A 144179-nucleotide genomic window follows, 5' to 3' on the forward strand; every position below is an offset into this window, starting at 1 on the left:
AAAGGCAAGAGGGGATAGCTAATGCTGCCCTCAACAATGTTTGCAGACTCTCAGGAGGAACAGGTAATTACGTATTGGCACTGCATGACAGGTGATCACCACAGAAGATGGAAGAGAAAATCCCCCCCTGAGAACACTGTATAATAACCTCTAAAGCACCAGGACCAGATGTCTGCCAAAGCTGGATATTGATGGCGATACTGTTTGTGTCATTTCTCATGATTAGATTACTGCACATCTAAGGGTTTTTCTGCCTTTAAATAGGACCTTCCCCCAGTCCCAAACCTCAAGAATCTTGTGCCGTGAACTAAAGAGCTAATGAGTTCAAGAAATTATACTTTTGCCTGCTAGAAATAAAATATTTCAGAGCAGTATAGAGCCATGGTTTCATCCTTTTCCTTGCTGTGGTGTGCAGTGCCTTCATTCCTGCCTAGCTCTGCAGCCTTGGCCATGCTGCCCCAGCACAGCCCCAGCAACAGCCATCTGGCACAGCAGTGGGCAGAAAGCCTAGCAGATGTTCAGCCTTTTTGGGCACTTGGAATTTAAAACGCTCACTGATTTCATTCTGCTGGAGACACATGTCATAGATAGTTGCTTGGTGCTGGAAACAATATGTTGCTTTGACCGGTGGCTGAAAGAGCTACCAGGGCTATCCCACTGCAGAAGAGCTAATAGATTTGAGTATTAGACTCCTGGGTGTCTCTATTGGCACAAAGCCGTCTGTAACAGGCATCAAAATTGTTAGTCGCTGTCATGGGGAGCCTGATGTAATTAGCTACTGAGTGAACACATGTGCAGCACTGGCATAGGTTAGGTAAATAGGGAGAGGAAGCGATGAGGACAATAAAACCAAAGCCCTAATCAGCGATGGTTAAGGATGCATCAATTTCACACTACACCATTTTGACACTCTTTGACATGCAATCTAAGGTTAGCCAAAAATTTAGACATCTGTGGTTGGTTGTTGTTTTGCTGTTTGAAATCAGTTGAAACCAATGAAAGACACAATACCGGTATCATTAAGCCCCCAAAAAAGTCTAATAAAAAGAAAAAATTCTTCCCTCTTCTTCATCTTAAACCAAAATTCTCTCATATTCTCTCAGATACCTGTTAAAATTAGCCATGACCTATTGAGGTGAGTCATTGTGGCAGACAAGAGAAAACGCCACATTGTCAAAAAGTAGCTCTGAAACATACTTAAACTCAGGAGAAAATTGCAATTTGGGGAAGTAATTTTCATTTCTCACTGACTGCAGTTTTCACAGATTTTAATTAGATATCTATCATTCTCATAATCACTACTGTAATTACAGAGAGTTATGAAATGCTGGAAGTAGTTCTTTGTTATTCAAAGTTAAAAGGAAAAAAGACAGATTTTTTGAAGTCTCAAGTTTCTGTACTGACAGAAACCATTTGCTACTTTAGACCATGGGAAGTCCTGACCCAAACTCGATCAGAGTTGCATCTGTACAAATCAGGATTTGGTTTGGCATTTTGCTATTGCGAGAATTAATCCCCCATAAGGAACTCTTCCTCCAAAACATACACCCTCACCATTTACCTGCAGGTACACACTGCAGGTACTTTCCATCACTAAAATACCGATAGTGACGTCAAGTGTGTTACCCAGAATACATAAAAGACAGTAGAAGATAACAGTGACAACAACCATATTCAGAAGAGGAGAAAAGATGCAAGTATGAGTGAGATTTTGTCCTCTCTACTAAAATAACTTGGTTAGATTGGATTTAATAGCAGAAAACAAACTAATTGAGATAGCCTACTCATCTCGCCTTGCACACTACAGACTGGATGGAAAATAAGTCTCAGTTTGTAGCATATTGCAATATATATTAAGCATTTCCAGCAACAATGTGAACACTTCCTAATCTGACCTAAATCCATCCTCTGAAAGCAAACCATAGTAGCGGCTTCACATAGAAGTATAGAGCAAGTATTCTCATTAAATGCTTTAAACAATGGGCATTAATGAATGTAGCCCACCTTTCTACCATCCCACAGACATGGAGAACGCTTTGCAAAAGAGGACAACAAGCCCTTTAAAATGCAAAGGGAATTTTACATTATAAGGCAAAAAAAATAGCTAATCATTCTGGGAGTATGAAAGTGGCACAGTTCTTTTGATTTTGACATAACTGATGTGCTATTAAATAGAATAACAGCCCTAAGTTAAATAATGAAGGTCCTTTGAAGGGTCCACATATTTTGCTTTTCTTCTGAAAAAAAAAAAAAAAAAAAAATTGAAAACCACGTATCTGACAGTATTAATTAGAAACTGAAAATCATCCTCACAGCCACAAGGGAGTCAAAGTTTCCAGCATCACTACCCATTAATTCTGATTCGTTTCTAGCAAGTGGATTTCTAGGAAAATTTTTTTTGTGTTACCATGATATTCTATACCAGTAATTTACTCTCAAAAATCAGTATGTCACAAGGCAGAGTTATGCCATATTATTTCTTCCATTTACCTACGCAGCTCAAGAGGCACCAGAGGCTGTTTTTACTCTTTCATCAAAACTGCAAAGATTTGATCTGGTGACCTAAAAACCTAAACAAGCCGAAGAAGAAAAATGAAAGTTTTCCAGAACAAGGACTCTAAAATATTAATTCCTTCCAACAGCAAATACAAGACATTGAGTTTGATTCAGCACTGGAGAAACCCAGTGTAAAGTGTCTCTCCAGCCTAAAATCCAACCTGCTTTAGTGAATTATCATCACTATGTATTATTCGTTGCGTTGAGAAGCCTTAGTTATTAAATAGCTCACAGCTGCTGCTGTAGCAGATGTTAGAACAGGGATCACTCATACACACAGACCTTACTGTCTAGGACATAAGATTATCTTCCTATTGACAAAAATGTGAATAATTCTGAATACAATTATCCTAACAAACAAAGACTAGAACATATGAAAATACCATAGATTATCAGGTTTGAGGCTCTATTGTGAAAGTTATTATAGCTCCAACTCAGTATGAATAGTGCTTCTGGAAATAACACACTTACTTCATTCTATTCCATGTTGGAGAAAAAAAGAAGAGCTCCCACAGTCCAAAGACATTTATTTCTTTTTGTCCTTCAAGCCATCTGAGCTTTGGGGATACACGTTGAAGACTTGAGGTAAATACTAAATATTGTCTTGGTCAATCGTACAAGTCCAACATTGGTCCTGAAAAGAGCAAATAAACAAATGCTGTCCTTAAAGCAGCCTCTGGGCTTTTATTTTTATTCCCTTTCCTAAAGGTGCAAGATTAAGCAGATATTATTTAATAAGTTTTTAAATTAAATATTTGTGCAGCAAAATATTATTTAACATATATTTCATAATATTTCTTTTGAGATAATGCATTAGAAGAGAAACATTATTCACATTTATCCTTTAACCAGAGAGTTCTGCTGCTGATGTTTCCTCTAAACAAATGCATATTTTGGCTGTAGCTTTCTATATTCTGACTCTTGCCTGGCACTGTGCTGTGGAGCAAATAGATTGAGAGATGCAGCAATACGCATAACCTTTAGCTTAGCTGTTATCACAAGGAAAACAGTTACTGTTGCTATGGTTGTTTGGTCAAACTGTCACCCCATATCAACATTGTTAGTATTCACACTTGATAAAAAGATATCTAAAAAAAAAAAAAAAAAGGAGGGAAAAGTAAAGCAAAATGCTCTATAGAAGGCAACCCAATTCTCATCTAATCTCCTTTAAAAATCTGCTGTGCTAATGCTAGCCTATATGCCTATCATTGAACTCATATAAGACTTCAAATAAGGGTGAAGATAAGTGGAAAATAATGAAAAAATGGAACATCCACATGTATTTTATCTGATTACAGCAATGTTTAGATTTTTATTTGCAAACCACCCATAATATATTTTTCAAGGTCAGGAAAATACTGTCTGAAAAAATAAAAATACAGGGATTATTTTCAAGTACATCTAAACTGCATTAAATCTCTGTGCTATATGCTCTACAACCTGAAACTGATCCCATATGAGACTATTATTTCTCAGCATCTTGTTAGTCCTGCTTTGCACATAACCTTGTGAACTACTCAGCTTTCTGAATAACTACCCTCAGCCCTGAAGGTGTACCATGAACTTTTATGATTAGACTTGGAAATTTAAATTAAACTTTGTTTCAGACACAGCTGTACACAGCAAGTGCTTGAAAGTATTCCTGCAAGGTAAATTTTTAGACAGTTCCACAGTCTAAACAGTGAAATACATGAACTAAAACAAAATTAAAGAGATCCCACAACAAACCCATTCATCTGAGCTCAGATACAAGCACAGAGTGCTTTTTATTCACAGATTTCATAGAAGTGGAGATGCCACCACCCAGTGAGGGCCAAAAAGGATTACATAAGGAATAAGGTTCCCATTAACCATAAACACACCACACACCGCTAATACATACCGACAAGATGTTTTTTACTGCTTTCTTTCCTCCCTTAGCAATTTTTCACAGAAGTCAAGCTCTGGTTATTCATCTGCTATAAGGAGGCATGGCATAGCATAGCACTAGGATCTGTCCTCCCCACAAACCCCTTCTGGTGCTCACCAGCTCCCCATGTTTTCATCACATGCTGTCTTTCCTTTCATGGTCCAAGACCTCAAAAAAAACCTGTCAGTAGTCCTGATTCTGTTTGCTTGAAAACTCCAGAACCCCCCCAGCTGTCATCTCCATGTACCTGTGGAGCTAATCACAATGATTCACTGTGGATATTTATCCTGCAGGTGTTACCCATCACCATCACAGGCTGCCTGCTAAAGGCAGACACATGTGCTGTGTTGGTAAATAAGACAAGAAACTTTTCTGCTTAGCACAACTCTAAAAGCCCAGATGAGGAACAGGTACACTCTATCTTCAGCACCATCCTTGCTTAACACCCAGCTAAACACTGCTCACAAGGGACCACGAGTGTGATGATACCACACAGCCCAGAGATCTCTGCAACAAACATCATCAGCTTCTCCGTCTTCATCATAGTCCATGTCTCCTGAGCGCTTCTCTGTATCCACAAGTAATGTACTGACGTGTTCTGCTCATCCAGCTACATCTGCAGCAAGGCACAGAAGGTTGCCAGAGGAGTCTATTTTCCTAAAAAATCATTTGCTCTGCTGTCTTCAGGAAATAGGATGCCTCTTTCTGCCCTTCCAGGTATAATGGAGCCAGTATTTTATCTGTTGGCTTCATGTGAAAGGGTAAGAAAGGTTGTTTTATTCTATCCTGAGGATAAGGCACAGAAGCTGTGCATGAAGACCACTAATTTGCTGGACAAACAAGTACATGTGTAAATAAAAATGGTGACAAACTCTGTTCTTTCTGGTGTTTTAAGACAGTCCTCTCTTGTTTTACATAACTAAAACTAGTAGTCTCTTTTAATGCTTTCCTAAAAATTTCATCCCAAAATAGAGGCTTAGGTACGATTGTCTCCCACATCAGAACTGACAGCTATTGCTTTGTCTCTGCACATTACTGCAATTCAGCTATACAGCTCATAGGTGAATACAGATTAATATATACTCCAGCAGTACTGAAATACAAAAATGAGGCTACTATTAAAAAGATAGACGTTGAAAGCTACAGAGTACAGTTCTGTCCTAGTAATTCATACATGCCACTCAAGTACTCAACATTTTGCTAGAGTCTTTTTTGGCTCCATCCTAGGATTCCATATTTTATCTTGGACAAGTCTCAGTCTCAATTACTACAGCACATAAGTTGCCACTTGCTTGTTTTGGAAAGCTAAGAGAAAAGCAGGATACTAGCAGTTAAAGATGTTTATAGTTTTTGAAGAAGTGAGGGGTAGGCCATAATAGGTTCTCTGGAAGCAATAACAGCACTGTATATTTAAGTGTAAACAGAATAATCACTTATATCAGCAGGGTAGGCAAGACTGCCGTTTGCTCGAACATTAATGCATTTATTGAGTTAGTGTTCTTGAACTCAGTATACTAATTTATTTTTTACAGTGATTAGACCCCACTGGGAGAGAAGAAGAGAGAAAGTGTGAGATTGACCACCTATCCGATGAGCAACATTTCCACCAATTCATTATAAGACAGTTTGCAAAAACATTCTTCTCTCTCTCACACAGTGTCAGTGCCATTTAACAACTCAGGAAAATCAAATGCAAAATAAGAAACACATCTGAGACATGAAAGGAAGAAAGTCCAAGCAAATACCTATCTATAACACTATTCTAGAAGTCGCTCAGACACATCTATCATGCCAAAGGATATGAACAAGTATTTTGATATCAATTCTCTCTCTCTTTGATACAAACTTGAGGCTCTACAGAAAAACAAAGCTACTTCAGCTCTCATCAAGTCTCAAAACAGTTTTCAGCTATAAAAGAACTGTGTTGTGGAATACAACATAATAAAACCCAAGTATGATGCTTTGCTCATCTTAAACTATCCCTCTAAGTCTGCCTGAGATTTCTGTTAGCCATGCCAAACTGAGCTCTGTAAGTCTCCCTCCAAGCTTTTGCAAGTGTAATAAACTCTCTTGGAAGGTAAGCAGGTGTGTGTCTGGTGTGAGTCAGGCAGGGGGGGAGGTGTCTGAGCACACTAGTATCCTTTATATGTTCTGAAATCAAAGCAATTATAGATCATTTTCTAAGCTAGGAGCCAGTGAGGAATACCACTGCAGCAATAGCAGGGAAATAAATTAAGAAAAGAAAGAAATGAAAGCATAAGAACAAATGGGGCATTATTATTCAAATGAGGATGAGAAATAACAAAACCTAAGTCAGTGCTAGTGTGTCAAGCTATTAAAGTTACTTATGTATCATGCAGTGAAGAACAGAGACAGGTACGAAGCTAGAGGGAAACGAAGCTGAAACACAAGCATCATTGTAGGGTCAGGAAGGATGGGGATAAGCTCTGAGCTGTCTGAACAGTCCCATACCATACACAGGTACAGTTACTGAAGAATGAAGGCCAGTAATAAAAAATAGTTTGAGAACAAGGTGAATGGCCAACCCTGAACTTACTCAGGATCATCTTCCAACTCTGAACATTTTTAGGGGGGTTATCTACAGTAAATAAACAATAAGCTTTTCCACAAGACAAAGTGACTACAAGCTCCACTTTTTGGTGAGCTGGAAAATTAGTGCCATGGCTGTTTCGGGACTACAAATGGCTCTGCTATCCCTGACTTGCTGCAGCAGGATGCGAGCAAGCCCTGCTCCTCCTTTAACATCACGGGACATGAACTTGCTCTGGTCCGAAGTTGTGCGACTGCGTCGTTGCAGCAGGGTGCACAGCCTCTGCCAGCTCCCCGGCGGGCTGCACAGCTCCGGCGCGGTGCCGCGCCAACCAGAGCTCCGGCTCGGGCTCAGGGTTGGCGCAGCGCAAGCTGGAGCCTACGAGCACTGCGCAGCACAGACCGTTGCCAGCTCCTCTTATTCATCATTTCCTTTGTTCTGATTTTCACTGCTCAGCCAGGGACACGCTCCAACCGCAGGAAAAGAGACTGTGAGGCACCTTGTGGCCCTGCGCCCGTGCCTGCATGGCAGCTGGGCAAGGCAAGCAGTCGATGCTGACTGCTGCAGAAATCTTCAAGAGAATTTTGACAAGATTTTGTCCTAAAATGCAACAGCTGATTCACTCCAGCAACAGATACCTTCTAGGTTATCCCCTAAAGCAAAGAACTTATTAAACAAACAGTCAAACCCTCAGTCTTAGGACTGCTAACTGGTGGTCGTAGCATTGAGTTTTCTATTTCTCTCCCATACTATTGTTTATTGTTATTAGCCATAGTCTTCCTTCAGTCCAATTTTTGCCAGGAAATGGCAGGCCTATTCCAAGTGTTAAAATGCAATAGTTTTCATACTGGTTGAAAAATTTAACCAATCTAGACTTCAAGGGAAAATTTCACTCCCTTTACAGTAAAATGTGTAGGCCCACACCCTCTCGAACCTCCTGCATCTGTGACTAATTCATGCCGAGGCCCTTATTCAGCTGAGAATAGAGTTCCGAAGGCTTCAGCAAAACATAATGACAAATGTTAGATTGGAAAGAATTGTTCAAGTTGGAAAAGCTTATATCGATTTGTGCATAACATTTAAAAGAAAAGTCCCACTTGACTTCACTTGGCAGAGGTTCAGTAGTGTTCAAGGCACAGATCCCAAATAAGCCCACATACAGGAGAGGAATCTACCTGTCAGTTATGATTTTGCTAACATACTATAAAAGGTGACATAGACATATGCATTGCTAAATTTGGGGAGACGTATCTTCTGCATCTTGTTTTACTCATGGTAAGATAGAAAATTAGCAATGCAAATGGTAACACAGTCCATGAAATCCAGAATTTTGTTCATAATGTCTAAAAAGGCAATTTTTGTCAGGTGTTTTTTACAGACACTAGGTCCAAAGGGTGAAAATTGAAATTGTTAAGGCCAAAGCAGAGTTAAAGAACTAAGTTCACTGACTAACTTGTAAAGAGACAGTGATATTGTAAATTTTCCATCACATGGAGTATTTAAGTTAACATCAATGTTTCTGTAAAGAATGTTTTTCCATTGAACCACACTTACTTTGGTGTGGCTTCAAGAACACTGTATTTGGTATGACAACCCTAGATGAAACTGTACAGCTCAGATGAAACCATACCCTTTCTATTGGTCAGCAGAATCAGGTCAGATCATAAAGCAAAATTGTCACTTCACCCTTCAGTTTTTAAAGCACAAGCCCCAAAAATGTAAAGTGAGAGAATTTTTGAGAACACTTTTATCCAAAATTAATTTTTTATCTAAATCTCTCATCTGACAGGACTATTAGGAGCTTTTTGATTTTATTAAATCAGGATAGTAAGGGCCAAGAGAGACTCCGAGTGAATTCTTAGGACTGCTTCTGGTCAACACACAAAGCAGATTTCAAGGAGACCTTCTGTTCAACCCTCCACAGAAGAAAGCTGAGATATGATGTAGATATGTGCACAGATGCAAAAGAAAGTAGAAAGATTCCTACCACTCAGACTTCCCCTGACTTTGACCTTCCTTCACACTTGGGAAAAAAAAAAAAAAAAAAGATAATCAGCGCAACTGCCAGCTAGACTTGAAGTCCTGTAAGTAAAACTTGCGCATGGCAGACATCAAGCCTTCCCTAGACCTAGGCCTCTGTTTCTCTCCTGGTTTCTCAGCCACAGTGATGTGCAGCTGCATCTGTCATGAGTCATTACGTTATGTGAGCGATGTAATGCAATAAGAGATACAACTGGTTCTGGCACGTAAGAAAACGACAAATCAGTCTACAGAATTTGAAGAGACAGTTTTCTGGAGAAACGCAGGTGCAGAAGCTGGGCTTTAACAAAAGTTCTTTCAAATGCAGGAAGTAAACAATAAAAAAGGCCATTTTACCTTAAGTAGATTTTAGAAAATAGGTTTTCTATCCAAATGTTTTGCTACAGCTGCAAGCTGCAGATTCAAAAATTGACAAACAAGATTTCTTTCAAATTCCAACATGAAGTGAATGGCAGGGAGTGAAAGAGAATTTCATATCCATTAGAATCCCAACGCTTCATTTTAATCAGGAATCAAGTGTGGACTATAAGAAATTGTCCAGTCTGTATATCTCATTGAGTCTTTTGCCAGAAGTGTTCAACCATTTCACGTGCTTGGAGTTGCATCCTCACATAGAAATAAGCAGTTAACAAAGACCTTAGTGAGATGGCAAACCTTTTAGCCCAGAGACTATCCTACCTTTATACAGTCCCAATAAGAAAGGATATTCACTTTATTATCAGTCTATTGTATTCTGTCTTCATTGTCCTTTCTTTCTGGTATGAAAGGTTCTGGGTGCAGCAGTACAGGTATTAAATGATCCCATATACCTTATTACCAAGGATAAGAGATGTTTTCACCAGATCACACACCTGTTTTACTTCACTTTCTGTCTACTGCCATCCAACACATTGCCTCTTCCAATAAAATAATGGTTAAAAACACAGAGGAGATCCTTGCTCTTCTACCATCATCCCACAGGACACAGACTGAAAATTCCTCCTAATCTTCCTCACTGAAGCATCATACAGTCTTCTACCTAAAGCCATGATATATTCTTCAACAGTCTAGTCAAAGCTTCCTGGACTGAAACTCAGGTGATAAGATCCTTCAGATGTAAGAGTGACGGGAGCAGCCCCTGAGCTACAGCAGAGGAGAGGAGGGACAAGGTTCTTCTTTCATGCACAGGGTGGCCTTGGAGAGTGTCCCTTCCATCTGCACACCTTCCACTGGTACAAGTGGGAGCTAAGCATCAGTAGCAGGAAAACAGAGAAATGTCAATGCTAAGATGAAAATTAAGAGCAAAATACTATTTTTTACATTAAAAAAGCAAAACCAAAAAAAGTCAAAACCAAACAAAAAAATAAGAACTGGCACGAAACTGAGTGATTTTGGGTGCATCCAAACACCCCAGATAATTTTAATGTATGATTTTTGTACCTCAGTGCAGCCTGGCTCACTGATATTTTGCCAGTACTAGAGATAATCTTTTGAAATCAAATTATATGTGTGCAACATGAATTATGCTTTTGGCTTACATTGCAGTAAAACTGCACATTTTGCACTTTGCTTTTTTTTAAGGAGTGGAAGAGAGAAAGAAAAAAAATATATAATTACATGTCAAAACCAGCTTCTCAGAGATGCAGATAACTCCAGACACGAGGGACATCTTAACTCACATGGAGGATATGCATTATCAGATACATACATAACAGTTTTTGTTCTTGAAAGTTACTATTGGCATGAAACTATTTTAATATTTTCACAGGAATGTAATGGTTCTTGGAAATAATCTGCCATCGCAGCACACTTATGGCTAACACTGATGTCACACAAGCTTCTTCCAGTGACACGTGGTTCAGATGTGCTCATTGTGTTTCCCCTGCATGTAAAACACTCAGCCCGGGAAACTCAAGGATTTTGAAGTGGCAAGTAGGGCCCTATTGTCAAAGATAACTGAAATATATTATTTACAGGCAAGACTGGGAGCTAGTTATCACCCAAATTTGAAACCAAACCCTATTTTGGTTCTTTATTACCCTCCATAAAGCATCTGATATAGTACCTGAGAAATCTTTCAGCAGTATTGGAGCCTCAGTCACTGTTTTAGAAGTTTTCTTAACATGAAAGATACTAGGACATATAATAAGGAATCCACTGGCCTAACAAGGATTTATTTTTCCACTCACTGGCACATCAATTTAATTAAATCAGACACCAAACCAATTAATAAGTCCTACTAATAAGACCCACTATCTATTAGCATATGAGCTAAAGCAATTTCTCCCTGTGACTATTTATGAGAGTAGTTATTCACTTGGTAACCATTTACATAGTAACAGCACTAAAAAATACCATTGTTTGAGGACTAAGTGGATGGGAAATTAAATGCTGTGCGCTTTACATGACATCATTTTAAAAAATATATATACAGTGAGAATAAAAACCAAGGGAGAAATTCCTGCAAACAAGAGTAAAAAATAAATGTGTCCCCATGTTTGCCAATGCCACTTGAGTCAGCCATATCCACACATACTTCGCTAAACTCTCCAGCGCTTTGGTAGCCCTGCAGACCATAATAGATCCAAAAGACATCAGGGTCACAGCAGTAATAGACAATGTTAAAACTAAGGTCACATTTAAGCCAGTTAAGTTTTCTCACTGTGCTCACAAAATCCTAGTAAATTAAAAAGAGTTAATCAGCAAGACACACAGACACACACCCCCTTTAAGCAGAAGAGCAGAGAGCACCAATGCCAGCTTTACCTGCCCGGGACACCTCCTGCAGCAAAGAGCCAAGTGAAGATCATCACCAAGTGTATTTCAAATCCACCCATGTGATGTAATTTTGCAAACCTCCCTGAAGGAAAAGATCATTATTCAGGAAATGTTCTCTCCCAAGTGGTAGACACAATTTCATTTATCATCTTCTGTTAATTGCTGTCTCCAACCATCTCGTTCCACTAAGGCAAGCAAAAGGAAGTTTTCTGGGATGAGGCCCACCACCATAAGGAAATAGATTCAATTAGACCATTTATTTTTTGCTCTTATTTACAGCAACTTCTGCTTTTTATTCTCACTGAATCTGATCTCAGGGCAGGAATATAAATCTATGTCCAGAGGAAGCTGCTGTAGGATGCTCCCAGATTTGTCCCAGTTGCTAAGATGAGAGCAAGAGACGGGTCTGAATAAAGATGCAGAGAGAGAGGAAGTATCAGAAACAAAACCTCGTGAGTGAGATGGAAAGAGATTCCTCCCAGCATCGTAACTGTAGCATACCTTAGGTATGCTAAAACTGTAGGTATTTGTCTCTTACATCAAAGACAAATGAAATTTTCCAAAAGTGATTAATCACAGCAAACAAAATCTCTCTTGTCATTGTGCTAAACAATTATTTAGCTTTTTTTATTTAGAATTTGATCTTTAAGACAATACTGAATTTTATTGCTGAACTCCAGCTTTAGTCTATACTGACTTATATAGCAGGTGTGGTATTTTATCTATCATTTACCCTTCGGGGTATCCATGTAACATTAAGCTGCCTGAACACCAGTAATTAAACGTGAGGTGTTGTTGAGGAACGTCACAGGATACAAAGAAACAGCAAAAATGAGGATCTCCAAGGAAATAACTGAGAGGTGAAGGGTGGAAGGAAGGAACACATCAGATGGGAAATGAACTCTGCATAGTTTCCAAGCTATACTCCAGAAGAAATGGTACCTTAAGAATCAGTGATGCTAGAAAATGAAGGGAAGAGGAAGGCCACAGTTTAGTGAGGCTGAGTCACGAGTAGTCAAGAGGTTAGCATAGAGTCCTACCCAGACAAGCTGTGGACATGAAGGCTGCCACCTGAACTTGCAATTATGATGGACTAGAAGAGTCCTGAGAAAAACTTAAACTATACATGTGACACAGAAAAACGTTTTTGACAAGAAAAAAAATAACCCAATTCTAACATTCCTTAATATTTTTCTTCCTTCCATTCATAAAGAAATTAATTGCTACAGAATTACACACAAAGAGGCAGAAAGTTTCAGGGATAATATTAGCTTCTTTCTGGAAAAAGAACGAAAAACTGTTGGCAACTGCTAGGTAGCTCACTGAATGACCTGTAATGGTCAATCTCATTTTTTGCTAAGAATGAAATATTCAGGCAATGTAATTTCCAAAGCTGGAGAAAAAAGAAACCCAGTAAACAAAGAAACTACAAAAAACATAGAGAATATCATATCCTGGAAAAGACTCACTAAGGGATCTCTTAAACTAATTTGTGTCATCATTTAGCTAGTATTTTAATCATCAAGGACAGCTTCCTCCCAGTGTCCTGAATTCCATAAAACAAAAGCAGTTTAAATTAGAATAGCTTCCCAGCAATTCCTTGTACATACAGCTGTGACTTCAATAAAATAAAGTCAGAATAAAAGCATACATCTAGCCCAGCAGCAGCACAAATAAAAGATGTTTTGTGAAAAACTTCATTTTCCCCATTTCTGGTGTTACTGTTTCTGTTATTTTTTCATTAGAGACTCCACCACTACTGATCTCCCTAAGGCAAAGCTTACGTCAATGTGATCCTGAGCTTGCAGCACCTGATGCAATCAGAAAAGCGCTCTTTTTAAAATAGCTGCAGCAGACTGTGAGAAGCAGCAGAAACCAGGAGGAGCCTGAGAGAAGACCTTATCGCTCTCTACAACTACCTGAAAAGAGGCTGTAGTGAGGTGGGGGTCAGCAATAGGACAAGAGGAACTGGCTTCAAATTGCACCAGGGGAGGTTTAAATTGGATATTATGAGAAATTTCTTCACCAAAAGGGTTGTCAAGCACTGGAACAGGCTGCCCAGGGAAGTGGTTGAGTCACCATCCCTGGAGATAATTAAAAGACGTGTAGATGTTGTGCTTAGGGACATGGTTTAATGGTGGACTTGGCAGTGTTAGGTTTATGGTCAGACTCAATGATCTTGAGGGTCTTTTCCAACCTGAACAATTCCATGATTCTATATATTAACAATAGGTAACTGCGAGGAACCTTGCCAAATACCAGTCTCCTTCAAAAGAACTAACCAGAAAACTTCTTGTTTCTCGGTTTTGAAGGATCATAGTGGCAAACTCTTTCTAAAGAGGAGGGTTATCAGGCAAACTCTGCCAGAGCAAGATGATCATTAGGCTTTCAGAGCTCTGGCAGAACCGTCACCACTCCCACTACCTCTGCCAGCCCTCCACGCTGCTTTGATCCCCTCTATCCCAATATTTTGGTGTGCTTCAGCCAGCATGGTGCGTCCGCTGCCACCTCCTGTTCCCCACAGAATGACAGGATGGTACTTAAGAGTATTCACAATTCCTACATCAATATGTATTTTTTTAAAAAGTCTGTTACTTTCTGTGGAACCTATTTCTCTGGGCTTTGAAAGTGTTAACACTCTTTGTATGAAGCTGTAGACCCATTGCTACATTTTTGGTTCTTTTTAATTCCAAAATCTCTGTTCCTGAGGTAAATTAAATTAAAAAGCTCAGTGGTACAAATATTAATCTTCTATACCATAAATATTTTGATACCAACCAAGATGTCAGATTCCTAAAGCAGTTTAGAATACATAACCAAATCCTTAATTCCTCTCCTCATTCTTCCTGATCCCTTGCAGTTTTCACTATCCCATTCATTCTGAACTCTATTGTAACACTTAGAGGTCCCTACAAACACATTAGGTTTCCAGAGTTATATGACTTTGGTTGCACTTGCCCTCTTAACCCCAGGGGAAATGGCATATACATAAATATATGTATATATCATACAAAAACTGTGGGTTTTTTTTTTCTTTTCCCTTAGGTAAAGCATACTCATTCACAGCACATTTGCTGGCTTTCCTAATCTTGGCCTCACACTGACTGTAAAATCTCCAGTCTGCAAGGAATACATGTAACAGGTAAACAAGTTAAGCAAGGTCATAAAGCCCAAAATGGATTAGAAATAAAAACCTCAGGTCAGCGTCTCAGGGGGCTGTAGAAATCAGGAGTGCTTCATCTACTTATACCAACAAAAGATTTGTTGCAGAAATACTTACGTTTTTACAAAAAAATATTTCTGTTGAGTCTCTAATTCGCATTTCAGTCATCTCCTACCAGACAAATGTGTAATTTCAAAATATAACATATCATATAACCCAATCTCTGCTCTGTTTCTCCTCTTGCCAGCATAATAATTGCCATCATAATACTATTTGCTTGAAGAAAGTTATTCCCAATGTAAGAAAGAGGAAAATCATCCCAAATTATTTAGTTAGAAATTAAAAATAGGGGATCTGGAGCTTTTAAATCTAGGATTTGCATGTGGTGTACAGAAAAATGCAAGTATAGATTCATTTAATCTAGACTATTATTAGAAATGTGATGTGACCCACGTTCCTAGCAGTGGAACTCAGCAGGTCCCCCCGCAGATGAAGAAAAACTGGGAAAGCTATGAATGTGAGCCAAAGTATTATGAAATTGGTACAAATGGCTTTTTCCTCCCCTAGCATTCAAAAGCATTTTTTTTTTTTCTGGAAGGGATCAATTCTCTAATAAGACTGAATTTGCACATCTCATTTACCGGAAGAAAACATGAGAAGAATGGTTTACGGGAAGGGAAACATATAAGAAAGACTAAATTGGATCTCAAATAACTGTTGTAACTAAGTATTCTTTACTTAGTTTTGACATTTTTTCCCTTGTCTCTTGAAAAGTACATTACACAAAAGGAACTGCTGATGAATTTTTGACAGTATGTCTGGTTTCTGGTTTGGTTTTTTTTTTAAATGCACCTTGTAACATAGTCTCCCAACTTTATATCATAATTGCATAATAGCTCGAATATTCCAGGAATCGTGAAAAAATAGCCTTCTTTCATGTACAATCTGAAACATTCTCTGGTTGTCAATACATAAATGCTCAACAAAGGTGTTTTTGTCAGGAGAGTTTTTGAGAACAAAACGGTAGGAGGTTTCACCAAATTGTATAAACTCTGGAAATCCAGTCATGAAGGTCTAAGCCAAAGTTTGACATGGGCCCACTTCAAGAATTTTTGGTGAAATGTCGTAAACAAGCCTCAGCATCCATTTACAAGTCTGTAAAACTGTAAAGACTACTGAAGCTGATCAGAATGGGGGCAAAATTTTTCAAAATGTTTTATAAAAGATCTTTCTTCTGGGAATTTTTCAAATAATAAAAATCCAAACTAATGCAAAGATCACTCAGTTCTGCTCCACATGGAGTGGGATGTAACTGACATATATTGTTACTGGCCAGGGAACAACCAAATACAGCATTAACTGGGATCAGTATCCATAGGTCCTACTTCCCATGGTTTGTAACAAAGCAGGTTTTGGCCTTAGATTCAAGCTCCCAAAAGCTGCTTCCCTTAGAGGGCCTTGTTTCTACTCAAGGCAGAATAGGGGACTATCCCCTATGAATGTGCTGGTAAGCTCTGGAAGGGATAAAAATCAACTGAGATACTAGGAACCACTTGGAGACAACAATGAACACAAACAAAGCCCATAGGAATTTCATAGAATGTTTTGGGTTGGAAGGGACCTTAAAGACCATCTAGTTCCACCCCCCTGCCATGGGCAGGAACACCTTCCACCAGTCCAGGTTGCTCCAAGCCCCGTCCAACCTGGCCTTGAACCCTGCCAGGGAGGGGGCAGCCACAGCTTCTCTGGGCAGCCTGTGCCAGGGCCTCACCACCCTCACAGGGAAGAATTTCTTCCTTGTATTTGATCTGAATCTCCCCTCTTTCAGTTTAAAACCATCACCTCTCATCCTATCCCTACACTCCCTAATCAAGAGTCCCTCCCCACCTTTCCTGTAGCCTCTTTAAGCACTGGGAGGCCACTCTAAGGAATCCCTGGAGCCTTCTCTCTTCTCCAGGCTAAACAACCCCAGCTCTCTCAGCCTGTCCTCACAGGGGAGGTGCTCCAGCCCCTGATCATCTTTGTAGCCGCCTCTGGACCCACTTGAGCAGGTCCATGTCCTTCTGATGTTAGGGGCCCCAGAGCTGGACACAGAACTGCAGAAAGGGGTCTCACGAGAGCAGAGCAGAGGGGGAGAATCCCCTCCCTGGACCTGCTGGCCACACTGCTCTGGATGCAGCCCAGGACACGGTTGGCTTTCTGGGCTGTGAGCGCACATTGCTGGCTCACAGTCAGTTTTCCATCCACCAATACCCCCAAGTCCTTCTCCTTGGGGCTGCTCTCAATCCACTCCTCGCCCAGCCTGGATTTGTGCTTGGGATTGCCCCGGCCCATGGGCAGGACCTTGCCTTGGCCTTGTTGAACTCCATAAGGTTTGCACAGTCCCACCTCTCCAGCCTGTCCAGATCCCTCTGGATGGCCCATCCCTTCCCTCCAGCGTGTGACCGCACCACACAGCTCAGTGTCATTGTTGAACTTGCTGAGGGTTTGCTCAATCCCACTGTCCGTGTCACCAAGAAAGACGTTAAACAGCACTGGTCCCAACACCGACCCCGGAGGATGCCACTCGTCACTGCTCTCCAGTTGGACATTGACCTATTGACCACAACTCTTTGAGTGCGACCATCCAGCCAATTCCTTATCCACTGAGTGGTCGATGTGTCAAATCCATGTGTCTGCAATTAGAGACAAGGATGTCATGTGAGACAGTGTCAAAAGCTTTGCACAAGTCCAGGTAGATAACGTCAGTTGCTCTTCCTTATCCATCAATGCTGTAACCCTGTTGTAGAAGGCCACCAATTTCATCAGGCAGGATTTGCCCTTAGTGAAGCCATACTGGATGTCATCAATCAGCTCCTTATTTTCCATGTGCCCTGGTTTCCAGGTGGATCTGTTCCATGATGTCACTGGGCACAGAGGTGAGACTGACTGGCCTGTAGATCCCTGGGTCTTCCTTTTGATCCTTTTTAAAAATCAGGGTTATGTTTCCCCTTTTCCAGTCTGCAGGAACTTCACCATACTGCCACGACTTCTCAATTACAAAGGATAGTGGCTTAGCCACTTCATCTGCTGTCATAAATTGTTCATAAACAAGAAACTATTAATAAAGAGGATGTCTCAAACAACTTGAGTGGGACACCCTGTGGGGGAGAAGTGAAGCAAGATCTGCAGAGGTGGGGTGGTGGGCCATTTCTCTCTCCCTCCCCCCTGTTGTTGCCCAGAAACAGAACTCGTCTAACTGTGCAGATACAAGCCAGAGAAAATGAGAACCTTTTGGAACAACCTACTGTGTGTGCATAAGACAGACTATATATAAATACCCCATGTGTGCCTTTGTTGACCCACCACCTACAGACCACACTGGCTATTCTGTGACAACGTGGGATCCAAGGTTGGTGATTCCCCTTTTCCTATCCCCTCCTCCTCTCTTTTCCTCTTTCTGCTCTCTCTTTCTTACATATATTCATATGTATAAGCTTTGTACAAATTGAATTGCGATCAGTTGATCACTGATGGGTTATTAGGAAAATAGTCTCATCACCAAAATGCCTTTATTCATTCTCCAGACAGTTATCAGTTGATTGTTGCCAATTGTCTCTATTCACTTACTAAAGTGTTCTGTTAATAAAGTCACCAGCACAATTGTTCCTCTGGGTCATTGTGGTGACTCAGCCCACCTGAGCAGAGACCTGCTCTTCCACCAGCACGCAGGCTCTCAGAAAATTCAAAAGATTCACCCGCCTTGTAACCCACCGCATGGGACAAGACATCTGCCAGCTCCCTCAGGACCCACGGATGCATCTCATCAGGTCCTTGTGCACCTTCAGGTTCCTTAGATGGTCTCAAACCTGGTCTTCTCCTGCAGCGGGTGGTTCTTCATTCTCCCAGTCCCTGCCTTTGCCTCCTGCAACTTGGGTGGTGTGGCTGGAGCCCTTGACAGTGAAGACTGAGGCAAAAAAAGTCATTGAGTACTTCAGCCTTCTCCATGTCCCGGGTAACCAGGTCTCCCATTTCCTTGTGGAGAGGGCCCACATTTGTTTCATAAATTTGTTTCATGTCATACATTGACAGAATTTTGAGTTTAATAATTTTTATGGAATTATGGCTCATCGAGATGCTGCAGAATAAATTGTGGCATGAACAGATGAGAGCACCTATGCACCATCTCCAGGTATATGCTGTTACCCAACCCATCCTGGGGTAAATGTGACATAGTTGATATATCTTTCCTAGGGTGCTTCATTTACTTTGCACTCACAGTGAGGTAAAAGCCTGCACACAAACAGCTGCTATGAGTTCTCACAAATTCAAACCCTACCTTTTCCTGCAGTAATATAATCAAAGTAACACATGTGTATGTAAAATTTTACTAACAGAATCATGGAAGGTGTCACTTTAATTTGGAATTATGGGAGTGAGTTCTTCATCAGCATTTTTCTAATCATATTTTCAAAGTGTTAGCATGCGCAAGGCTTAAAGACAAGTATGGGCACAACTCCCTCGGGGAATATCTGCATGGCTGTGTGGTGGGCAACATGCTGTGCTTTTGTGCGTGCCTCTTCCTATACACACACTGTTGATATTCACCTTACAAAAGGAGATTAAAGCATTTTTATGTGCAAAGTTAAAGTGGTTTCCATCACACAGACATGGCACTAGAGCTATGCAGAGGCTAAGAGCTGGCATAGAGAACATTTTGAAAAAATCTGTTGGGTTTTTTTCCTTCCTAGACCTAGAAGCCTATGTTGTTGGTAAGTTTCTGAAAGGTTTTTTCCCTGCAATAGCATGGCCCTTTAAAGTGGCTGGTAAAATGCTTTGGTGCAGAATGCATGAAGGGCATACGTTAACATACATTGATTACTTGTATTTTTAAATGTAAATGTGCTCTGCTCAGCATCTGATGGAATTATGCCAGTAGCAGTTAGTAAACATCATTGACATTCAATTCTCTGTTCTGAAGCTTTACAATACCTCTGATTCTGCAGTTTTTATTGGGATAATATTCATCATGCAAACAGTAAACTACTCCAAAACACAGTAGGTTCTGTTTCTCAGACTTGGGATTTCAGACATAATTCCCCCAGGTACTAAAGTCTTTGACAGAAGGTGATGGGGCTCCCTGGGAGTTGCAGCATAGCACTCATAGCCTGCACACATGTGTGCATGTCTCCAGCTTCATCTTCTCCTGGCAATTCAGATTCAGCTCAGCAGCACTCCCACACCATCAACCAGTCCTCTCCTCTGAGAACAATGTAGGGGGCCACAGTATATCTCCTGAAAATATCTTAAGTGAACTGCCAGCAGTAGATATACCACAGGCTAGAAATCCCACCCTTTGCATACATGTATCCAGTGGGACTACTTTCACCAGTTTTCTTTCCAGCCTGGAAATGGATAGTTTCACGTTACCTGTCTTATGGAGGCCTCTCATGCTAACTTCTGTCCTGTGATAAACACACAGCGCCTGGTTGCTGTGACTGCCACACAGCTGGGCAGCCACAAGCCTCATCCTCACTGCCTGAGCCCTTATCACAGTCCCCTGGAACAGAGAGCTCCTGACTCAAGGCCAGGTCAGAAAGACACATGTTTATGGTTTAGCTCTAATTTAATTCATGCAACAGTACCTAACTCTGCAAATACAAAAAACCCAAAGGGAAACAGAAACTACTTCTACCTATGTTTTGCCAATTATCAGGCCTAGCATAAAGGACACAGCCAGCATAAAGATGAACCAATAACCAGATTGTAAATATTTGATACAAAAGTGTCAGTACATGGGTGATCGCTGGGGGTACAAACAAGTCAATCAGCTTATACGTAATCAATATCAATCCCAATGATCCCAACACCACCACACAACCAACAATGGGTGGAATAAACAGTGAAATACAGTCTCCCACAGACAGGATGGGAGACAACCAGCCAAATAGATAAGACCAAGGAAGCCACATACTGAATCTCTACACAGCCCACGTTTACAAAAGCCAGACCTGACCAGAGCCCAGTCCCAGGGAGGTGGGAGGTCCTTCCCCAACAGGGAACTCTGCACAGGGCACCCACCTCACACACAGACACTACCCCTCCTGCAAGGGGTCCCAGCTTTTATCCCTCAGTGGGACACCTGACCTTTGTTCACTTAATGTGGGACACCTGGGGTCATTTACCCAATGGCTCTGTCTGCCAGGCCGCCGCACCCTGGGGGGAAGCCTAAAGGCAAACTCACCCCCCCTTTGTGAAGGGCTGTGGGAATCACCCGTATGTCAACCTTAATTTGGGGCTTGGGGTTGAAACCCCAGCATTTCAACCTACTTCTAATTTCTCTCATTTTAAGAACAAGTGTCTTACTGGCAGAAATTTGAACCACACTGACTAACAGTGCCACCTTACCTCACATTAGCTGGTGCACTGTTCATTTCTATCCTGTGCTCTTGGTGACTCAGGGACACTAATACAGTCAATACATTACTTCTTTAAGTTCGACAGCTTCAATCAGAGTGTCCCAGGACTCATCAGTAGCAATCAAGCAGTTAACAGCTTCGCAGCCTGGCAATGTCGAGATTCTTATGCACCATTGATAAATCTGCAAATTCTCCCTCCATCTGACAGGAGACTGCCCTTTCCATCCCCCCAGATAATGCACAAACACCACCCTCTATCAGTCAATAACCCCGTGCTCTTTTGACATTCTTTTGAATCCATATAGTTAATTAAGGCATGTATGTATATCCAAAATCTATACTGATTAAGCCTGGATTACAGAGCCCTTTCCTTGCTCAGTCTGAATAAACATGCAAAATATGAATATCCAGACAAAGAAAGCTGCTCCATTTCCTGTGTATTTATTTGGCTTGAGATCTGCCATCAAAGAAAAGAGTGTCATTACTCGAGCACCAGGCCTTAAGTGATAGATTCCAAGTGCATCATTTTTAGAGCCATTAAAGGTTATCAGGCCTATATGGTTGCTAAGATACCGTGAATCATGAAGGAAAATATAAGATAATGGTAGGCAGACACTGTGATGTTTATCAGAGTATGTTCTCTGCATCTTTCTTAATAGCATCGTGATTAGGATCATTTTCAAGAGTTCCTGTCTATTTTCCAGCTAGGTACAAGAATGCAACTGCATTAAGTTGGCAAACATTGTTTATAATTCATAGTTTGCCAAGAGTAAATGAATTTGTGGAAGTCAAGATTTATAATTGCTACAGCAGAATTTATTAATGAGTAAGTGCATGTGTCTGTGTGCAGGTTTCTTTCCTGGCTATTAAATAGTATCTTCAGACTTGGAATGAAATCATCCTTCATTGATTTCAAGTATATTCTGTGATAACACAGACTGTGCTTTCAAAGAGTTTTTAAATTAAATTTGTAGCTGAGGTAATTGCTGTTGCAAAATTATGCAACTAAAGTAAAGCTTTATGCTGCAGCTTTCCTGATATTATAATTTAACTGCCTCTTTTCTAAATCATAAAAGTGTGAGATGCCAGATTAGGGCAAAGCATTAGGTTATTACTGAATTATTTCAAGTTTTTTCTCTGCAAGTAGCCTGTGAGAGGCAAAGGGATGAATGCGTAATGCCATGAGCAGTGCTCACATTATACCCCACAAAGTCCTCTCTGGGTTCATTCTTCCACTGCTCTAAAATGGTCTACTCCAAGATGGGAAAAGGAGTGCAAATCAGCCACTCTCTCCGACTTGCTGCCCACACAAATAAGACCACTTATAAGGATGTAATTCCTGAACCAATGGACAGAAATACTCAAACAAACTATTATTAGAAAACTTAATGGGTGCTTCTTATCTGCCATTCAGAAAACTCACAAACTCGTGGATGTTTCCTGTAACCCCCCAATACTGAGCCACACACAGCAACCATAAAGAAAGTCTTGGGAGTTGGCCTTCCTGGATTACAAGGTACTGAAAAGATATTTTCTGGCTCAAAAGCAGTATTTCTCCAAAATAAATTCTTCTCAGCTGAATTGGTTTTACACCACAGTCATTAAAACATCATTAAAACATTAAAAACAACAATTATATAGTCTCCTTAGTAAAAAAAAAAAAAAAAAAAAAAAAGGTAGGATGTGAAAATTACCACTTTAAAAAGGGGGACAAACTAGGCTGACTTCTTGGCGAAGCACCTTGGTTGGTGTGATATCCATCAATTAAAAGTCATAGCTCAGTGTAGACATAATAGTCTCATCTATGTTCAGAAGAAGTCTTACTCTGGAAAACAGCAGAAGTTATGTTATTGTAACATTAAACTATTACAACATTATATCTGCATGGTATTAAAAGAAAGGCATACAACAAAGGAAGATAAAAGCTAGATTACTTTCAAAAGCTTTCAAATAAAGCATCTTCTCATTCTGTACTAGAAAGTTTTTTTTAATATGATTTGCTAACTACCTTTCCCAAGACAAAACAAAATACAGCTAAGGTCAGAAAAGAGGCTGGAGACACACGGCAGACACCAAGAAGCCCAGGTGATCAGAGTGGCATTATGCTACAACAATTAACTTGCATCTTCTATGAGATTTAAACTGGATCTGCCACAAAACAAAACTAGTGACACCTTCCTGGAACCATCCCCTCCATGTTAGTATGTATTTGTGCTAGCTTGCAGTTCTGACTCGAAGCAAGGTTTCCCTGTCCTTGACAAGAACCACAAACAACTGCCTTGTAATCTAACTCTTTCAAGAACACTGGACATTTAGACATTCATTTAAAAATGAGAAGATCAGTAGAAGAGCCTAAGAGAGACCCACGCACAACAAAGAAAAGGGGCAGTAATATTTCTAATTTTCCTGGCACCTGCGAAGATGAATATACATTGACATCTGAGCACTGTAACTTTTAAAAAGTAAATGAGCCTTGAAGATTATCTGTCAGCTAAAATGTACTCAAGGGCTTGCTTTGCAATGTTTCTTTTTTAAAGAATGTTTGTTTTAACATTATTGTTGCAACCAGCCAAAGAAAAACATAGAGCCATCATAAAAAATATGAGTAGATACCCAGTTGTTAGAGCTGGTTTAGGAACAATCATAGGAGCGATAGACTGTGTGACCCAGGAGAGGTTCCTTCCAACCCTAATGATTCTCAGAATTGATTTTCTTTTGCAACTCACTTTCAGTTAGTGCTTTAGAAAAAAATAAAAAGGGTTAGATCAATGCTGGCTTCAGTGACACAGCCATTCCAGCTCCTGCAGCATTTTCTCATTGTGGCAATCGCTTTATTTTCTTCTTCATATGAAGACTATTCTCTACGTCTCTGTTCCTGGCTGTACATAAAAATAAGGGGTTGGGCTCATAGTTTGTTGACTCCAGGGTTGAATGCAACATTAATACAAATTAGTTAGCAGATAAAACTCTGAGTAAACCTCTCAGAGAATGAGTGTATAGTTATTCTACCCACAGTTTGGGAGAAGTGATCTTTGCATTCATTATCATGCTTGCTAAATAGAGGCTCTTCTAGCCAGAAGCTACAACAGAATTGCACATATAAGAAATGTGCCTATCTCCAGAAAGATGCATTCTGTAAATTTAATATTGCAGGATATCAGCCCAGTTGTATACAAACTGGTATTTCTACTGCCAAAATCTGGCACACTCTTAACGAGTAATTTCAAGCACTTCCTCACAAGGACAGCATTATACCCCTGCTTTCTTCCCTTTTCAGCCCACTGACATAATAGTCTGAGCCTAAACAAGAAAACAAAAGTAACCCCAAACTATCTCCCCTATGCCTTTCTAACGGACTGTTATCTCTACCCTGTTTTCTGTGGCTTCTGTGTTTCCTTTCGGCATCCCATGATACACTGATGAAAGGGAGTCAGAAAACATCAGGCTGCATCTATGGTGTAACGTTTCATGCTGTAAATCAGACCCATGGCCTGAGCCTGCTATTGCTGAAACATTCGTAATTCGCTGAAATGTTCATAATTCATATTCACCGCAGTCTGAAATACCATCTCCTGTGTACTGTCCAAATCCCCGTGGCAGGAAGACTCACTGACCTGACTGCTACCCTGCAAGTCTTCATGTCCTCACTGTGGTGTGTGCCTACCACAAACCACACTCTCTGCCATCTGTCTCGTGTGAATGACTTACCAGCCCAGTGCCTACTGTGTAAGATTTACTCTACAAGCTCTCCTAACTTGCTGCTTCACTCACCTTCTGAAACCATCTACTGCTACATCTGTGGCAACTGTTTTTTGGTTTTTAACCCTCCACACTCCCTAAGTATAGCTGTCTATATGGACAGCTCTGCTATGCCTGGAGAGCAGTAAAGAGTAACTGATGCCTGTAGATGAGAAAAAAAAAAAAAATTAATCAGATGGATGCTGGGGATCTCTCAGTGTCCTAAGCCAAGAAGATTTGTGATGAGATGTAGAGACTAGCACTAACTCATCAGGACTGGCATCTGGGATGACCACAGCGAATACAGACTAGTTTATGGACATCCCAAGATCTCCCTTTTGAGGCAGCTGCCCATAAATTAACTGCAGAGCAAGAGGTCCAGGTATTTCTCAAGAAGCCAAGCTGGCTGGAGGTATAAAACGGTCTGCTTAAAAACAATTAATTAAAAAATCAGAACACCAATGGTTTTAGTGCGCCACATAGTGGCTTTCTCCAAACTGCCTCTCAGAGCCGCTGAGATTACGCACAGAACAGCCTCCTTTTTGTCTCTTTTTTTGAAAAGAAGGAGTTGCACAATGGAAAGGGTAAAATAGAAAGGTATATAACACCAAAATGCTCGGTAAGGCCGAGTGCCCATTATTGAAATGAATAATTTGCAAGATTCCTACCATGCTGCCTATTTCTCCTGTTATGAGGGCTTCAGGCACACAGGATACCTGGAAGCAGAGGGAGTTGAAGGGGGTAGAGAGACATGAGCTACCTCAAGCATTCCCATGGCCTGCCATGACTGTCTTCGACCTGTACCATGTCTCATGTAGAGAGCAGGCAGTTTGCTGCTAGAGCTCCACGCTATGCAGCAAAGCCACACATTAAAGGCACAGACACTCCGGACCTCACGTTGAGGCAGGAACCATTACAAAATGACAGCACCGATGTACCCACTTTGATATCTTAACCCCTGGTAACGCTGTCCCGTTGTTTCATTTGCCCTAGACACTTTGTACCTCGTTGCAGGCCAGACTTAAATTTGAAAATGCGAGCAGCTGGAGGCAGACCTCTCCCTGGCAAGCCCTGTGGAAATCTCCCTCAGGCAGAGTTAGTAGCAGTCAGTCTCCTCTAGTATTTGTCATGTATCTTATTTTTGCATTTCTCACTTTAACAGTTCTCTATACCAATGCGAATGCAAAAGCAAGCTGTACAGACAGAAACTGGTGTGTCTGTACCGTAACAAGGCTGGCTATGCTTTATTGACTGGTTTACATAGTTGTTTTATTAAGTGTTAGTACTAACTTTTGCTTTGCCTTTTCACATGTTAAGACATCTCCTCAGCTCCAGGCAGAAATCCTTGGCTATGATCTAGCCTCTGGCAGGTGAAGGCAGTGCTGACACCCTTTCTGTGTTGCTGAACAGCCTGTGAGCAGTTGCAGCCCAGGACCTCTGTCTCCTTTGTATTATTGCTCTTTTGTGTTGTCCCCGTTTAAGTGCTGATGCAGAGAATTAGCACAAGACAGTTTTCCCATACTTGCCTGGTATAACTAGCCTACCTCCATAGGATGGCTCATAATTCCTGCAGTCAGCATATACTATCTCACATTTGTCTGACACAATTTCATTCATCGCGTGCCAATATAATACAATCAGTTTATGTTGCAGAACTAAGACTTGCAGTATTTTCTTTTGGCATGCCATCTATCCATTCTGCCTTCCAGTTTTGTCATCACCAAACATTTTAACACGCCCAAAGTTACTTGCTCATTGTAGGACGTTTACATAATTCATGGCTTTAAGCACTGTCCTAAATCCAAGAAAAGTCCCTGCCTTGTGTGACTTTTTCCACTGTGCTGCCTTTCTTATCACACACATCTATCTTTTTGGCTTTGATTTTTTTTTTCTTCTGCTTTTCTCTGTTAATGCCCAGGAAGTTTCTCTCTCTCCTTCTCCTCCTCTTCTTTCCCCACTTTCTCATAACTCCTGCCACTTCTTGGATTTCCATCAACTCCTCATGCAGAAATGTATGTAATACAATTTAAAGAGGGAGCCTACTCTGTACTTGATTTATTTTATCTCAGTCATACTTGTTCTTATTGCATTTGCTGTTTTCCAGATACGCAATTTCTAGATGACACATGCATGGAAGCAGCACATATTCAAAAATATTGCTACTTCACGTAACACAGTATTTGGTGTGGTCTCATAAATGTGTTGTTGGCCTTGCATGGGAATTGAGGATTAATTACATTACATGAACCCATTGTCTCATTGACTTTGAAGTTACATACTATGATGTGTAAATGGTAGATGACAGCCTGTATGTTGTCAGTATATTTTTTTGTAAATTCATTTAATACTTCAAGAATTCCACTATCCCCTTTGATCCCACTCTTCATTTACTGTTGTAGTTAACCTTCTCCTTGACTGAACCCTTGCTTTTTATTCTTCTAAGGAAAGTGTATTTATTCTAATACTGGATCTCAAGCACTTTGGCTAACAATATCTATCGCATCCCCTCATACATCAGTTACCTGCTCCAGCAGATTTTCTTCTATTTCTTCAGGTAGTGTGAGACAGTTTCATTTTCACTTGAAGAAATGTAAGATGTTTAGGACAGATTTCTGGGTGAAATCTGAAGGTGTGGTAGGTAGATATATTGTTCCTGAGCAGCTGGTATCATGTAAATACTTGAGAAACATTGCAGAGAAATTCCCCTCTTTAGCTGCAGATCAGGTGTAGAGTGAATCTCCAATAGCAGTTTTGCTACTAAGGATAAGCTGTGATTAAAACTGCTTAAATATTTTGACAACAATAGAAAGTTTGTCAAAAGAGTAAAACATTTTATTTCAATATTTGCAAAATGAAACTTTCTGGCACTTGCTTTAAAAATGGTATTTCTTCCTTGGAAAAAAAAAAAATATATCTACACTTGCTACAGAATTATTGGGGAAAAAATAAGAGAAGGGTTACATCACATTAAAAAAAAAAGGAAAGGGGAATATTCCCTTTTTGCCAAGCTGTAGTTCTGAACAAGAGGAGAAGAGGCAAATATTCTGGAAGAAGAAAAAAAAGTATTTCTTCTGTTTTCCTGTTACTGAGAATCACCCTTCCAAGGATACTAAAAGATTTTTAGAAGAACTATATATTTCTCATAGTGCCATGAAAATCAGCTTTTATTGTGGGCAAAACACCTAACATGCAAAGGAGATCTGGTCAAAACAGAATCTCAGTTGATCTGAAATATTGACATTGTCAAATTTGTTCAGCTCATATTTAGGAAAAACTGGCCTTTTTCCTCCTACAAGGAACATCTACTAGAAATTCCCTTGCTCCAGAAAACACTGGAATTTTCCAAAATTTCTCCCGATACCAGAGGCTGCTGACTGAAACTTGTGTTGTTTTGTCAGTCTCACTGTTCCTACAAACCACTTTTCCCATGTACTGGACACAGAAACATGAAGAGTCTCAGCTTTTTCTGTTGAGATGTTCTGGCTTTCAGATCCCCAGTTTTTAGAAGTTATAAAACTCTCTTGGCTCCAACACAACTCAGGGCTTCTAGATTTCCTACAATGTGCTCATTTTGAAAAACAGACACTTGCAGTCATTGAACCATAGAATACCAACCATCTGCAGCGCACAATCCAAGGAGTTTGCAGCAGACCACAGAAAGCCAGACATCTCTTTTGACTTCTGCTCTTCATTTTACTTCTGAATCATCCTACCTGTATCCCATGGGTTTCCATCCTCCTCACCCCACTACCCAAATAAACCTTTCTTCCTTCAAATACTCTGTTAAAAGAAAATCTCAATAACAGTACACTATCTGAAGATCCTAATGAAAATTTTAAAATTACTTGCACACCCATCAAATTTGATATTTTCAAACTGCTATAAAAACATCAGGTCGTGTCCCCAGGTAGTAAAGTCAGCAAAGCATCATGGAAATCAGCATAAGTAGTCCGCTGTACACAGTCCCCTAAATAATTAATCCACACAAAACTCTAGCGAAACAGAAGGGAGAATGACTTGCCTAAATCTATTCAGTATGCTTGTCTAATAAATGATGGTCCCTGAGGCATCCAAATATGAACAGCAAATCAGAACTCCAAAATTCACCGTTCTAGTTTTGGGTTCAAAATTCAGCCTCTACGGCAGCTTATCTCCCAAAGGGGAATATTTTGTCCTTGTAAGATTTTTCACTGTTCTTGACATGAGTTGATTGATGTACTGTTTGCATCTCACACTCAAAATCAATGTTACCAGTCAGAAGAGCTATATTCTGATGTTTCACATGCACCAGCTCTCAAATTATAGAGGAGGAGGAGCTGCAATTTGACCCTTTCACTTTCAGTGTCTGACTGATGGCCATTTTACAAAATTATGTTCCCATTTTCCTGGTTTACAAGATCACTAACCCATAAAAAATTGTTTTCAAATGATGAGCTACTGAATGCACAGACTAGACTCCTCATCACATTCACAAAATATTTTATCCACAGAGGTTTTCACGTTCTGTTCCGTTTCATATTTTTCTTTATTGCAGTCCTTAAATATTAAAAAAAAAAAAAAAACCAACCACCAACCAGAACGTAAATAAGTCTTTCCTTATGTAATAGAAGATAAGAAATAGCATAACCCGACTACTTTCCGTCAGTCTAATTGTGTTCATTACTCAGGTACAATTTCACTAGCAAAAAACTTACCAAGAAACTCAACAATACTAAATACGTTATACTCATTTCTCTGCATCGTAACACATGAGTGTGTAAACTGATATGTGTATTTTTGTAATTTTAATACACCTGAATGTTCCAGTAAAACTGCACAAAGCTTAGTTTCAAATAAGCATCTTTACCAATGATATGCAAATCAGCAGTGCCTCACTGCCTCCACACACTGGGGGTCTTATTAGAGAGAAGGTCTACAGGGTTCAGTGATTGCCCAAAAGAAGTTACAATTTTATATTTTGCACCTGGGAGCAAGGATGCAAAACTCACTCCCACACCCATGGAAGTTCTATGGCACATTTCCCATTGGCCTCAGTGACACTGGACTGGACACATGCTAATAGCAACATTGTCCATGTTCCAGAAAGTCTCTTCAAATGAGTATGGCATTACAAATTTTGTAGACTCAGAGAAGAGTTTCTGTTCTCATCCAAAGCCTTTAAGAGTCAAGCGTTCCTGAAACAGGCTTAAACAAGAAATGGAAGTACACAGGTTGGACAGGGCAGAAGTAGAAGCACTGAGAATGCCAATTTGGGAAAATATTTTGATTTCAAGGTTTTCATGTCATCAGAGGCTAAGAAGTAACGTGAAAATTGGGGAGAAAATATAATCTCTAGATTCCCATAAAATCGAAAACAGAAGTATAAATCTATCTTTGAGCTAATAAATTAATCAATCATCTAACAGCACTATACTGTTTTTATCATTTATGCCAAGTGCAATTAACATTAAATAGGGATGATACCATTCTCCTTAATAGGAAGTTCCATAACACACACACACACACACACACAAACAGCAAATTAAAAAGCCCTAATAATAGTCCTTCTATTGGCTTTTACACATTATCATTACTCATTGATTGCCACCATGCATGTTTAATTATGAGGACAATGATCTGACCAAAGCATTTTAGCATCTATAATTGTGCCGGCTTTTAACAAGCACTCCGGCAGTCCTTGTCATCTGGTCTGAAAAATTATCAAATAAGTAAGAGCTACCTTTAGAAAACACTATTATTCCCATTGACAGAAACACTCAGTTCTTTCACAAGTCTCTCCAGCTCAGCATTACAACTCCTCTGAAATATCTGCTTGCTATAATAGTGAGAAATGTGGCTTTCATTCCCACTACTTCTTTCTGCTTGTCATTTGCATTGGTTGAAATTCAGATTAATATAGCTAATATTGGACTCTAGCTGTAAGGTCTTTTTTGGTTGATTCATTTAAAGAAACAATTAGCTCAGTCAATTATGAATTATGGGCTCAACATATAACCCCTTGAATTTAAGGGAACAGACTTTCCTTGCCTTACATAGAGTAAGACTTCTGCTAGCAAGGGAATAAAATCAAGCCTTTCCTCATCAACTTCAGTTTAAATTTCTACACAGGTGTGTATCACAGTAGCCTTACGTAGAACCTTGGTGAGTTTTACAGTCTTTGCTAAGGAACAGTAAAAACTAGCTTCACTGATTTTCTCTTTTTTTCCTTCAGACATTTCAGGAGAGTTCTGGAAGGAGGTTAAGTCAAGGAACTAAACAAATGGTCCATATGTTTGTCAGCAGTCATTTAACTGGTCCCTTAGCATTGCAAAACTTGTGAGGTCTCATGCTCACTTCTGCCTTTCTCTGCTTAAACACAATGCAGAATCTTTATACCTGGCACCTGATGGAAACCTGTCTTTCTGGAAATGTTGTAATTATGAGAGAGAAGAATCAATTTTATTTTACAGAAAACTCGAGAAAACAAACAAACAAAACAGAAAACCCCAAGCCATTTGTGTCCCTGCAAATGCCTGTGCATGTGTAGTCATGACTACAAGCAAGTTAGTAATGTCCTACATGTCCAAGGACTGCTTGGTACAACCAGCATAACAAGAGTCCCATCTCATCTTTGCCTGTCTTCCTTATAGAACTTCAACTCTCCAAAACAGAAAGAAGTCATGGGGAAATATAAGGAAACATGGAGAATCCTTGGCCTGGGCCTGTATGGGCATGTATGGAGCAAAAGAGGCAATGAAATGTCAAAGTCTAGAAAGCTGTGGTGTGGAAATGGGGGAAGCAAAGCAAAAGGAGGCTGTGCTCCTCTGCTCCTATGGCAGAGGACATGATGGGAAATTTCAAAAAGTGCCTAAAATAAGAAGGGAGGGTAAGGTTGCAAGGCCCATGTGTGGTCACTGCAGCCAGTTAAACCAACAGAATTAACAGGGAGGCAATCTGCTAGTTTGATTGTTTGGTTGTTTTTTTTTTTTTTACTTAAGCACTTCAGAGCAAGGATTCTTCTTTCTTTTTTACACTTTGCTCAGCACAATGAAAACAAATGCCTTTGTACCCCTGTGTGATGTAAAGAACAGAGGCAGTACCTAAAGAACCATAGCTAGGGCAAACGAGGTGGTTGAACACACTGGGAAAAAAAAATCCTATTGTCAATATATTTTTTCCTTCTCAGTGCTTAATGTTTACTGTCCAGGGTATTTAAGGCTCAAGTTTTGCATTGACTTCTTTAGGACTGATGACAGGCTTGAAGCTAAACACACGTTTAGACGCTTTGGCACAGTAGAGACAATAAGCCCAGCACAGCAGAGGATTAAATCTCAACTACAGTCACTGCAGCCTTCGAATGGCTTTATTGCTAATTTTTGCACATATGTCTGTGATCAGTTACAGGACTCTGACATATGGTGAGTGCACCTGCTAAGTTAGCCAGGGCTATTGCCTCAAACAGCAACGGACACTTACAGCAGGATCTGCCAGGGTATAAATAAGGGATTATAACATCCCTCATGCTGTAGTGCTTTGCATTCCCCAAACACACACAGCACCGTGGCACCGTAATAACCTCAGATAAACAGTCTAAAATGTTTTGTGAGTGTGCTACAGAATAGATTCCTCACTCTCCCACAGTTAACTAAATTTACTATTAATTACCTCAGATTTAAATTGATAGAGTATGTTATCAGATTTTTGGTGCTCGTTTGCATGATTTAGGGTGGAATACTAACGGATCACTTATCCACCCACACTCACCTTTTCACCGGTAAAATTATATATATATATCGCACAAGAAACCAGCAACCGCATCTGCAAGAGGGAAACATAAAGTTCAACTAGTCTTTATGACAGAGCTCAGCAATAGCATTCACACTGTTCCTTTAGCAACAAAATCCCTAACCTGTACTCTGCATTTCCCATTTACATTCACCCACTACCCAATTAATGTCCCGTTAAGCTGCTCACCTGCAGAGCCTTTTATTCCCAGGCCCCTGCAGCACAGCTGTAATCCCTCTGATACACACACCTTATTGCAGGACTCACATTGCTGTAGTTCTTGATGCTTTTTCAAGTCCAAACAAATTGCTTCTCCAGCATGTTTTCCAGCATCTTTAAAGAGGTTATTCTTTACCAGATCCTTTGGGACCTACCCATACACTAGATTCTCTAGATCACAACTGTAGTCAGGCTTTTAAAACAACTCTTTATATACGTCAGACAGAGCTATTCACCATGTTTATTCTGTGTTTCAACAGACTTGTTTTGGCATCAGCCTCTTCTGCCAGACTGGAAACAGTGTGACAGCAGCACTGCAACTGCCCATATGATGACTTTTTCTGTAACAGAGCTTTTCAGGACAAAGAATCTCAAGCTCAAACCTCAGAGACTTCATGGCATTTAATATCCCATCACTAAACCTGCTCCCTAAAACTAGGTTCTGCATTGTATCTGCAACTACTAAATGGAAAATTTTGTAGGAATACACATTCTTCTTATATTTCAATTAGCAGAAAAATCTCACGTAAACTTTTCCAGTTACAAAGATCAGCAAGACAGCTTCTAAGATTTGAATACTATTAAATCCAAACCTCAAAATCTCATCTTCATTTTGGACTTGAATCCTATTTTTTTCTGTTCTGGGTATCCATATAATTTTATATTGTCACATATAATACCATATCCTCAGCCACAAGAACTGAATGTTTTCATTTTATCCAGTTCTGCTTATTTTTGTAAAGGTATTGAATGTGTGGCTAACACCACTGAAGTAATTAGCACAGTATCATTTTTCTTTAGTGTTATTTCCATAGTTCTCTCTACACTCTGGGGGTCTTTTTACAAGATTCTTTTTTTTTTTTTTACTCCTCAATTAAATTACTCCCTGTGCTTACACCTGAGTACACAGAATATATAATTCTAGTGACATATTTCAAACTCAGGCTTTCGAAGGTCCCCAGTCCTAGTGCTGCTAGCAATTTTTTTCTGTGGAAGATTGGAAGACTCTCCAGAGCATATTACCATCAACATCTGCCAGAGACACTGCAATATTAGTCAAGCCATCTTTAATAATGCAAAAAAGGTCAGCAGCCCACAGAATATCAAGTTGAATATTGAAGAATTATGAATCTTTTTCTCTGTGCAGATTTAATAGGTATTCTTTGGGGTATTCCTCTGATTCATTTTATGTCAACAATAGGGTTTTTTACTTTCAGGGTATGCTACAAAAAAAAAGGAAAGAAAAAATAATCATTCTCATCAAATGAGAATAAGCATGTATGTATATACATCACTGCTTATATGTCAGTACATAAACAATAGTGCAAGGATCAGGTACGTAACACACTCTCTACATGAAATGTAATAATTCAATTAGAAATTGCGTTGTAACTCCAGGTGGGAAAGGTGGAAGCCAGGGCTAACAGCCACACAAGCCTCCCCCTCTCCAGGCCATTGAACACAAGGAGCTAAATTCCATATTTTATTCTTTTCTTGCCACCAGGGTTAATGTTGCTTCACAACTAACAGGTTTTTCCTGGAACAACTCAGGATATGATCACATAACAGGGCCCTGACCTTTTGGCTACATAATGCTTTTGTGATCAATAGCACAGAAATTAATGTGTTTATCATATCTGAGCATTTTAAAAATTTCATACATACAGTCACTAATTACCTCAGATGCCCATGATACTGCATTTCAAAGTGCTGGTCCAGTGCTTTCAAAATTCTGCACAGGAATAAGTTGAATTAGGCAGTCTGAAAAATCAAACCCAACTAATTTCTCCTGTTCTCCCCAGGTCATTAATCTTCATGGGACAAATTACCACCGGCAGCTCAGTAGTGTGGCACTGATGGACTGGGCAGACAACAAAGCCACTCTGCCATAACAGAGAGGAGCATTTGCCTCGTGTTCGCTGCACCTTCTTCCCTAAAATTTCCCCTCATTTTCTTTGGCGTTTTGGTGTAAATTATTAGAATTTATGGTTTTTCATTGGTCTTTTCTTAGAATTATCCATTCAAGCTCACACTGAACCATCCTCTGCTGACAACTATACTGCCATTTTGATTGCAATTTGACAAAGCAATTTTGCAAGTTTTAAACTGTATTTATTTATGTTCTTCTATTCTATACCATTTCATTCTATGTTAGAATAGCAGAACTATTCTAATAATGTTTACAACCTTAGAAATAACATAGGATCCTGGAATGTTGTTAGAGGTAAAATATTACTATTAAACTAAAAAGCTGTTAGCTGAATTTAGGGAGGTTTGTCATGATGAAAATGTAAGCTCTCATCACAAATGTAACAGCAATGAGGAAAGATGAGTTCCAACTTGATAAAAATAAAAATTTAAAATCTAAGTAGAAACATAATACTAAAAAGTCTTTAACTTCCCCAGACAAAAATGATGCTCTTTTTAGTGTGGTATGCTGTACGTGCAAATTACCTTCAGGTCACATTTGCTTTTGTCTGAAAGCTTAAGTGGAAAAGCCTTTTGCTTTTACCTATAGCAATACAGCCAAAGGCACTGATGAGGTCACAACAGTAAGTAATAAATGATCAGTAAAGAAATGGTGCCATATGTTGCTTTTCACTTGTTGTACTTAGTTCTCTGGAAAATGATCAATAGTTGCAGCTACAGCGCATCACATTTTTCTGTTATCAAGCACGGTTAAAAAGTCATGTAAATAAATACACATGAACTCAACAGAAACAGCTGGAAAGTTCCCAGAAGGGACCTCTAACAACCTCCAAGTTGGACAGACCATGGTAGATCAAGGGATCATTATAAAGATTAAAGGCTTAGACCAAACCTGCTGTGAAATTCAATCACCTGATGAATTTTAAATGTTGATGGCATAAAACAAAGTAGTAAACAATGGTATTTATTAATTCTTTAAAAGAAAAGTGGCGAAAGAGAGACTACATCTTCTACATTCCCAGTGTGCATGGTGCTATTTGCTGAGATAAAAAAACTCTGTAGGTACCTCCTACGAAAATCACACATTTCAAGCAAAATCTTGCTTGTATTGATTTTCTGGGGGGAAAAAAAATAATCAGCATCATTACTGCTTTTGGGTGTTTTTCAAAGGTTTCAGACCAACTTAATTTTAGAGAAACAAACTACAGCAGTGATTGGAGCTAAATCTAAACTCCTAAAGGCAGGCACTTTTTTGTATTGGTAGTTTGATCTATGCTATTCCAATGGCATTTGATGGGATTATGCTGCTGTGCCTAACAAATAACTACAGATGCCTGAATCTGCAAGTGTTACTCAGCGTCTCACCATCTTCGTGTGATACCTGCTCCCTGAATTGTGTTTTTAAACTAAGTTAGAGAAATGTTCTACAAGTTCCCTGCAAAAGAGAGGCTCTGTGTCTCTCCCACAGGGATATGTTAACAGTGTGTTTACACTGCAGCCGATTTCCCTGCACAGATTGCCACCCTCTGTAACTCCCTCAGTGCTTTGTATCAAAGATCTGTTACCAGCCAAAAAGTCCAAATGTTTAAAATCTCAAAAATCTCTCTTGAATGTTCTGCAGTTCCCTTCTTCTGAAAGTCAATCTCTTATCCCCAAAGAAGACAGCATGACAGTAATTAGTTATACTTGTTAAGAGATTTACATGGGAAGAGTTCCCTGCACAGACAGGCCGTGTGGAATTTATGTATATTTGGAAAAATATTTAGACTTCTGTCATGGCTTTGCCATCTGTATTCATTGGCAATCACACTCTTCAGGCAAAGACCTATGCTGACAATGTAAATTAGGTCACAGAGACATTGGTCCCCTGGGAATGCTGGAAAACCTTCAAACCTGTTGAAGACTAAGTGCATCCTGTAACCTGGAAGGAATACCCCATCACGTGGTGGTGTATTTTCAAATGATGACTGTATCCTGATCACTTGAGCCAGCACAGAGCAACATCACATGATCCTACATCCAGCACTTGGGCTGGCTTAATCAGACCTTTGTACACTGGAAAACTGAAGGATTTGGCTTTAAGCATTAAAAAATATTTCACATGGAAAAACTCAACTGCTGAAACACTACAAAGGATTTTGTCTCCAAGAAGATGATTAGATGATGTGACAAGACCTCTTCTGTGACAAGACACTTGCTTTTTCCTTCAGCCAGTTCCCACATTGAGGCCCACTGACAATATTTTGGAAGCCAATCAAAACACACATTTCTGAAATCTTGAGCCAAAGAGGTTACATTCTCATCTGGCATATGGCGTCATATTTCAATTGGCTTTAAAGCTGTCGTATCAACAGGTCCCTCTGAACGGCCTGATACCTGTGTGCCAAAAACCTGGGAGCTTTAGGAAAATCTGTCATGGGCCAGAAACAGGTACAAGCTGAAGAAAGGATCTATTTATAAATCAAGTCATGGGGGTTCAATCTTTTAGCAAAGACAGAATTTTAGTAAAAGATAGTATTGGGGAAAGCAGAACTTTAGTCAGCTACGAAGAACAAGGTTTTCTTTAGTTCTGCAGTTTCTTAAAATGCATCTGTTTCTGCTCTTGTGTTGTGCAGACTCAAGAGTTTTTCTACTTTAGTTTAATCTCACAACATTTATAAGCATGGCACATCCTAGGAAACTTGGTAGAAGCCTAGTCACCAGGTGAGCTTCCCCACAGAGATCCCTCAGTTCTACCTATCTGTGATACATTCTTGGAAGCTAAACCATTACAAAGAGCAAAGGACCTTTGTGAGTTGATTTGTGAAAATTGTTTCAGTGAGTAAACAAATGTATTTCCTTACCCTTGACAGACTGCCTCAGTTTTCATAAAAGATCTGCATTATTAAAATCCCTGCTCTCTCCTGAGGAATGGAGGTATAGGCATTTCAGGTAATGCTACAGTGCCCATTCAATGAAACTTGCAATATAGATGCCATTTTTAAGAAGAATGCTTAGCAATGGAGCAGGTGACCTGTTTTTGCAGGATGAAGTCCACTCTTACCAACAGGAAAGATAAAAACACCCATTTACCTATGTGTGGAAAGGAGTCTTAGTTATGCTAGGAGTCCACCCTGCCTTTCTGGCATGCCTGGCTTACAAAGATATTTTCAGAAAGCAAGAAGGAAGTCCAATAAGGGTGCTTCAATAAGCCTCTTAGGGTTGGCAACTTCTTTTACAATCATCAAAGTGCATCATGTGAAAATAAAAAGATAAGAAATCAAATGCAGAAAAATATTCATTACCAGTTGTTCGGACTGCCCTCTTTGCCCTCACTCCTTCGTATAAAACATAAATCTGCTATTATCCTTCTGCCAGATAAACAGGCAAGGTAGTTAAAAGTGACATGCCAAGGAAACTTAGAACTCCTGACCACATCATCACAGCAGACACAAGATTTTCCCTGATGAGTTCAAATTACTCTAGGACTGGTGGGTCTCTGTGGCACACTAAGAGCAAGACACTCTACCCTGCATACAAGAGTGATTTTCACTTTGCATGATAACGAGCCTTTTGTATCTTGCAAGTACCTAACAAAGTAGCTCTGTAGGAGGCCCAACTGTGTTAGTCTTCATTAAAGGAGCCAGATCTATAGATTAAGTCAAACAAAATGGTAGCACTTCTGCTTTAGCCTGAAGCTCTCTCTTTGCACTCCTGAGCTTTATGGGAACCACTGGAATTAAAAGAAAAGTTGCCGCTGTATCAAGAAATGAGATTTAGAATAAAAGTAACTTGATTTTAAAAGTCAGTGCTCAAGTGGAAATAAAACAGAGGGTCTAGCAATGGTTTTGCTGTAAAGTAACACAGAACAAAATTTGGAAACCTCTGAAAGCTGTTTAAGAGATGTGACATTGCAAGTGATAACCGAGCCATTGCAGATGTGGTGGCAGCAGGTACCTGAGTGTGTCTCTCCTTGGCAGTGTCTGCTCCCTTAGCAGCGTCCTTGAGTTAAGCAGGTGATGGCTAGTGACTTCCTCCCTTACTTGCAGAAAAATGCCTCACTTTATTCAACCAGCTTCAGCAGACACAAACTTACCACGCTTGTGACTCAGCTCTTAGCTGCGAAGAAACTTCTGGTGAAACTCAGAACGCAACGTAACTCACCAACACAACACTACTTAAAATTAGTTGGTCTAGGTAAGAGACTATGCAAAATACTAAGAAAATATTGAGGATCCTGATTCATATAAGCAGATTTTTGTTACCCTTCTTTTTTTTGGCAGCAGCTTTATTGACAGCTTATACTAGTTTCATAGAACTGAAGTTTTATTTAAGGATGTGAGGAAGATCCCCACAACAACAGAGTCCTACTGGAGAGAGTGTAGGGAAAGGAGGAGGCTTGCTGAAAAAGGAAAATACTTCTGTAAATGAAGAACTGGGACTGTCTGTAAGAACTGTAAAGCACAGAAGCTTGGCACAGTAAAATCAGAGAATATTTCTGCTTTCAAAATGGGAAGTTATTACAGTCTGCAATCAGAAAGATGAAAGCTGCATCAATGAAGTGAAGTGCCAAACTCACACTTGAGAAACTGTAGAACTAAGTGCCTATTAAAAAGCCAGAAATCAGACAAAGAAACATGCAAGGGACAAGGTTAAGTATCATCAAAGAGAAAGATTGAAAGAAGGTCAATAACTGCTCGGACAGGAAAGGAAGATGAATAGAAAATTGTTCTGGACCACCTCAAACCCCTGCTTGGCAGAAAGGTATTGATGGGATTTGAAGTGACCAAGAAAAATGCGAAAGATGTGCCCTCCTTTCTCTCACAAAGTGAACAAAAAAAAAAGACACATAAAAGAAAGAAAAGCCAAAGTCAGGGAAACCTCCTTGCAAGATCCTAGCATTTGCCTAGGAGAAACTTTAGATTGGATGCTGTAAAACCTTTTTAAACCATCATTTCATAAAAGTGCTCTACATATTTACATAATACAAACCATTGTATAATGACTGGATAAGGACAAACCTTCTGTGTATTTTAACCATATAGAATTCGGTTTTACTTTTGACAGAGACATAACCCATTTGAAATCCTTTGAAAAATCCCTAGTAGGTTATCATGCTTGCCCAGACAAGATCCAGAACAGCTGGTATCTTGAACACTGCAATAATTTCATCAAGAAAAACAAAGCAAAGGCTGACTATACTTTAAAACCTGCTTATGAAAAGCAGTGGGAAGAAAGCTACTTTGGTAAGAGTGGAAATAAATCTGGAGGATCCCGGAGAAGCTTTGCTTCTGGCACAGGCTACTCATGGAAATTTGGTAAGTCCCTTTATCCCCTCATATTTCAAGTTTCTCACCCCTATAAAAGATAAAAAGGTCATTGAGGCTTTGGGTTTTTTTGCTTAGGTGCAAACAATTTGGAGCTGCGATTTTCTGGTAACATGGGTGAGCATGGCATTTACTGCAATGAGTCTGATGCAGCTTCTCAGCAATGCTGTAATACAAACAAATTTTAATCCTTTGTGGCTTCAGCTCATTTTTCCAGTGGGAGCAAATACATTTCCAACAAGTGAAGGTAATTTGTTGGGGCAGGAGTGGGGGTTGTCCACAGTATTATAGTCTTTCCAGACACAGGAAATGGATGAGAAGAAATATTTGGGAGGGAAAGTAAAACTGCTCCCTGCCTCCTGGAGCCTGAGTGGGACTGGGGATATGGGCCAGGGTCCAGAGCCACCAGTGCAGAAGCCTGGATCAGAGCCACCAGCCAGACATAGGAGATAAGCATCCCCAGGCCAGGGAGGAGAGGGCCAACCACACTGAGCTCAGCAGGTCCTTCAGGTCTGCCAGAAGGTAATGGATGAATTGGACAGATCTACAAAGCCTTCCCTATTCATTATTTCAGATCTCATCACTTTTTGCTTCTATACCCCATCACTGATTTGCTCATTGACAATTTGCTCAGCAAATGCAGGCATAGAGATGTCCAAACCTTGACAACCATCACAAAGGTTCAACCCTGCTCTGCACCCCTTTGGGAGAGCCACATGACTAGTAAAGTGTAAAAAAAAAAAACAAAAACAAAACCAGACACATATCTTGCACATCAGCATCCCAAACCATGACAGAACTGGTGGGCAAAGCTGGGCTGATGCAAGAGGTAGCTCACTCAGCCCCTGCCCCATCTGTTATCTGCAGACAAGGAGGTACATTCTGTAATTCTTCCATATAACATCTCAAACGCTGTATTTTGAAAGAAGAGGGTTAGACAAGTTCAAGGACAGTGGTATTCAGCTGTCATGGTGATAAAACTTGAGCGATTGGCTAGATGAGCACTTGATTGATGCAAGCATGAGTAAAGCAGGAGCCAGCAGTTGACAGCATGATCCCTGATCTGAGCAAACTGAGCTCCTTCCAGGTTAACAGGTATTCAACAGTGTTTTGACAAAGTTTTTGGGAAGGACTGAACTGTAGGACCTGTGACAAAGTCCCATTTTCTCTGAGTTTCCTTTCCTTTTCAACAGGGATGATAGTTTTCAGATAAGCTACAGCACATGAAAGATTTACTTTTTTTAAAACTTATTCTCCATTGCAGAAGTAATTGTGATGAATTCTCAATCAGTATAAACACAACCCGTGTGATGAATTTAAGGAGGTGAAATTAGAGGCTGGTAGGAAGACAACAACTGTTGGAAAGCACAGTGAGCAAATGATGGATGAGACCAAGAAAACAAATGGATAGATTGTCAAACATACAAACGAACAGCACAAAGGGAAATTAATGGCAGCTGTTTCAGCCAGAGCCTGGACCTACCACACTGCCTCAAAGCATCATTAACTTTAGTATAAAAGCTATGTGCTACAGAGACTTTATTAGACAGAATCACAGGTGTTTAAGAACTTGATGCAGTATTTTCTTGACACAAGTGGTTTTGTTGCACACACAGATGCTGTGAGGGCCTAACCTGTACAACAGAGTGACCCAATGTGTTTAACATGATGAAAGTATCTGGGGCACTCTGGTAAACGGCCTGCCTGGCCAAAAAATAAAATTGTGTCTAGTCAGGCAAAATTAAAGTCAGTTTACACAGGTGAAAAGGCCAATGAAATGCCCATCTCGGAAGCAGCACCTTCTGGAAGGTGTAGCAAGGGAAGCAAGAGGAGCAGTAGTGTGGTTCCTGCTTGTAGCATAATGTTAGTCAGTGATCCAGTTTGCCACTGACATCTCTATCCCCCCCAGTCCTCCCCAGCCATACCATGAGCCTTTGTCTGTAGCACAAGGTGTGCAGGTGTGAAACACTGTGCCATAGTGGTTTACACCCAGGTCACACTGGCGTATATGCACTCCAACGTACAAGACAGTTACATTACATGCTCAGGAATTCTTCCTTTAGCGTTCATCCAATTTGAGTTTAGTTAAAAATAAACAGCTGATTAATCCAGAGAAAACAACAAGCTGAGTCAGCGAAGACAAAACTTTTCATAGTAAAGATGTGAGCTGTACAGCAAAGCTTGGGAAGAAATGGAGTCCAGCGTGCTTTGTCAGTATTTTCTTTGGCTATTTTTGATAATATCCTAGAAGCTTTTAAAGGACATTCAACAAAAAGGTCACTTGGAAGTGTTTGCAAAGATTAGGGGAGATCAGGATGCGTTTACTGTGCACTATCTGCCACATGCTCAATTCACTGCCATAGAGGAAGAAAACAGCAGAATTAATCCTCGCAGAGGAAATTAGGATGATATTGTGCTGGGTCACGTTCCTGGATTATAAGATTTCCTCAGTCAATCTTGAGTTATTGCTCTGCAAATACTCGACAACCTAATTTGATAGATACTCTGAAAAAAAATTACAATAGGAAATTACTTTCCTTGTGTTTCAGAATAAACATTCCATAAAAAACAAGAGGCATTTAGCTTGACACCAGTGAATGCCCATACCTTTATTAATGCAGGCTGTATTTCAAAGTAGATCTCCATCATTCTGTTGCTATTAACCCTACTAACAAGCATATTTTTTTGCACAGTTAGCATGAATTATTCTGGTCGAGAGGGCACCCAGGCTTGGTTAGAGAGAGGGTTGTCACACAGCTATCTGTATCTTCAAGGTGAAGCAAGATGTAGATTGAGGTGCAAAAAGATAGAAAAAAAATATATCCTTAGATGCTTTCCCTTAGAAGCCCTGTTATCCCATAAAACAGTAAGCCTCAGTTAGGTGCTTTTCTACAACTTTCACATTGAATTACCTGTTTTTCCTTAACTACTTTGCACAAATTCTTGAGAGAACACATGTGCAATTGACATAGCTGTAATAGTTACACAGCTCAAACAGAGTATCAAAACACACAGAGATTAAAGATGGAATTTGACTTTCTGCTTTCAAGGTGACCTCAGCACCTAGTACAGGGTTTTCTAAGTTACCCACACAGGTAAAGGCATCTGCACTTGCATGCTGTTCATGGGAATGTAACCCCGCTAGGCATTTTCAAATTCCCTCACATAGCTCTTAAAGGTGATACCTTGGTAAGGTCAGCAGAAAAGCAGCATTTCAAAAAGCACCTGTTTGGAGCGTGGGAAACAGCCAAGTCCTACCAGTGTCATTACCATGTCAGATACTGCAGATTAATGGAAATCCTTTTTCTCCTCTGGCAGAAGTATAGTGATCCTGGCACACTTGGTGGGGTGCTTCAGACCAAAAGACAGACATGCTCAGGGGAATCACGCATGTGTGAAAGGTATGCAGTGGAGCAGGAGATGGTCTCCTGTTTCTGGAGAGAAACTAGATCATATCAGTGGCGTAACTTTCTCACATTCTTTCTAGCCTGCTCCTTCATAATGGGTAATTCAGGCCTTCCTGACATACCAGAATTACAGTCAATAACATTTTGTTGTATCCCAGAGGTCCAGGGTACTCAACAACCGGGTCATGCTGGGAGGGAGGATGACCCATGGAGCCCGAGACAGATGGAAAAGAACTAACAGTATCAGGGCCAACTGTAGCACTTTTAAACCTGGCTATTCTGAAATGCTTGGACTTATTAATAAATAAAACAAACTTAATAAACTGCTTTGCTTATGTACCATGTGAGGTGGCTCCTCAAGCAACACAGAATCAGGAAAGACCACGTGGTCTCTTATAAATAAAAGGAAGCAAAGAAAGGCAAAGCAAACAAAATGCTCCCAAGCTGACATAGTCCAGGTTGCACCACACACAGTCAGTCTGTAACCCACCCTAGGCTGGAGGCAAGAAATAATGTGAAGAATAAAAGGCTCCAGTCTCTAATAAGCTCTGAATAGTCTCTCACAAACTTGGGCTTCTTCAAAAAAATTTTTACACTACTAATATAGCTAGGAAGGAGGTCTCATTGTGCAAGGCGCTATGCAAACAGAAGAGAAAAACGGCATTTGCCCCAGGGAGTTTAGGCTGTATTTAGAGAAGACAGATGGTAAACGCAGCAACAGAGGCTCTAAGGCAGCCAATGGCTCGTGGAGCAGCTACGCAGCTCAGAAGTCAAATCTCTCAAATATTTGCCTGGTGACCAGTGCTTCAGATTTCATTGCTTCCTCAAATCCTTGTCTTACCTGCAAAGTGACATGTAAATGCCTGCAGAACTGCACTGGGATATATTTTTCTCCTGCATAAATCTATAGAATTTCATCCATTCTGAAAACTCATCCAATTCAACCAAGGGTTCCTGCTCTAAGTAGAACATGCAGATGTAGAATGCATGCATGCCTAGATTTTTTTAAACAGTTAAAGCCAACACCAAACTCAAGAAAAAGCCCAGAGAAAATATATCCTACTTCAAAATACTTGAATGAGTCACACTCATTTAACTCTACATATTCCTGCGGTACAAAGCACTACTTAATGTTTATGGTTCAGACTGCAAACTCCTCACTTTTCAAGATGCTCACAAAAAAATAAATAAAAATCAGACTGCTTTTGATGGAGTCATTTGCATCAGTAGGAGCTCAGCAGCACAAGTGGATCACTCTTGCCTTTTGGTAGGGCTTAGTTCTGTCACCCATGGTTCTCTTGGTCACTTGTACAATAACATTGCATATATAATGTCTAGGCACAATGCTCTCAGCTCCAATGCAACCAATTCACTGCAGAAACGTGGCCAGTTCAGTTCATAGCTCCAACACGTGCACTGGTTTCAGTGGGGTTCCTCTGTCCTTAAGTGTCCAGCTTTGGCTATTTGAGGTTTGTGAAAGAGTTAAATGTTGATCTTAGAGTCTCAGTGTCCTTCCCACTAGAGAATTATATTTCAGCATACGATTATGGCAAATTTTACTAATGCTTGCCTATGGGGATATCTGGGTAATGACACCATCTGACTCTTATCATAATTTGATTCAAACTCATATTGCTTTTACATTTTACTTCTCTTTGCCATTCTGGCTTGTAACAGCCAACAGCAGGCTGAAATTTTACCTAAATGAGAGCATTTTTGCTCAGCGAAAGAACATTACTCTGTGCCATTTGCTTAATAGTTCACATTACTGTGTAGGGAGTGTTGCATCCTTAGGCCAAGTTCCTGACACCCAGTTTGTTAGAACTTTCAAGGGCAACATAACAGCAGCTTCTGCATGGTAAGAACCTTACTGCCTGGGCAAAATTATGGTTTCTCAGATAGGCTAGAAGTCAAAAAAAATCTCAGCTGTATTTATGCATGAGCAGAGGTAAATGAATAAAGGCAAGCTATGCTGTTGCCACAAAGTACCCATGTTTCCTAATGAAAACAGCCTTTATTAATACTGTGTTCTTACTGCTAGTGTTACAGAAATTTAAGAGATGGACTTTGACATCCTCGTGTTGTGTTTTCTGCAAGAGCTTTCAATAATATTTGTTGCCAAAAATAAAAAATTAAAAAAAAAAAAAAAAAAGAAGAATATGTTGAATTGCAAGGGATGGAAGAAGACTACTGAACAGACGAGCTGAGTCTAAAGTGGATCAATGTTGTGGTGATAATTGAGACAAACCATCAGTTTACTGGAGTGCAATCTAAACCAAAGGGGAGCTGACTGCAGCAGCAGATGGTCTGACCCTTCTTCGTACCTTCTAGAGAGCCACAGAGAGAAGGGAGGCTGCACTGAGGACCAAAACATGATAGCACAGCCCTGAGTATCTTTGCTAGAACAGGAGGAAAGTCAAGAAAAGTCCAGGTGACAGACAGCTGCTCATGCTCCCTGTGTAGCGGAGCGTGTATTTAAGCACAGCATGGTGAAATACTGAAGAATTTCCCATGTTTCCAGGACTCCACTGCAGTGGATAGAACCTCCAGTAATGTCAACAGAGCTGTGGTCAGTGGAAGCTCATGCTTCCCTGGTGCTTACCGCATTTGGAGATTGCTTAGATTGCTTAAATCACGCTGAAGCTGTTGTCACAATCTGTGAAAATAAGTCAATTTGCCTTGTCCATACAATATTGTGGGACACCAGAAAACACTTTCTGTAGTGTGAAAAGTATCATGACAGTACAAATACATTACAGTGTAGTTTCAGCTTGGAAGGAAAGGACCACCCTGCTTACCTTACCTCAGGCTCCTAACTCCTTCCCCACAGTCTGGGAGTTATATGCAACTGTGCCAAAACCAAAATTGGGTGTATTCTCAGGGTAGGGAAAGTGGCTTTGAACAGGTTGCAAAAAAGTTCAGATTCATATGAAAAGGCACAATATAAAAGCAACAACCATAAAGAGGAGTATGAGCTGCACCACCTAGAACAGAAAGTTATTTCAGACAGATCAGATTTTATATCCTACATCTGTTTCCAGAAGTAAAGGAGACAATAAATCCGCAATAACTATGGAACCATTTGCCCCAGTCCATAGTACTTTGAAAGCCTAAACCGATAGCTAACATGCTTCAGAACTGATGCTAAAATATATGAGCACTAGTTATTTACCTCTAGATATAACTATTCATGCAAAATGTCCATGCCCTTTTGATACTTTCTAAAAGCCAGTCAGGTGTCCAGGGAAAGGTAAGTAACAACGTATCTTAACGAGTGTTCTACTCACAAGTAGATTTCAAAGCTACTTATTTATGGCCAGAACCGTATACATCATATTTAGCTCTCTCTTCCATTTGTAAATGTCATGACTTCAGTCATTTGGCATTATTTCATTATTGTTTCCTGTGAGTTTTTTCAGCCTACCTATTGTTTGCTACTTCTCATTTGAGAATATTGCAGTTTGTAGTTCAAACTGCTACAATAAAGTGTCAAGTGTAAGCATACACCTTTATGAAGCCAGAACTCAACTCATGAAAATGTTATCCACCACTAAGCTTACATTTTCCATCTTGAAATCAGAATTTGCTGCTAAGCTGCTATGCTCACTTGTGTGAATTAGGGTGTGTTCTCCAAAGCACTTCACGAAGCAAGGAAAGCCTCACTGATTCATGCCAGGAACCAGGGTCATTGCAAGCAACTGCTGGAAGTACCTGCACTGCACTGGGCTTGAGTGCCAGCGAGGGGCTGAGAGACACGAATGCCTGTATGTTCAAACTATCCTTAATCACAGGAGTAGTGGTTGTAGACCATCTTTTCATCCTGAAGAACATCCTGCATTTAACCATGTTTTGGGAAGCTACTACACAGAAGCTGTATGTGCTAATACTGCAAAGTATTTTTGGAAAAAAAAAAAAAAGCGCCAAACTGGAGTCTGAATTTCAAAGCATAAAAAAGAACTAGCATGAGAAGGGACTAAAAACAAGCTGGAGTTTAAAATGACACAAGCAAAGGCATACAAAAAATGAAATATCGATTCTTTCTGAAGTTCCAACTTCCTTTCTCCCAGCAGCTGATTTTATTTTTCCCCTGAAAAAGGCTAAAAGGACATATTTAACAGAATCCATAAATATTTTGCATAACATGAGAAAGACAGCAGTTATTGGTAACCTGTGATTAGGGCTGATATGGATCTAGAAAGCTAGATATTATTATTTTTATACTACTATAAAGAAATTCAGTGGCTTATGTTGAAATTATTTCAGAAACTGTTTTCATTAATACACATCTGTCTGTACTTCTAAGCAAGTGATAGAAGTTTGATCTTCAGCTTTAAAATCCTGAGACCCTTAGTTGCTAGGAAACCAACAAATCTAATTCCTGTGTCTCTTATCACACGAAAATATAACTATATACTGACTCTCTCAGAGAAACTCATCCTATGTATTTTCCAACTTCCCCTTTTGTCGGTGATTTGAAGGTTTCTTTTGATTCATTTAGGCTAAAGAAAAGGCACATCAGTTATAAAGATACTGGTAAATATCTTAACAGAAATAAAAAGAACATTCTTTTATCAGAATTTTCCATTTATCGCATTGCTGGAATAAGAAATGACTGAGCAGCAAGGTATAAGATCTTGGAATTTACTTCTAATATGGATTCACAAATTTATCTTTAATATTTCATTACCATGATTGTTGATCATTTCTGGTTCAGAAGATGTCTTTGTAGACAATCTATCTAGAGTCTGTATGAGAAACATTATTCATAGACATATGTAAAAGGTCTGTGCTTTCATTACAGCATAACCAGTTAACCATCTATCTATGTACGCCCATCTGACCTTGCAACTACTGGCTTATCTATATGATGCATTGCAACAGAGTTATTAATTCTACTTCCTTCGACTTTTATTCTTTGGCTTGGCAGGTCTACCAAGAAGAATAACACATATTCCATTAATAACAATTATCAGTGACACGATAGGAGCCTGAGTAACATTTTACTCAAGAAGTGGTATTTTTGTCTGTGGACATAAGCAAATATAAATACCCTGAATTCTGGGAAACTAATTTCTCAATTTTATCAAAGAAAAGTTACTATATGAAAGAAACAGTGATAGTGTACCCTTTTATAAGAGAAAAAAAAATCCAGCAATATCTAAATATAAAATCAATATCCTCTCCGTGTTGGTTTAAGCCCTGCTGGGACTGGAGAGCACGTTACCGTTGTTCCTTCCCCACCCTCAGCCAGTCAGGCTGGCAGCGAGGCACAAACCCGCGTTAAAATAAGAAGCAATTTAATACAACAGTGTGATAAACAATCTGAACAACAACAGTAACAATGATAACAACAATAAACAGCAATAACAGTAAGCAAGACAAAAGATATACAGAGAAATATCGCAATAGTTACAGACAGCTCGCTCGCGTGCTCCCCACTACCAAAGCCACAAAGGAAAAAGTTCCCACGCTCCCATGCCCGGACCTGACATCAGCATGGTATGAATAACCCGGCTGGAAATCCCTTCCCCCTCTCTCTCTGCTGGGGAAATTTAACCCTATTCTAGCTGAACCAGGATACTCTCCAATAATTATCTCATATTTTCTCAATGTATGTCAATAAAAACAGATACAGTAGTGAAAAAGAAGTTAGGACAGACAGTTTGCTCTCTTCTCCTAGGGTACTCAAAACTCCAAAAGTCAACATTTTCTGTTTGCTTTTCTTAGGGCAGCACAGCCAACACACCAGCAGACACCAGCTGAACCCCCCACCCAGCAAGCCTTGGCGGCAGCAGCCAAGCCAATGCAAACACCCAGATGCACTGCATGTCCTCACTGCTTCTTCCCCTGTCTCCAGCAGCACCCCAGAGGGAGGAAATATCCCTTCTTAGAAAAACTGAGAAACCTCAACTTGCATAGACTTTTCTTGTACAGTTTCAGAGCCTGCTAACAGCCATCCACATTAATGCTGCCAGCTGTGTCACAGGTGACATGGTGGTGCTGAAGGGAAGGCTCTCAGGCCCTCATGATGTACTGTGTAAGAACTTCTGCAATTACTTATAAAAGAATTATTTTTCTCTTTGCCTTTAACAAAATAAGTAGGAAATGACATACAAGAAACTGCATTAAAATGTTTAGATTGCAAATCACATGCTTAAGCTTAGGAAATGGCAGACTTTTATGCTGCCACACAGTCTTTATTCTGCCCTTTCAGGATTATGACATGTTTTTCAAATTCCATGATCTGAGCTACCTTTCCAAACACTAGGCTTTGAGCAAGATAAGAGCTCAGTGTTGGAAGATAAGTGTTGGAAAAAACCCAGCATGCATAGAATTAAGATTGCACAAAGAACTATAAATTTAGATTTTCCCAGTTCTCCAATTCTTGACCTCGCAATGGAGAGTCATATTTTTAGTGTATAACTTTAGTGAATACATCTGCATATACACTAACCATATTATACACATATCTCAAATACACAGACAAATCCATATTTTCTATTGAAAATGTTTCTATTGGGGAATAAGTTTTAAATAAGTAATCCTAACAGAAGGATCACACTGCAAAAATGTAACTATGCCCTAAAAGCTCACTGTGTACTTTTATACAGAAAAGCTCCATCGCTAACAAAGCATCAGTTACTCACCAGAATAACATCTTTCCTTCACACCCTGTATTGCCCACCATGGTTCTTATATACACCCCCAAGAGAGCTCTAGAGAGAGTAGCAGAGCAGAGCGCTCTCATAAATGGAGATGGAAAAGACTAAGAAAGTTTACCTTAAGAAAAAGACAACTAAGGGAGGACATGATGAAAGGAACATAAACAAGATACGGGACTGTGGGTTTGCAATCTACCTCAGATGAGAACAAAATGTTGAGTGCTTTCTTCTTTAAAAAAAAAAAAAAAAAAAGTCTAATTGTTGGAGAATCCCTCAGCATCACAAGCAGCACATTCTCCAGCACACGTCTTACTACAGCTGTCAGGTGCACAGGGACATATATCAGTATTGTGAATTTCTATTCCAGCACTAATATCTGAGATAATAACAACACAAACAGTTTCCTCCCCAAAACGCAATAGAATATTACAGCTTGTATTCACCTTCCTTTCCCTTATTCCATCAGCTCTAGGACTCCGTCACTCTCATCTGAATGTGCAGTACAAAGACATATCTGAACTGAAAATAGGGTGAACAAAAACATCCAGAGAACGGAAGGCTCAGCCTGGTTCACTGCAGCTGAAAATAACCTGCCTGAAGTGACAACATGACCAGGGCTCAGCAGAAGAAAACGAGATCTCAGTCACTGCTCTCTGTGTTATATCACTGCAAGAGCAAATCAAGCCTGTGTTAGTGTGGCTTTGATTATTTAAGCTTATCATTTGAGCTAGCTTTTCAAAGCCATTTAATGCACAGCTGAAACAAGAAGCTTGCAACAAAACCATAGAAGTAGTACCAGCCAGTAAAAGTAAAAAGAACTCAGATTATGCTATCAAGCATTGATTTGTAAAATGATTACTATAACTGAAATACAGTGAAGGAATAAAACACATAATTAAACTTCAGCCACCTTCCATTAAACCACCTCCATTCTCTAATCTTCTGATGTTACTATTTACCAAAGAATTTAATTAAAAATACGTTGAAGAATACAGTTCGGAAGGATACACATTTCTAAAGTAGCTGGAATGATCTAAATTTAAAAATGCAACCAAGCACATATGGAGGGTGGGAAGAATAGATGTGGCAAGAAAGAGAGGAAAAGAGAAAGACAAGAGGCCACCATTCTTACAGTTAACAGGAATGTGAAAAGCACAGCCTGTAAGCCAATTACTGACAAGTCACTGGAGCAAATGCAGTTTATTAGACTTCACTGTGAATATAAGGCAGGGAAATCATCTGCAAGTAGACTTCAGAAAATAAATAAAATCTAGAAAAGTAGTTGGGCTCATACACAGTTTCTTTGAATTTTCTTATCATTATTAAAGCCCAGGCTCTAAAGAAAAGGTGCAAAAACCTGCTTATTTACTTGACATATTAGTGTAGGTTTCCTATCAAGATTAAAAGGACAGCATGAGGCTCTAAAAACATCAGTTGCCACCCTTTTTACCCTGCAAAATTCACATGGAAAAAAAAAAAAAGTAACTACACTACCACTGCTCTTATCTGTACTTCCCTAGGTCAGAGAAACACATCCAGGCCTTTAGGAATAAGCTTCACTGTGGAGCATGAGTAGCAATTATCTTGACTTCAAACTACCTAAACAGTTTGTCTTAAAATAAGCCTAGTTGTAACTATACACTTAATTCAGGCTCTGAGCCTGGATTTAAGCTTTGAACATAAAGTAAAACTACAGCAGTTGCCTCCACACATATTTTTTCCCCCCCTCTATCCATAGGCAACACTTCAAGGCTAAAATAGAAAGGTACCACAAATGAGGCTTAATAACCTATACTTGTGTATAAAGATATTGTAATGAGAAGACCATTCAGGGTATCTGTGACATGCCAGCACTATAACTCAACACATAAATTGTCCTGTTTCCAGAGGGCTAAAATTCTTACCAAAAAAAAAGTCCAGCATAAAATGCCAGTAACTGTTTAGCAGGAAGTAATGGGAGCCAGATGCAACAGACAGGATCTCTCGGTCCAAGCTGACATAACTACCCTCATTGCAAATCAGTTTTGCAGGTTTATTTCAGCAAAGGACCTCTTCCAAATACAGAAGAAAATTTATACTGTGCTATAAGCTCAAAGAATATGCATTGATATAGGTGCTTTAGCATCACATCCTTATTGGGGAGAATGCCTTTGCAGCTCCTCCATTCCTCGGTACTCTTACATAAATTCACCAGTTTCGTTCATTTGAGATAATGAGTCCTTCCAGCATCACCTCTTTTGAGAGGGGACAGATGAAAAGAAGAGAAAAATAAGCAGAAGAGTAAAGTAAGAAGATCTTGAGTCTAGAGTTCTAAGTTTAAAGGATAGCTTAATCTCCTAAAATAATAGCTCCTTTGGCACTGTTTGTGGATACAGAGGACAAGATAATTAATTTGGAAGCTCTCTTGTATATATGATACGTGAACAAAAAGCCTCGTATATACCTTACAGAGGAGTACTGGAGTTTATCCACTTCGAGTAGAAATAATCCTTCCCCCCCCCCCCCCCCTTAATATTTCATTTTGTTCCATTACTTATTTTCTACACAAAGTAGTGCTTTAGCTAAATTATGCAATATAGAGAAAAGCAGCCTAAGCTTATAGGTTTATTATAACAGAAACCATATATAGTTCACCTCACAGAGAATAACTGTTAGAAGTTCAAGATTAAATACACATTATCTTTTTCATGCTGTATAAAATAGAATATTTTTTAATATATTTTGTATTTTATACCTGTAGCCATAAAGAAGGGAGTAGCTCTAACCAACAGCTTTAGAAAACATGTTTCATATCCTTAGCACTGTCAGTAATGACAAACAACTAATCTTCGCTCAATAAATGTATCTTTTATAAGAGCACTTCCTTTTACAATTTCTAGCATAGAAACTGTAAGAAAGGAACATGCAAGATTAGATGAGAGCAACTTGACCTTATATTGAAAAACAGATTACCGCTCTCCTATATTATAGGGGTTATAAAATCAGTGATTTCTATGTGGAACAGCTCACAAATATTGGTAACGATTTCTTGCAGTAGAAATTGAGAAGACAATAAGACGTCCCCTTTAGTCTGAAATAATGCAAGAACGTTAGATTCTTTTCTCTCTCAAAAGGCAAAGGTGACTTACAAGCTACTGTGCCTCAGCAATAAATTGAGAAAAACATAAAAAAGGTAACTTGCTACCTGGATACATGTATACTTTTCCATCATAATTAATGATGATAATTTTATTATGGCCCATGTAGCAGGCTTTGATACTTGCAGAGTCAACAAGAGTTCCTGTGTGCTTGCATGATGTCCGCTATTAAAACTTGTAGCTGTTCAAGCTAATGCAATTACTACCTATGGCCCAAAGTCAGCAGAGATACATGCATTTACATGCCATTTACCACTCTTAACATATGTTCAGGATGAACACTCCAGAGTATGGAGGAGAAGGGCAGAAGAGGAAGGAAAAAAATAAAGAGGGGATTAGGATGTGAGATTACTGGAGACTTAGAGGTGAGAATTGTAATTCTACTACTTCTGAACCAGTTTTGTTCTGATTTAGCTCGGAAGAACTATTCTGTAGTTCCTCAGAAGAAACAAACCATAAAATAATCCTGCTTCTCTCATAATGGACAGGGTCACATGCAGGACTTGGAGATGTGACCCAAAGCCACCAGAAGACAGGAGCAAGATCCCCAGGAACATCGGACACATCTCTGTTTCAGCTGTTGCAGACTCATAAGATCTAATTTCTCCCACTCTAGTTTTCATCACATATTTCATTCATTCACCAATCCCTGTTCATCTCAGTAATAAGTCAGTAAGAGCAATAGATTGTTATTAATCTATTAATCTGTTAAATCCAGAAGTGCTAGGGGGGGGGAAAAAAAAAAAGGGGTGGGGTTAAGGTTCTTCAGAAAACATTGTGCTGAAATTCTCATTCAAATTACATACAAATGCTTGACTTCTCATTTTAGCTTCTTAAAATTTGGGATACTGCAACTAGGACATTCAGGATCTACTTCACTAATGTACTGAGGAACTGTAGGTGACCATGACCTTCATTTGGAAGAGCAAGTTCGGTTTTGAAACCTTCAAAGACCGGACCCTGTAAGTCTTACAGGGCATTCTAAAAGCAAAGCTTTCCATATAAGTGTCTACACTGAATCCAATAACAGTATCTTTAGTCTTCATGTTTCTTGGCTTTCACCACCTTTCTCCAGAAGACGTGATGTTGCTGAACTAATTATTATCAGAATGGAAGGTAGATACAACAGGATAAAATGCACCATACAATGTAATATATGTATTTATATGCAGAGTTCCTATTGTTTTGTAGCTTGCTGTCTTGTGACTTACAGTTTTCTAGTAGAATGGAGACTACAAAAATGACAGTAATAGTGACTTATGCTCAAGGTTGGAAAACAGAGGTGTTGGGATTCAAGAGGACTTTCTGTGAGAGAATGGACATGTGAGCAATCCTGCGTGAGAACAAGACTGATGAGAGCCTCAGCCTGAGCAAGAATGCGATAAGGACGTGACCCTGAATGAGGGGGGAGAAACTCGACGGACAAACAACCCCCAGAAGGGGTTGAGATGGAAGAGGAAGTTACACAAGGCAGGTGCCTGGCAAGGTTGATCTGGCACTTTTTATGCAATCATAAGAAGGTTGAAAGCACGGGCTAAGTTGACTGTCTGATCTTGAGGACTTGTACTGCACGTTACTCATGTGTGCGGGAGAACATTATAAAAGGGTTTACTTAGTTGTAATAAATGGGCATTGCTTGATCACATTGGTCAGGTGCGTGCTCAGCTCTCCTGCAATAGAGGCATAAGAAGTGATGTTCTGCTTTTGAAAAACATCTTTTGTCTTTCGTGTTACAGTTTGCATAGAATCAGAGATTCACAGAATGTTTTGGGTTGGAAGGGGCCTTAAAGATCATCCAGTTCCACCCCCCTGCCACGGGCAGGGACACCTTCCACCAGCCCAGGTTGCTCCAAGCCCCGTCCAACCTGGCCTTGAACCCTGCCAGGGAGGGGGCAGCCACAGCTTCTCTGGGCAGCCTGTGCCAGGGCCTCACCACCCTCACAGGGAAGGATTTCTTCCTTGTATCTAATCTAATTCTACCCTCTTTCAGTTTAAAGCCATTACCCCTTATCCTGTCACTGTATGCCCTTGGGACACTGCATGTCCCCCTCTGCCTTTCTCTGATTAGACTGATACTGGAAGGCCACTATAAGGTCTCCCCAGAGCCTTCTCCAGGCTGAACAACATTAGGAACAGTGACTTTCATAAAGCACTTTTAAACTGTTTAAGAACTATGAAAGATTTGTTATGCTTCCTGCTTGCTGGAACCTTCAGTCCCTGTAAGGCACAAAATCTTTTTCTTTCCTTTAGTTTCTACAGGAGGGTACTAATTTTTCTCCCATACCTTCTTTTGCTTTTTTCACTCAGTCATGAGAATCGTCCACTTCAACTTTCTCCCCTATTCTTCCTTAAATATTACAGTAGATATTAGTTCTCAACTTCAGATACTGTGTTTTCAATTTCTTGCCTTTTTGATCTCTCTTCCCTACTCAGTCTAGTCTTTTAACACTTACCTTATATGCCATTTTACTTACTTTCATATTCTTTCTCATGCAATGCTCTTCACTGTACCCACAATTTAATCACTGCTCCATGCTTTTGTAAACTTTCTACCTAAAGAAACACCCTCCATTTTTATCACTGTCTCATTCCCTTCACTTTTTGTTTTCTCTGACCATCTTACTACCTGACATCTCCATTTTCCATTCTCACCCCTTCTAATTTATGGGCTTGCCTCACCCACTCCTTTGCAATTAGCCTTTGACTACTTTTTACACAGTCCCCGAAAGCACTTAGCTCTAATCTTGTTTACTCTTCCAGCCTGTTAATTCCTAACTCCTTTTGCATTATCCAAAATGATTATTCAGGTGAGCACCTCTTTCAATTCTAGCATGTTTTGCATCTCTGGGCAGATATATTAGTGTTGCTGAAGGAAACTTACTACATCAGACAATTCCAAGCAACTCATGAAGTGATGAGTACCTCTCTCCTGAGGAGAAGGCAGTGCAACACAAACACCTACTACATCAGGTCACCTATTCCATCACTTAGAGCAAAACTAAACATTTCTTAATCTACCAGGCAAGGCACTTTGCTGATCAACCATTGGTCCACAGCCAATGTCCCTTTTTTCCTTTCCATTTTTTTTTTTTTCCCCTGCACTACAGACATTAAGTTTCCCAGACTGAAAATATCCAAAGTTTCTTTCTTACTGACAGCTCTGGTTTTCTGTAGAATGGGTATGGGATTTAAATTGAGATATATTTTGCTTTAGTTTTACCACTCAATTAGGCACAAACTAGCCTTCATTTAAGTAATGAATGACACAGCATGCTTTTTACACACCAGGGAAATTTCCTGTACTCTAAAGACTTTTCCTCCTCTGTGAAGAATCAGAACAAGACCAGCAATCTTTCTGGCTGGCAAGAAAGGGCTGCTGTGAAGGAACTCCTAGCTTCTCCTCTGCCAGCAGCAAGGGGGAAGGGTTATCTGTGCCTGCCAGTGCTGTGGGAAATTTCACATGGAATGTACCAGAACCAGCCGAGAAACATGGATCCTTTCCATTTCTGATTGCAGCCTCCCACAGCTACACCACTGGGGATAGGTGGACACATATTTCTAGACTTTGGTTGAATCCACAGCATAACAACAACAGGAATCTTATTTCTCCTAGTTTATTTCAGAGGAATAGAGGAATAAAACTCGTCATGTCAAATCTTTCCTGAAGAATCTCCTTGCTGAATTACAGTGAATCCTTACACACACACGCGCTATTCATTGTAAACCACCCATGTTAAGTTGAGAGGAACAGGAAATGCACAATCAATTGCAGGAAAAGCAAATACTACACTTTAAGTTGCCTCGATGTTGACTTCATGTTTACTGGAATACAGAATATGTCAGTCAGAGTTACTTTTACCTTGTTAGTGTGACTATTGAAACACAGGATTGGTGACATTTTCTCTAAAGCAACCAGCTTAACAGCTGCACAGGAGGTGTTGTGCATAACCTATTGCACTGCTAAAAAACAAATATAAAGATAATGGAAAAAGTGATGATATCTGATGCTTTCCAGAGTAAGCAGTATTTGAAAAGAACCAAAGAGCTCAAAAAAAGTGATCTGTATTATGACATGTGACAAGGGCCATAACAGAGCTGATACACCGGAGCTGTGACAGATGCCTGGATAGCCTAACATACAACAACAACATTACATTTCCATATTAAAGTAGAAGCATTCAAGGAAAGAAAAAAAAAAGCCAACACTTGCTAAATGGTAAGAGAGGTTTCTTTTCTGCAGCACAGTATAGGGAGAAAACATGGAAATTAGGTACATTTGCACTGCACTACCTCACTACCTTAAGTCCTGGACCAGCACCAAGAAGAAATATTAAATTTTATTATCTTTTAAATTTTACGCTTACTATTTAATCCATTTACTGGGATTTCACCCAGTGATTCCTACATCTCTGGAGGAGGTCAGAGCAGATGATCACGGTGATGCCTTCTGGCCTGCAAATCTAGGAAATCACTGGGCCATTATAGCCCCTCCAAAATATGCAATTAAGAAGTACTTATAACACCAGAAGCTGTCTGAGATTCAAAAAGCCTCACAGGCTTATCTGGCTTGAGGAACCACAGGAACAAAAAAAAAAAAAAAAAAAAAAAAAAGGACTGTTAAAATTTCCATAGTTTCCTGAAACTTCTAATACAGGTACAAGCTTCATATTTGAGATGACAAGGTGATACCCAGACCACCATCTCCTGTATTCAAAAAAAAAAAAAATCATTGAATCATTTGAGTAACTTCTAAGCTGAAAGGCTTGACTAAAAGCTATTTTTGAAGAGGAATGTTTATGCGTGCTAGAAGCAGAAATTGGATTGGATTCATCAGTGGTGGTGGGACTACATGCCTGGTAGTGTACAGAGACATGGCTGGAGCACTGTGAGTGTTGTGCTATATCCAGCCCCAGATTCAGAGGAGCGGTGGGCTGTATGCCCTGAGGAAAGAGAATGAACATGAATGGGAATGAGTTCATTCTTCTCAAAGAAGCTAAGAAAAATGCACAGTCTGTGTACTTTGGTCCATTACCTGGTTGAAGCAGCTTTTACCAGTTTCAGAAGAGGGGTATATAGACAGATGCCGAATTAAAGACGCAGGCTGGGTGCCATTCCTCAGGTCAGATCTGTAAGAAAACTTTGCAGACACTTGGATCCAACAAAGTTATCACCACCTTATCAAAAATACATAAACCAGACTCATCTTAGAGCTAGTCTTCTGACTTCCACTCCTCCCTGTCCCTTGTGAAGAACACCTTATGTTTCACCGCTTCAACTATTTTCTGATGAAGTGCGGCAACAGCTTTATGGAAGACCAGTAAGTCTAGTAACTAAGATGGTTCCAAAACTTAAATCACTTAAATTTGCAAAGGAGGTTAGAGGAGTAAATGTTGTTGAAGAACACACAATCACTTGAGCCTGACCCATCAGCGAGGTTGCCAGCAGAGCAGTTTTCCACCCCAGAAACCCCATACAACAATTCAGTAGCCTCCCAGCATTTGGTGATCATATCAAAACAAGTTGTCTGTAAAAGCTGGATAATACTTTCACTGTGGTGCTGCACTTTTCTCCAGTGTATAAATATTACTCTGTTTTAAAAGTGAAACACTGCTGTTGCCCAAAGTGTTTATTTTCCCACTATTTTGTAGCGGTAACTGAGAGCACTCCAGTTTCACCCTCATGTGCTGACAGTAACAGCTGCCTCTTGCTGACCCTGCAGAGCACCAGGGTTAGATAATAATGACTCGGCTTACTTTACAGGTAAGATTTTCTATTATATGCTATATGGAACCTTTAACATGTTAGAAGGTCATAGAAGAGGCTGCTCAGAGCGGGGAAGTCTGCAGCAAGCTCACAGCCCTTTAAAGGGGAGAGCACTATGTCCCAGGCAGCAGGGCAGGGTCAGCCTGGCTCTAAGAGGAATTATTGGGAGTTTTGCTACCAAATTCAGTGAGAAGGGAAAGGGAAAGGCAAAAGCATAAGGAAAAGGAACACAGTTCTCTAAAAGGGAAGGAGCAGCAGAAGTGCAGGACAGAAAAAAATTACTGTAGAGAGCTTTGGAGACGCAAAGTACTTAGGAGGAAGGCTGTAAATGCCAGTTTTCAGGAGAAATAGAAGTGTCAGGAGGAAAAAAAATTAAAAATGAAAGCCATCTGTACAAAAGCAAATACCACTTGAGAAGGGAGTTATGCGTTAATAAAAATGTACTGGGTAATTTCTGGTTTTGCAAAAGGAAACTGAGTCTGAATACACACAGCTCCTTTTCATTAGATCCTACATTTTAAAGGTGACTAAATAAAAGGCCATCTCGCTTATCAGAGCCAACATTTACCAGCAATGTTCTTCTATAGTCCAGGCACCAGCACCTTCAATTATTCTTGGTGGTGTCCATTGTTTTTAAAATAAAGTTTTTATACAGTTTATTTTTACAAATGACAGTTTCACAAATCTCTTCGTGCTCTAGAGGCGCTGAAGCATACACAGTAAGTACCACACATTAAATAGCTCTCTTTATACCTCTCTATTATAGATGTTCAGTAGGTGTAGGCTTAAGAACACACACTGTTTAAAGATAGGGTAAAAATGCCTTACCAGAGGCAGCACTACTAAAAAGAATGAACCTGCACTATTTACCATATGTTAAGATCAGTAATACATTAAAAGCCATACAGAAGAAATTACATGCAACCCACATTATTCTCAATGTGGGTTTTTTTATTTTTTCTTTTTTACCATCTTGATCCATATAAATGATGGACCAACTATAGAGTGAAAATGTTTTCCTGGGAGATATGGGTATAATGCCCATCATATGCTGTTGATTCCCAGTGTGTAAGGGAATGGTGTTATGCAGGAAATTGCTGCAATGTAAAATTTCACTGCAATCCATTTGCTGTAAATTGATGCAGCCAAATAAAATGAATAAGTTCATTACAAGTCCTTTCATAAGAAGAACTAATCAGAAACCACCATTCACTCAATTACATATGCTAGAGTTTAGGTTTAGTCTTAGACACTTGCACCTGAGCTAATAGCTACCGGGGGCAGAAATTTTGCTTCCTATCTCCCCACCTAGGAGCCATTTTTGGTATTGTGTGAATGATGTCTATAAAAGATGAATAAAACCCATCCCTTGAAAAACTTAAATCTAGACTCCCCTACAAACAGGGATTACTTGCTTCTCTTAGACTTCACTTACTTCTTGCACTTGATGTGAACTGAGAAGGAAGAAATACCTTCTCTGGAAGTGCATCTTTCCAGACATGTCTTCCATTCATGGGGGTTCACTTAATGCTTTTAATGGGAAGAGTCTTAACTGAGCAGGCACTCAAATACCACTAAAAAAGTCAAATGAGCAATCTAACTGTAGCAACACAAAGCATAACTCAAAAGAGGCACTGCAACACACATGTAAGTTGTGTTCAAGTGTTTTAAGCTTGACCCAAAGCTCACTGTGGTTAATGACTGGATTTCTACCCGATGTCCGCCTGGGTGCTTTAGTAATGTTTCTCATTGAATAGGGTCTTAAAAACGTGCTCAAGAGCCTTGCTGATTTGGTCTTTTATTCAAATTAAAAAGGGCATTTAGCTTTCTGGTTAGAGAAAACAGCCAAGAGGATATTTAGAAACACCCAGGTACATGGAGAAGACAAGGTTTTCCTGTAAATCAGCAAGATTGTGTCCCCTCTCTTAATGCTGCCTGCACTGTAGAAAACATCCCTGCTCCCATTACAGGGAAGCACTGGTGCAGTACCAGAATGTGCCTGATCCCCACTGTCAGGAACATGTTGATTTGGGATCTCTCTTCATTTGTCACACATTAATAAGCCAAAATATATTTTGAAAGCACTGAGGCAACTTGTCCTTCTTCAAGAGCACCCTAGGTTTTTTGACCTAACTCCTTGAGATGTGGAGCTTAATAGATGGACAGTTTTATATTTATGTTATGACAAAAAAAAAGGACTTTTATGTTGTGCAGTGAAAGTCAGTAGTACAGCTCCCCATTTGAAGAGAGCATTCAGCTGCTGTTCTGTGAGACTACCCTCAACCTTTCACAATAACACCACCATGCCAAAAGCTATTCTGTGACACCTAGTACTAGCATTTCTAAAAAAATCTGAGATTTTTGAAAACCAAAATAAGCTGGGTTCCTGGATATTGCATTCCAACCAGGAGCTGACTGTAATCAAGCTGCAGGGAGTTACCTGGGTTCACAGTCTGAGGAGTAGATCCATGGAAAGTATCCTTCACTACTGTATGAAGTCAGACAGAGGAGTCATAGGGCTCCTCTTATATTTCAAGTCCACATAATTAGGACCTGCCTTTTCAGACCCAAATGCTTTGAAAAAGCCACATTGCCAGACATTTAATCAAATAACTGCTTTTGAAAATTCACTCCACACATTTTCTTCCCTCAATCATGGAGGAATATTATGGGAAAAATTGTACATATTATGTATTTCAGGTTTTTAAAATAAATTTTGTCTTCATTTTACGGCTGGACCCAATTCTTAACTTGCTGTTTGTAGACTTCCTCTTTTAGTACACCACTAAAAATGATTGTACAACCAGGCCACTTAGTTATAATATGATCATTTGTTTACATGGCATGTTTTAATGAATCATTAATATATTGTGTGGGTACTTTAAGTAATCCACCCTTTACCTTGGTACTTCACAATACACCCCAGGCTTAATGGCCCATTAAAATATGTCCTGTTGAATCTTGTGGCCTAATTGATGCACTTTTGCTGGTTTTATATTATTTTCAGGAAATTTGTTTTTGTTTTCAGCAAGGAAGGACAGCACTAAATTGAAAATGAGCTCAAAGGCCATCTATTAAATGTAAATGTGGGTGTTTTCCTTATGATTTTTTCTAATCTTCCCGGTGTTCAAGATTATGGCACATTTAGATTTAAATTACCAGACTGGTTGATCACAGCAGGAAATAGAGTAAGCACATTATTTCTATTTTGACAGAACAATAGAAGATTTTTATACATTTCATTAAGCAGAACTACTTAAAGTAAAAAAAAAAAAAATCTCACTGTGTATCACCATCTTTTACTCATGAACATCCTGTTGAAAATCCAATTAGCATTTGCAGAAAGAAGTCGTCCTGCAGTTAAACTCCATTGCCACAGCAGACATAAGTATGAAATGAAGATCCAATATGTAAATATTTCTGTGATCAACCTTTGCAGTGCCAAAAATTTATCATAAATTATACTTTAAATTAGGAATTTTTTCTTACCTAGTTTTTTAATTCACGAAGATAAAATGGACCTACATAAATAATCTTCATAACTCTGAAAGCAGTAGCCTATTTGCAAAGAGGAGCTGGTCAGAAAAAAAGGCTGATGAGTAGACTTTTCCCTACATAGCAATGTTTGATTCTTACCAATTGCACTAATACATTGTGAGACTGTATTTGTTTTTTTTTCATAGGGAGTAAATAACTAGGAGTCTATCAAATTATATTAATTTTAGCATTATAACTAATCAGTCTATAAATATAAATCCCAAATAGACCAGTCACTCCATGACACTAGAAGCTGCACAGGTGAAAGCAAATATTTCTTGGCAAATTTGCGTTAGAGACTTCATTTTTCACATATTTTAAATCTGAAAGTTATGCACGACAAGAGCAAACTCACTGACTGGTCACAGAAGACAGATCTCATTCCATGGATGATACAAACATCAAAGCAAGTGGCGAGTAATTTGGAGGCAGTCAGTATTACACCTATTGTATCCAGACACAGTAAAAGTTCCAACAAATCTAATATGGAAGGCTTCTTTCCACAATTCTGCTGCTGTTGTTTTGCTACACATTAAGGTAATGCTGTTCGTTACCACTCAGATTTAAGAAACAGCAGTTAAGTGCGTTTCAGAAAATGTTTATTGCAACAGAGGACGCTTCCCCTAGGGAAAACTGTCTCGTAAGGAGGTACAGCAAGCAGCTTGGGTGCTATGGCATTTTAGTTTAGCCTAAAATGGAGTAAAGGTCCTTAAAATTACATAATAAAATAGTATGCAAATTGCTAAGGCAGAGACAAGGAAAGACAACACAGGCAATTGCGGATACTTGATACGCAGCAACATAAGGACACAGCCAGTGATTTGTGTTTGTTTTCTTCCCCATTTTTCTCCTCATTCATTACCATTGAGAAAACAAGAAAAATGAAACTACAATCTAATGATTAAGACTCTATCCTAAGGTCAGACAATTCCCTCTGTTGATACAGACTGCCTTTGTAATCCTGGACAAGTACCTTGTTCTCCATGCCATAAAATTGGTTATCCCAGTTTCTTCCTCTCAGATGTCAGATGCTCCAGTACTACAGTGATGTGGTCCATAACTGTAGTACCCAGTGGGACTTAACATGGCAGGCAGTCTTTTTTCATTATCTGCTTTCACCTTCTAATGCTTTCAGAGGTGATACCTTCTTCTGGCTGAAATCTAGCATGGAGTGTAAGTGTAAACTAGGAGGCCATTTATGAAACACAGCCAAATTATGTTCCCAGGTGACTGTGTAAAGATGGAACAAACTACTGTCAGCAATACGATACAAAATTAATAAAGGCAACTCCTCCCTAAATAACACTGTGCAGCTATGATAATATTGTATGAAGTCTGTATTAACTGGAAAAAAAAAAAAAAAAAAAAACAAACCCAAAACCAAACAAACCAAAAAACAACCTGCAAGAGGAATTATTTTGGCAATGACACCCACCAAAAAACACTAGCATCGGAATCCTGGTCACCTTAGGCTACATGTGCATTAGCAAGTAATGCAACACAGCAGAGGGGATTGCTAAAGAAAACAGCTGGTTTTGGTGGACAACATTATGCTGTGTGCATTTGGGGATGAGAGGGGAAGTAGCTTGGACTATCTGTAGTCTGATCCAATGGACAGGGTACATGCAGCAGCTGGAATACAACTTGCTCCAGCAGCACACCTCCCAGTCCAATTTATCACAAAATAATGTAGCCTCTTTGGTCTCCAGAGCTGTTCTGTGAAGTAAATCAAAGCACGCAGTTAATGGGTATTATTGGGAGACTCATTTCAGAAGCCAGCTCCTGACCTGAACCACTTTAACATAGATGCATCTTTGTAACACATGAAAATACCTTCACTGTGCCAAAAGCCAGCTTGGGAACTTCAGTGTGCCTAGCGGCATCTTAGAATTATCCCAACAAACTGCAAGGCAATATGAACAGCTTCCAATCAGTGAAATAATATGTTACAGTTTGAATGCCAGGAGCTGAATTGAAGGTGAGCTCTAACATGAAAAGTTAAGAAGCCCCAGATTCCAGTAGCCCAGCTAACACATAACAGAAATGAATTTAACAGCATGGCATCCTCCTGTAACAGCAATGGTCATATCTTTCCAGTATCACAGACAACAACAAATATGGGTTTGTGAGGCAACCAAAATGGTAATCAAACAAAAGTTCATGATCAACGGTGACTCCAACCATAGGTAGCTTAATAGCAGGCTTTATACCACTCTTAGCAAAAAGGAGAGCAAAAGATAAAGTAGGGCCAGAGTGCAGCAGGGATCATTGACCAGAATTTGGCTTTCTAATACCTGTGGTTCTGCAGGCTCAGAGAGCCGAGGCTCAGTGCCATTCAGGTGGTCCATCAACCTAGAAAATGTCCCATCAAGGTCAGCTGCAATGAAAGTATAAACTTGTGCCATAGCAAAGTTAATTAACATCCCTTCAGCCTTGCCGTTTCCCCACGTCACTGCAAGCAGCCACAGCTGGGTTGCTGCAGTCAGTGCCTGCTGCACAGCAGCCCCTTCCCTGGGGCTCACCAGTGGCCTCGGCGAGCACCGTACCTGCTACACTCCATCCTGGTACCTGCTTTGAAAGTGTAACCCGCACTCCCTGCTGAACGCCACAGCTGTGATCAGTTACTGCACTAAGGTGAGGTTGTATCTGTCTCAACACAACCCAGGAGCGTTGTTCCAGTGGCAGCAATAGGAATCTTGCTGCACAGAAACGAGCACCACAGAAGAACAGCATGTATTTTACCTAGTGGGTGTCTAGCATGCACTTTCTAGAATTCAGACCGTATTAAAAAACAAAAAACCCCACACTTTGTTAAACAGCTTCAGCTAATGAAGTGCACACAGAATACTAAATTGAAGACACTAGACCTAAAATATTCTGGTTTCCTCTGCCCTCCTGTTTCTCATTAATATGCTGAAAAACAAAGAAAGGATAACAGTCTGAGTCTATGGCACAAATTAAAATTATATATACAAAGCCAAAGACAAAATAACATACACATTGGGCTCAGCAATTATATTCAACAGGCAGATAAAAAATTGATACAGCAAGAAAAATACACTGCCATGTAAGCCTTCTCTTGTCCCCAAGGATAAAACAGGACTTTGAATTGCTTCAACAATCAGCATCTATATTCACTAAGACAGCAACAGACCAACTAACTACCCTTTGCAACTGCAAAAGCATGGAGGTATCCACAGCTGCTCCACAGTCATCATTCTCTATTACATGAGCTCCATCAAACCATCCCGTACCTGGTGACCTGCCATGAATGATGTGGATTGTGGCATGTTTTCCAGCTCAGTTTTTCCACTAGTGAATCCCATGTGCTTTCCCCTCCTTCTCCTATGAGAGAAGAACTGTCAACTTTAGCTGCCCAGAGCTGATTTGAAAACATAAATTCAATTTATATTTTTATCCTAACAACTCACAAAAGTATCTCTCTGCTCTAACATACCCTGCTTGAATTAAAATCTTTTCATAGATATCTAGTCATTAGCTTGAGCTTAACATAGCAAGACTTCTCAAATCTTTTTCTCCTTCTTCCTCAGTCACTTCTGACAGTACAGTGCCACTTGCTGCAATCCATAACCTGGGATAACCTTCTCTCTGTCCCCAAATTCAGTTTATGTGTAAATTCTGCATGTGATCTCTACATAACAAATTCAGATATGGCTTTTCTTATCAGATTACACTGGAAAAGCTCTCTCCAGGCTCCCAGCACCTTTTGTCTTTACTAAAACAACATCTTTTTTTCCAGGTTTGACAAATGCCCTGCTCGCATGTGTCTGGCCCTGCTCACATCCATTTGCAATACTTCTGAGAAGATTATTATCCTACCCTGTCACTTTGACCACATCAGCCATCCCATCTGTCCTCTTTTGGCTCCTTCTTTTATGTTGTATCAAACAAAAAGCATCTACATTTTCTAAACTTTGCCTTGCCTGTCCCTGCTTTGCCATCTCTCATTCTGCACTGTGAAACAGGCTGCTGCTACTCTTCAACCAGTAAGTTCCACCTTCAGCATCCACTTGCTACAAAAATACAAAATCAGGTTCATCCTCTCTGCCTCCATGTCCTTCATGCTAGCAAGTGACTCACTTTGAAGATCACCAGAGTTACTTATTACAGTCCCTCAGCTCTCTCCACAAAGATTTCTTTGCTGTTACAGGTAGGGAATAACCAGCCTTGGACAACTGTATGCTTAGACCTAGCATGCCATCTACTGCCACCACACCATTTCTTTGTGTTTCTCTGTCTTTAGTAACTACTTTTTTCTCATCTTACAACCCCACATTGTCTGTTCCGTGTTAGTGCAGTGCACAGCACACTCTTACCCTTCATAGCCCAAGGCTGAGCTTCTGGGCACTGTGGGAATGAAAATAATAATGAACAAAACTGCTGTCTTTTGCCTGCACTTGGCTGTGCTGCTGCTCGCTGAATAACCTCATTTGGAAGCTGGGCTCCAGGTCCGTGTTGGTTGCACGGATCACGGTGTGTACATCTGAGTGTGCCATGTGTTTACTTGTGCAGTCCAGGTTCTTGTAATTTCCTTGGTGAGTGCCAACGGCTCAAAGGATTTTCAAATCATCAAGTATTGACAAGTAAAAGCTTTTACATTGGAGAAATACAAACCAGCATAGGTCTTGGGCTTCTTTTAAGAAACATATAAGCCACAAGATTTCATTTCATGTCATGGGAGTTTTGCTTTTAAAGATCAGAAATCTGTGCCAAAAGGTACTTCTTTGCCCTAGCAACTATTTCCAGGGCAACAGACTTACTTCTAAAGTTGAAGGTCTTTATGTCTTGCAGAATCAATTCTTCAGAGGTCTCAATTTCCCATAGTTTGCAAGTGATAGATGCTCAGGTAGTTTATTATATATACACTGTACCATTCAGATAGAATTTTATCGTTAGAAAACTAGATGTATCTATAGGAATGCTGATCTTGGTTACCAGTTAGGACTAAACACAGGACATCAAGAACCAAAAAGCAGGTTTTGCATCTTGAAATAAAGATTAATACCCATGCCTGGGGACTGGTGAAGACACCATTAAGATATATAGCTTATAGTATACTGGCACCACTAGAGTAGATTCAAAAAGAAAAGAGGAGTTTGGATAGACTAAAGAAAGCAGAGAGAAAGGGAAATGGCATTAGTAAAGTGACAGAAAATTCCAGATATTGGAAAAGAAAATCCTTGGAGTAATGCAATTTTTCTTTCCCAAGAGAACACAAAATGAACCAGAATGCTGGTTCATAAATCTATGTTAAAAATGCTTGACCTAATATACTGAGCTTTGACCTACTCACATCAACTTTCATCTTCAACTAATCATTGTGCTCCAGGCTGGGTGGCAGCAGGACAGGTATATCTTTCCAAAACCTATTGGACAGTAACTAATTTTAAAGATTGGTTTGCAGTTTGTAATGACATGTCTCTTGTATATGCTCAGTATAAATCAGTACAGTCTCACATGCTACACTGAACAAATCAATAAATCACAAGTAACACTTGCAGATCCTTTATTATCAAGTGCCCTTTGAAACACTTCCTGCCCCTTTCATGTAATATTTCCTATCTTCAGTAGTTACTAGAAAGGTATTTTATCATTTAACTGTCTGTCACATTGGAGGCATTTTATGCTTAACTGCCTAGTTGCTAAAAGATTCAGCAGACTTCTGTGAACCTTTTTTTCTTGGCCTTGATACCCTTGAAAATTGTGATGAAATCAGGACAAACACTGACATATGGAAGTGTGACCCCATAACTGGAGCCAAACCAAGAGTAGCAAGAAAATATTCTGGGATTTGTCTATTAACTCAAAACAAATAAATCTCGTTTACAGAGAAAGTGGTTTATGGCAAACTACTCAAAACAAAAGAACACGTGGAGAATTATTTACCCTACTCATCTGATGAATAACTTTTGAAAGCAAAGAACTTGTTTATGGTGAGCTGTTAAATGAAAAAGTGGGTTTGATCAAATAAGTTATTATAAACTCCGTTTTAATTAGAAAATCACCTCCATGGGGATTTATGTTAGAATGATTTCTAAATGCAAAAGGATTCACAGATAGTCATAGCAATTACTTGTCTTCATAAGCAAAAACAAAGCCTCTGCCTTGCTTCTTATTACCCATTTCTGAAGAAATTCTTCTACCCTTCACTTTTGGTTGTTTTTTTTTTTTTTCTTTTAAACCTCCTCCTAACAGTGGTGATGGACAGCAACAGGTTCTATCCTAAAAGAGTTATTTGAAACAAGAAAGAAATTTCCTCCTTTTCAAAAAAGATTTTAGCATTGTAATTGTCATCAGTGCTAACAGCATGTAAATCATCATTCTTCTCAAAAGATCAACAGATGCAAATTCAGGTTAGCTGTATACAAAAGGTGCCATGCATCTTTTTGCTAATAACACTAAGATCAGAATTTTCAGACATGGCTATCTGAACCCCATGTACCCAAATCTCATTGGAATTCAGTGGGACACAGCTGCTAATTGACTCAGTAGTATGAGAAATAATTTCTCCTAAGCTCTCATGTAAGCTGTAAGGATTTGTGCTCTTAAATGTTAAAGAACTCACATTATATTCTTTGCCATTAGCCAACATAGCTCCAGTTAAATGATCCCTGCTCAAGAAAGAAGGTAAACATGTTTAGATACCTAACCAGGATAGAAATGAGTGATTTTATTTCAATAGCCCAGCCATACTAGAAACTTCTTCTTCAGAGAACCTCTTCATACTGCAACAACCAACTCCTGTTGATGTCTGCTGGGGAACGAGCAGAGAATACATGCCAGAGAATACTGGGAATACATGCCAGAGAAAATCTATCTGCTTTGGACATCTTCCATTATCAGCTTTTCCACATACTCATTTTCACACAGTGTTTCTGCTCAGCCCAAACTCGGGTTCACAAAGGTAAAGTGTAGCTCAGCATGGATGGGACAACAGAACTAGAGCTGTCCAGGTCATTCACCTGGGCCTGCCTGGCATGAGTAATGGGAGGTATTTTTTCTGAAAGTATGAGAAACAGAGATATCAAAACACAGTCAGATATATAATAAATCCATATTTTTTCAGATCTGCACATAATTCTAGTCAAATATCTAAACTTCCAACCACCTATCTCAAAGGATAATGTGTTTGAAGAGCAACATTAGTAGATTCTTCCAGTTTGTTATTTTCATGCAGCCAATAAAGAGCATCACATGCACCTGTGCACTCTAAATTACACAGATCATTACAGAAGAGAAGGGATTTCCATCACACTCAGCAGTAAGGAACGGATGATGGATTTTTGTACAAACTTTAAACTTTTAGCAGAACCTAGAGCAACAAATCTGATCTAAGCCCTTTTTCAGGAGAAAGCATATTGTATTCCCTGCTGTAGGCATGAGACACTGATTTCCACAGCTAGTGTAAGCCCTGCTTTGGTCCCAACACCTATTGGGAATTTGGCACAAAGCCATATGAAATCTAAAATATTCATATATTTGATCTGTTTCAGAAACAGCCATAAGTTCTCAAGCAAAACACATTATCAACCTTAAAATCTTAAAATTTTTAATGCATTTTTACTAATATAGTTAGAGGTTTCATCCTTTCTGGATGGCACAAATTAAAATACTTGGATAAACGCTCAAGACTTTGGTAGAAATCGTCTCTTCCCCAACACTTTTGTAAGCAGACACACCAAACTTCTTTTCTGCAAAGTAATCAGTAACCTTTCGTAATAAGAAAGCTTTACAGAACATATAGATATCTCCATATGTAAGAGTGTATGTATTTCTAATGTGACAGTTGATGAACTAGAGTGTGCTGGGATGTGAAAAAGGCATTAATGAGAATGAAGATGTAAGAAATAATGTTAACTAGGCCTTTTCATTACAACTGAAGAGAGATGTGCATGTGTAAAATAGGTACATAAAGTTTTATAACATATTGCCTGCTCAGAACCTCTAACGTTTATAATACATTACTATTTGCTGTAAATTGCCTATGTCTTTTACATTAAAAATAAATGGTTTCAGCTAGACAGCTAAAAGGTTTGATTGTAAGCAATTGTAGTTGACAGTATCAAACAAGAAAAGTCTATAACTTTGAACTTAAAGAAGAAAAGAAAGATGCAGCTTTGCAGAGCTTGATCACTAGAGAATGAACCCTGAGCTGGTTTCCATTAATGTTTTGTCCTGATTTTTGGGATTATTCTTCCATGTTGCTTTTGGAAGAGAACCACCACACTTTGGCCTCTTCACTCACCAAAGAGCTGGAACAATTAATACCAATTTTTAATTTTATTCAGTTTGTCAATAGCAACAGCTGTACTCCTCCATAATCAATGCCCAGATAGAGCATAAAAGGCTATTAAGAGTTTCACTGGGTTTTATTTTATTAGTAAGCAGGGACCTGACAATACTTCCTTGTTACTGTGTGAGTCAAGAAACCAGCCTACCCCGGCTTTGCTGATGAACCCTTTTCAAACAGTGAAAAGAGAAAAAATGGAGCCAGTGGAGACATCAGCCCTTGTTGGGTTAATCACCACATCACACGCATCCCACGTAGGGTAGACAACAGGTAAGCTAACCAGATCTGTGGGCCAGACCCTTTATGAACAAGGAAGGAAAGTAAGCAATCCCATCTATGTTGTTGAAGAAAATGTATACGTAAAAGCTAGAGCACACATTGTTAACTCATGCCCCCCCTAGTTAAGCCAAGGAGTGCTGGTGCATGATGTGCCATCTCTCATTACTTCACCACACTTGAAAGTGGGTGGAAGAGTGGCGTGTTGCCAAAGGAAGATAAATAATTGATGCTAACATAAAGAACATATAGCAGTACTCACATCAACAGGGAACAACTAAAGCAAGAGTTCAACAGCAAATATGGTCTTGTAATCTCCTTTTATCTTTTGTTCTCCCTCATGGGTGTGACCCAGTTCATCACAATTCCATCAACTGGCAGGGAGTTGAGAAATCTCCAGCCGAGCTCCCTGGGAAGACAGCACAAGTCTGATGAATTTTAGGTGATTTTATGATATATAAGGTAAGAAAAAGGCTTTCAGGTGGCAACACTGAATAAATCTTGCCAAAACACACCAAAGCCATGCTTATGGGACAGTTATATGCTGCAAACTGGTTTACTAGCCCTACCTCCAGGCTCCCCCTGCCATGACATGCCATGGCTGACCTCTATTAAGAGAGGATCTAAAGATCTCATGAGTAGTGGAAATAGATAATACAGAGATGTGCAAGGAGTGTTATATTCCCAGAGCAGTTTCCAGATAACTGCAAACTAGTGAAAGTGTCTGAGTGGTGGCGACTGGGAGAGAAGAAACATATTTTCCCTGTAACTCTTGATATTTGGTCACTGCCACAGACAGGACAGAGAAGTGGATTCCCCCATATGATCCCATTTACCTGTTCTTAAAACACTATTCCTCTTTAAAAGTTCAATTAAGTCGTATTTGTGAATTTTTCCCCCTCCACTACTGAGTGGACTAGAAGCTAGTGAAATAGTTTATTCAAACAGTTGTGTGACCCAAGAGCTCCCACTCCAGGCAGAAGCTTAGAATCTTTATCCCGTAGCAGCCTCACCATTCAATAATGAAATACTGCATGAAATGTGTGAAGGAATAAAAAGAATCACCTTCCCAGGTTATGCAAAACTCATATGGGGGGTGTGGCGTTTTGTCATTATTTGGCTATTAACTGGTTAAATGCTTATCATGTGACAACAATTCTGCAAGCATCACCCTGGTGAAGTCTCCATGGAAATTGAAGTCATTTCATGTCACATCATGCCTTTTACCTTGGTGCTGGCACACTTCCTTATTGAATAAAGGTAAATGCTTCATGACTGTTACCTTCTTCACTGTTTGACTGACAATTAAAAGAGGGGTCTGTAATTGACTTATATTGGATTACACTCTGCTGTGCAAAGACAAACAAAGCCTCAGTAACTAACAGGTGAAAAAAATTAGTTTATTCAGCTGTCTACAAGTTTCAAGAATAAAAGCCCTTCACACCATGCAGGAGAATAGTAGAACTAGGTTGTGTGTCTGCAGCAATTCAGTGCTCAGTGTCTGGAAAAATTCTAAGTTGCATATAAAAGATAAAATGGGAATGGCATAAATTTAGAGCCTAAGAAATGAGACCAATTTATTGCTGAATAATCTATTCTTGCTCAGAAGCGTTAAGCAGAGCAGTGAGGGGAGCCTTTGATTCATATATACTACAAGTAGCACAACCAAGGGTGCCCCATGGGCTCCCAGATATTCCCTGTGCTCAGCTGCAAGGACAGGCTCCTCTGCTTTGTCACCTCCCAATTCCCATAGCTCTTGTTCCTAATCTCAGTGCCCTGAACCATGTGCTGGCCTCCCTCACTCCTTGCTGAGTGGCACAAAGCAGCACTGGTGGCCATGGCACCATGCTGTTAATCCGAGGTGCTGTCCTGCATCCTGACATCCTTTACAGGTAAATACATTCTTTTACTTAACGAGAAACTGCCATTCATATACCTTCACCCACTATAGGCACTGTCTATCTCTAGCAGGTGTCCTGTCATAAATACATATTAATTTGGTAACAGCAATTCTATTTCTAACAGTGTCTGAATTATTCTCCATGCAACATTCAACAGAGCAAACACTGAAACTGGGTAACCAAATATTAATGCCACAGCAAAATCTCATAGCCTGTCAGCCGCATGTGCACATGCTTTTTGACACTGAATTTGAAAGTCAGGTGTGTGGTGACAGCAGATGCACACCCCTGAAATAATGTTAAAAATACACAAGTTCTTGCAGCAAGGCAGAAAGAGCATGTGCACATATGTACAATTGCCACCTTTGTGAATTTTATTCCTAGATGAGTAATGCAAACAATGCAATCATAAAATATTCTTTTGGTACCTCTTTTAGCATGCATAGTGTGCCCGTGTGGTCTAAAAACAATTTAGACCGAACAAAAACTAGTGCTGCTTTTACTGATTCTGATATTGAATTCCTTTTCTCTCTGCTATCCCCTCCATGAATACACAGTGAGTCAATCTGGTATGTCTTGATGGTTGAATAAGCTCTTTGATTTTTGAATTATTTTGAGATTAACTGAATTTGAAATGTGCGCTGCATGCAATGTCTTGCTGGCACAAAAAGATGAGCTTTGTTATTGACAGAGAAAAGTTGCAAAGCCACATTTTTCATTACTGCTTTGTATTGCTGAACTTGTGTTCCTGCCAGACTGCTGCTTGCCATGACAGCAGGGGCCACCAGGTTGAAAAGTTCAATTTCCAATATTCTCTCCTGACCTGCCTGAACTTCAGAGAGTAACAAAGCAGTCTTTTGCCAGCATGATAAAAAACAAAATCTCTTTTATAAATAATAAAAGATAGTGGGCATTACATTAGGCTGCTTGAAAGCTGTATAATGCCAAGAATGCATCACACTCCACCTGAAAAACATGTTTTTATTATTATATTTTGTTACAGTGTCACAAAAAGTTGCTAGAGCTTCGAAAAGATCTCCCATTGGTGCTCTGAGGTGCTGTTAATCGGAAGCTCTGAAGAGCTGTCTGGCCACCTGAAAATGTCCAAGATTGTAAAATGACTTCAGAGTGTGGACAGAAGTACACATTCCTGATGTTATTGCATGCAAATTACTATTACTGCTATAACTGCCATTGAAAAATTACATGTCAGGACTAAGGAGACTTGCCAAGCTGAATGCAAGAAAAAAAAAAGAAGGAAGAGTCTCATCAGGTATTCCACCAAAACCCAGACACAGGGTCCAAGTGGCTTTGCCCTTCAGAAGAAGAAAGGGAGGGGAGGGGAGTGCTGGAGCAGCCAGTTCTCTGTAACATTCCCTAAGCACACATTAGAAACATCACTTCTAACAATATACCTCTTTCTTGCCTTGAAATGACCCTGATTTTCCTCTACGTTTCTTCCAAGAGTAGCCCCTCAAGAAGTCTCCTGCAAACTGAGTGGTCAATATCTGACCTCGTCCCACGGTCACTGCAAATGAACCTTGGATCCATAACTGCCATTTTTGATCCTGCCACAAGACCAAGTCAAAGGAAAGGACTTTATTTAGTCTGTGTCCCAGCAAAACCCAGGTACAGAATCCAGAGGACCCAAACCAGATCTGAAAGGCACCAGCAAGCGCATTATTATTCAGCCTGAGCTTCATGAGCTCTGGTGAAAGGAAGAGTATGACTCAGAAACTATGGGCTGTGATATGAGGGTGTGAAGTAAAGCTGCACAAAGCTTGGGAGTGTTGCATTGCTACAGAAGTGTAAATTAGGGGAAATTTTCAGTAAGCCCCCAAAATGTCGGAATCAGAGGAAAAAACAGCCTTTTCTTCTAATTTGTTTATTATTGCCTTTCAGTCCTTTTGTCCAGCCAGAAGTGTGTTGTGCACATAAAATGCGTTTGTAATTCTCCTACTGTTTCTGTAGCACTTCACACCCTCTCTGAGCCTTCATTCTCTTTATCACCTCTGAGACTCCTCACACCTTTCTTCTTCTTCTTCTCTCCTGCCTACTCCCTCAATTCCCCATTTATCTCTCCCTTCTTCTATTTAGCTCAGATTCCTGGTACTCAGGTTGAAAGTGTCCTAAGACATCTAGAGATTAATGTTCCTTTACTATTTAGACCTGATCAGCACATATACCAGGTGCTTTTTAAAGAACAGGAAAAGAGCTCTTGCCCCATAGAGGATGGGCCTGTCCATTTCCAGAAAATCTATGGTGGTACAGTAAAAGCAGCATTTCTAATATCACATTTCACTAGCTTCTCTGATGACTGGTGTAATTGAAACAAATTATGAATCCCACATGTGCCACACTAACAGAAAGCAATAAAGCACAATATTTATGAATAAAGATAGCAATTATCTGATTAAATCAGACAGTAATGTTATTCTACCAGAGGACTCTTCATCTCACATTATAATCAATACTGATTATGAGTGTAAAGGAAAGGCTCTTGCCATTACTATAACAAGGTCTCATAGATTTTAAAAGGTAATGAAAGGTTTTCTGTAGAAAGTAGAATTACGCAGAGTTACAAGTGAGATTTTGAAACAATCTATTTGGCTTTTGAGGTAGAAAGTCCCGGTTATAAAGCCAGATTTTGACATCGACACCAAAGTCAAGCTGATGTAATTGTATCAACATCAGTATTGTAATCCAAGATTGATACCGGCATGACTGGAAGTGAAATCTCAATCTTTTAAAAGAGGTTTTTTTGAAGGTTGAATGAAGCTAAGACCCTCAAGGTATTTCTGTAGCTCTGTTTCAGTAGGTGGTAATTTTCTAGAGGTGTAGCACACAAGCTTGATTAAAAGATAACGATCAAAAATGTATTACTATCTCTGGGACGGCTATTTTAGTCATTAAAGGCAAAAATTATCCCCCAAAAACACATACTTTGTGCCTTCAGCTTCATGACTATATTCAGGGACAGGTTTGATCAAGATTTTCAGAAACAGCAAGTGATTTTGAAACCTCAGCTTTGCTCTGTTTCCTTAAGATTTATCTTGATTTTCCAACAGTTACCCCTTTTAAAGGTGTTTACACAGACTACTTAATGCCAGGTAAAGAGGTAACAATAATTAAAACTGAGTAAGCTATATAAATTCCACCTTTACACAGAATATTAAAACTGAATTTAATGCTGGTTTTTTAAAGAAAAAAAAAAGACAAAATAATTTTTTTTCCAAGTTATTTTCTCCTTATTTTCTGTGGAGGAGGGAGGAAATACAGTCATTGACTAAAGAAAGCAGTTCCCCACATGGTCCCAGTAGATCCCAGCACCTCATCAGTAAGGAAACATCTATTTCAGCTTCAGAAAATACTTCATGACTATAAACGAACACATAGTTAATAGAGACAACATTGAGTCCTGTGGCATGAAGGCAGGGAATGACACAGGCCACGCTTACTTGAGCTGATGCTCTCAGCATTTCTCAAGAAACGGATGGGAGACATGGAACAGCAGGTTTCCAAACCAAACAGCACAATTCAGGACTTGCTGCTGATTTGAAGACTGAGAAGGGCTAGGAAGGAGGGGAATGTGAAGGGGAGCTTGTTAGAGGAAATGCATTGAACCCCAAGAGGGATTTAATCATCTAACAGTTTCTTTTTAGCTAGAGGAAAATGTAGGAATTGTCATGGATACCACAGAGCACGAGAAAAAGTTTAACTTAATCAGAATATGAGCTAAGCATGAGCACCGCATTGCAGCCATTTAAAAATATTTCACAGATCGCATGATAAAAACTGGGAAACAAGCAGCTGCCACTATACGGGCAGTCATAGCGGAAAAAGAGAGCTCAAGGAAATGTGTCAAGGTAGTGACATTAGAGTCCCAGCCAGAAACCAAAGAGAGTGATTCTTGGTAAACTCTTACTCCACTACTTTGTGTGCAAATACTCACTCCACTCCCCTCACTCTCACCTCCTTTTTTCAGTTTACAATGACCATTATAAACAAAACTTTATGCTTAGCATTTTTGCTTGTTTTTATTTTCCTCTTTGAAAACAAGAGCACTTTCAGACAATGAGATTCATGAACATCCCCTACTATAAATTCAGCACAAATATTTTGACCCCGTGCAAGAACCTATGATGCAGCTGGCCACAGTCTTAATAGAAGCAGAGTTCTGAAAAATTTTCCCAGCAACTTTGAAAATCCTGGAAAAGTCTCCTGACCTCCTGTTCCATTACTTGCAAGTAACAAGCTCAGCCAAAGTTCTCTGACATCTTTTGGAGTTTGCAATTCTTTCAAATAACCTTTTACTAAATTCTGTGTGAACCTACCCAGATTTACAGATTTAGCATTAAATCACTCAAACCTCAATGGACTCTGTGTAGAAATGAGGTGAAACCACAATGGCTTTGAGTTCTGCTTGCAATTTCAGGCTTGCTTTGAACTAAATGCACAAAGAAAAATGCACTTTAATCCCAAGTAAGCAGTCTTTTGAAATCCTGCTCTCTTGGAGGTATGGTAGACAAGCCACCTCTGCACATTACTGGGAGCTTTCCTCTGTGGTACAGGGTCAAGAGGAGGGAAAACACATTCTTGCCCTTCTGACTAATAATTTCCATGTCCCAGTTTTAAATATATGTCCATCTCCTTCGATCAGTTTTCTCAGCCAAGTTCAAAGTATTACCTTGCAGAAAATTTCACCTTCTGCAGCCTTATGCCAAAAATAACTTATTGTGAAGTCTTGAAAGCAGCACTCATTTCCTCCACTCTCAAGATCTGTCTCCTCCTCCTTTAACAGCCTACAATATATATCATATCTAAGGAACATACTGGTCATGTCATTCATGTTCTACATGCCCCCTTCCCTGCTCTTCAACACTTCTGTTGCAATGGGCTATTCTACTCTATTCTAGTATCTTCAGTTTAGGTTTCCCCTTAAGTAGTCCAGCATTCAAAAACTCACTACTCTCAGCAGATGCCTACAAGCAGGGTTTATTCTATAGGTTCCAACACTTATTTCCTTTTACAGACGCAAAGTAAATAGAAATGTTTCTGATGGTTCTTTTCCACTTCCACTAAAACTCTAAATTTAGTATGTATTGATCTAGCCTGTCATTTGTGACTTGATCATATCCTTTTTTTCCTACCCTTCTCTCTCAAAAAAGTGAACCCAGACTTTGCAAGATAAAGGGAAAATTTAGAATATTTTCTCATACACATTGTCTTTCTAGCCTATTCTAGAATAGTAAGCTGTATTAAACTAAGACTGTCATATCCTGAGGCATTCTCCAGATCAGTTCATAGTCCAGAATGCATGGAGCCAAATGTAAAAAATAAGAAAAATTGTTAATATATGTAGCTTGCGATTACAAATAATATTATAAAACTAGCCAAGTACTCCAGTAAGCCAGTTAAGACATCTTTGCTCTTTACACAGACAGAAAACAACAGGTGCTAATTTGCAAGAATATCTTTAGAGACCATGATGACATACATGAAAGAATTACTTATTTGATGCTTCATTTCAGAAAAAAAGTATCATAACAAGATCACGTTCTTGTACCAAACCTGGGTTCTCCAAACTAACTAAATCTGTTTCTTAAAATACTTACACATTTCATGAGCTAGTATTGGAAGAATCCTTTCTTTGAATTCTACATAAAAGGCGTTTGGTTTGCAAGTCTGTTTTGTTGTGGTTGTTTCACTTTTGCTTTAACTATCAACTATAAATGCAACCTGGGAACTGAAAATGAAGTGGTATTTCTACCCCATTTCACAAAAATCACTACCAACGAGTATTGAGTAATCAATAATAAAGAATTAGTACTTAACTCATGGTTCCATTTGTACATGAAGCAGAACAGAATTCACCTCCCTCTCCCAAAGCTATATTGAGTTTGTAGCGTTAAGATTACCCAAGTGCAAAGTAATTTATTAACAAAGTCTACAGATATGTCTTGAAGAGAAATATATAAGACTTGATCTAATACCCTTAAGTCAATTACACAATTCCGGCTGACACTGATCTCTTAAGGTGGGGATCATAGAACAAATATGTTTTAAAAATTCAAACTTTAGACATATAAACTACTAAACTGCTCAAAACAGACACTATGCAAAATTAAATTCTATCCAACCACTTTTTAGACTTTATAGATTGTTTAGAAGCAAATTAACTAGGAAGATTCAATAATTCATCATCACATTAGGCCAAGAGCGAGATTCTGCATTTGCTCATAAATAGAAGTGTGCAGAATATGATCATGTGTCTGCCAAGAATATTTCCTTTTTCCAACATAGCCATGCTTTCTCTAGATACTCTAATTGTTTCATTTTGGCAAAGATAAGTTTTCCAAATTAACTTTTACTGACCCTTGCTCTCTCCACCAGCTTCATAATTCTCATCATTGCCTTCCGAATGAATAATGTTTGTTTATTTCAGCTTCTTTCCAGCGAACCCTTTCCATCAAACATCTGTCCCAAGATATGTACTAGCTGGAGGGTATAAACAATGTGTTTACCCTGTTTGCAATTTCTCACTGCCAGCCCTTTCAACAGTGAGACTGTCTTGCAGCCATGCAGGCTGTATACTCTGGGGGCTTTCCACAAACACAATTGCATTTTCCAAACCCCCTTTACTGTTCAAGGCACAGACTGATGTTTTTCTGTCCCCCCCCAGGTCAAAGCTAAACCTTGTCAGGCTGGAGGTGTGCAGCTAACAGTCTGAAGTTTGCTCAGCCATCAGTCAACTCCCATCTAACCAAACATAATTATTTCCCAGAACAGATACACTATTACAGGCAACATGATCACTGACATTTTTGATGTGGAAGGCTTAAAGCAGTGAAACAGCAATAAGTCAGAGCACAAGAGTGTAAAAGAGACATTATTAATTACTATGAAATGCTACAGGTATTGTGTGTCAACTTAATACTGCATGTGCAGTTCTGGAGGTGAAGTACACTCTTCCATTAGCACAGTCTCCTCTTCCGATTTTTCAGTGCCAGATAAGAAAAGAGGTGTTTGCAGCCAGCACCAAGCATTTGATATCAATTTCCAAGACACTTCATAGACCATACTACAGATGCTGACATTGGTCACAAGAGCTTATCGGGATCCAAGAGCATTTTGCTTACTGGGGCTGTTACCTAACCCAGTACCAGTGCTTCATCTGGTGACAAAAAAGAAATCTTGTCTCCACTCCTCCTGCAATGGAGCTCTGATGCGTCAGGGAAGACAAGAGGCTGATATAGTACCAGGTGAACCTGCTAATATACCTGATACGGGGGCCACTGCACGGTGAATGCAGATTTCGTGTATTTTTTAAGTTTAAAGTTTATGAACTCAAGCGAAGGCCAAGAAAGCCTGTATTATTTCTCTTTGGGAGCTTTTGGCTCTCAGTGAAACCTGCTGTAGAACAGTCCAAAATATAAAGCTTAGTCAGGTAGACGTGTTTTACCCCAGTCAGACAAGTGTAACAAAATGTGTAGAAAGACCACTAGGCATTAATGAAGATAAGTTGTCCAACATGTTTCTTATAGAATCAAGGCTTTAACTGAAAGAAAAGCAAAGCGCTATGCACAAAGGGGTGGAAAGATCAGGGAAAGGATGTGAGAAGGCTCGCTCTTTACAATCCCACCACAGGTGTACAATAGCAGCTGCTAATAGGAACTGTCAAGGTAAAGAAACTGTAACTGGACAGCATCAAAGCTGAGAAGGAAGGAAAAGTGAATAACAGCAAGCACAGGTATATAGTGGTACAAAAGTGCCATCTACACTTATAACCAAGGACAGCACTTAATGTTAACGAATGCATTAACATTCTCAGGCAATAAACTCATACACTCATAGCATTAGAGCATTTTAACATGTCTTGAGTAGCCTGTTAAAGGAGGACAGGTAGTGCTTCATAAATTAAATCAAATACATTATGTGATCACATTTATTTTTATCTGAGCCTACACCTCTTGAATTTTTTATCACTAAAAAAAAGAAGAACATAGACATGCCCTGCAAACCCATCAATTTGTCAAGTTTAGATTTTGAAATGCATATAAAATTTACACCCACTGAGCATATTTTTATACCCACATAAAAATTTATTCTGGCAGTGTTTTGCCAATATGTCATCTATAAAGTTTTGTTTAGACTTTTATATATATATATATATATATATATATAATATAGAGGGCTAAGGTTGCTTTTCTGTTGAAAAGATTTTCATGTTAGTCATATGAGCATGCTCTCAGCATCACTCTGGTCATATCTGAGATATAACATCTTCCAGGTGAAGAGAAACAGTGACCACTAAATTGGACTTCGATTCTGACTACAAACTCAGTAAAGACAATAATTATGCTCTGGACAGTTCTTGCTGGGCAGGCAATATTCAGGGTCTGCATGCCTTACAGTGGACATGGCTACCTGCCTGTCTGTCTGCTCCATCTTGTGATGTAGGCACCCGGAGACTGGGTAATGATTCCACTGGCCAGATTACTTGTTCCTACAAAAGAAGATTGCAGCTGAAGTCTGTGTGGCAGCCACAGCATTACAGCTATGCACTCCTTGTTCAGGCAGGTTGAAGAACTAGATGACTCCAGACCCCATGCTGTGCCTTCAGACTGCAGAAGTCATCACTAGGGAAAGATGCAATCTGCCTCATGGCTGCTCGGCACTACAGCTACACCTTACCTCATCACATCGCCTTCCTGCAAATCTCTCTGAAAGATTCTACAGTGCTGGGCGAAAGCAGAAAAGTGCCAGGCATATTGATTGAATGCTGTGCCTGCACCCAGGGAAACTGTTGTAAAAGCCACTGACACCTTTGCACATATCCCTGTACATTTCTGGTCCAGAGCCACAGTGCAGCCTCATATCTCTCAGGGTGCATAAAGCAAAGTATCATCCCCACAAAACAAAAACCCACAAACATATACCACCATGTAATAGCCAGAAGATAAAACATAAGAAAGCAGCTGCACCTGATGTTAACTTGGAGGGGGAAGAGGGGGTCTGGAATGTCTTAAAACGCTAAACTATAGATTTCCCACTTGAAAATAGAGTGCAGAAAAATGACTCGTAAGGGTATTCTGATTATTACTGTAGTAGAAAACAATAACACTGATATGCCCATTTTCTTCTTAAGCTAAGTACCTGTCACATCCTGCTTGGTTCTTTTTATTCCCTCGCAGGTTCTATTTGATTAGTGAGAGATAAGTTATGAAAGGCAATTTCAAAGGCTGTACAGTACCACACTCATTTTTTCCAAATGTTGCTTTTAATGGCTTCTGCACACTCTATGGTGTCCTGGGTTTTGTATTAAATAACCATAGAAAGTCACTGTGATACAGCTTCAATGATCAACTAACACAGATCTGATTATATGATCCACAAAAAAAAGCTTTTATGCTTCCTTTGGGCCATGGCTGTGTGGTCTGCTTTCCTTTGCTGTTGTGTACTTTGTACTCCTGTCTGCTTACTACCACCAAGATAGCAATTTTAAAGAATCTACATGGTAGGTAACTTGGCAACACTACAAACCAGTGAAAACTACCTTCATGTTACAATTTGCCTTAAGTCGGACAGATGCATATGAATTTAGGGCTAGAATTAGAACTGTGTCTGTGTGTCTCCATTGACTATATACATGGAGAATTACTTTTCAGTTCCCATGCAGGCCTATTGCACTCCAGGAACTTATCAGCATCCTTAAGCACCCAAACCCTTGGTTTATTTCCTTCCCTTGTACTTATGCTGACACTTAACACATCAGAAAGGAAAACCTGTCTTTGCCAATAGAATAAGTACATGAGCTGATATATGGAAAAAGTCATGAAGAGCAAGAATATAAAATCTTTCTCTCTTCATTTCATTGTGGCTGGTCATGCTGTCATATTCATCTTGGGCACAAGTAAATCAGGACTGGTTTTGGTTTTCAGATTTTGATGTGCATGGCAGCTAGTGCATGGCACCACCTCACACTTCCCTGTAAACAGGTTCACGCACAGAAAATGCAGGAGAGCTCAGCTCCCCAGGCGCTGCAGACCCCCAGACGCTCACTCGGTCCCTTTCCTGTTGACAAGAGTCAATGCACTGACCAAGCAACAGAGCCATGGCAGGCACTGTGCTGTTGGGCTGTGTCCTGCATTGGTGCATTACACAGAGACAGCACCTAGCAAAGGCAGGGCTGGAAGGAATGCCTTTCCTTAGAGAGGGAGAACATGCCCTGCTCAGGCAGGACATTGGTAGCTCATCAGAGTTTGAGCCAAGCCTGAGCCCAGATCTGTGAAGAGTCTACTACAAGGCAGTCCTTTCAAAGTCAGTCAGTGAGCAGACTGAAAACTATCTCATTAATCTATTAGTATTTGATACTGGCACAGCCAAGTTAAGAGCATGAGCCTTCATTAATTTAAAGCACACAGATAGCTTCCTGCCATCCCTGTTCCTGTAGGTTTTCTGTATTAAACAGTGCCTTTCGCTCCCATATCTCATCCCCAAACATTTTCAGATCTGACTTTTAAGAACTGCAGTATGATTTCACCTGGGCAGTTCTTGTGCTCCTTCATATGTGCGCACTGTGGAAGTGTATTTATGTATTAGGTAAATAAACATCCAATCAAAATCGGATCTGTGTGCCTAAAGTAAAAAAAGTTTGAAGCCCAATTTTAACTAGCCTCTAAAGAAATACTATAAATCTAAACTGTAATTCTTAAAAAGGGGACTTCAGGCTTTAAAGTTGGACAAATTTAATAGCCAGCTGCAAGAAGAGTTAATTCTGCCCCCCATCACTGCCCCCTCCCCTCCCTGAGCCTGAAGAAGTTGTGTTCAAGAAGCTGAACTAATAGGAGAACGGGAGACAATTCACTCCCCCCCCCCCCCCCCCCCGATTTATTTTTCCCACAATTTAGTACAAGGTATCAGACAAGCACTAGTGCTAGAGCAAGGAAGTAGCAGGCATAAGCAGACAGGTGAAGAGAGAGACAAGCAATCATTACAGTAATTTAGCTTCATTGCCAAAGTGAATTACTAAAAATCAAGGGCAAAACTACTTTAAATTAGAACACAATCAGGCCCAACATAGGCCTTTCAAGCGTAGATTCAGTGTATTAATAACAACCTGAGAGACAAGAACGCTTGTAGCTCATTTCCACCAACATTGCTTTGACTGCATGTTTATATGGTCTCTTGCCAGTGTGAAGTTCACCCGCTTTCCTTGCTGTAACTTGTGAGGCTGTTATAAAGGCTCCAGTGTATAAATAATAATTAACTTCTGAAAGCAGAGGCTTACAAATGGCATTGTTTGATTTGCAATACATTTCATTCAATTTTTCTTCCGCATAGAGAATTCTTAAGGAGAATGCTGACAAACAAGCAGCATAAGGTCTGTGTATTATTAAAATTTAAAACACATGCTGCATACACAGAATGTCAAAAGAATATGTTAATCGTGTACAAGTAAGAGTAAGCCAGCTTGATCAGCTCTTAGCTGTGATGGTACAAAGCTGGGGAAGTTGCCAATAGCAGAGGTACTCTGGCTCCTTGTAACCACAGAGGGTTTATCCAAACACATTAGAGAAAGTATAGACATTTACTCTTCAAACTCATGCATTGCTCATATTCTAGCGGATTCATGCTGATAATTCAGAAAGCAATGTAAACCTTTGAATTTTGTTTTACTGTAGAATGTAGCCAGAACTAGGACAATCAAACTGTAACCCCAGGCTATGAAAGAGCAAGGAGGAAATCAGCTTGCTGACCATGAGCTACAACTCCACACAGAGCTTGCCAAAAGATGTCCAGAGCAGTCTTCAAAATATGCAGACTTTGCATACTCACTTCCTCCCCCTCAGAAACCAAACCATACACAGTGTGCAGCCTTTTGCACACAACAAAATCTAGTTTCAGGTACATCATCTGGCTCTCACTTGGTCAGAATGATTCTTTCAATCCCTCTCAGAGAATAAACCCCAAAATCCGAAGACAAAACAATAAAAGTTAGACGATCAATTCCACTTACTTAACTGAATGGACCCATCATTAATAACAGTTCATATCTTACCCCCTTCCGCTGTTGCTTTGCCAGAAAACACGGGAATTAAAATACGTATTGATTTCGAAGGACTGGATTCTTACTTGCAGTAATTAATATAGCTTCTTTCACTTACAGCAATTGAGACTGTGGATTTTTGTTTCCAACTTGAATTCAGTTTCCCCCACTCAAGAAATAAGCATATTATAGGTTTGCATTTGCTTTGCCATATTTCTGATACTCAGGTCATCACCTACCTGCAGTTAAAAACAATTGATCACTGAAGAACAATTTTGCTTTATAAAATGAAAACACAAGAGAGCTTCTCCTAGCTGTAAAATGCTTTACTCTTAAAAAGCAAACAAACAAAACAACAACAAAAGAGTTGATTATTAATGCCATTCATAGCTACCTGTGGTTTTAGTTTAGATTCATTCATTTGTTGGTTTTGGGGTGGGGTTTTTTTGTTTGTTCTCTTTTTCTAGTATACCCAAGAATGACAAAGAAATCTCGGATTAAAAAAGGCTTAGACTCAAATGAGAATTTGTTGATGTCATTACTGTGCAGCAGCAGAGCTCTGTGTCACAAATGTGATTCCCATTGATAATAGTTTAGAGTGGAAAGTCACAGATGTGATGGCACGTGCAGAGTCGCAGCCCCAAACAGACACATGTCGACGGCAATTCCCTTTACTGCACATTCATTCTGGGAGTAAATGAAAATGGATGGAATAGCATTTTTGTACAAATACTATGGGGAAATCTTGCTCTGCTGAAGCTGGTCATGTTCTGTGCTATCTAACAGCAGAATCCATTTAAATGTATAAACTCACTGCAAAAATATTATGTTTTGGAGTTTTTTGTTTCGGGTTTGTTTTGCATTTTCTCCTCCAAAGAAGGATGAATAATGAGCAGAAATGTAGCACACAGGCAGGTCACTGTCCTTTTGCATTCATTTACATGATATTTACAATGTGCTTCTTAAAGTGGCACTTTTAACCAAGCATTGATTTCCTTTTAACCAAGTTTTCCTATTGCAAGTGTTAATTTTTACAGACTTTGTGGAATTTTTATTTTTTTTTAATTCTTTTTTTCCCTGATAGAATGATTTGCTGTGCAGAAACTAGTTTTGCTGATAGTCACTCCTTTCACAGGCGTTCCCTTAAGTGGGCTCCATTGAGTTACTGCTTATACCCCTGAGCTGTAGCACGAGTGGGGAAAAGATGCACAAAGAGGCATGGAGAATACAGAAAAGATGTGATCAGCCAATTTGACTGCATAAATCCTTTTCAGAGCTCAACCATCTTCCTCTGTTAACATAAACCATGCACAAAGGGAAGCATTAAAACTTTAGTGATTCAGGCCTTAAATGTTACTACTACAGGGAATTTCAACAATTTACTGGTAATATACCAAGCAGGAGAGCTAATGTAAGGCACAGAGCTCAGGGCAGGCACTCTTATAAGGGGATCTGCTAATGAACTGAATTTATGAGTCCAGCCACTTTTTAAAGGTGAAGGAGCTGGTGCTTCAAGCATTACCACTGCATTTCTTTAAATACTGTCACTTTCCCTAGGACTGTAATTGCTTCTTCTATTTGAATAACTGCCAGCAAATTCTTTTTACCTATAAACTCCATTGTCAATGTCAGGTTGATATTACTTTTGATAACAGCTTTAAAAAATAAACATGATTCACTCATTAAGTTTCAACCAATACCTCCAAAATTTATATTCAGAAGACATCTTCACTTTGCTTTTAAACAAATAATTTCATCATAACCTACTTCTTAGTAAAACTACAATAATTTTTCACATTATATTACGGGAGCAATGGTTATTTGGTTCTAAATAATGGCTCTTTTGCTAGACAAGTCAATGGAAATTGATTTGTTTCAGCCTCCTGTGCTCGCACACACAAAGCCTGCCTACAACAACCCTATTGACTTCTGCAAACAGTATTCAACCTTGCATCCTCAAGGACTCATGGCAAAATTTTTAAATCATTCCCATCCTGTACTGTACCCTTTATGAACCAAGACTGCATTTAAATGTCAGTCTCCACTGATAATACTATAAAGGGAAAATTGGTCACTGAATTGAAAATCTACTTTATATTGAAACATACAGCCCAGAATTGGTTATAAGAAGGAAGAAAATTAAGATGTATTGAACTGCAAAATGAAAAGCATTGACTGCACATACGGTAAAAGGAAGCAGGCTCCAGCACCCTGTCTACACAAGAGAGTTTTGGCGCACAAGCCACCCTATGGGCTAGCCAGGCTGCCTGCCATAAAGCTCCCATCTGCACACAAAGTGTTCTGCAGAGCAGACAGGCCTTTTCCAGTCCTGTGTGTACTGAATATTTTCTCTCTTCTATAAACAAGAACATTTAAAAACAATTAAAATAAAGATTAGGGGTATTAGCATGGTAGAAGCATTAAGTGCAGTATCAAAGAGACAAGAGACCATATGGTCCATCAAAATCTGTGTTTATAAGCCCTGGAAAGACAAATCAACCATTTTCCTATCCTTTTAATCCTTCCTTTCCTATTTAAACCTGATTATCAACTTTATCCCTAAATATCCAAATGAAACACATTATTGTTGCCACGTTTACATCTCAAGCAGGGCTGTAAACAAAAACATTTGTGAAAAGTCCACATGTGAATGCCTTCAAGGCTGATGCTTGACCTCAGGTTTTTGAGTTAGTTACCATCTCACATAACTTATTGGTGCTACTCGTTCTACTCCTTTTTGATTTTTTATGTAACATTTAAGAGAGCACCTTGGGCATCTGACAGAATCCATGACAGCAGCTTTGCTCATACACATCACGGCAATGTTTTCACTTACATTTCACACAATGCCAAGTGTCTAGTGACTGTTATCCTGTAGTTACCATGTAGTATTAAGACTCAGAGTTATTTCTATGATAAAAGCCTCTGAAGTGGGCACTTGAATATGTTTTATGTTGGCTAACCCTCATCCAAAAGGGATGAACAGGTAACATCTGTTCTTGTTGTTCCTATTACACCAGTGTAAATACTGCAATATGTACTAGTTCACTGAGCTAAATGACCTAACAGAAGTCTGGAGCATGGCAGAAACCAGTCCTGTTCTACTCCTTATGATTCTTTGCTGGGTTTTAAGAACAAAGAAGGGAGTAACACGCACGTACAGTACATAGCAGAACATGGCTTTGGTCAAGTCTTGGTGAGACTGTATTGCACATAAGAATGGGTAATAGTAGGAAACAAAAATGAACAGCTGACCACAATACTGTTTTATATGAAAACAAAATGTGCAAAGCATTTAAATGCAACCTCATTAGCACATTGTTTAACTACATTCCTTATAACAAAAGAGATACTTTAAGCTTCCATACATAAACATGTATAATCCTGCAAGGGAGAGGATACCTTCTGGGTCACCTCAGCTGGGGCTTGGGCCTTCAGAAGCTCCTACGATCAGATATGTGAATCAAATCTTTTGATTGTACAGGTAGATATTTCCACTGATGTAGTGTGGATTGATATGAAACTACTGTACCAGACAACAGCTTTCATAGATTATTCAACAGTGTTCCAGGGACAGATGAAGAACCTATGAATGCCAGCAGAGATAATTTTGATCCATGACTATATTTCCCTCCCCCTTTCTTCCCTCCCTCCATTTGCTTTGTTTAAATATTTACACATGAACTGCCTCAGCCTGAGCAAAGCTAACATAACAGAAAGAGACTTGAACTAAGTGCTGGTCTTGTAAGAATCACTTTAAGGCCTTAAATTGCAACATGCCTGAGAATAGCCTTCAGATAAGAAGCAAAGCCACAGATAGAAAACACTTTGGGATACAGCTGTACATGTCTCATGATCCCTCTTGATATTATCACTGAACATTATTTTGAGATAGCCTTGATATCTTTTCCTAATTTCCAACCAGTCCTGTTTCAGTTATTTCACAGCAGAGCCTGTACTTAACTAAAATCATGATAATGAAAAGAGAGAAAATAGCATCTTTCAATTTCTCCCTTCCAATAGATAGGATACAACTTTAATAAACCAAATTAATAACATTTTCAGTAAATGTGGATGCACATGTAATTAAAAAAAATATAAATTTAAAAAACAAAAAAGTGTTTCCACTGCAGATGGTGTTTCTTTTCATCTCAGGGCTCTGCAGGACCTTTTACTTTCCATGGTAATACCACATACAGCAGGTACTGATCCCAGGTCAAACGGCTGTAATGTGATTTGAATGTTGCTTTCAGGTTTGGTTTTTATTTCTGACCACTGAATGTCACTTGAGGTGCTTCTCATCTTACAAACACACTTTTTATATCATCACATCAGATATATTAACATTTTGTCTCTCTCTACCCATATTTACTGCTGTGATCTAAAACTCATTTCTTCCTCCAGGTTACAGAATAATAAGCATCCATTTGCTTCTCATAAATGGCCTTACAACTATTTAAAATTACTTCTTCCATTTTCTGGTCTAACCTTGCCCCTCTCTTCTGTCAATTACTCCTTGATTGCTTCATTAAAACAAGAAGTGTCCCCTTTTGACTGGTATCACCTGAACAGATATGCTCATCAACTGAAAACAAGTTAGAAAACAAAAGACCTGACCATAAACCACCAACGCAACAAAAATCTTTCATATATTAGAAATGCTATTTCCAGCTCTAAACAAGCAAGTGAGTGAAAGGATTTGAAGAGACCTGTCTACAGTTTTGGGTGGCTACGTTTAACATGGAAAGAGGAGGATTTAACAGCGAAAGCTGATTATAAAATCAAAATTAAAGAATTTGACTTGTTCACCTCATTAATGACATAAAAATTCACCACTGGAACAGACATAAGAACAGAAGCAAAATCATATACACTAAAGACAAGAACTGAGAAGCAAAAGCATTCATGTTAAAAGTTACTAAAAGGTTCTGAATCAACAGAGAAACATGGGAGCAGTAATTATGCAAACATTTTTTTCTTCTTCGCTTTTAGAATTGGGGCTTGATCAGTTTAAGGAAGAAAGTATATGATAGACACTTGTAATAACAGGGGATTAGACATGGACATGGTGATCAAGAAGATCCTTAACAGCCCAGTGTTTATATGCAGAAAAGATATTCAGTGTAAACCTGGGCGTTATGCAGCCAGACAAGATTATCCTATTTGGTGTGGAGTATTTGCAAGAAAAAACAGACCAGGAAAGATAAAAGTCATACATTTGTAAGGATGAAAGTCTTCTGCTCAGGAGCAAATAAATGCTGACTACTTTTAGAAGAAAATAAGAGAGAGAGACTAGAGAGAGGGTTGTTATTCCCAAACTGTTAGATGCATTTCTGAGCACTGCAGCTCTGACACAGGTGGTGGCAGCCAGTTTTGAGAGGAAGTAGGAGGACATGGTTTGCTCTACCACAAATGAGGCTACATTTCAAGAGGGTTCACCAACAAGAATGCTCCACTTTTGAAAACACAAACCATATCCCAAAGGATCTCACCAAGCTGTGCCATAGATATATTTCACCCTAATTCTTCAGCATCACTGTTTCATCTTTGCAGCTAAGAGAAGCTTAAGACAAGCAGAAAAATGAGAACCATGGCTCAAAAGCCCTTGCTTCAGTATACCTGTCTCAGGAAAGTCCTGGATAAGATTAATTCTGAGTGCAGCTGTGTTCAAAAAAACAAAAAACCCACAAGCTCTCAGTTGCACTGTTTCACAAGGTGTCCCAAAAATAACCAAAGGCAAGGAGTGAAAAATCTTGATCTCACTGAACTCAGATAATCAAACTCCCATTAACTTGCAGGGGAGAAGTCTCAACACAGGAATCACAGCAGGAGGCAGTAAAGGAGAAACAGCAAAAGATGGGCATGGCACAGGCACACAGGCTGAAGGTAGGTCTCTAGCCCACAAGATGATGTCACTGCCATATATACAGTATCAGGAAGCCTGTAAGTAAATAGAATTATCCATCACCATTTTCTTCCTATATATTTCTGGGTTGGGGTTTTTTTTGGTTTTTATTAACAGCTTGGAGGAATAAAATCTTGTCTACAATAGCTGCAAAAGAAGGAGCATTCAGACCTAGATCTTATAGCTTCAACCCACCTCCTTGTGAACCAACTTAAAACTGTTTCACAGGATTGTTTGCCATTGCCTGTCATCTTTGAGAGACTTCAGTACTTGGGAGCTGCAGCAGAGGCTTTCCCTAAAGTCTCAACATTTAGTATTTCATGAAAATATCAACTTTAATTTATAAATTAAATATTCGGTCCCTGAGTTGGCAGGATAAAAATTGACACAACTGTAACTAAAAGGATCTCAGTGTAGAAAATAAGTCTGAAAAATTCACTTTAAAAAAACCCAGGAAAATATATGTTTAATTATGCAGAGCAGACTGTCTGAAAGCTTGGCAACACTGTCCCAGACTAGAATAGACAGGGTAAGCACACATCACTGGTGGGATGCAGCAAGAAACAAATCTCAGTCACGTGTATGAAACCAGGCAGAGCAGGTGAATGGAAACTGATTAATTAACAGCATGAATATTAACAAGATCAATGATGAAATCTAAAACTGCAACTGACAATAACCAGTGGGAAAATTATTAATACTCAGGTGCACCTAAACTTAATTTTCTTTCCCTTTTTCCACAGTGAAACACAACTATCAATTTAAAGAACTCTTAACTACGATGTCGCATACTGAGCAGTGTGTGAACCTCAGCAGTAGGGGGGTAGCTTCTTTGTGGCAGCAGCTGCTCCATGCCACCATGCGGCTAATTATTTTAAAGCTGGTGTTAGAATTCACGGCACAGTACAGTTTATCAGTCCAAAGTAAGCAACAAGAAACACATGTCTTGATCCTAGGAAATGATGACCAATTTGTGGAAGTGTTCTTCCACTCTCTGGGGTATTTTGGCACTGTGACATGAAAGGTGCCTTGCTATTTCATCCTGGTAATGGCCAGCTCTTCAGAGTGACAACTGGATGCTAACGTTCAGATACTCATGAACAATACAATGTTTATTTTGGCCAGTCAGAACAAAACACTGCCATTCATGCTTTGTACAGCTATCAAACATAAATAACAACACACTTCTCTAAAAACATAAACCCTGAATGCCCAAGGAATGCATATAACATTCCACCATCCTTTATTATTTCAGATCTTAGATTGCTGGTGTAGATGAATGAAATACAAACTGCCCAGTTAGTGCTGAGCTAGTAATGAAGGAGTTAACAACCCAACCACTAAGAAATAAAATACTTTGTTTCCTTCACTTTGTCACTGTTTTGTAATTTAACATTTACCATGAATTAATTACTGAAAGTCGCCATTAAGACTCTTAACATTTAGACTAAAAGTTCAGCATAAACTCAGGGTCACTGTTTACAGTGCTCCCTGAGCAAGCAGTCTTATTGCTTGGAAGTAACCATGAATGTTAAAAGGTACAAGGCAAGTATAATCAGGAAATGAAATACAAAATTCTAAAAATATCCCCATGATCTATGCATGTAGCCATGGTGTCTGACAAATTCAATTAAATCTGTCATACATCATTCCTACAACGTTATTGATAGAGACATAGCAGTATTGAATTTTAATTATTCAGCCAGTATTGATCCCACAATAATCTGGTGAAAATCATCTCAGGTTGTCAGTACCCCTAGGAGACAACAGCTATTATCTAATTATAAATCACACTGTGTCATTTGATAAAAGGTTAGGGCTTTCTTTTTACACATTTTTGCAGTCAGATTCTCATGTATAAATCAGAGTGACATGATTGTCTGCAAATGCTAATTATTTTCTTCCCATTGAGCATCTATTCCATTACCATGACGGACTCATAAAAGTAAGCTCTTGGTGCATGTAGCAAATTCCCAGAGACGTAGAAACAATTAAGGAATTGGGATTTCAGATTTTTATTCCATATTGACCTTGAACAAGCAATTGTAATGCTCTCAGGGTTTGCATTTCCTCCGAGGAGAAGAGCAGGACGATATTTGCAGCACCCACTCAGAGATTCTCAGAGAAAAGCTGCTGAACAGCAGCAAACTTCCCTTTTCAGCTCTTATGTGGGGACAAAGAGGTTGGCTAGTAATCCTGCAGAGTGCTCTCCTTTTCTTCCCAAAATCTTATTTTCCCTCTGCACCCTGCTGCTGTCATCAGGGAATTGGGTGGCTGACACTATCTATCCATTTTTTTTTCTCCCTTCAGACCCTGATTTAGCAATTCGCTGAGGACAACGGGAGGACACATCACCTTGCACTGGTGCAAGAGGGAGAGATGGCACCAGAGGGCCAGGGACACACAAACATCCCACACCTATGCACAACACGCACCCAGGATTCCTGTGGCAGCTCCTGCTTGCCCATGCTGCATCCCCTGCCGCTCCCCCAGCCCATTTTGCTGTCCCCTCTGTTTTGTGGTTAGCAAATGGCCCTGTTTTCAAGTGAGTTGTAAGAAGAGATGCAAGACGCCTTCTGGCTGTCGCTTTGATGCCCAGTCTTATGCCTCGCAATGCCATGAAGCTTATTCTTAGGGGTAATTTGTGTTCCTGCAAGCTCACCCCATGGCCTCTGGCAGGGAGATACTGACAGATGAGAATAGCTATGACATGCTGCTGACATAACAAAAACACCCAAAAGTTTGAGGTAATCTGGCATTTCTCAGCAGCCCTGAAATAAAAGCTCAAGAGGGTCTCCAGCAGCCCCTTACAGAGCCCCCTTCTTCATCCTTTATTATTTGGAAAAGACATCCCACATCCTAAGAGACCTTTTATTAAATCTGGTAATTTGGGCCCAGAGGAGGGAGCACGCATTCCCGAATTGTGGAGACAGTCCTAGCAACCAGCTTTTTCCTTTTATGACAATTGGCTCTTGGTTCAAGCACCCTCCACTGACCAACAGCTGCAGCACTATCGTGCGGGCAGAGACGTGCCAGCCTATTTACTGCTTCAGAGATCATAACCAGCTTCTTGAGCTCCGCTGAGAGATCCAGGGCAACCAGTGCAGCTCCCCAAGTAAGGTAGTCAGAGGGAATCTTTACACAAAATCCAAGAGCATATGACAGACGCTATCCCTGCAGGGTACATTTATGTATAAGGAAAGAGGGTGATAAAAGTGCCTGATCATTGCTCCCTGAAATACAATGACTTAAACAACTGCAGTGATGGTCTGTAATAAACACACCATTCAGTGCCATTCTGGGACTCCCTTTTTTCCCCACACATGCCTTGAACTTTATGATACAGAAATAAGGATAAAATAAATGACCAGCGACAAATGGCCTAAACTGAGAACATGAATCTGAAAGGGGAGGTTAAATATTTAGAAAACTGTAAATGTCCTCCTTTAGATTTGAATTTTATCCGATTTGAAAATGTCACTATTGAGTCAAGGACAATTTAGAGACTAAAGAAGTTTCTCAGCTGAAACAGGGGACATTTTGGAAAATCAGGTTCAAATGAGAAACATACACATGAAAGCTATCACTTGGCACTCGTTGCAGTCTGCAAGTCCTGAGTGGGCTGTGGAACACTTTATTTTGTCAGCGGACATTTTTACACTTGTACTGGAGACCTCCAAAATTGTGACATTTTCTGCAGCTAATGGATTTCAGAGACTCCACAGGGAGACTGACTACAATCCTCCATTCCATAACACTGCCCTGAACTGAAGGATCTTTCAGAAAAAAGAAAAGAGATATATTATTAGCAACAGCCTTAGATCAGCACCTAACCTATGCATTTTTGCAGGGGTAAAGGACTGCTAGGGTCCCCCTGTATATGCTACTACCAGAGACTTCCAATAATACCACAGGTTTTAAGTCCTTGGGTGACAGAGTTCTACTTTGAAAGAAGAATTGGCATGGAATAACCCAAATACTTCCTTTCATTTCATTTCACAGAAAGCTAAAACATGAGGTAGTATTAAAAGCTCCTCAAGCTAACCTTTGCAAACCCACTTCTTGCAAGTCTAGGTGAAGTCAGCACCGTGTTCACTCCTGATAGCTTATTCACCCTTCATTTTCATTCTTTTAATTACCCCAAAACTCTCCCACAGTGGCAGAACAAGCCACTACAAATAAGAGTAGAAAATCCCCAGTGTGATACGTTTAAGCTACCACATAGTTCTCAAGTCATTTTTCATACCTGAGCAAACTTCAGTCATCTAAAAAAAAAAAAAAAAAAAAAAAAGCTATGTGTCCTAAGCCACCTTGGTTCTTTTTAAATAGTTCATTTCATGACTCCTTTCTATCTTTAAGGTCCATAATTAACCTCATGTGTTCATAACTACCAGTGTTTTTTCTTACTCTGAACATAACTTCTCATTTAGCTTCCTCTTAAGAGTGTGCTATGTTGTGCCAATACCTTCATGAACAAATAAATATAGTGAAACACACAGTCTCAGCAGCGTGTACAGTTGCGTGTAGTTACTCTATTAGCTCGAGCAACACAAAGCCAAGATGAATAACCAGAAGGCACCTAAAGGAAACAAATGTCAAGAAACACCCCAGCTCACCACATGCCACTTCCTCCTGTTCTGCCTGCAGAACCGTTTCTTTCCCTTCATGGCCCAGTTCTACCTGCCCAAGCCCACCTATAACTCTAGATTAGACTCGCACACCCATCACCACAGATTCACAGGTCATGAGTGGTGATGCAGAGAAGCCTTATTTCCTTCTCTGCATGGCAACCCAGACACGTCAGGTCTGACATAAGAGGAAAAGCTGTATTTTCTCACAGCCTGCAACCCAAAACTGAGGTTATGCCTAGCAACAAGGGAAAAGCTGTGTGACAATACACACAAGAAAACCTACCTGCTAATTCTGAGGCAAATGCAAAGTTGTAAAGAAACCCATACTTTAAACAATCCAAGGGCTTCTGAAAACTTGAGGACTGTGCAGTTTGTAAAGGCTACCTGCTCCAAAGGCTTGAATTATCCCAAATGACTGCATTTCACAGGCAGTACAAAAACCTACTAACAATAATGGAAGCCCATAGGTATACAGAAAATCTGCATCTAATCGAAGATAAAAATAAAGGAGACATAAAAGCAGGACTGTGAGGCATTTGGCTTGGAGAACTTTCCCATCCATCAAATCCTATACTATGCATGAACATTGGTATCAGACCTATGCAACATTTCCTCATCATTGAGACACTTGTCATTGTTTCATCTATCTAATTTTGTAGGATTTTCTCCTGAAATTTGGGCTGTCATTCAGTCATAGGTATTTTAAACCTTTTGATTATAACAGCATATGTCAATATTCTCTGAAGTGCAGTGTGAACAATTTAGAGACTAACAGCACAAATCAGATAGATTTCCAAAGAGTATATGATAATGTTTGGTAAATAACAATCGAGATACTATCAGTGCTTTTGGGTCCTACTGTATAACCGTAGCTCATGTACTTGCCCTAAAAATGTTGCTGCTACATCTCAAGATGTCTTTATATCCATCTGTCTTCCTAGAATATGTGCTATGATCACTTCAAAACTGTAAAGGTCTCAGCAGAAAGTGTTGAGTAAAACACTAGGTGTGGCAGACCAGAAAAGCAAAATGACCCATATTGGCCTTAAGCTGCAGGTCTCTAAAACCCTCCATAAAAACCTTTATCTCTTTTTTTATAATTTCCTTTTGAAGACTTCAGCATTATTGTCAAAAATCTAAACTGAAAAAAAAATTCATTTGTTTCAACAAAACAATCTTAACATTATGGAGAGAAAAATTAAATAACAAGAAAGTACCCTTCCACTGAAATAAAACTTTTATAGAAAAGATTTAGTAATCTTTGCAAACAGTAGCAGCACATTTTTAAATCAACACCAAACACCCATCTGAATGCTAGTCAAATCTCATCTTTGCTGGTTGAGTATACAAGGGTTTTTTTATCCAATATCTGTACAATCAAGTGATCTGATTTAGTGTGGTACATATTGAACAAGTAATCAGATCCAGAAAAAAAAAAAAAAAAAAAAGAGCCTCTCAAGCAAATTAAGTGGCTTTCTGATGTCCTTGCTGACAGTGGTTCCTAAGAATTACCGAGAAGTGATGAAGACTCACAATGAGAGGCAGAAAGACAAAAGATGTGGTTGAACAGTAATAACTGCTCTTCATCCCTTTCTGCTAGACACAGAGGGAACATTAACCAGCCAGAGCTGTGAACCCCTCACATTTCAAACACTGAATTAAAACATATTTGTTTTCTGAGAAACATACCGGGCACACAAGTTTATTCCTCTGTACAAGATGCTGGCCAGCTCTCCTGTATCACCAGAGCCACACAGTGAAAGCTGCAGGAGGAAGATCCAACAGAATCAGAAATCTGTTCAAGGTACAAAATGAATGATCAGGGCATAGTCCCAGGCCCTTGGTGTAGCTCCCTGCATAATCCACTGCTTTGAACAAAACTACAAGCATTACTGGATGACCAGTTTGTCCTGATTCACTGAAGGGCTGAGGTGGAGAACATTTGCTATTTGTACCACTGATGAGCCAGCCTCATCATCCACGATGCAACACTTCACAGCTTGCCTCAGAAGGAAAAAGGCTGTTCTCATGTTCAAATCATATCTATTATTACAGTGAAAGATGCCTAAATAGCATGCAGGTGCAGAAACATACTCTGGGGTAAATCCAGTATTGGCTTCTGTGCCACAGAGACTCAGAGAAAGAGCCCACCAAACCCGACAAAGCTGATTTCAGAAAGATAAACACTTTTAAGAATGCCCCATGGTTACAGAGCAGGTTTTGAGGCACCACTAGTTTTACTCAGGACATGGTCTTAGGCAAGGATTTTATGTATTTTCAAAAAGGAAACCAGGATCCTATCTATCTCTACAGTAAGAAAACTTTCACAGCAAAATTCACCAAGCATAAAACTAATTTCTGCTTCATTTATCTGGAGGCAGAGTGGACTAGCCCATGTTGGAACCCACGTTCCTCCCATGCCCTCCTGCAGGTTCCTCAAGGCTCATACAACAATAACCGCTTCTCTCTCTGAACTATGCTGTAATACCCATACTACATCCAGAGCCAAATTCAGTAGTTCCAAGCTAAAGTCCATAAAAACAGACACCAAATTTTAAAATTCTCAACACATGAAACCTTGCTGAATGACAGCAAACCACCATTCTTCAACTTCTTCTACTGGCATTACCAGGTCAGCTAAAGGAAAGCCACATGCTTTAACTTTATTCATAGGTTGCTGGTTGAAACCTCTGTGAGAGTTCATACTTCCCTTACATCTTAGCCCGCACCACCTGACACAAGATTCATACCGATCTATAACAGACCGGGCAAAAAATGGAAATATAATAAAGGACCTAGACAAGATACCTACTCTAAATTATTATGGTTGTGAGCTTCGAGTGATCTTCAGAGCCTTACTTGAGGTTTCCTAACCCAAATTATTTTATGAACCCTATGGCTGCTTTTCAATCTCCTGATAACTCTAGCAGCTGCTGGGAGATTCTCCGGGACTCCTCTGTATACCACCAGATGCCCCAGTCCTGCTACACCTGACCATCCTTGTCCAATGCCTCAAATGAATTTTCAAAACTTCTTGAGCCTTTTTTACTGCGAAAACCTTGTGAGACCACACATATCATTCAGTGGGTTGAGATCATCTTATTTACTGTCGTGTGCTCAAAGAGCCTTCCACCACAGGACAGGATAAAAAAAATACACAAAAAGCAACAGCCTCAATCAGCCCAAGACGGACAAGGACAGCACAACCTTGGAAGTACTTGAATGATATTTTATGGCACAGGACAGGAAATGGAAAGGACTCCATTTCAGTCATAATGATAAGCTGCATGAATTGGTTGAGGTGTTTGCTATGAAATGACTTATTTCTGTCTCTGTAAGTATTTATCTATAAATAACATCAACGCTGTTCGTAGATCTTTCCCCCTCCTGATAACTTTATACTGCTAGTCACTTGACCCATTCATCTACCACAGCTGACCTGTGCAGGAACTTCTGCGGTAACCCCATCTTCCCTATCTTTTCCTCATAGATCCACACCAAACTGCAATATGGTGAAATAGCTCTGTCACTCAGCTTACAGATAGAGCCAAAGATCCAGTTATTCTGAATCCTCCAGGATTACTTTGCTCAATCTGCTTCACTCCAAGGATGAAGAATTCACTTTCTTTCCTCCCTTTTCTATGTCAAAGGAAATGAAGCCACATCCATTCCAATTATTACTACTATATAAAACCTTTCCAATAATGAAGCATATGGACAGCTAAACATGCACAAACTAATCAGCTTTTACTGCCTGATAAAGTGTCACAGTTATCGTGCTCCCTGATCAGCCGAGCTTATTAGTTCACTGCATATGACAATCACAAATTTGCATCTATTATCCACTGTCTGGAGATTTAAAAGCTTCCTGTTCTGCAAAGATTATCCATCAATGGAAGTAATTCTTAAGGGAGAGAAAAGAATATGTTAGTTCAGTGCTAGCATTGCTAGGCAGGCCTTGTTGGATTTATCATCTTAATCTGTTACATTGACTGAAACCACTGCAGCTGGTTTTATCCAACTATCTCAGAACTGATTGGTAATGTATTAGTAATAATTGCACTAAATGTTCTTCTGAATCCTTAAGAACATAAGTCAAATGGGACTTCTCTTTCATTGGTTTAACAATAATTCTTTATGTGCTCATAAAACCAAGTAGGTACCTGAGCAGATGTGAAGTGCCTTTGGGTGGTACCATGTCTGGCAATTAAGAAACTGCTTCATCCTGCCCTGTCATTGCCACGTCATCTGAGGCTCAGCTATGGAGGGAGGAAGCAGAGGTGGCAGGACAGGGCAGGCTCTCGCCCCTCTGCAGATCACGGGAAGCAAAGAGCTTATTTACCCTTTGAAGGGACAACTATGGCTTTTATTATTCTTAATTTTATACCTTAGAGGAATGGAATAAAGGTGAAAAATCTTCTTTAAAGAGTTGGCTAGTTGGCTTCTTGTTCTCCATCACCTCCCCTTGGAGTGAGGGAGCCCACATCCTCCCCCCATATCCTCCCTCTCTGCTGTTGCACTGTAGTCCGTGGCTCCCACTGCCCACAGTTTTGGTGAAGCAATCTGTCTGCTTTCTTCAGATGAGTTAACATGACTTTAATTTATTTTTTTAATTAAAAGCCCTTTGTCGTATCCTAATCTGTAAAGTGCTCTTGTGGGGTATTTCATCATCACCTCACCTCCTCCAGATTTTAGTCCTCTCATATGTTTTAGGATGTTTGTTAAAGATTCACTATTTCTCTAGAACACTGCATCCAGCGTGATCCCCTATTCAGCAGTCAGGAAGTCACTCTAAAATGTACAGCCCTCTTCATCCCAAATGTACCATTTATCATACTTAAATTCATTTTCAAGTGATTCTGGGTACACCTCTACTCACCAGCACAGGGCTGGTGGTGCCACACTCCTCTGCATAGCAAGTAACCAATTCCTCATCTCAATCGTGTACTTTTACATGCTAATGCATAGATATGCAGTCAATCTCCAAAAATAAATTACAGATAATCTTTATCTATTTACATATTCCAAGCAGGGGAAGGAACAACTGGAAATCAGAGCCAAATAGTTTATCTTGCAAGCATCAGGGCTAAACCATGGGGGTTCTATATTGTTGACTCAATCTGGCTCCATTTTATTTTCTTGATAGTGCCAGTGTCCTTTCCTTCTCATTACTACCTTCAGCCAGAAGCAAAATAACCCCAAACTGATACTTATTCCAGCCATGAATCAGCAAACAGAAGATAACACATGAGCATTCAGGCTGGCATCTTCCCTAAAGAGCTTAATTGTGGCAAGCTTGCTTGGCCTTCTGCCACTTTATACTCCTGCATAACAATTTCTGCATGGCATTTCTGTTTGCCACCCTGCCCCTGCAAATGACCGTAGATAGCTAGTGTAATTGTGCTTTCTAACAAGTTGAAAAGAGGAATTAACTGCCCTTTACTTTCTGCTCAGGTCAGCTAATCCTCAGGGTGGTCAGGCAAGTTGCAGAGAGAATGTTGTATAGAAAACACATCAGGCAGAGGGGTGAGTCCATTATCAGCACTTGTGCAAGCTGCCTCCAAATCCAGAGTGTGAGGCAGGAGTGGGGGAAGAGGGATGACAGGAGCAACAAGGCTGGTGGGTGTATGAGAAACCCTTCCATAGGCCTACAACAATGAAAAGGAAAGCTGAACAATTAAATTCATTCTCTAGATCTGCTCAGAAAGAACGGGACTACAGACTGAAAGTGTCAAAAAATGAGATGGTAACTGGAAATGCAATTCTCAATTGTATTTTCAGAATATAAAATGTCTGGCCCCTTTCTCCAACTCTTTTTCCATATTTCCAATCAGATATGCCTAATCAGAGTCATATTTGAGTAAAATAACATCTAGATTGCAAAGATTAACATGCTTAAGGTCATGTCTTTCAGTAAATACGTTCTAGCATCTAGCGACATTTATTCAGGCACTGGTAACATTGGTGCCACTGATGAATAAACACACCTAACACTGCACTTCCCCTTCTTATTCCAATTTCACAAATACTGGTCTGATCATTACTAAACCAAATCAAAAGCTATAGCAATCACAGAGCACCTCTGTATGGCAGCAAGTGAGCACCAGGATTTCTGGCAAAAGCATGAATAACCGACAACCAGTAACAAAGTAAAACAGAAACATCTAGTTCATTCCCCGTGATCATATACTTGAAGGTTGTGTGACAAATGAAAGAATACAGAGGAAGCAGTAACAACTTTGTGATAAACAGTACTTTCAAGCTTTGTATACCCCTCTGTCAAATAGGTTTGTCATTCATAAAGACAGAGGCATGTGAGGTGGAGGAAAAGAAATGTTAACTGCATTACACAGGTATAGCTGAGTGGTCCAGCAAATTGTGTCATAAAAGACATGGTGGCTTATAATCCTGTTCAGACAACTGACCTGTGCAGTTCAAACACTGCCATCCTTGACCACAGGGGACTTAAAGTCATGATAAAATTACAGTAATTTTTCTAGTAAATCTCTTGTACTTCTAAAACACACAACCAAACCAGGATGAATCAGAGTTGCCAGATACTACCATATTATATGAAAAACTAGAAAAGACACCATATGAAGAAAGTATTCTCTACTTTTAGACCCCAAGAAAGAAAGATGAGAAAACGTATTTCTCTTCCACTTAGTGACTGGGAAGCTGAAACAAAAAAAAACCAAAAAGACTGCTTTGTGACTGTTGCACAGATCCAAACAGCAGCCAGTGGCCTGGTGTCTCATCTCTCTGCTCCAGCAGTTTATTCTTCACATTGCACTGCCCCTTGAGACTATGCAACTAAATATTTATAAGGAAAGAACAGAAGAAGTATTTAGAAGAGGAGAACATTAAGTAAGCAAAAAAAAAAAAAAAAAACCCACACCAAAACAAAAAAAAAGCCACGACAAAATCTTTACAAATTAGAAAGAAACCACCCCTGCTATTAAATAGTCTGTAACCAAGGGTACTCTGTCATTCTCTCAGGTCTTTTTCACCCAAACTACTTAATTCCAGGGGGGATTTAGCTTTACAGGTTTAATTTGGTCTGTGAAGGTAACAAGCCGTTCACTGAGACCATTTCCCTTTATGGCTCTGCTCATGAGACTTGAGCCGAGTTCTGCCTTGGAGAAGAGTCACTCCAATCTCTATTGATAACAAAAATACAGAGAGATGTAAGTCCCAATTTAATTGTGAATATTTAAATCACTGCAAAAGAAACTGTTTCCCAGAAGCTTTGTGAAGTAAAATGGAAGTCAAAACTATTTTTTATTCAAGTAAACAAACTGGAAGAGTGGACAATCTCATTAATGAAAAATGCTGAAAATAGCTGGAAGAATAATTCCAAGAGTTGCAAACATGACACACTAGAATATGGAGCGGCAGCTGATTAGCCATCCCATCCTTGTTTTCTAATGGTGTGTAATTAGTGGTTTCTTAAAGAAGATGCACATGGCATTTCTTCAAACTAAGCACAGGTTCTGTTTGCTAAAGACACCAGGCTTCTTTCTTATCTCAACCATGCTGCAATGCCAGGATGTGTCCTTTCTTAAGGCTGTATTCTCAATAACTACTGTACCACGTTTCAACACCACAAGGCTCATTCTCTGAAAAATCTTTTAGAATGTCACAGAAAGGAGTCTTTTTTAGCATTTCAGCCGTTATCTTTTAGTAAAAAGGAATGCATAATACCAAGAGTATATTTGCCAAGGAAACTGGCTGATTTATTTGAATATTTGCACAGCTTTTGCAGCAAATCTCCTTCACTGTTTCTTCTGCATTTTCAGATCAGAGAAAAAAAACAAGTATTTCAGTAGCATACAAATGGAGCAAACAATACCAGCCCCAAGGGAGTGGGGAGTAAGAAAAAGCCTAAAAATACATACACACAAAAAGAACAGAAATCAACTTTAACTGAGTAAGGGAATAATTTCATGCAATTGTGGACCTTATTGCAACAGAGAACAAAACAACACAAGACGTCATATGGCTAAACATCAGCAAAAAAAGTAGTAACATGGTATAGCTCTCTGGTGAAGAGCTTAACACAGTGTGCTAAAAGTTCAGAGAGTTACAGCATGAATGGAACTTAGGTCCATAACCCAAAAAGTGATCTTACTGCTCACATTACTAATTATCTCAATCAATAAGAAAAGTTTTTTCCATGACAGTGTGAGCTTTTGCATCGATGCTGGAAATGTCACTGTGCATCCTAACGCCTACAACAAATAGGAGGTGCACACATGTATCTGTGGCTCCTATTTCTCCCCACAGCATATTTCTTTGTGCAGCAAAGGCATTAAACCTCCACACTGAGGCCCTCCAGAATGATGGAACTACTGCTATCTGAACACAAACACTTCAAATGGCATGGAGCTCTCATTTTAGGAAAAGTCACATGGATGGGAAGGATTTCAGCTCGGAAAATCCCACCCAGAGAGAAACTGACAATTAACCTGTGTCTAAAGAAATCTGGCAATGAAACGTGTTCAAGTCCTATTTTTTTCCATATCCATACCTCACAAAGCATACCCCTCACCTCACCCAAATATTTGTGAGAAGGAAGAACATGAGGGCTGTAAAGATTTTACGTGTCCTGCCCTGCTCTATTTGCAATTGCTTTTTCACTTGGAAGTGTCAAATCACCTATTCCCAACTAATTCCAGGAAGGGTCATGGGAAAAGAATCAGAGAGAAACTGCTTTGCTCCCCCTTGCTCACAGAGAAGCAATCAGCCCTCCTGGGCAAGCTTTGCTGGGAGAGAGATGAGATTACACCTGTGGGCTGTCCCCTCCTCCTAAAACTTTCCTGCAAAACACAAGCATGCAGCTCTGCTTGTGACACTGTTCTTGTGCGGAATGATAGAGGCAAGCAGAAAACTGTGTTCTATTCCTGCACAGCCATTAAGAGCCAGACCTCGATCCCAAAAGCTTCATACAAAGAAGAAAGTTAACAGTTCAAATTCTTTTCTTAGATAGACATGAGAACAGAAGTGAAAATACCAAAGCTAAGGGAGAACAGAGCTGAAAGATGGGAGAAAGCTGAACGGAATAGCTTGGAGTTATCTTTTACACATTCCCTTTGCAATCTGTATGACCAACTTTTCTGATGAGGTATGCTAGAATTTTGCATATTGTCAGGTATTTGAGGAAGCAAAACATGTCAGAGTACATAACATATTCTATCTAGCAGAAGACTTTATTCTGCTGGCAGAAATGCATTTTTTAACTTCTTAAATTGTATTTGCAGCAGCTGATTAAACATCTAAACTTTCCCTTCAGGCAGTTGGAAAATGCTCTAAAAAATCGAAGTGATGAAGAGAAGGACAGACAAGTGCAGTAAAGGGTATTCACATGTGCAACCAGCAGTGTCTCACCTGATGAGTAGAGGCATTGCAGGTTTTTCTCTAGAAGGCCTCCAGCTGTAACAGTTGGGCATACAGCAGAGACCTGGTCCCACAGCAAGGGCTGCTGGGCAAGGCACATACACCTGAAGTCCTGATGGGCCACCATTTTTTCAACCATCTCCTTAGAAGAGGCCCTTGTCACACTTCCTCCACAGAGCAGAAGCAAAATTTAAAAAAAAAAAAAAAAAAGAGTGAGGGACATCCAGTGGTGCTGGGCACACAAGGCCTGATACTGATGATTTTTCCGTTTTACTTGGGAATGTGATACAGACTAGGGCCTGTAGGTACAGTGGGAATAAAGCCTTCTTTTGTGCCATGTTGTGGAAGAAACTACTACAGATAAGAAACCACTACCCTTTCTAAAGGTGGGACTTAAAAAACGGTTCCTCTTAGAACACTTTCCACACGCACAAACCTACTCTTGGGGTTCTAGCAAGAGTTCTGGAGCCAGTACTCATGAGAAGCAAAGCACCACAGTGAAGTAGAAAACAAATGGATCTTCTGTTTAACTCACCTCATTGGCCACCCAGGAAGCTCATTACAATTCTAAAGATTTTCCTTTTGACTCCAAGTAGGTCCCTTACAAGCACAGCCACAAAGGAATTTGTAGCTAAAATCAGATATTGCAACCTGATGCATGTCTTGGTGTGGGACTGAATCCTGCCCTTTTTTCCACTTGCCTGTGCAATACCCAGAGAGCAAGACCAGGCCAGCATGAATTACACAACAGAAAATTTTCATTCAGTGTGCATTTGGCATGTGTCAAGAGTGCATGAGAAGTCAGAGACAGGAAAAAAACCCACCTTAGAAACTCTTACTTCACTTAGAAGTAATCTGGGATCAACCATTTCAGCTCTGTGAAAATAGAGACACTCTGGGTCCAAGCAGAACTCCTGGTGCTGGAAAACAAAATTAGAATAAAGGCATGAGTCAATTATAAGACTTTAACCATCTGCAGCATTAGGTGTCAGCTAAACACACTTTTGGGATCATCATTTTGGATGATATTGAAAGAGCATCAGTCATAAGTACCCTTGAAATCCTGGAATCCAACAAATTGAGTATTAGTGTAGAAATAGACTGTGTTGGCTTAGATATAGAGTATCCTGCTGCTTAAAATTATTTCTGTTTTCAAATGTTAAAATATCTCTGTGGAGCAGTATATAAATTTTAAGACTAATTATTTTTAATGACTGTTTGCTTCAAGATATAATACAACTACTAGTACTCCAATTACCCATTATTACTGTAACAGTATTCAAAAGCCACAAACTACTCAGCAAACAAAAAAATCTTTTCTCAATGGGCAGTGGCTTTCATTATTTCACCCTTCACGCAATCATTTATTGCTCCTGAGTCATTCTTCAGATATCTTCTGCAGAAAGAAAAAAAACTCAAACAAACAGTTTATCAGGATTAAAAATCCTTTCTCTGAGCTCCTGCCACAGGGATCACTCTGTTACTAGCCAGATCAGCTGGCACTGTTGGCCTTCCAGGCTGTGCTCATGGCATTATTCTGCCCACACTGTACCTGAGTCAACAGGAGAGAAGGTAAAGCAGTCTCCAAGGCACTGACCAAAGAGACACCTCCTGCCTACGTAGCAAAAGCTGCTGATGGAAAAGATCTCAACAAGCAGCTCGTGTGCTGCTTGCAGCTGAGCCACAGGTGCTCTCAATCAACAGCAGGCAACCAGGCAGCGCAAGGCGCTCTGTTAGAACTGGGGGACTGGAATCCTGCTTTTATCATAGGATTAGATACTACAGCCTCTGTGGGCCAGCTGTTTGTTATAAAGAAAAAAGAGGCAGCACAGCACCCCTCTAGGAATACACTTAGCATGACAAGCTCATTTGTTCCCAGCAGTTGTTTACCACTCTACACCTTTCCGGCAGCAAGCGAGACAAAAAACAGGATTTCAGTATGAAATGGCTTAAACATTACAGTGGAAATGGGGTGGAGTCTAGGTTCCCTCCTCAGATCTACTAAAAGACTTATGGAGGCCTTCCACACTGGTTTGTCTCCTCACCTCAGCAGCCCTCTACAGAAACCTGAGATCCTGGCATGCAGTGTGATAGCCTGCTACTGACAGGATTCGTGTTAACTCTCAGGTGTGTGACATCTCAGGATGGGGAGGGCTACTGACCTTCATTGTGCAATTTTATTTATTTTCAGCAGGGAAGTTTCCAGTCTCCCTCCTCCCTGATAGGATCAGCCTACTGGAACCAGTCATCACCACTGCTGTTGTGATGAGCTGACATCACCAAAGCTGTGACCATACACTTAGTGCCAGGGTTATGGCATGCAATGAGTCAAACTAAAAGCTCAGTGCTCACAGTAGCAAATCCCTGACCTCCACTGGCCAGATACTGCCTCTTAACTCACCACTCACTGCAAGGCCCTCTGACACACACCAAACCTGAGGAAAGGAAATCTAGCAAAGAGAAAAAAATAACAATTCCAAAACCCTGTAATCATTGGCTGCAAGACAGTCACTGGGGTATGCTCTTGGGAGGGAGGGGACAGGGTAGCCGAGGACAGCCCTGTCTCTCAGCACAGGAGACAGCTAAATCACACACCTGAAAGAGAACTAACAGAAAACTCATTTAAAAAAATGTATTTATAATCAACAACTGGAGCATATCTGATGCAGACTGGCTCAAATCTTTCTCTCTTTGCTGGTACTCTGGGGTTCAAGGGATGTGTATATCAAGAAACAAAAATTTATTGAAAATTCCTATACACATCTCCTCGTTCATTTAAAGCCAACAAACTACATGGCCCTGGTTTTTAAAACTGCATGTCCATGAGGCTCTCCTGTCTCCCTGCCTTTGGCTGGAAAGGCAACTCCATGCCTCAGTCTGTCTAGACCAGGATCGGCACAGCAGTCCTAAGGCAGTAGGTGTTTGATACCCCTGTCTCTAGAGAGCCCCCAGCTCCCTGCTTGCTAACTTCAGGCACGACTGCATGTCTGCATTTCTTTTATACAGTGAATTCATGTAAATCTGCAATTTTCATTTCTAAATCAAGTTTGCTTTCTAGTGTCAGACCACTACAAGTGGCACCACTAGGCAGGGACTGGCTGTGCTGGGAGAGGGAGCACACATCTCTGACCCAGCAGAGCAAATCACATTCAAGAAGTATTCTCTGTCACTGCAATCCTACAATTGTATGGGAGCCATCATTATAGACTATATTTACTATTATTTTGAGTAAATTGGGGTTAATTACACAGGGTGAAAGAAAAAATGTGCAGTTTGGGTTTACAAGAAGAGAAACCGCTCAGGAAGTTGAGAGCAGCCCCCACTACAGCAGCTCAGCTGGGGCCGATGCTGAGGTGGGAGCCCACAGGGGAGGCACAGGTGCCTTGGTGGCAGAGCTTCCAGCCTGATAAATGGCCCGACACTGCTTCCTCTTACGGCTGCAGAAAACCTTAAGCCCATTTTCACCTCAAGAAATCTTCCTTTTCCCTGGTACACCCTTTGAACAGTACCTAAAATCTCAGGGAGGAGAAAAGTGTAACATTTTCAAGAAGCATAGAGAAGTAATCTATTATGTTTGTCTATATTGTAGATATGCATACATATGTGTGTATTTAGATTTGAGTTATCGTGAGACTATTCCACCTTCCAAGAAATAACACGGAGAGGCACAGGGGTTTTACCACTCACCTTGCAAAAAATCACATGCTTTGGATATTGAGGAGCTGGATTTATAGAGTTGTTTTATTTTCACAAAGTTTTTCTGTGTTTCATAAAGCAGAACATGGTGTAATTTATTGCTTGTCTAGCATCTTTCATACCAAAAAGATTACAAAAATGTTTCATTGCCAGTTACAGTTATCCAGCCTCACTCAAAGGCAGCAGAGCTAACACTGGACTCACACAAGCTCGGAAGTTCATGGGCAGATGAAAGATCTCAAAGCTCAATTACTTTTCATGGACAGAATTCCCATCACCTTCCTTCTAACCATATCCTTCCCAGGAAGGGAGATCTGAAAGCTAAAAATCTCAACAAAGACAGCTTGAAAAGAAAGCTGTGAGCCAAGCTGGCTCAGAAAAAACATGTTCTCAGGCAGGGCACGCAGGCAAAGAAAGCAGAAAGCTCTCCTCCTCCCTCAGTGTCCTCAAAATGGCAAATACAGACCAGAACAATGAGCACAGTTAGAGCCCTAGGAGAAGAGAAATTGGCTAGGGCAACACAGCAGGGAGATTTTTAAATGAGCAGAATCATTTATATTTGACTTCGAACAGAAAGGATATGACTATCCTCAGCCTGGTGTGGAGATATTTTTATTGCTTGACTTTTATGTGAACTTATCAAGCTAGTATTTGGACAGTAAGAATACATTGCAGAGATATATTGGTATGTCTGTAGTGTGTCTGGCAGGGACTTGCAGATTCTCTATTTCAGGCCTCAAGCAATAATGTCCTGGGTGACGTGCTTCTGTGTTGAAGCACTGAACGTCCACTGGATTTATGCAATTCACAATGCTCATGTGCTGGCTTCAGAATCTGTGAAGTATAGATGGCACTGAGATCCTTTTCCTCTAAAGAAAAGGTTATTCTTCTTCTCTTAGAAGATGGTTGGGCCACAGACAATACATAAATTTTTGAAGTCTAAGCTTTAATTAGAGAGATAAAGAAACGTATCTCCTTTTGTTGAAAAGGAAGGTTGTATTGAATGTATGACAAAGAAACTGCTTCCAGGACAACCACCAGAGATGTTCCTGCAAAGAGCTCTGGAGAAGGAAGATAAAAGAGCTTGCTCTTCACAACTGCTGGCTTTTTGCCATCTTTGCACTTTTGTGACTCGTTTCCTACTGTTTCAGTGGAAAGCAGAAAAGCCTAAATACAAATAATACTTCTCATCCAGTTTTATCAGGGGCAACATCCAATGCTAAATCCAAAGTTAGTCAATTCTTTAACATTAACAATATGGAGGAAAGGAGGAGATGTTCATGTGGAAAATTATGGGGTATTGTCACATGAATAAAATACTAGGACCCATGAAATGCCCTTGGAGCTGGTTTAGTTCTCACAAGTGCTGCTGCTAAGAGTTAAAGCAGGTACTTCCTTATTCAATAGAATATCCTGCAAAAATATGTCAATCAAAATATTGTGCCTTACATTTGAGAGATGCCCTTGGCTGCTGGTTTTGGCTGTGGTAGAGTTAATTTCTTTCACAGTAGCTGGCATGGGGCTGTAGTTTGGATTGGTGCTGAACAGTGTTGATAGCACAGGGATGTTGCAGGTACTGCTGGGCAGTGCTTACACAGAGCCAGGGCCTTTTCTGCTCCTCGCCCCACCAGCGAGGAGGCTGGGGGGGCACAAGGAGCTGGGAGGGGGCACAGCCGGGACAGCTGAGCCCAACTGACCCCAGGAACATCCCAGGCCATACGGTGTCATGCTCAGCACAGAAAGCTGGGGGAGAGAAGGGGGAAGGGGGGTATGTTCAGACCGATGGTGGTTTTCCTCCCAAGCTGCTGTTACACATTACACCCCTTTCCTAGGGGTGGCTGAGGACCTGCCTGCCCATGGGAAGCAGTGAATGAATTCCTCATTTTGTTTGTGCACACAGCTTTTGCTTTACCTATTAAACTGTCTTTATCTCAACCCACAAGTTTTCTTATTTTTACTCTTCTAGTTCTCTCCCACATCCCACTGAGAGGGGATTGAATGAGCAGCTGTGTGAGACTTAGTTGCCGGCTGGGGTTAAACCACAACACCTCGTCTAGAACAGTCAGACAACAGTGTAAACAGCACAATACCATCATCTTTTTTGGTACATGGCAAACAACAAGCAAACCCTAAAACAAGAGCAAACAATCCCAGCAAGCAATGTGATTATGTTTGCTTCAGAACACCTGTACACAAATAAAGACAATGAGAGTGCAAGCTTGTATTTCCCTCTCTGGGAAAAAGGAAACTCAAGATCTGACAAAGTCCACCCATAGTGTGTTGATACACAAGGATGAAATGACCCATGCTGCAAAAAAATGTAAACAAGTGAAAAGAGATGACAAAATCTTGTATTTAATACCACAGCCTAAATTTTCTTGACTACAGACTTCAGATTAGGTTTTCAAAGGATGGCGTCTAAAAGAACAAATAACGATATTGTCAATGCAACATAAAAAACTGTATCTGAAAAATAATGCAAAGAGGGTTTAGCTAAGGACAAGCTTGGAAATGTGACTTCTGGGGGATATGCTTTTTCATGAAATTTTAAAGATATGCATAAAACACGTTTAGGTGGTGGGCTTAGAACTGTGTGGATCAAGTAAGTAAGAAACACTTTCTTGGTATCCATTTACTACTTGAAAGAATGAGCACTGATAATCTGGATGCTTAAAAACAAGATTAACCTGAACCTGGGCAAAATTCCTTATCTTCCTCCTCTTCCGTTTGCATCTTCATCCCAGGAGTCAGCCTGCTATTACTGAAGGCACCCTGGATTTTACAAAGATGTTCTTTTTCTTGAAATGCAAAAATGTACTTAGCTTAAGGATTCAATTTTTCAGGCTTAGGCGTTCAACGTTAGAGCAAACAGTTTTGGATGTGATGCTTCAGATTGGCATTTGCTGCTCTATAATGCAAATGGGAATTTCTAATGGCTGCTGTGACAAGCTCTGGGCAGAGCTGGGGTTCTCAGGGTGCTACCGGGACCTGACAGTAAGCCAGTGTTACTATTCTCAAACATGTTGCTTCTTATAGTACCAGATCTTCCCATCTCTGCTTAGCAATTCTGTTCACTGCAGGAGCCCCTGTTAGGTAGTCCTTGAACCCAGAGTGGTGGGCTGGAGCAGAGGGCATTTCCAGCAGAGCTAAACTTGTGCATAGGCTGAATCCTGATGACAAAACTAGCACGTATCACTCTGCCCTGTGGAAAGAGAACATCAGTGTCTCAGTCTCAGCATCCTCAGGACTGTTTAATTCTCACATTTTAATTTCACTGTTATTCACACTATTCCACCTAACCTTGTAATTATTTACTCCAAAAACCCCATGACAATCAAGCCCCTCAAATACAAACAGCATATTTCAGCGTCTTATCCCCCTTTGCCAGTTAGTGCATCACATGCAGCCTTGCTTTGATTTTCCTGACTTCAGGATCATCCAATTTGCTGCAATGCTGCACAAAATAAATCACTAACCTCTTAAAACAACAAAAGGAGGACGTTTAATGAGTCAAAGACAATATTGTATTACCAAAGCAAAGATTAAAGGGACTAAATTGTTCCTTTAAAATAAAATTTGAAAGCTTTACAGAGCCCAAGAAAGAAAAAAAGCCATACATGAAGGAAATACAATTATTTCAACCACAGAAATACAAATGTTATTGGTAGAAAACACAGCAGGGCTTTTTGAGAGAACACCACTGAATGAAAGCAAGAGAAGCAAAAACTGGATGAAGGGAAGAAAGGATGAAACAGATGAAAGAACAGATGAGAGCCGGGTGAGAAAACAGGAGGGTCATTTCCTTTATCTAGAGTTGCTAACTTCACTGTTCAGAAACAAAGGCAGTGACTGTTCTTCACAAAATTGTCTCCAAGAACTCTGTAGCCCATTTGGTGATATTTTTAAAAAATAGTTTGAAGAAAAAAAAAACTATATTCTTTAATGTCACTCAGCAGTAGTGCTGCAGCTGGGGATTTCTGTTCATACAATGCTTTGAATTTTTTTCTGCTCTAGTTATTTCATTACAACCATAGGATTTATCACACGGTAATTCCCTGAGCTCTTATAAATCTATTGGGGGGGTGGGGGTGGGGTTGTCTTATGATTCCAGTCTGGTAACAAATTTTCCATATAAAATTTAATCTATTGTATCTCACTTTTGTATAATCAGATCATTAAAATGCATTGCTAATATGTAAATCTGAGCTAACCTCATTACCATAATTATGCTCCATAATTATTGAATAAACAAGCATTTTAGAGCTTCTGAAGTCTGCTGAGAATGCTTTTCCAGTTTGGGAGTGGCTTTAATTATGGGCTCCCTAATCATTATGATAAACCTTCGTGGCAATCCGGCTATGTGACTGTTTTCAAAGTTGCTCCTAATCTGACTGGCAAGGACCAAAGGTTCATGTGCTGAGAGCACACCAGAGAGCATCCTTCAATCACAGCCTGACTGCCACACTCCACATGAATTAGTATTATTGTTTAATTTATAGGTAGGGCTTTGCTCACAAGCCTACATGTATTTTAAGGAATTATAAGCAATGACTCAAATTCTGTCTTTCCCTCAGGAAAGAGAATTAGTGAGTGAACATCTCTGTGTGTGGCATAAGTTTACGGAATGTAAAATACAGGTCTTACACCTGCACTGCACAGATATCTAGTGAAACAGCTTTCAAATGTGCTGCCTCCTCAGTATTTTTTCTCTCTCTTTTTTTTTTTTTTTTTTTAGTTTTTGTTGTTTTAATGTATCCCTAAATGAGGCATAGGGTAAACATCAGATCTCCAGCCAATACAAGTAGCTCCACTGAAGCTAATAAACTTTTGCCAATGTATGGAAGATTCAGACCATTACCTTTAGAAAGCATCATGAGCAGAACCCTGCTGACTTTTTCAATCCAGCTTCATCTTTAATAAGAAGCACATCATTCTCCAGCTGCCATTGTCAGAATACACTGTCACATCTTGACCTAAACAGAAAATGGAAAACTTACTGTCTTTGCAGGCCCCAGGAAAAGATATCCACAATCTGTGATAGATATGGCCTTTGAACAGATGAGTCATCAATGATCAATAAGGTCTTGGCAACATTTGAGTGTTCTTGACCCAGAGTGATATAAACAAAAATACCCATGATATTGACCTTTTCTCTTTTTACATGAGATTTTGTGTAGGAGACTTAATTAAAGTTTGTCAAAGTGTAAGAAGATCAATAAGATTGATCCATACAAATTTTCAGAGTGAAAATAAAAAAACCCAACCTTCTGATCTATATATTAGAAAAATCAAGTATAAACAGTGTAGCAGGCATACTAATGAACCTACTAGCATAGAAGAAACAACTGATTAATACCACCACTGTCGTTCTCCAAAGGACAACATAAAATACAAAACACATACACTGGCAAGGGTCTTCCAACTCAAAAAAATCTTCAAATAAAGAAAAAAAAACAACAAACAACTCAAGAATCAGATTACTTTATTATTTATTATAGAGTCCCAAGGCTCATATGATTTTCTTATAAAGGAGAAAGAGACTAAAAATGCCCCATCTCTCTGAGGGTACCTCTCTTTCTCCAGTTCTCTGTAATAATGTCCCTCGACAGCCTGTCCTCTACATATTCAGTCTCTCAGGTCTCCTTCCCTGGAAAGTGAACTAGAAAGGAAGCTCAAATTAGATTCAGGCAGTGATGAACATTACCATTTTGGTCAGCTGAAAGCTTGTCAAGCTCTCTTATCCTTTAGGTGATCATCACATTATCTGACCATGGGACAAAGATTTGATGTGAAATTACACTTCACTGTGCATTCACAGGACAGTCAGACTGTTTTATCTTAGATGGGGGAAGAAAGATCAGACCTTTATAGAAGAGAAAAAAAGGATTATTCACATTCACTGACAATAGCATCACCTTGTAGGCAAAGACCAGCACTTCTCTTTTCTATGTATGGATTTTGTGCCCTTCTGCACAACCTTTTTTTGAGAGCATTGGAAAGAAAAGTGACAGGACTAAACATCAGTGAAATAAATCATTTGCTCTTAAGGAGTTCAAGATGTAGAATGAAAAGAAATTCAAGTGGTACAAGAAACATGTATTCAGAGAAACATGTTAATCTGGAAATTAATCAAAGGGAGCTGGTTTGGATATATAAAATAACTCTTAAACTAAATTTAAATCTCAACTTATCCCATTAAATCCTGAGTCCATCCTTTCCCTACAAAGGAATTTCCAGGGCAGGGAAGCCGGTAGAAAGAAAGATAAGATCAGTGCTTTGTTCAGTAGGAAATCTCAGCACAATGCCAGGTTTAGAGCCCACACCAAGAATGACACTGCCTAATAATAATAATGCTTTTGATTTCTATAGGGCTTTTCAGCAGAGAATCTGGAGGTACTTTCAAGTATCCATTTATTAAGCTTCACTAATAAAATTATATGTGTGTGCACATTTTCTGGATTTAAAAAAAAAGCACATAAAGACCTGGGGCTAGATCACCCTTTTTTTTTTTTTTTTCCTTTTTTTTTTTTTTTTTTTGTGAAAAAGGCAAAATAACATAGTAGTTTCAGGTCTGTCTTGGAAGACTGGTCTTCCTCCTATTTTCTTTTTCTGCAACCTGAATCTTAATATCTTCACTTGCATTGCAACATGGTTTCAACAGCCTGGATTAGCACCCCTACTTCCTAGGTGAGGAGCAGGTTTGGCCCTGCTCTTCCTCGGGTGAGCCAGACTCACATCTTCTGCCACCTCACCGAGCCTGTGACGCCCTGAACATCACAGACATATTCTAAGTTGCTACACATCTTAAAAAAACGCAAAAGCCCCCCGATGCAAGAGACCCGAGCCTGCCAGGGCACAGCAGAAAGCTAGTAGTAGCACAGGCATCTCAAAACGCTGCAGGGGTCTTCTGCCCACTCACTACCACTGCTCACCCAGAGATACACAGTGTTTGTGGTGCCGTGCTGCGCTCACCTGAGAGCAGAGAGGGGCAAGAAAGAAGAGCAGAGGGAGAGCAGCGCTTGCCCTCCTTTGGGAACCGGTCTCAGGTCCCTGCAGAGCTGCGTCCTTCTCTTGGGAGGCTTTGCTGAAACTGGAGCACAAAAATCATTGAAGTAAAAAACAAAAACACCCACAAAAAAACGTTATTTAGATGATGTTCACTTTAGCTTGAGTCATTACAGGGCCCCAGCTCCATTCTCTTCACGTGGCAAAGGAAGCACAGCAGCACAGAGACAGCAACCGGTAACCAGCGGAGAAAGGGAACCTCCTACACCACCTTCCCCACAGAACAGAACCTAAGAAAAAGGATTAGAAACAAAACCTCATTGTCAGTGCATCATTTTAGCCACTAGATCAATGTAGTTTAGGGTGAGATTTCAGGGGAAACTCAGATTAAGGCTGCTGGAAAGTGCCATCCCACTCGTGGCTGTGTCCCAGCCTGCATCACAGGATCATTGACCTGACTTTGAAATATTTTTTTTTAACTGCTCATTGTTATGAGTTTATGTTTCAGCTGATAGATCTGTGTAGCCCTAGGAGTGCTAGTCCCAGGGCCAGAGAGGCAGCAGGAACCAGCAGGTGCAGCAGCAGACATGGCAGTACTGCCTCAAGCGTGGCTTGGCTGTTCGCGACCTGTGTGGGTGCTACGAGCCAGTCACTAGGAGTGGGCCCAGCAGAAGAGTTTTCCCACACTGGGGCACTGATTTGTTTGCTCCTCCTCTGCTCACAGAGCTTGTTGGATCTTACTTCTCTCTGAAATACTATCCCTGTGTCACAATCAGTTAATACATCCTATATGCGTGACAGCTTTTGTTACAGATAAGAAGCAGGCATGCAGGCAAACACTATCATACCATATGCTTCATTTTCTTAAATGAAAACCAGTGTTGATTCATCAGTAAAACCAGCTGTTTTCTTGAATTGCAAATCTTGTTATCACTAGGTGCAGATACACCCAGCCATTGAAGCAAGATGGGGCATTCTTTTACATTTGTTAGCCAAGTTGTACCACCAGAAAAGCAAAAAAAGAATAAGCTTCTGCGTGGGCAAGAGCACTGCACACAGCGTAAAGCCACCACGGCACCTCCCATCACGTCTGTCTCTGCTACAGCCTTCGCTTGCCACCAACAGAGGGAGAAAGGAAAGGAGCTGCATGACACACCATGACACCAACTCACAGACTAACATCCCTCTTATGATTTCAATAGGCAGATTTTACAAACTCCATACCGTGAAACACACAGCTAAGAACCATGAGCTAGCCTTCTCTTTTCTTCTTTTACTGCCTGACCCTAGGATGACACACACAGAGGGACCTTCCCACAGACCTGGAGATTATTGCAAGATGATGCTCAGAGCCTCAAAATCAGTTTCAAATTCCCCATTTTACTGGCAACTTCTTTCAGCTGACAGCAGATTTTTTTTTTTTTTGGGGGGGGGGGGGGGCGGAGTCAAAAGTGAAAGGTTTGAAATGACTCTTCTGTCCCAGATTTCCCCATCTTCTCCCTCTGCACATCTCCTAAGTAGTCTGCTAGTGCAGAAGAGCTGTTACTGCACTCTGTCTGCACATGCTTGTGACATGACTTCAAAGGAAGAACTGCAAACCCTTCTTCCAGCAGCAGCACTAAAACAGTTAATTACACTAAGCTAGTTAATAGCCTTTCATCATCAAGGACTGGTTCTTCTGCACACACAGGAACAGAATCCATTTATTTTTTATGTATATCCTTTTATTTATCTCACTCCTACCAGCTGTATGATAATTTATTCTCTGTCACTGTTCTTAACTCATGAGTTCATTTAAAGTGTGATAGCATTGGAAATATATTAACAGTTTCGGAGAATAAAACCTTTCCAAAAATGGAATCCAGCACTTTAACAAATACAGAATTTACACATTTGCACTTGGCTTAATTAATTAAATCCATACGGGAATTACCCAAGCCATACAGTATGGCACAATATATATGCTGATACCTAATTATCATCAATTCAGTCAGAACAAAGAGCCAGAAAACTGTCTCAATATAAGAGGTGTGTTGGGAGCAGCCAAGGACTGAGCGGTGCAGTCCCAAGCTGGCAGTAGCTGCTGTGAGTTGTCCCGAATGTGGTTTTTCAAGCTGGTTTCTCTGCTGGAGCCAGAAGGAATGGACTCCATTTTCTTCCATCTATCCCTGCATGCAGATCCCATCTCTCCCGCTGTGTCATACGTGGCCCATTTAGTTCATTGATTCAGCTGAAGACTGAGAAAATTTAGGTGAGGTTTAGCAGTGCTGGAAATGGGTGGCAGTGGAAGGATTGCTGGGACCATTTTGGGAAGAGCCTAAGCAGCTCACAACAAATGCACCCTTGAAAAACCTCAGATTGCTTTAAGCCACAAGCTTCTGAGAGATCAGAAAAATATCTGGAAGCTTTTCTCCTCCAGAGCCATGCTACCTCATGTGCTACTGCCAGGTAAGGGTGCGAGGCCCTGAAGAGCCACAGGCCCTTCCCCGTGCATTGACCCCAGGAAGCCCTTTCTGTGGAGATGTTGAACGCTGCAGAGTTTCCGTGAGCTCTCAAAGCATTCAGCTCCCTGTTGGTTTTTGCCACGCCAGTTATGCAGCCACTGACAACCCACATCAGCGATGTTTTTACACTGCCTAAGAGCCACAAACCACTTCTCTCTTGGGAAGCGAGTCTGCAAAATAATTATGTCCTTTTAGCCACTAATCCTACTTGCTAGTGCAGCAGGGTCAGTGCCAGTGCTTCTCTCTCAGCAGCAGCTGTGTCACCGTGCTCTCCACATCCTGCCATGGCCCCGGCACCGCCCTGGGCAGAGCCCAGCAGTGTGGCTCAGCCACGGGACGGCGGCTGCTGCATTGACAGAGCATCAGCTGCTCCGTGCTTCAGAAGATTAAAAACTCTGAGCTAAATAGATTGGAGGGGTGGATTTTTCTTATTTTTTTCCAAACAAACTTTTCCACTCCCCCTTCTCTTTTTTCCTCAGCATCTTCTGTGTAATTAAGAGCAGTTAGAAGAGAATTAACCAGGAAAAAGCCATCAGATTCTTGGGTAAAACAGCCACTTGGCAGAACTGCTTCCAGATCTTTGCCTGAAATGTCAGCTGTTCTTTGTAAACGGCCTTTCAGAGAAAGGCGGCTCCGAGGAAACAGCCCTCGAGATGGCACACAGCTCACGTGCAGCGATGAAGACTGGAGGGACAATCTGATAGAAAACTCTGCCAAACTGAAAATACATCAGGCCTCTCCCCAGAGGCAGCAGCCTGGCTGCAAGGAAGCCTCCGGTATATGCAAATAAGCAAAGGAAAACGGGAAGGAGGAAAAGCTAGGAAAGGACATATACATCCACAATCCGTTGTAACAATCATTATTATTGATTTTGCTGCTGTCTTTAAGGGAGGCATCTATTACAGGAACCAATACTTAATGAAATTAGAAAGAAACACATATGCTTTCCCATAAACAGACTGGAGACAATTGCCCATCACTGTTCATTTGTTACAACTCTCTAGATTCAACCACAATCTGGAAATACCATTTCAATATCGACATTGCTCTTAAGCAAACATAGTTAAAAAAAGTATTCTACTTATCCGTTCCTGGTCAAATCAGATCAGTTTACCAGCTGCTCCCACCAAGAAGCATTAGTTGCACAGCTACTAATATTCTCTAGTCAATACCCCAGTAGAGAAATACAAACCACACAAAAGATTATTTCAGTCTTCATGTTCACCTGTCATGCCCTTGCTCACACACAGGTAATTTGATAAAGCACTTAAAAGTCAAATGCTTCTCAGTTTTAAAATTATAATTCTACTAATCGGCCTCCTTTACCTAGAAATTTCTCTGTGTATTTAAACAATAGATGTGTATCACGGAGTTGATTATGGCAAGAAAGCTTTTTTTCTGAAAAAAAAAAAAAAGTTTTAAATGGTTTTCCTCATGTCTCAGAAGTGGCAACAAAGAATATTTTGCAAACTTGCTTTTTTTTTTTTCTCTGTTATTTCTGGATTAATGTGAAACATGGGCAGAATTTGTTCTTGTCAGTAGAGCTCATTACTGGACTCTATACCTGGAAATCACCTGCCATGACTCTAACTCAGAAAGAAGCTAATGTGTACAACATGGACTCTTTCACAAAGGCTTTTAGCTAGATCTCACTCAAAGTACCTGCACACTTGGGATGAAAGAAAATTTTCAGCTTTAGTTATTACACAGTTAAACAACACAGCTGCCCTCAAAAACACCAGAGAGCTTTTTTACATCAGCTGTGTGTACCAGGTAGATGACCAAAATGCAAAAGCATTTTATTTGATTTACTACAAGATCAGGCTCCTGGGGCTTTTCAGGTTAAAGAGGTGACTTCTGAAGTTCTGTTTGTGTATAATAGGAAATTGCTGCACTTTAGTGTAATTCTTGCTTCTCCAAAATACAATATCACTAACACAGGGCTGGTACTAACATGAAAGTCAGGCTGTAGCATAGGCCCATCAAGCACTACAGTATATACTAGTTTAAATACCATTATGGAAAACCTCTAAGGAATAGGGCCTTCTAAAACCAACATTTTAGAGCAAGAATATTTTTTTATTAACTAGTACTATACAGTTCAAAAATTTCAAAGCGATCTCAAACTCTATTATTCTGTCAGCTTTCAGAATCACTTCCATAAAACCTTCTTTAGACCCAGAGTCAGCCAAAAGCTTACTCAAGTACCTGAGTTTAAACATGACTTGTACTATCTCAGTTCCACACAGCACTTCAGCATGTGCTAATCTTAAACACATGCTTAAGGCTCACTTGTGTCAATGCCAGTAAGAGTTCTGAGGTCTCTGGCAATGGGTCGTTCTTTTCTTTAAAAGGACTTGGATTATATTTATACTAACACAGCAGTACAGTCATACTGCTCCCTCTCAAAAGAAAATGAAAATCCTCAACAGTGTTAGGTGGAAGATACTGTGAACCTTACAGAGGCTGCTTTAAGTCCCAGTTCAGCCCCTGGTGAGAACTGCCAGAGAGGGTGCGTTTGTGCCAGACAAAGACAAGGAATGGCTGCTCTCTCCTGCTGCCCATCTCTGTCTCTGAGAGCCTCAGGAGCCTCAGCACTGCCGTGCTAGCCATTTCCCTTCCCAAGTTACACCGCAGCTGCATCTTTCTGTGTCTGCCTTGCTGCATATAGAACAGATGAGCCACAGCAATAAAACCAAATCTGCGTTTAGGAACAAATAGTATAGCTCTTAACATTTGGAAGCGTTAATATTTTAGATTTTGCTTCATCTCTTCACAAAAGCAGTCTCTGCCTTGGAATAGCTTTATAGGGCAAAACCTTTTGTTTATGCTTGGTAATTTTGGGGCAGCTATCCAGGTTCTGGATTCACCTGTTTTATAGCACAGTGGTTTATCACAGCTAAGATTGCAAAGCTGGGCTCCTCTGCATATGCCATTTTATAATTTAGGAAACGGGAAGGTAGGAAGTGGAGCTATACACACGCATATTCCAGCTCTGTGCTCAAGAACAAGCTTCAAACAAGGTCGGCAGTAGACCCTATGCAAAATTCTAGTAATGTGTGCACTTCCACAAGTTTTAAATCATGACAGTCATGATGTCACCTGTGCCAGTGAATACGTGGTGCTCTGTCACACTGTTGTTGTTAGCTTTCTTCTCTCAGAAGCTCAACTTATTTTTGTGCCTCTGTGAAGAACTCCAGTGTGTCCTCCTGGGTGGCAGGATACAGAGTGAAGAAAGCTGTTAGCAAATCAACCTTAAAGTGATTTATTTCCAAGTGGCAGATACCAAGCAGGCAGCATATATTTATCATTTGGACAAGGCCTTAATAAAGATAAATTCAGAGTATAAGTCTGTCTAAGAAGCAGCTTCAGCTGCATACACATGCCAAAGCTCACTTCACTGTTTAATTAGACACATACGCTTCAGCTAGGTTTTAATAAGAAGGATGTTTGCTTTCAGTTACGAATGTTACAACTAGTTGTCTAAAACTAGAGATAGTCCTGGCCAAATAGCATGAAATCCGTCTGAGATGTTTTTTCCAACACCAGTAATCAATAGACATGACAAATCAAAGCATACTCTCTGAGGCAATAATTAACATATATTTATTACCTGAATAAAAGTATATTAAAATCTAGTTAAAATATATGAGCAGTACTGAATGCTGTGGAAGACTCAGGACAATAAGAGCATTGCTTTAAGAGTATTTCTTCTCTTCAGATTCTGAGCACCATAAAATAAGGGGGGGGCAGGCAGGGGGAGAAGGAAGCAGAATACAGTTTCTTTTTTTCTCAAAAAAATACACTAAGCCTCCTTTTGTCTATGCCTAGATAACCATCCATCATAAGAATCATCTATTATTTACTGTAATTTAAAATATTTTTGTGCTGTACAGTATAGTTTCCCAGTTTCTTTGAGCCTAACCTAGAGCCAACCCAATCTTCTTGCACAGATGATCTTTCTTTCAAGTCAGTGGGAGCTGCAGGAGCACAGGGGTTGCAGAAATGAGGCTGAGCTACTCAGAGGGATTTAGATACACATGTTCCATCAAAATGAATGAAAGGTAAACCTCCTGTGTGCCTTGAAAATCTCAATTACTCTTCTGAACTTAATTCAGCAATAAAAGCTTCCTTTATTCAGTTGCTCAGTAGTATTTTACCTATTCCTTTATGCAGACCTGCCATAGGATAATGTGCTCTGTGGCTGTGTCTATTAGCTTTGTAAAATACAACCACAACAAAGCTGAGGCTCATGTCAAATTCCAGCTATAAATAACTCTGTACTACCAACTGACCATCCACTACTCCTGCCCCACATATGTAATGTGAACCAGGGTCTTTGCTTGAGTACTCTGCCATCAGCTAGGAATAACCTTTCTGAAGTCAAGGGAACCATGTGGAATAAACCCAATTCAAGTGCAAAGAGAAACAATTCAAAAAACTGGAGGAGAATGTCTGATCTGTCATTTCTCACCAACTCCTGAAGCCACTGTTCCACCAAAGGCAAAAATTTTCCTTAACACCTATCCTCTCAACAGTAAGGTTAGAAGAGCCTCTCTAGAGACGTAACCTGCGAAAGCAAGGATACCAGCCCACTGGAAAGGAACACAGAAATAACCTCTGCCCCTCTCTCATTCACAATTCCTACAAGTATCAACATGGTTGCCCAAGTGAAAAGCAGAGCCACACTGCACCAGGTACCCACTATCTGGAGAACTATCATCCTTTGCTGTGGATGATAGAGCCACCTTCTACATAAACTGGAAGCTATATTGACATCAGATAAGGCTTGTTAAGACATACAGAGGCTTGAATATATATTTTAAAACAGTTTCTAATGAAAAAAAAAAAAAGCTTCTGGCTGGGATCTTCCTCTCTTGTGCACTTCCTTCAACTCTTTTTCAACTGAGAAATCCAAAAAGAAGTCCACACAAGGGTTACCCATAAGCATTCTTTGCACCAAGAGCCAAAAATGCTTTTTAACATGATGTGTTTCAGAGAGGTTATGTAGATAAACAGCCGTTCTCCTAGGTGACTGCCTGGGGACTTCCCCAAGACCCGAGAAATCCATGTTTTCCTAAACCTTTTAGTGCATCTCAAAGTATGAGAAGTGATAATGGCTCTTATCAGTCTTGTGTTGTGGCACATCTCTTTCCTTAACAGAGGAGACAGAAGAGACCAAGGAAAACTCAGAGGGAAGTGACTCTGTGTAAGGCTGAAATGCAAAGCTTAATAGCCTCATGGGAAAGGGGAGACAAAGGAAAACACAAAGGATGAGCTTCCCTGCAAGGTAACAGTATTTAACAATTCTCCATATTTCATATTATCACAAAGCTCACACAGATGCATAAAAACACACTGAAATGAATACGAGGATCAACTCAGCCCATCCCATTACCGGTGTGTTGCTCATTAGTTTCACCAAAGTTTCACAGCAGAAAAGGCTGATGGAGTGTAAAGGAGCTGCCTAAAGTCAGGGTGGAATTTGACTGAGGACCTCCACCTGATTCTCCATGCGAGAAATACAGTTGAAAGGCACTAACACGATGGGTAATTTGCAATATTGAATCATCAGATGACATCTGACAGCTTTTTTGCCTTCCTTGATGTATCTGTGTTAGATAAGTGTGGTAACACAGGTTAGCTATCTAACAAGCTAAACGGCTCAAGGTAGAACACTAGTGAGGAGGAATTTTTATAAAATCATTTTTATTTTTCTCCTTTTTTATAAAATAAATACATGTTAACAGGTCAACACTGAAACTCTGTGACCTTTATCTCAATTTGGTATTTTTAGAAATTACCTTGCCCTCACTAGGCAACAGTTATGGAATGTCAGGGGTGAGACAGATCAAGAGCTGTAATGCTTTGTACAGACAAAGAGTTTTTGAAGTCAGCTTTTGCTAAGTATTATAAAACAGTTCTCCCTATTCCTGAGGCTGTATCTTAAAAATGGTAATCGCCACCTGGCATACTCTATCAACACTTAGAAAACCGACAAAATGAGGCTGCACTTTGCATTTAGGCAACACATCAGTAGGAAAGGAGTGCATCCATGTGCTAATGTAGGCAGACAAGGGGAAGGAGGAAGACATAAAGTAGTTTAGAAGGCATTATATAATAATTGTTGGCAAGTGTTGGCTTTTTAACAGCAATGGCTTTAGAAACTGGGCAGCGACCCATCAGCCTGCAGGTGCCGAGCAGAGAATAAATTGCTTATCTGTCCCTGCTGCTCATTCTCAGGAGAGATGCTGTATCGTGTCATTCAACTTGCTGATCTCTTCAGACAGGATTTTCCAATGACAGAATTTCAGTGCCAAAAGTGTTGGCTTACTAATAAGGAAACATGGCTCCTCTGAATTGATATTTCTATATGCTGAGCACATAGGGATACCCTTGGGCAGTCACAAGTAGCAACCATTTTCTAATTAATTAATCCACACATCTCCTCTTTCAGCTACATCTGTATACATCAGTACTGACATCAAATTGTCTGTTAACTTCATCAGAAGTATTTCCTTTCCCCGAATTTCCCAGGGGCTGTATCAATACCTGCTTCCCTAAATAAAAGTGGCAGGCGGATGTAAAGTGAGTATCAACTGACTCCCCTGTTCAGCATATCTTCAGTGCAACCAGCAGTTCAAAATGGTTATTAAAAGGTCAGAGATCCTTCCAGCTGACAAGGCACCAAGTCCAGGTGACACTCATCCAAAAGTGCTAATGGAAATGGAGACAGAAATTGGAAAACCTGTAGGAGACACTTTGACAAGCTCAGCTGAGTAAAGATCCCTGAAGGCAAAGGTCTAACATAAACCAGTATTTTAAAAAGACCTAAAAACAAACAGGGAAACACACAGATACAAACATTCACAGACCAGTGTTCAAGACTATTTTGAGAATTTTGTTCATGGTTCAGGACTTTAAAAAGCCAGACTTCTCCAATGTGATACTGCAAGTGATACAGTTTCAAGAAAACGCAAGTCTCCCTTCTTTTGCCACCTCCATACTCCTTATGACTATGTCTTTGATTTCTTCATGGAAGAAAAGCCTTGTTAGAGGGATCACATTTAATGAAAAGGGGCTGAAAGGGAATTCTGACAGCATCAGATGTCAGGAGTTGATACCATTCCTTATATATTATTGCATTCAGAAAATCCTACAAGTACTCAGCTGGAGAAAATTCCCTGACTTAAAATCAATACTAAACTGAAGTCCTTTATCCTGCCAGTAATTGCTGTTTGCATGCAAAGCTGCTGCATATGGCTTCACTGGGAGAAAAACTAATAAGAGTTTCCTTATATTGGCAGAAAAACAAAGAACTCAGATGTCTGCTCTTAGCACTTTTGTGCAGGGGTGGTCTGGGAGGAGTGGTAATGGCCACATAGCTTCCATAGCTGAACCTGGAGAGCCGTGAAAGTCATGCAAAACAGCACTTTCAGTTTCTTCAGTAAACTGCAAATCTCTGGATTACTACTGCCTGCATAAATTGTATCCTTCCATTGGCATGCAATCCTTATATATGTGCCCAATATATGTAGTCCCTGAACAGGGATGTCCTGTTACCTTAGGGGGGGATACTGAAGTGTCAGAACTAGAGGTCAGAATGGAAATCATCACAATTACCTATCTAAAGACAAGTTCTTCTGACAAAAACTGATCTGATTGAAATGAAGAGGTGAAAATCTTACTGCTTCTCTGACTTGTCCAGACTGCATTAATTTGGAAAAACTGGTCAGGAAGTATAGTTATTTACTCAACCCTAACCACGAATGTCATATTGTTTGGAGGACAGGAGTCTTTTCAGAAAACTGCAAAAATATCCAAGTTTCCAATTCTTGCTTCTTAGATGTCGCAAGTTTTTCCTGTTAACATGAGTCTCCATGCACTGAGCCCTGTGGCACACCTGTGGGGGTACATGTATGCACCACACCTTCTCCAAAGGACTGACTCCCATGCTGCTGAAAATACTGTTTCTAAGCAGCATCCAGGTGATGAGCTGGGAACATCAGCTGTGGAGCTGCTATACAGTTCCATGGCCTCTCTTCTCCTTTGGGAGAGTGGCAGTGGGCACAAAAACTAGGAAAGTGGAGACCCAGCAGAGGGGAACAGCCACACTCCTCACAGGTGATGCAGCAAGACACAGGCAAGATTTGTTCTACAGTCCTACACAGGGTTCTTTGCATCCCTCTTTCCTCATTAGTCACTGTGAAATGGAAAAACAGAAAAAAAAAAAAAAAAGTCACCTAGAGAATGTCAAGAGATGCTTGTTCTGTGTCTGTTCTAATAAAGCGACTAAATTTTCAAGTAGAATTGCAGCATTTTCCAGAGGGATTAACAGTTTTCCACTTGCTAACAGACAGAAGGTGAGCTGTGCCATACTGAAAGGATGCTGGTGTGGAAAGGCCATGCTCATCAAGGTCAGCGCATGCAAAAGACACTGACTCTTCATCCACCTCATACATCTTGCTGTTTTTGCAGGAATACTATTCCTGCTTGGAAGCATTTAGGTCACATGGCACTGATTCCTTCCCCAACCCAAGCATGTTCTTCCTTTGAAATTAACTGATTTGCGTTTAAAGGACAGACAGTAAAACTAAAAAGCACTGAATTCTACAGATCACATGCATTTGAGAACTTCACAGGATATGTGCACTCTGTGGGGAAATTGAAATCTATCCTCTGTAACATTTTCACCTGAGCTGTGTGGTTTGTTGGCTTTGCAGTTGGCCAGATAGTAAGGGCTACTTGATCACCTTGGTCTGAAAGATCAAATTCTAAGCTTTTGTTTCCCTGGGGTTGCAGAGCCATTTTGAGCTGTATTTTCTAACCAGCCTTTCCATAACCTCTGCAGAAGCATGTAATTTCCACCAGCATCTTTAATGCCAGTGTTGTTTAATCCCTTCCTGAAATGCAATGAAAGGGAATTTAGAAGGAAGTGAAAGTACCTGGATGAATAGAGGAGGAGAATCCCAGTGTCAAAGCCTGAATTAGTTAGTGTGCCTGCATGATGTTGTTTTATTATAGTCCTGACTATTAAAAATGGGCCAGTGCACTGCACTGGTGAAATCAGAACTTGAGAACCTCATGAGCTCTCTCGGTGAATCAAAATCACGCAATCCCCTGTGCTAAATAACTTTGTGCTGATGTGCTCTGAAAATGCAGAGACAGTCTCTGCTCCTCGCTCAGCCTGTTTATCACCTAAAGTGGGCTGGTATGAAAAGTACCTTTTGCTTTTGAATCAAATTACAAAGACAATGAAAGAACATCCAAGAAAAAGCCAGGGTGTCATGGAAAGGCAATTATGTCTGTGGTCACCCATGCTCACTAACTGACCACTGGCTTTCAGGTTTGAGGCATATCTTGTTTTTTTCCCCTCTATCTGGTAGAACACGATTGCATGCTACGATGTTACGCTCTGATGCTCAAGTAGGTGACCTGTCTCTGCCTATGTGTAGCCCTTCAGCCATCAGACACGCTCAAGAACTTGAGAGGTCCCCAAAGAGAATCTCGGGTTTCAATCCAACCCATCTAAATACCCATCATCACATTTTACTCTTTCCCCAGCAGTATGGCCCTGGGACTCTATGGGGTTTGGAAAGCTCTCCTTTTCTTGAGATGATCTAGTATGAGCATAAGTTATAAATAGTTCCTTGGATGTCAGTAGTAATTCCTTGTAGTCCTGTCTGTTATATAATAAACACCCTGTGTGCAAAACGAGTATGAAACACTTACAGGAAAAATTCTTCTCTCTGTTGGAGCAAGATAGTATTTCACACTCACTCAGAACTGCCTGGTGCCTCGGGCTGTAAAAAGTCAGTCCCCTGAGGGGCAAAATCAAGAAGAGGGCAATACTGAGCTGTTCATTTTATATTCAACTTTCTGCACTTAGCAGCTCAAAAATGAAGAGGTTCTTGCAATTAAATGCTACAGCAACAACTGAAGCCATTGAACCCTTCCCACAAAGACCCATGAAGTTTGATTTGGGTACGTACCTTTCCTGAGTCCCACTGAAACCGGTAAGAACCGTATCAACAGATGGTGCCCAAGGCATCCTGCATGAACTGGTCCCTGTTCACACAGACATCACCACTCTGCCTCACCAACAGTCTAAACTGAAGCACATGAAAAGTAGAGATTGAGGCTATGGCACATAGGCAGAGAAAGTGAGTGGAGGGTTAAAGGGTTAAATGAGCTTTGTTATTTATATTTGCCATGTTGAACTGAATTTTTATTAAATTAATATTAAGGAATGTGAGACAACGAAGCTGAATAGGGGAAGAAGAAAAATCAGAGCCTGTTGTCTACCCAGCAGTTGTCACCAGACTAGGTGTTAGAGGAATGGGGAAAGTGCTCTGGATCTTGGTCTGATGGGGAGCTCCCTGCCACCCCAGAGCTCTGCCCTTGCCCCACTAACTCCAGATCTCTTCATCCAAAACAGTTCTTTGTTCACGAGTATCAGTCTCGGTTCTGCCTCAGTACCAATTTTATCCGTTCCTCACATCTTGCCAGCTGGTACCTTGACTCCTCTCAGCCCTCCCTCTCCTGCTGCAGCAGGGCACCCTGCTCTGGGCAGCAATGTTCATCCCAGGAGAGCCGGGCGAGAGCCACAGCCATTTCCCGGCCAGGAGTCTCCATGGCAGGAGATAGGCCACAGGGTGTGTGGGCAGGCAGGGTAGGGGACATGGAAACTCTCAGCTGGTGTGCTGACTGAGTGCTAAACCTTCTTGACAAGTTCACATCCTCAGGTACACATTTTCTTTTTTTTTTAATTGCTCTTGAATTTCCCATGGCTTGAGTGGCAAGGCATTAATAGCAGTTGTTTAATTAATTAATACCCCAAGGAAGCAGAAGTCCTGCCATGCTCTGAACTGCATTTAAATGTGCTGACCCCACTCTGGTCAGGCAGCAGAACTGATCAAGAGCCCAGTGAGCTTCACACAGGCTGTTTCAGGCCAATATACCCAGCTGAGCTCAGGAAAGTAGCAGTCACGTAGGGCTACCGGCAGCTGCTTAGTGCACGCTTCCTTACGTGTGGCCAGTCAGATCAATATTCACAACTATACTTTTGACAATGCTGATTTAAACTCATGTTATGAATTTCAGGGACCTGTAAAACCTCTGTGAAGAATAGAAACCCCCATGGCCTCCCCAGAAATAATCTTTATCAAAGTTATGTAAGGGCAGGCACATACGCCAACAAATCTATCTAGTAACTACTTCTGCACTGTGCACTGTATTCAGAAAACTCGGAGGAATGCAACAACATTGAATAACAAATATCAACAGTAGCTCTACAGCAGCTGCTCTTGTTAGCTGTCAGGAAACTAGAGAGCAGCGGATGAGCAATGCCCCACAACAAAATATGGGGTAATGCTGTCCAAAGGGAGCATTGCTCCATCCTGTTACTGCAGCATGGTTTTGAACTTCTCTTTACTGCAGTGACACAATACCACTATGAAGTGGTGCTTCACTTAATTAAGCCAAAACTGAGACTACCATGCATATTAATGAGCACCCTAATGAGCATTAATTTTTGATGTTCCTCGTTAACAAGCATTATAAACTATGACAAATTTCTGTTTGACTGAATGCCAAAATTTGGATGAGCGGTGGTTTAAAATTGTAAATCTGAATGCTCCCCCAGGGGACTAGAACAACATGCATAAATACTCTGAAAGCTTGCAACGTCAAAGAGGAAATATAAATGCCACAACAGGCTACCTTCCACTGCCCTTCTACGTGTGTCAGTGGAAAAGCACTTGCATCTTTCAAATACAGGCAATTTAGATTCAAGGAATAAAAAAGGTAGTACCCAACTCTCAAATGGTAAAAATGAATTATTCTCCTCCCATTGAAAGCAATGGACATGCTTTAATATTGAGAGCTGTGCATGAGCAGAGGTGCGTTCACTCCTTTGAGTTATGCTTGTGCAAACACTTGGGACTCCCAGTGCAAGTCTAGTAAACGTACAGATTTGTACCTATTGTCATGACATTAGCATGAACAAATTAGAAATCTTTAAAAGATTAACATTTCAAAAAATACGTCTGGCTTTTGCAACACAGTGACAGAAAGATCTAGGGGACAACAAACCCATAGGTGTATCCCAGGCAGATATTCCTGTGTTAATTGTTACAAGGGGCTTCCTCAGGCTTCAGCTGCCTGATTCAAGCAATGAGCCATGTGGCTCTGTCACCAATCAGCTCCTCTAAAACACATTCCTGATGCATCTAAACCACTGTTGCATTTTGTTCATTTACAGATAATCAAAGTAGGTTTGGGTTTTTTTTAATTCCTACCTTGCTTTTGTGTTCTAATTCTATCACATTCAAGCACCACTTTGAAGATGATAAACACAACACACCAAGCGAGGCTCATCTGCACTTCTCATGCCTCACCAGTTCAGACAGAACAAACTGATGGTGTAAGATCTGCATTAGTAAATATAAAGAACATGGCAAGTGAGGCAAAGGAAAGCTGCAGAGTCAAGAGAGCCTGCCCTGCTGGGGCTTCACCAAAGGCCTCCAAGTTTTCTGCTACACTCCATCTTACCCATATAAGCATCCTCTAAGCATGAGATCCCTATCCAAAACGGAACCAAAATGAGTGCCAGACTGGTACTCATGTATAATTCATGTAACTACGACTTTTCAAAGTTGTTTCTTTTTTAGAGCATTTAAAATTAGCCTCTTTTTGTGAGGTTTTTGCTTTTTTTTTTTTCTCAATAATTTCTCCTAAACATCACTAAAATCTGTACTGACATTTTGCTTTGTCAAATCTGGTGTTCAGTAAGGAAATACACATATTTTAATAAAGTTTGAAAACTGTTTTTTTTTCCAAAAGAAGAAATGTATCAGTGTTGATATATTCCACTTCCCCCCCAAAAAAAAAAAAAAAAAAAATCCACATGACTTCCAGAAAACTGCTTTCCATGAAAAAGCAGCTGGTCAGTCCATCATAGACTGACCTCACAGCAGTTAAATAACTGAGGATGAGATTAATTTTGTCCTAAAGCAGACATTTGAAAAGGGTCAAACTGTACCCCAGAAGGACCTGTCCCTCTCCATGGAATCCAGAGACACTGAGGGGACTCCATCTGTGCATTAAACGGGTAAAGATATGTAAAATGAATCCCACCACTACTACAGATCTGATGTTCTTACCTTTGTTCCCTAAAAAGAAGATGCAGACAGATTTTAAGCAACATCTTACACACACGTGTATATCTGTGGGGCTGGAGACACAGAGCCGGTAAATACTGGCTCTAGCCAAACCCATGCCAGTTACAGGGCATGGTGCTTGAAAATGGAAAGCTCTAGGGAAGTGCCTGTGAGGTACCACCTGGGTATGTCACAGCGAGCGTGTGTAACCAGCATTACGCTCGATTATTCCAATAAATCAGGGTGTAACTACCTACCTGCAGCAGGTGCCCCCGGCGAGGCCGCAGGGCCCCTCCGAGGGAGCTGAGGGGCTGCCCCGGGCCAGCGCGGCGGTGAAGGCCGTGCGGGGCTGGTTTCCCTGACAGGAGCTGCAGCCATGGAGGGGCCCACGCTGGAGCAGGGGAAGGCGTGAGGAGGAAGAGGCGGCAGGGAGGAACCGCTCCCGACTGAGCCCTCCAGCCGCCCGCCCGGGGCTGCCGGGGCCGGGGCAGGGAGAGGCGCCGGGAGCGAAGGAGCGAAGCCGAGCCTGGGAACAGCGTGGGGCGGGAGGAAGCTGCTCTAGTTTTCGTCTGCATTTCTCACCATCCGAGCCTGGTTTTAATTGGCAATAAATTAATTTGCCCCAAGTCAAGTCAGTTTTGCCCATGATAGCAATGGGTAAGCAATCTCCCTGCCTTTATCATCTTATTTACTCCCCTTGTCCCGTTGAGGGAGAGTGAGCGAGCAGCTGGGTGGGCATCTGCCAGCTGGACAAGGTGAAGCCACTACCCCATAACACACTCCCTGCAAAACTCAGTGTTTGCTGCTCTTCTGTATAACAACTGCTCTTATCTGACACCCCACAAAAGCCTTTGCCTGTCTGGCTGTACTTGAATAGATTCATTCCCTCTACTACTCTCATCACTGTTAATAAATTAGAAGATGGATTTTAAAAAACCCTACTACTATCCTCTTTATACATCAGCCAGTCCTGAATTGCCAGCTGATTTTCTCTGTGATTGCTGACACTTTAGACAGCAGAAACATTTCTGACACACTAAACCAACCTGGATGTTTTATACCTGCTGAGCATCTTACAGTCCTGTCCCTCCAGCTGGGGAGGTGAAAATAATGTTGGCCTTTTCAAGTAATCCATCACAAATTTTCATTTCTATTTTCAGTTTAGTTTCTATCGGTGTGCCTTTGATTTCTACTTTGATGTTGTTTCCAATAATCACAATAAGAAATCCAGCTTTTTATTGACATCTCTCAAAACTGTCTTCAAATTATGACACTTTCAGCATCCCAACAGGGCAATTCAGAAAGACCTTTCATTAATATTTACACTGTAGGATCTCAGTGCACAAAAACGGATTAGCTTAAAACCACTGTTTAGGTTGGGAATGTAATTTGTTATTGAAAAATAACAACATCCTTATTCTTCTGTCAAAGTGAACAATAACTGGACAGCAGGATTTTCTAAATATCTTCCATATTATGGAGTATTAGGGGGGGTTAGTTATTTTTTTTCTTTGGAGATATAGAAAAATTGGGGATGACTAGACTAAATGGCAAACCAACAAACACTGAGATAAAAGAAATCAGTTGTCCGAGGTCACTTTACTCCACCCTAGAATCTGTCATAAAAAAGCTCACAGTTGTTGTTAACCTAAGCAGCTTGGATAACATTGAGGAACACTACTTTCCATAATCTACCTCATGCATTTCTGAAAAGGATGGAAAAAGAGAATAGGAATTACAGAAATCATGTATTTTTCCAACTGACCTAGAAATATGCTTTTTAAGGAATAATGGCTTTTCCCCATTTTGTGTGTTTTACACAGTGATTGTAAAAGTTTACACTGTGCATTGCCCAAAAGGGTCCCTCATTTCGGATGGATGAAATCAGAATTGGAGTACCCAGCAACAGATGGTGATTTTATCTGATCAAGGTACGATTCACTAACTGTAAAAGGTATGAGAGAGAGAGTGAGTGTGTTTGTGGAAGGAGGAATGAAGGTTCTCCACCAGGAACAATCCCCCTTCAAGATCCCAGGGAATGCCCCAAACTACCTTGCAATCATCAAAATATCACTTGTGCATATTGCTTGGAAGTGCCACTAGATGTCTAAAAAAAAAAAAAAAAAAAAAAAAAAAGTAATGTTTTCATCTCAATTAACAGACTTCAGCTGTTCAGGACAGCTCAGATGACCTTCACCTTTATCAACACATGTAAGAATTCAACTCTGAACATGCTGAAATTTATCAGTTCATATATGTCAGGAATCAGGGACAGCTTAGAAAAACAATTCAAAAAACCAGACTTGCACTTTGCACAGGCTCATGTCCATAGAGATGAACAGAGACAAAAGCCGACCAGCTGCTAGACCAGGTCTCTACTTCCTACTCCCACCCTCCATGAAAGTGTAATAGTGAGGGCACCAGGACAGAAAATATCCTCTGTCAGTCCATACTTCAAAATAAATTGCTGTCTGTCACAGCGTGCCAGAGCAGGGGACATACATCCTGCCCAGTGCCAGAGAGAGAGAAGGGAACGAGCTGACCCGCTGGGTGTCCATGAGCTCCTTCCCCAGGGGAACAGCTGCACAGGATGATGCTGGGAAATGTGATGCAGGAGCTGCAGAGAAACACAGGGAAATGACAGCAATCACCCACCACCCAGAGAGAGGAAGGCATCGTGTTCCCCTGCAAGCAGCTTCCTGCAGGGGTTAGCAGCAAGAGCACGTCCACAAAATCATCCTAAACCTGAAGCACAGGGTGCCCTGCTGTCCTTTCCCCAACATGGGCAAAAGGAGCAGTCCTCTTCCTCCCTCACCTTCCCAAAGAATGCTCAGGTTCAACACAGCCCAACGACAATGAGCCATAAGGTTATATCCAACTGTGCTGGTACAGTATGGATGAAACTGGCTTTTGTTAGCCAGAAATGAAGGGTTCAGCAGTGCATTCCTCACTCCGAGTGCATTCCCATTCAAATCTGCCACCAGCCTGCCAGGGCAAGGAGAATGGGATCAGGATCAAAAGCCGCTGTCATGCTCACCTCACCCCAGTTAAATACATGTTTACAGGCAACAGCAAAGGTTTGCTCTCACTGTAGTTACTGGGAGGACACAAATAAACTTTAATGAATATTGCCACAGCGCAGGTCAATAGAGGAACTATTCTGTTATTTAACATAGCTCTCAGAGTGATTTCTAAAAGTAGAAACCCACATTTTATACATCCTTATTCACTAACACAACCTACAGTGAAATTTAGCTTGGCATTGGCTGGGTTTTGTGAGTTAAAGGGATAAACTCCATTAATTTTCTGCTGATAAAATGTTATTTGAATTCATTCTATAGTCTATTTTTGGAGTCTTTGCCAAGATCTTCAATTCCTTTTTTCCCTTGCTACTCCCTATCTGCACTACAGACTACATAAAATCAGAGCTAGACTGTAGAATATTTTCTTTATTGGGAAGTTTCCTTTATTGTCTGCTGATAAGCTGGCAGTCTGCAGGGGACCACTCCATACAGCCCATTCCACACAAGCAGCCCCACTAGTTGCTGCTGCTGCGCTACCATGATTTTGCACAACAGGATTGTAAGAAATGCCCCCAAACTTGCATCCACCCCACAGTTTCCAAACAGTAAGATTACCCTAGTCTAAAGAAACACCACCAGACTTTTTAGACCCAGTAATATACTTTTACATGGACAGTTCTACATGAAACTTTCTTCTAAGCTAAAAAAGAACATTTTAAATATTACAATATTCTGCTTTAACATTTGTGACCAAACAGTTGGGCTAGTACATGAGACCACTGGGAACCAGCCCAAAACTGATTTATCTGGTTTCACTTGCCAAGCTGAATGACAAGCTGAAAACTGAAGCAACCAATTATGTTTTGAAAATAGTTGCCTCAAATAGTTGCCTTTTGAAAATAGTTCCCTCATCCCCTGACGCAGAGCAGAATTAAGAAAGGGCAGCACCCCTCCGTCTTGGCAGACAGTGAAGATAAAGCCACCTCTCTTACAGAAATCTCAGGAAAAAAAAAAAAAATCTGTCTTCCCTCTAGGGAGCAGGACTCTGTTAGTGGAGAATGCAGTCTGGACCTCTGTCAGCTTGATGCTATATGGAAAATACTAGTTAAGAGTAAGAAATTAATTTAGGGAAAAAGAGGATAGGACAGTTTAGGTGAAGAGAAGGAACAAGAACTATCTTGCAAGAATAGCCCTGAGTGTTTTTCCTTATTTAATATATTTATTCATGAGTCAGGCTACCAGTAAGAGTGTGCTAATGAAAAATCATTAGCTGATGATAAAAGGTTAGGAGACCTGATCAATACACAAAGGGGGAATGAAGTGCCACACAAGAACTAGAAGATCAAATCTGAACGTCAAACATTTAAGAACTACAAGGCTTTTGCTGTAAAGTGGAAACTCTAGAGAGGATTGAGAAACAGAAGGACTTGGGTACGTGGCTATGGAAATGGCAAATACAGTGCTAGTGCAGCCAGCCAGTTGCAGCAGGGACCTGAATGTACTAATGCAACTCTCCAAGAACGGGAGAAAACTGAAGGCTGAGAATGGCAATAGTTATTGTCTTTAAATTTGTCATTAAAGAAAGTGTCTTGAAGATAAATGTTATTTTTGACTCAAAATTAATGGGTGTATAATGACCAAAAACTGATTTAAGATAAAAACAAGGGAGAAAAAAAAAAAAAAAAAAGAAAAAAGAAAAAAAATATTCTGGAAAAGTCTTCAAATAGTGGAAACAGCAGAAAAGGAAGTAGTCTGAGTTTCGTATAGTTGCGAGTGGGAATATTTCACGTGACATGATCAGAATTACAATTTCCTGCACTGGTAGCCTCTGGACAATGCTCTGGGAAGCCTTCCCCAGCCCGATGCTCCTGTACTCCAGTGGCAGGAGTCACCTTGAGCTGGATGATGCTGCAGGATTAAGGCCTAAGGGAATTCATCATATTTAATATTAAAGACTTTACTTTGACACAATTTCAATTGACTACAACAAATCAAAGCAAACTCTGCAATAAATGTCTTCATAATGCCTTGTGCTGTAGCTGTACTTTGAAAGTCCAAAATCAATAAAAACAAAATGGTGACATATGTTTGTATTATTTGGAAAGCTAAATGCATGCAAGGGATCTGTCACTGCAGGATTAATAGAGTACAAGATGTTCTGTTTGTTGGGCATCTGATTGTCTGTCTCATAATATGAATTTTGAAATAGCTAGGGATTTCTGCTAGTGCATTTGCAGGTTTATGCTGAATTTCACATTAAAAATAAATCATCCTGTATGTATAGTTCTCTTTTTCAATTTACTGCAACATAACTTCATCAATCCTCATAGGGAATAGGGCCATACGCATAATGAGTAGAAATCTGATAATAAAATATTAAGTAAGACAACGAAACAAAAACATTTGAAATATTAATACCAAGGCTCTAAAATACCCCTCATTGCCATTCAGCCTACATTTGGTGTGCACATACCTCTTATGTGTGGGTGGAGTGACAGCCGGAAAGTGCCAGGTAGCTTACTATAATGACTGCAGAATAATCTACTTGAAATTAAGAAATCCATTTAGCAATGATGTAAATGAAAATAAGATGCATTCCACTGTGAGTTGAAAGACATTATTTTTATTCTAGTTGGTAAAATTACCTTTGACCAAATAATTATTTACTCCGTGAGGATCTTTTCCACATCCCGAGTGCTTCACAAAATGAACATGAATGTATTTGTCAAGACTGATCCTTGGCCGTCTCGGTGACTGTCCTAATGAGGCAGAGAAGAATTCCTGGCACAGCAAGGTCCCCGTGGTGCTGGACAGTGCGTAGCCAACACTAAGCCTGTACTTAAGCATTCCCTTGACCTCTTTTCAGCAGACACTGAAGTACATGCTTAAATTGAAGCATGCGCTGACACATGTTTGATAGCAATAGGAACTCTGCAGATACCTATGTACCTACCTGAAATCAGAGCACATACTTTCACCCTCACCTTTCTGGTATCTTCTGCAGATTCAGACACTGAGGTCCCTGGAATTAATCCAGACTTGGATTCCTTTTTATATACACCTGTATTCAAAACCCATAGGCAAGACTTTTTAAAGATCAAATGCTTTCGGTATTCCACAAAATACAGCTCTCCCATCCCATGTGTCATGCAAATAGGCTCATGAATGGAGTAATTCTTCTCAGCTAACTGGAATCATATTTACTTAACTGATGTGAACAAATAAAAGGAAATATACCACTTGCTCAATGTGTGCAAAATTCATGGTATGTAGGTATCGTAACACGTTTAACAATTTTATCGAAGTTTCAATCTAGGACAAAATAAATATGTTCACATAATCCCAAGTTATATTATAGAAGTTGTATGCAGTAAGTGATTTAAAGTTTTAATTCATCATTAAGTACATTGTACACATACAGGTTTTTCTTTTTAAATAAAAACTTCCAGAGTCATTAACAATTTAATAAGCTGTTTAAACAAGAGAACTCTTTGAAATGTTTCATCTGTGCCTACGCCTTCTAAGCATTATGCAATAATTTATAATTTTCACAAATTGCTAGTCAGCTGGACTAAAAAAACCTGTTCTGCAATTACCTCCATTCTCAAAAGTCTATATATAAACTTTATATCAATAGGTACAGGAAGCATATGGAAACAGATCAAATATATTTTTCATTGAGAAAATGTTAATTGGCTCTACCTATGTCATTAAGACTTGCGAAGAACCCAAAGAAGAACTATTCTACTGCCAGATCATAAGGTTGCAGTATCCTTATTTTATTTGCAGTAACATAAACGGTCAACAACAATAATGACCAAGTAGAACATAACAGACTTGACAGCATAAAGCCAACTGCAGGACAGTGCTTGTGCTACTATATATTTTCAAAAGGTCATCATATATCCTCACCTGCAATTGGGGGTTATTTACCTAGACATCCACCACTTTCACCTTCAACATAGGCTCAGTTTTTGCCGAAGGAAGGTGAATTAGTAATGAGTGTGACCTTCAGCATTGTAAAGCTCTGTTACTTGAGCTGGAATTGAGCTGGCATGGCACAAATTTGTTATATGTCTTGGGGAAAGGACACATGGGCAGAACTGGTAAAACAACATGGTTTCCTCCGGTACACCAGGATGAAACAGCGCACGGGCAGCTCAGGACCACACTTTCTTTGCCTGGGTAGTATGCAAGGAACAGAGGCAGGGAAGATTCTAACCTCTGCCTAAATTCAGTCACGATTTGTCCCATAATATTAAATTCATGATGAATGCAGCTGATGGCAATCCATCAAATGAATTATCATATATACATCATGAGGGATCTACCAATGACCTGCAGCAAAAACTTCTGGGTATCAGCTTTCTCCTTGCTGCCTCCCCACAGTAACCTATAGCTGCCAGTGGGAAGAACTGCCCTCTCTCCACAATACTTGATGTGAACACAGACATGTAACACCATCTGTGGCCCTGCACTCAGTAAGAAATTCCTACTAATAACAGAAGTTTGAGTGAATATCATGACTACAGACACATGCAGGGCTATAAGTTGACACCCTGCTCTAGTTGGTATGGGGACATAGCCACTGTGTAAAACCAAACCCCTGAGAAGTCCAGCTGCAGCACTGAGGTTCTGAGCTTGGGAGAAGACCAGCACTGTGGAAATTTGATCAACACCGTAACTAGCTCCATCTGCCTGGGTATATTTATTACCTAAGTATAACCATCCAAGGAGTTTGACCTCTAGCTCTCCCTCACTTTTACAGGTGACCCTTTTATAGCTTTCCATTATGCCACATAGTATTTTGTCAATAGAGGGAAAGTCTTACTGCATTTGAAAGTATAATACCAATCTCTAAGTGCTTCTTATAAAGCCAGCTGACAAGTAGCCATTACTGGTTTACTTTGAGACTTGTGTTCTGGTTTTATTGAATTTTTAATTAATCACTGACATATTGTTAAGGAGAAACAGAACTAATCTAAAATTTGACCCCTTGGATTTCAATATCCAGCTCCCACTGTGGTAGGTGAAACATCCTATGGAAATCTTTGAAAAGAGTGCAGTGACTAACCTCATCCAAATTTATGGACTTCTATACACTGCACTTACAACTTAATAATGCAGTCCAAGTTCTATTTTCTTCAATAGCTTATAAAACCTTGTTTTATAAGCATAAAGTTTAGCCATTTTTAACTTCAGGGGCAATAACAGTGCTTGTCAGGACTTGCTGGTCTCTGAATACCCACACTGGCACCTCACAATGCTGAAGCATTACATCTGGTTCCCAGAGCCACAGTGCTTTGTTTTATGTTACTGAAGTATAAGAACTCAACACAATTGACCTGTCACAGCAGGGAAACTGGAAAACAACTTGATTTTTGAAAATGCAGGTTAAGGAAGAACCTACACATGTCTCCAAATCTGTACCTTTGAAAGCAATGCTTCCTGCAGTTTGGGATGGAGTTGTATGGTGGCTTAGACTTTTTGTGAACACCCACAACCAAGCATTGTAAATTATTTTTTTCATTTTACCTTCAAGATCCTACAGCTTTTCAAACATCAAAAGCATGTACTACTGCATATAAATGTGAAATAATAGGGCTCTGAATTCTCATTGCCTGCCATTTAAATTGCAGAATTACTACAGAATTGAAAAGCTTTAGAGACCAAAAAATGTTCAGTCTTAACCAACCATCCAAAACAGAGTGGCATCTGCTAGCAAAGTTAGTGAAACAAGGGAAAAAGAATTCCTATCATATGTGGTTAATTGTGTGTCCAGCAATGAACAATGCTGGTAACAGGACTTGTAAGACTGGCATGATAAGCAAACAGCTGGGAAGAGAAATTTTGGCTAGATGGCAGCAAGAGGACTTTCACCAAGGGAAGAAGCAATCTCACAGTGTGCAGGTTTCCAGAGTCACACATCAACATATATGCAAGAAATGCCATGGGGCCACAGAAACATTTTAATCCTATACTCTTTAAGCTTTTGGTCCCAGAAAAAACGAGAGCAGGAGTCCAACACTGAATTCAGACAATGATAATAGTTCTAATTATATGATCTTATCATATAATTTGATATGTGGAATCACAAAACCACATTCCCTCTAACCTACATCCTGCAGGCCTCAATAGCATATTCTGTAAGTAAATACTCAGTAGTAAATTACCATGATGTCAGGGTGAACTGCACAGAGACCAGGTGAAGAATCTATAGCAGATGAAAATAAAGTGTAAAAGACTGCCTGTCATTAGGGGCACTAACATTTACTCTCAAGGATCAACTTGATTCAAAGCACTGTGGAAAAAAGGTTGCCTTAATGCAGATGAAGTCTTGCTTGAGTTGTAAGAAATTATATTTTCTGTGTTTCAGATGCTTTGGAAAGATCTCTGAAGACAACGTGGTGCTTAATAGAGATGTTTGTTCGTAGTTACCACATATATTTTTGTGCTAATTTCATTGTAGTCGAGTCACAGTGTCTCCGGGCATTATGAACCAGTTTTTCACTACACCGTGTTCTGAAATCTCTTTTTAATATCAATGAGATGATATACATAAGCTTCAAAAACCACTCAGCATTTGGCAGGATTAGGACGACTTGACAAAATGAGCATTGAAATAGCCTATTGAAAGAGACCTGTAGCACTTAGCACACTGCAGTTGCATCTTACATGCTGCTTGTATGCCTTGCTGAATCTTAACCAGACTTCATTAAATATGATTCCCTGCAGAGGAGAATGAGTATGCATCTTACCTACATACCTTATCATTTCGAGGCCAGCTGAGGATGTACGTTACCTGAAGAAGAAAGGGAGATAACTCCAGCTGGGTTGGGAAGGCAAAGTAAAATCAAGAGAGACAGAAGCAAAGTACTGCATCACTAATGCAGTGACATCCACCAAACAGATTGAAATGGGCTAGAAAAACAAATGGAAGTCTGAAAGCACAGCATGGAGGCTGTGGATCCAGGCCCTTATATAAGGATTATGTCATACAAAGGAAATAAAACATCATTTGACTTACATTACTCACCATGCGATCCACTACAGTGGTGTTGCCAGGCAAGAGTTAGGACAGATTTAGCCCCGTGCAAGTTGTCTTCCAAATGTGAGTACATAAATTATGATATTCTGTCCCCATTTGAACACTCAAGTGGCACCGAAGTGGATATTTGTGCCTCATAGTCTGACTCTTCCACCAATATGCAGAAATGGGAATCCTCAGGCACCCACATTTACAAATTAAGCAAACATTATTCTGTAACAAATGACTACATACTTGGAAATTATTTTAAAGCAATCTGAAAAAAAAAGCCTACAGGGCCTCTGCAGATTTATTGCAAAACAAAAATAACATTAAACCACAAAACAATGGAAAAAATAACATTTCCCATATGCTCAATGTGCAAAATGGATATACAGCCCTTTAGGTAGCAATAGTAATAAAGAAAAGTCATCCGGGTCAAATGGCATATTTCTATTTATTATTAACATTATTTAAACTAGACTTAAGGTGTATACAGTGCTCTAAAACCAAATAAAAACCTGAAAACCTGTCAGATCCCTTCCCTGAAAAACATACAATCTGAAGTAGGAGAATCAATGCATAATGACTTTTAAGTTTTTGCAGCGAGGAAAAATGTCACAACAAAAACCACGTTTCAACGTTTTTGGCTATGAAGTGAAAGGCTAATTTAAATTTTTTTCATTTTATTACAGAGCAAGCAGCAGTCTGGGTTCAGATGGGCTCCTCCACTAACACAGCTGAAGCTACAAACAGGAATATTTCTAATTCTACCAAGTAAACATAAAACAAAAAGAAGCCCCATAAAACAGAAGGAACCTCAGATCTCATTTGTTGGGCGCAACAGTGCACTATATATATTTCAGAGGAGCTCACAGGGAGTGAGCCAGAGTTTCAAAGGTAAGGCAAGTCTCAGATGATCCCTTATGATTAGACTAACACAGAGTATTTTATTAACCACATATCAGTTATTACTACAAAAAGTATCAAATCCTGCCTGGGTTTTTCTCAGGGTATTGTGAACCAGGCCTGTCTCCTCTGTCCTTGGCTCTGGGCCAGTGACCAAGCTGCCAGGCTTGTGCATTCAGGGAGTTGCCAAACAAACTTTGAGGCTGCTCCTCATTACAAGCTCCATGGGACTGACCCCAGGGGGGTGCCCCCATGCCTGGTGCATCCCCCAATAAGTCCTTGTGCTCAAGGGGATGACAGCAGGGCATAAAGCCTCTTCAACAGAGAGGAAACAGATGAGAGCAGTGGGTTTGGGGAGCTGGAGACCTCTGCAAGTGTCATGTGGTGAAATGAGAAAAGGATATGCAAGGGCACTTAACTGCTCAAGTATCAGGTAAGACTTCGCTGAGCGAGCCCGACACAATAAAGCCAGTCTTATTGCCTGTCTGTGTTGCAGGCAGATGAACCATAAACTCTTTAAAAAACCAAATAAGTTTAAAAAAAGATGCAAAAAGCCAAAATGTCTGCCTGTCATCAGAAATATCTGATGACCTTCCAAATATACAAAAACTAATTTCTGATGCCCCAGAGCATAGCAAGATGTAAAGGAAATCCAGAATGGACAGAAGTGTTACGGTTTTACTGTAACAAACAAGGGACATGGACTGCTAGGGAGAAAGTCTGGTAGAATTACAAACATGGCATACCCTTGTAGATCTGTGTGACATATATATATAGTATAAAGGTGCACACACATGCATAAATACATAAAGCCAAAAGTGACACACTAAACCATTCCTCTTCTGTTATGAATCCATTTTTTTCAATATTTTTCCAACTGCAAACCCTGACAGTACTTTCTAGGTGAAATAAGATATTTCAATCATCAAATTTACAAGACCAAACAAACAAGAAAATAAACAATAGCATACAGCAATGGCAGTTAATGGTTTTCTTTGATGAAAACCAGAAATGGATACAGAAATAGTGACAGCATTTAATTGAGCACCATAGTTCATGGAAATATCCACAAAACGGCTGAATGCAGCTACTTAATATTATGTTCCTATATCAAATCAAAAATTCTTAGTTTTTTTTTCCCCAGAGGTTTGTTACAGAGTATTCTTAGTATGATTCAGAAAACTCCCTTCTCTCTTTCACTGGCTTTGCTAGAGCTGAATGAAACGACACCAAGGAGGGAATTTGCCTCGGGTTATTTTATGCAGCCTTTTTGAATGCTAAGGGCAAAAATACAAGCAGACCCATGAGGAATTTGCAATAAAGCTCACTTTCACAGTTAAGGAGATGTGGAAGAATTCACCTAATGAGCAGTATGTACAATTGCTAAAAGTTGCACCATCAGCTCAAAACGTGCATGTACATTTTCCAGGTCAATGGGCAAGACTCTCTGTTGGGATCCCTCCTCTTCCGATTGTGGTGACTCTGAAGCGCTCAGAGCGAAGCCTACCTTTCTCAACTATTTTTATACATAGAAATTTACTTTACTAAGA

The sequence above is a fragment of the Athene noctua genome, chromosome 11 (assembly GCF_965140245.1).
Source record: "Athene noctua chromosome 11, bAthNoc1.hap1.1, whole genome shotgun sequence".
NCBI classification, from domain to species: domain Eukaryota; kingdom Metazoa; phylum Chordata; class Aves; order Strigiformes; family Strigidae; genus Athene; species Athene noctua.